Source organism: Apostichopus japonicus, chromosome 21 (assembly GCF_037975245.1).
Source record: "Apostichopus japonicus isolate 1M-3 chromosome 21, ASM3797524v1, whole genome shotgun sequence".
NCBI classification, from domain to species: Eukaryota; Metazoa; Echinodermata; class Holothuroidea; order Aspidochirotida; family Stichopodidae; genus Apostichopus; species Apostichopus japonicus.
The window spans coordinates 8198990-8343168 of record NC_092581.1 but is presented as its reverse complement, the minus strand read 5'-3'; the positions used below and the strand labels follow the sequence as shown (position 1 = coordinate 8343168).

General features: G+C 37.4%; 2 protein-coding genes across 2 annotated transcripts; both read right to left on the bottom strand.

The window, feature by feature from the left end:
* Positions 1–22932: 22932 nt before the first annotated feature.
* On the bottom strand, positions 22933–142979 carry LOC139963157 (uncharacterized). The gene is made up of 13 exons (XM_071963702.1): positions 142690–142979; positions 137370–137512; positions 110244–110431; positions 54470–54630; positions 50975–51064; positions 48583–48703; positions 41344–41417; positions 39268–39479; positions 38105–38211; positions 34423–34564; positions 33889–34001; positions 31681–33545; positions 22933–30599 (listed from the first exon to the last, which is right to left on the bottom strand). The coding sequence occupies exons 2-13, from the start codon at positions 137456–137458 to the stop codon at positions 30495–30497; spliced, it is 3267 nt and encodes a 1088-aa protein (XP_071819803.1). The 5' UTR covers positions 137459–137512; positions 142690–142979; the 3' UTR covers positions 22933–30494.
* On the bottom strand, positions 99421–108039 carry LOC139962896 (uncharacterized). The gene is made up of 2 exons (XM_071963286.1): positions 103872–108039; positions 99421–103776 (listed from the first exon to the last, which is right to left on the bottom strand). The coding sequence occupies exon 2, from the start codon at positions 101224–101226 to the stop codon at positions 100246–100248; it is 981 nt and encodes a 326-aa protein (XP_071819387.1). The 5' UTR covers positions 101227–103776; positions 103872–108039; the 3' UTR covers positions 99421–100245.
* Positions 142980–144179: the final 1200 nt, after the last annotated feature.

Genomic DNA, 144179 nt, shown 5'->3' with positions numbered 1-144179 from the left:
CTGGTTTATTTCTTATCGTCTGATCCTTTTTATATCTTGGTGGAGGAATCGAAGGCAGGTCTTTAAATGCAAACTGTGGTGGAGGAGGTAGATCTGGGGGGTCTGGGGGTCCTATAACGTATGTCCAACCTGTCTTATCAATGGATTTAGTAGGCCTGGTGCCTGGATAATCATCCAATGCATAATGTTCTTCTTCTTCTGTTTTTGCCTTTGAATTCTTCAACTGCAATCGCTCAGTTTGAATAATCTTTTCTAATATCTTCTTTAAATCTTTCCTAAATAACTCCCTGACTTGTTTCGCATGCACTGGAGAAATATAAGTCTGCCTCGAGATAAGAAATAGTATTAGTAACACGCTTAAATTTGCCATCTGAGCAGCTGCTTCAAATTAATTGGCTAAGAAAAGGATATAACCACGAATGTTCTCATTACCGACCGTTAAAACTTCCTTCTGTCTGAAGCGATCGCCATGCAGGACTGAAAATATCTCTTGCATCCATCGACTTTTATAGGTCCATACAACAGACTGAGACAAGTGAAACTTCTTTTTAATATTATCGGTAAAACAACTTACCATAAACAATTTATTGAATTCTGTAGTCATCGTAGAATACGTTTACCATTGATGACGTCATTCTTGACAAATATCATTTGTTTAATTTTGTTTTCTTAAATTGCTTTAGTTGAAGAGAGGGCGACGGTTCACTAAACTTGATGAGTTTTTATGTCAATGATCGGTTATAATGTCACGACCAAAGACAGAGTTCGTGTATAAATATTGCGAAGGACAACTTCTAGACAGGCAATTCGCCGTAGAACGAGAATTTAATTTCTTAATCGCTACTTCTGAGCGCAAACCGCTATAGGGACATGAAGAAGGATGACATTTCAGATTCGATCATGTGGCATTTAATCAAGTTAAAACAAAACGACAGATTGTATACCGGAAGATTATGATAATTAAAGTATGTGGTTATACGATACTCATTAAAGTACACCTAATAGTTACCAGATATCGACTGGACAAAAAATCCATACAAAAGCTGGGTTATATTTGTAATGTTAAGAAGATTGACTGACCGTGGTGTACCAACGACTATTCAGGGTCCTCACTATGGGGGGTGGGAGTGGGCTGTAGGGTGTATCACCCTCCCCCCCCAAGAAAAATATATGTTTCTCTGTCGGGCAAGAGCCACGGTTCACTGAGGTAAATCTGAGGTAAAAAAAAACTCGTAATGTTTAAGCAATGATAATAAGATAACGAAAATAATTACAATTTTATCTTATAAGATCGTTAACTCTTAGACCTGCACATATTATTTCGATTTCAGATCATCGTTTTTGACAGAGTCACTAGTTCTAATTCTTGTCGAACATCCTAATCGTATCTAGACTATATGTTCGAAAGACTATCTGGTTTATTCTGCAGTAGAACTTCCTTTTATTACCCGAACTGGTCGAGGCCATCGATAGTTTGTATGTTAGATATATGCATTCTGAGTCCACCCCCCCCCCCTCCCCGAACCTTAGTGACGTCCCTGCAGGGGGCGTCGCTCCGTTTTCAGGATTAGAGGGGTCAATTTTCCGATACAAGCCCTCCATCATGAATGCTGATGCACACAAATTCTTTTCAAATACCAATTGGAGAATTCGATGTCGAAGTTTTGACTTTCTATATCGAAATTTATATCGAAAAGGCAGTGTTTATCTATATCGAATCTATATCGAAATGGCAGTGTTTATCTATATCGAATCTATATCGAAATGGCAGTGTTTATCTTTATCGAATCTATATCGAAATGGCAGTGTTTATCTATATCGAATCCATATCGAAATGGCAGTGTTTATCTATATCGAATCCATATCGAAATGGCAGTGTTTATCTATATCGAATCTATATCGAAATGGCAGTGTTTATCACATAATTTCGATGATATGTCAAAATTTCGTCTTTTTTTCTTTTAATCTGACTCTGGACTTTTACCAGAAACTTTTTGTTACCGAAATGTCGACTTTGATATCAAAATTTTGGCGTATCATTTTCGAAATTCGAATATTTCATTTCACAACTTCCGCTATCAATCTATGTCTACGACAAAGCGGCATTTTTGTATTGAAAAGTTGACTTATTTCTCGAAATTGTGACGTTTGATGACAAAAACTTCAAATATTAAATCTCACCATTACTTGACATTTAGGATGAAAGTGGTATTTAGTAAGGCGTTGTGGTATTACTAGTTAAGGTATGGGATAGTGAAGGCCAATAAGGGTAACGAACAGTCCACATCTGTCAACTATTTTCATTGTTTACCGCGCAACATTTGGACTTTAGAAGAAAGATAAAAAAGTCGACGGATTATGAGGTTTATGAAATACTCTCGTACTCACTTTGCTAATGCTAAGATCCAAGTGAATGAACAAGCGCCGAAGTGAGTGCATCTCTAGCTACAAATGCCAATATTTCCAATAATTTTATTGAGTGCATAAAAGGAGCGACACAAGTGAGTATAAGTTTTGAACAAGGTGCTCGGAAATTTTGGATTCCAAATAGGTGGTATTAGTATATATTTTAAAAATAATCGCTTGTCAGATAATTTCAAACGGACTATGTAAACTATAAAATTGGCCTAAATTGTGCGAAAAAGGGTGTCGCGAATACCTCCTAAACCCTAAATTCGATCAAGTTCAAATTTGGTGTGTAGGTGCCTGATCATGTAAACTTGTGCATTCGTGATTGATGACGTCATAGGTCTAACGTCAGAGGTCAGTCAACCTAAATATTGGTTTTGGGCCATTTTCTGCTTGTCAACGTATATGCAAAAGTCATTTAACCACAAGATACGCAGAGAATGATGAGACTACTTGGTGTTTAGGGTCGAGGACGAAAGTCAATTGATGTCAAAGGTCAAATTGGTCTAAATTGTGCGGGGAAATGTCTCGCGAACTCCTCCTACAACGTAAGACCGTTCAAGTTCAAACTAACTTTTAGCAAATTAGAATGCCAAGAGTATAAGGTCATGAAGGAGATGAGATCTGCAACTCAATAAATTAATCCCTCTTGTTAATCCTGTGTCTGGTTGCAATAAACATTGTTGATGGTGTGTACCAGCCCGATTATAATATTCTAGGTGGGCAAGGCTAGATAGCATAATGCTATGAATGTGTGGTTGATCAATGAGAAGTACTGATGCTTGTTTGGAAGAGCAACATACTTTTACAATCCTTCAATAAATCTGATAAAAATTGAATAAAAGTAACAAACTAGTGCGGCCTTATAATTTCAAGCGTATACTTTAAGGTGAAGGAATATTAGGCAACCTTTAACTTTGCTATGGTACTGCGTCACGCATCCAGTGCAGACGACCTATACAAGCCTTACAACCGTTTTCGAGCGCCTTGTGCTACGCATGCGTAATGTCTATTCATTTTCACTGCGGTATCATTATACATACACTATTGTTGATCACGTACACAAATTAATTTCTAATAACCAATTATTCTTTCAAGTGGATTGAAGTTTGTCCATTTTCGACGATTATTGTTATTCGGTATTAGATAGTTTAGGTATGGATGGTTATTAGTAAATTGTTTATCAGCCGTTGCTGTAAAAAAGAAGAAAATGAAGGAAAAGGGAAGTTTTTGTTCTTTACTTTGGTTTGCCTGGGGGTAATTTAGAGACCTTGAAGAGGCACGTATTCGTGTTTGATCCATTGATGTGAGTATCTGAAGGTATCCTGTGATCATAATTAGAGTAAAATCATTTATAATATACCTTTATAAACCTAACCAACTATAGAAACTGTAGAGTAAACAACGCAAACAAGTGAGTTTGACGTCAATATTTATGTAAATATGTCTTTGAAATAAAATAGAGAATAATAAAGGGAAAAAATCAAGACGAAATCAGATTTTTTTTTTCATTTCCGTCAAATCAATGTCTGTCGTAACTTGCGACATGAAATTCGTTATTGGACTTTCATGTTTCAAGTGTTATAATACCAACTTATGTGTGTAAAAACTGCAGCGGAAGTAACCAATGATGAGGGCTACGAGTTATGTGACGTATTCGAACCAATGAATGCAAAGAACTGAAAACTATGGAAAGTCTCGGATCAAATATTGAAGAAGCCTTAAATCTGATCCAGCAGATATATATATATATAAATATACATATATATATATATATATATATATATATATATATATATATATATATATATATATATATATATATATATATATATATATATATATATAAATGTATAGTTTTCAGTTACTGTACACGACTGTGGACCGCAAGTTGTTCAGACAGCTACGATACTGATCGACATGGGTATAACATTATAGATGCCCATATTCGAGATGGGTCGGGGAGACGAGTTCTTAAACATGTGCAGTGACAATCGCTCCCCAAACGCCTCGTCCTCTTTCCCGAGTCCAGCGCCCATGTAGATGTCTTGCCAACCGAATAAATAACATACGATACATATCTTATGGCATGTATTGCGCTTTGTAGGCACTGACGACCACTTAATAGAGTATAGTAGTATGCCTACGTGCTTCTTGTAAATTATTCCACAAAAGCGTGGGGGTTATGTGAGTCCCTATATCAACTGATTATGCAAATAGGACGTGAGGTGGGCAGTTACAGAGCTAAACATTTCATTGAGGGGGGCCAGCTGAATGGTTAAAAACAACAGCCTGAAATGTATCAGATGTTAGAAGATTACATTTGCATATGTAGGAGAGCCTACAGAGAGGAAGTTTAGCAAGAATGTAGGCTTAAGTTTAACACGAAAATATAAATTAAATTATTAAATTTTATCGAAGACATTGTTACATATAGGTATGGATAAAAACTAAATTGTTTAAAATAAAGTTGCGTAAAGGTGTATCATTCCAAAATTGAAGGGAACATTTCTGCCGGGTGTCCACCGTCACATTCAAGTTCAGAACAATCTAGATTCATATATGCATATGAAGAACATAGCCATTTTTGGCCATTACATAATGGATCATGTCCCTACCTCAATCACTCGGAGAAAATTTTGAATTTGGCGCCCCTCCATATGACATCCCGCGCCGGACGCCACTGCCCAGCGATCTCACTCCAAATACGCAAAATGTGCATAATAATGTGTCGGTTTGAAGCACAGTCGAACGAACACTGTGTAATTAAGCCTTAATGATTGATGGTTAGTTCTGTAACTATGACATATTATGTCGCCTTTACCCATACATGGTTATCTATGTGATTAAAACTGCAAATGCATATCCTTGGAACCGTATACGTAATTACATTTTGTAACAAATGACGTAGGCCTGTTAGATTTAGTTTCTCAAGACTGACTAATGAACTTAAATGTATATAATGGTTTATATCATCGTGACGAAGGGCTATTGTTTGTGCGTTCACAAAGCTTGAACTTGTCCTTCCTAACTATCCACTATAGGGTGTTGTTCTAGATAGTTTACTGTTATTGTTTTCACGCAACCCATCTCCCAGCCCCGCTCCCCCCTCCCCCCTCCCCCACCCATTGTTTACGTCACGATATCATGTCCTCTGAGGATGACGGTATTCGGAAGCTGATCGACATTAGCTTCATTTTTTCGGTTGTTTTAATTTCAGTTTTAATCATGCAGTACATCAGGGTAATTTTCTGCTTTTCGATAGCCGTAGGATGTCCCATCTTAGGTGTTATGATATAATCTGTCGTTACGTCACCTTTTCTGTATTTCCGCATTTCACAGTTCATTTAGTTCATCATCTCACCTATTCATGCTTCGATAATTTCTTGGCAGTGGCTCCTAACCTTAAGGGAAATTGCTCTTTGATAAATTAAGTTAGGTTAAATGGTTCATTAGAAAATCGTTTTAGTTTGTAATTTTTCCGATAGAAATAATTGCCTGGTTTGACGTTTGAAGATTAGTAACCTTACCAAATTAAATGAATTTATTCCTAAGGGCATAATAAGAGAGTTCTGTTTACTACAGCTCTACGGTTGAACAGTATTCTTATCAACAATAAATTTGAGGGGAAACCCATCCTTGTATTGGTAGTGTATAATACAAGCAAATCAACAACAGAGAACTGATCGTGAAAATTAAATCCTGCATGAGCAATCAAAGGAAATGTTAAATATCGCTATTGGAACAAAGTGACCTTAAGATTATAAGTCATGTACTCTCTCAACTGTGTGGGCGGCCATTACCGCAAAAAAAAAAGATATAAAAATAAACTACACCAAAAATAAATGTTCTCCATCAAAAATAAATTTACTCCATTTAAAATATATTTACTCAATCCAACAAAAAAAAGTCTTCGTCAATTTTTTTTTTAGTTTATCAAAAATAAGTTTTCTCCATCAAAAGTAAATTTCCTCCATCCAAAATAAATTTACTCCATCCAAATTAAATCACATAAAAATTACTTTATTCCATCCAAAATAAATTTTCTTCATCAAAAATAAATAACTAAGTCTACCCCGTCACATAAACTTATCCCACATCCCGTCCTAACAAAAAAAACACCCCCGGAAATAAATCCCGTCCAAAAATGTTCCTCCCGTCAAAAATAAGGCCCGTCCAAAATAAATTCCTCCCGTTCAAAATAAATTCACCACTGAACTCCACTTGAATGACCACAGACTTGGCTATTTACTAGCGATGTCAAGCATGCCATCTGAGGCGATCGGCAGCAACAAGTAATGAATATGTGGGTGTTCGAAAATGGCTGCATCTCGTCTTTCATCTTAAATATATTACCATAGTTATATAAGCAAAACTTTTAACGTATATAAGCGAACGTTTAATGTTTGATCTGCAATAGTTTGAAAACTATCTAACGTACCGTGGATCAGATTTTGTAATAGAACGATACCGTTTACATATTTTATGCCGAGATATTGCTCAGTAAGAATACGAGGCAATACCCCCTGACGGTGTCGTTCAGAGTATGCAATACATTTACATAGTTTATGCCGAGATATTGCTCAGTAAGAATACGGGGCAATACCCCCTGACGGTGTCGTTCAGAGTATGCAATACATTTACATAGTTTATGCCGAGATATTGCTCAGTAAGAATACGAGGCAATACCCCCTGACGATGTCGTTCAGAGTGTACAATATGTCTACACTATACTTTATGCCGAGATATTGCTCAGTAAGAATACGGGGCAATACCCCCTGACGGTGTCGTTCAGAGTATGCAATACATTTACATAGTTTATGCCGAGATATTGCTCAGTAAGAATACGAGGCAATACTCCCTGACGTTCAGAGTATAGTTGAAGCAAATCGTCTATTTTCTATGGGTATTATTAGTGCCAGTGACTGGACAGATTTGAGTAACTCATTCTCATCACCAATCCGTCGGACAGGTTTGCCGGGAAGACCATCTTTCATTATTAAACGTGAACAACTGGAGTTTTTAGGTGTAGGCTGGTGCCTAAAAATATCTTGCTCACCAGTGATGCAAGGTATCACAAACCACACACATTCCCACACTACAAAGATAATGATTATCAGGTGCGTATCCAGGGGGGGGGGGCGTTGGGGGCGCGCGCCCCCCGGGTAAGAAAAAGAGGAGAGAATAAAAAGAGAAGAAAAAAGGAAAAAAGAGGGGGAAAAGAGGAGGAGGAGAGGAAGGAAGGGAAAAGAAAAAGAAGAAAGAGAGAAGAAGGAGAAAATGAGGGAGTAAAAGAAAAACGCGAAGACACCGGGAAGAGAAAGAGGAACAGTGACATCATTACAGCGCTGAAGGGTAGCCAGTGACGGATCAATGATTTCGTAAAAGTGTGCCTCACCCTACCCCTTACACCGAAAACTCCATTTTTTGACGTTTCCATTTTCCTCTCTCACTAATAATCTATATATATACTATACATGGTCTATCATAACGCGTGTGTAGAATTGTGCTATGAAACCAACTGTGGCTGGTCTCGAACTCGACCGTGTCGTCGGGGAACATGACGCATTTTGGGATGGGGGCGACCGCCCCCCCCCCCATTCAGCATTTTTTTAAATGATATCGCTAAGTAATTTCAAAATAGAAAGTGCTTAGATGCAACTTACAAGGCCTGGGAAGTGTCATTTCCAGCGATCTGGGAGACATTTTCGGCCAAAATTTGCTTGTACGCTTCGCGCTAACAAATGGTCCTGGGTAGTGCCATTTCTAGCGATCTGGGAGGCATTTTCGGCCAAAATTTTCTTGTACGCTTCGCGCCAACCTATGGTGGCGCTACGCTTAGATAATTTGCCTACAGGTTTCGCCCCTCCCTTGGCAAATTCCTCGCTACGCGCCTGTTCGAATTTGTAAAGCAAAGAGCAGATATAACATCATATCAGTGAGCATGAAAATGGCGTTCCAGGATGAAAAGCCTCAAAACTGTCCGACTTGCCTGAAAAAATAACCAAAAATTTTCGCGCGCAAAGCGCGCGTTCAACGTGTCAATGTCAATATCATATAAGCAAGCATCGGTTATTACATCGCATGCCATCATGTACCGTACGGTCCGTTCAAATTCCGCAGTATACCGCCAGATGCTAATGTAAACAACGACATGTCTCATGTAGATGTATAAAAAGCATGGAGGTCCAATTATGTCAAAACTCTCTTTTACATTAGTAATGGCGAATTAGGGGCTGCACCCCCGCCGCGCAGTGGCGGAGCGTCCATACGGTCAGGGAGGGCGGATGCCCCCCTGACGGACTCAAATGGACTGCTGGCGCCTTTTCAGCTCTTTACCACTTTTTACTTATTCTAGATTATTGACTTTTTTATTGCGCTCTCATCTACTTATTGACATTTCTCACATTTTGTTGGTGTAATTTGGCGATGACACCCTATTCTTCGTTTATCTGCAAATTAGCCAGGCCCTGAAAGGGTCATTTCCGGCGATCTAGGGATCGTATCTTTACTCAAAAATTTTCTGTGCGCTACGCGCCAACCAGTGGTGGCGCTCCTCTTAGATAGTGTCGAAAGCGCCCCTACAGACCATTCTCGCCCCTCCTGACCAATACCCCTAGCTCCGCCACTGCCGCCGCGCCTCCTACGCCTATGTGTGTAGTGTTCGCTTTCGGAAATATCTGCTATTTTTCCATTTCCTTCAACCAAGTTTTATAATAGCCGTTATAAGAGGTTTAATAGATGAAATTTTGTACAACATTATGGGTATGTTTTCAAGTGAGTTTATTCACGAGAAATGTGAATTTTCAAATTCTGAACAAATTTGGGGCTTAAAACCTTCACAAGTGGGGCTGACGGGTATTGGGGGCCGCGACGTAGAATCACCTACAAAAGCAAAGACCCACAGGACATGCGATCAGGTCGAACATGACGTGTGCCGGGTTGACAATCTTCAAAAAGGTTATGGATGGAAAAAAAATATTAGGAAATACTTGGTTCTCAGGCCTAAAGTGTACATCTGGTTGGTCATTTCAAGCCCGAGAAGTGCCGTTTCCGGTGATCTGGGGGGTATCAGAACCAGAAATTTTCTTGTACGCTGCGCGCAAACCGATGGTGGCGCTCCGCTTAGATAGTAATTCGCGCCCCCCGGGTTAGAAAATCCTGGATACGCGCCTGATTATTCAGTTTCTCATACAGCTCCCCTTCAGAGAATTCAGAACGCTACTGCGCGCCTAGTCTCGCTCACTAAAAAGTTTGATCACGTCACTCCTGTATACTCCGTTCATTGATTAGCTTCCCGTCTCTCAGCGCATCCAGTTTAAGGTCCTATTTTACACATACAAAGCGATCAACGGGAGGCTTGCCCCTCAATATATCACTGACCTTCTTACTCCTTTGCGTCGGTCAACTACAGTTACGCTTCGCTCTTCCTATCATGCGCATTTGCAATTACCTCCTGGTCCACAGACCCGCACTCGTTATGGCGATCGTGCCTTTTCTGTCGCTGCGCCTTCTCTTTGGAACAAACTCCCATTTCACTTTCGTGACTCTCCCTGCCTTTGTATTTTCAAGAGACAACTTAAAACATTTCTGTTGATTCCTAGTTTCTTTTCAGCCTTGGCTTCCTTTGTCTCTTTCCTAATTTGTATAGCGCTTTTGAAACGCTGTATTAAGTGCTATATAAATAATTTATTATTAATATTATTATTATTATTATTATTATTATTATTATTATTATTATTATTATTATTATTATTATTATTCACTGTGCTTTCTGCCATTAAGTAATCAGAAATATATGCTTACGTTGCCTCTGGTAACCACCACAACTCACTTTCCCGAATATATGACCTGTGAAAGTTACAAGTAAAACCCTATTTGATCAATTAATAGAATAAAAGAAATTTTGACCATATGTTGGGTGTGTCATGCAAGAACTCCATGCTTCTATAATGCCTTTATCATATTCCTAGGCTATATAAATACAAATTTGCACAAACAATTAGTCTTAGGTATATATAGGGGACGAATAAAGGACACAAGTAAAGTAAGATCTCCTGAAAAATATTACTATTTTAGACAGTTCCAAAACTATAAAGCATTCAGCTATAGGTGAACAAAGTACAGTAGTGTATAATTGAGTAACATGTGACGTAATAATCTCACAACGAGGAAGCTTAAGTAACTCTGTCGAGAAAGCTAATAAAACAATTTAAGAATTTTAGACTGAAGGTGACCATATTTGAAAATCGGGCAAATTTGGGGCCAATACAGCATAACTTTAAGCTTACTTCAATTTTGGAAATGAAATAAATAATTGTTGGCATATGTCTTAAATGTTGTGATGTGCATGTTTCCTGTCTCTGGCAGCTTAGTGTTGAAGCTTTTTTTAAATTTTATTTTTGTTGTTATTTATTGTTCGTCACTTTTATTATTTGATGTGTCTAGTGATTGGCTTGTTGCCTAACGTTAGGCCAATACAAAGGCCAAGTTTCGTTTAGGAATAGGAAATACTCACTCTTGTTCCTCCGCGCCTAGAGTGCATGGCCCGATGCCGTATCTGATTTGCATATGTCCATGGCTGGTCTTGAAAATTGAGTGGCCGCTGGTTTGAAAATTGATTAGGCCTACCACTGGTACTAGGGCAACCAGGCCCAGTACTAGTACTTGGCATGTCACTGGCTGCCGATGTTTGACCGGCCCTAGGCCTGACGATGAAACTACTGTTTGGCCTATGCGGGGCTACTGGTCGCGTCAAATCCAGGTTGCTGCCAATGGCCCTCTGTACGATGTCAACAGCAGACTGTAAGTGGGACATTGCTCAAGTTGCTGGCAATAATCTTGCACAGTCTGTTGTGAATGTGGTACCCACGCTTGTCGGATGTGTACCGCTCCGAACTGTACATTTCACAGCGCAGTGACAGTTTTTTTTTTCTACTCAGCAAGCTCTGTGGTTAAGCAATCGCCGATACTAACCAACACATTTTATTGGATAGACGTTGGATATGAAAGACGAGATGCTACCATTTTGTATACACCCACAGGTTCATTACCTGTTGCTGCCACTCGCCACAGAAAACGAAAATGGCGTGCTTGACATCGCTGGTAAACAGCCTAGTCTGTGGTCATTCAGTCAAGTGGAGGTCAGTGGTGAATTTATTTTTGAGGGCAGGAATTTATTTTTGAAGGGATTTATTTCCGGGGGTAATTTTTGTTGTTGTTAGGACGGGATGCGGGATTGAATACGTACGGGGTGAACTTAGTTTCAATAGAGTAAATTTATCTTTGATGCTGAAAATTTATTTTTGATGGAGTAAATTAATTTTTGATGTGATTTAGTAAATATATTTTTGATGGAGTAAATTTATTTCGATCGAGAAAATTTATATTTGATGAACTAACATTTTTCTTATGAAGAATCTTTGTTTGAAATTTTTGATGGAGAAAATTAATTTTTGTTGTAATTTCTTTTCATACTTTGTTTTCTTTTTGCGGTAATGGCCGCCCATACAACTGAGCTCTCCAGCCCTTAGTTGGTAACGATTCGAATCGAACAATTTCTTAGGCCACGTCCGGTGGCGGGAGCTGTCAGTCAATAACCACGGTACCCTTCCATTAGCAAGTATTGCACCCCGGTTCAATCTAAACAACTTGAAGGGACGATATATTTTTATTATAGAAAACTTATTTGCATAAATTAACCAACAACAGAGAATTTGAAAGAACATCAGACTTAGCCTATGCCAATGAATTGAATGACTTTTATAACAGGTTTGACCAACAGCATGATTTTAATGTCGAACGCGACAACTTACAACAAATGTTTTCACATGCGGAATGTAATCTGACAGTAACCGAAGCTGAAGTCCGCCAACATTTCGTCCGACTCAACCCATCGAAGTCTGCGGGTCCTGACAAGCTTCCACCTCGTATTCTCAAACTGTGTGCAATTGAATTGGCCAATATTTTTACCGTGATTTTCAACCGATCTTTTGAAACTCGTACTGTTCCTAATTTATGGAAACAATCCGGTATTATCCCCGTTCCGAAAGCATCAACCATATCTTGCCTCAATGACCTCCGCCCCATCGCCCTCACTGCCGTGCCAATGAAAGTCTGCGAACGTATATTTTTGAAACACTTTAAAACATTTGTAGCACCATTTTTAGATCCTTTACAATTTGCATATCAACCGGGTCGTAGCTGCGAGGACGCCATCCTTGTAATCCTTGAACAGTTATACTCCCATCTTGAAAGTTCTTGCCGTGGAAATAATGCTCGTGTAATGTTCTTCGACTTTTCATCCGCCTTTAACACTATTCAACCACATATACTTGCCAATAAGCTCATTGAAATGAAAGTCCCGATCGGCCTTGTTCAATGGATAATGAGCTACCTCACAAACCGTTCGCAATCCGTTAATCTCAGCCCAACCTGCCGCTCCAGGATTACCTCTTCTAATACTGGGGCGCCCCAAGGTACAGTTCTGGCACCGTTTCTATTCACGCTATATACGTATGATGCCAGATCCTCGGAGAAAGGTATTAAATTTGCTGATGACACTGCCTTGGTGGGATTAATCAACGGGTCTGAGGACAGTGCCTACCACAACCAAATACAGTCTTTCGTTCAATACTGCGACTCGAATTTCCTGGAACTGAACCTTACCAAGACGAAAGAAATGGTGATCGACTTCCGGCGGAATGCTAATCCCCCACCACCAGCCATTATTAAAGGAACTCCAGTCAAACGTGGCGAGTCAAATGTATACCTTGGCGTGACTTTGAACAATGATTTATCATGGGGGGAACATATTGATACTCTTGCTAAGAAATTGAATTCCCGACTTTATTGCCTCAGGAAAATGTCAAACTTTAATGTTCGCTCTGAAATTTTGGAAATGTTTTATAATGCTACAATTTGTGGGGTCTGGCGTTATTGTCTTATATGCTGGGGTGGAAATGTAGTTAATTCGGAAAGAGATCGTATCGATGGAATTAGAAAGAAAGCGGAAGAGGTGATCGGTACTTCCCAGCCTACGGTAGACGAAGTTTATCAATGCTTACTCCAGAGTAAACTTGGCACTGTGTGGGGGGACAGTGCCCACCAACTCCATGACCATCTCCATGACAGTTGCATGAGTAGGGGCAGTGGGAGACTGAGACTCCCATGCTTGAAAACCAACAGACACCGCAATTCATTCATCCCATGTGCAATTCAACTTTTCAACAGCAATCTTAAACGTTAATTTCTTACCCCTCTTACCATATTATCTGTACAGTCATATGTTTTTTTCTATCATTTGAGAATTTTTATAGTACGTGCGAGTACACGAATTTCCATATTGGATCAATAAAGTTTTACTTACTTACTTACTTACTTAAAAATGTGGTCAGCCTAATAGTCATTAGGTTACAAAAGACCTTCAGCATTCATTACTGTTACATTTCATGTTAGATGGTAAGTAAAGGGGGTGTGGCAGCATCATTTCTTTATATAGTTAACAATGATAACAATGAACCTTACAAAAAGACAAAATCGAACACAGCTAACACGGATATCTCGCCTCACATTAACAATTGACGCAAAGGAACATGTGCGAGAATTTTCTCGTCTCAGTAACACTGCGCATGCGTTCTGCTGTGAATTCGACTTTGATATTGACTATGATAGTTTGAGTTTACTTCTATATATTATATTATATAATTTGTCCGAAAACAAACTTTAATTTTCGCTAAAACGGAATGGCATAATGTTTGCGGTTAAGTGATCATATTATATACAGTGGCGGAGAAACAGGGGGGGTTGGGGGGGTTTTAACCCCCCCACTTTTTGAAGAGGGGGGGTTGGCCCACACAATCAACCCCCCCTAGTTTTTGCCAGTAATGTTCTGTTATAGCCTATGTAATGTGCTCCAAATGGCATAATAAATCAAATTATTAAATTTGAAATTGTTAAAGTCATTTCAACCTTTTACCTGGTATAGGCTACATCAACAATTAACGACCGAAAACCGAGTTAGAATTGACCGACACATTATTTCTAGCCCCTTTCCCCCACCTTGCGCATTGGAACTTGTAGCTCATAGCGCTAACTTCACCCCACAACAGTTAACGTTTTGTTGCTGTTGAATAGCTTTGGAACTGTATACACTTGCCAACTTCAACGAGGTGAAGGAAGGAAAAGAGAAAGAAGAAAGAGAGAAAAGGACCAAAGCATGGAGTAGAAAATACGGCAAGAAAACGGGAAGAGGAAGAGGAACAGTGACAAAATTATTCGAATTTGTAAAGCAAACAGCAGATATCACATCATATCAGTGAGCATGAAAATGGCGTTCCACGATAAACAGCCTCCAAACCATGGGCGCAGATCCTGGTGAGGACAGCGGGACGCGTCCCCACCAACTTTTTCAGTAGTGGGGACATGATATACCGTGTCCCCACCAATTTGTCTTTGCATTTCAAGTTCCCCTGTATGGAACTTTGCCGCAGTTTGATCCAGCATTGTGCAAATGACATGCAGCAGTTCTCATTTTATTGTATTTTATCCACAGTTGTTAAATATAGGACGGAAATCGCATTTGCGGCAGTCTATAATTGTTTTCTGGGAGAGGACCCCAGACCCATCGTATATACAAAAGTCTACTTGGATTATTTGTCCCCTGATTTTCTTTCTGCAGACGCCCATGTATTTCTCCAAACTAAATTTCTAAGCAATGAGATCTAAAACTTAAGGAGGTTTAGGAGCATCGTTAGGTCTGGGAAGTGTTATTTCCGGCGATCTGGGAGGTATATTTGCCCCAAAAAATCGTACGCTACGCGCGAACCCATGGTCGCGCTCCGCTTAGATAGTGTCATAGAACAGACACGCGTCCCCACCATTATCCAAGACTGATCTGCGCCCATGCTCAAAACTGTCGATGTGTGTAGTGTTCGGTTTCGGAAATATCTGGTATATTTTTATTTCCTTCAACGAAATTTTTTAGTAGCCGTCTGAATTTTCGAAAATTCCCTAACCAACATTCTTCATCATACTTCATCACACTCGTGCAATTTTGACCCGTCTGTTAGGGTTTGAAGGAGGTTTTTCTATATCGGTTGTCCATAGATGATATTTTGTGCAACATTATGGGTATGTTTTGAAGTGAATTTATTCACGAGAATTGTGAATTTTCAAATTCTGAACAGTGGGGCTGACGGATATTGTGGGCCGCGATGAAGAATCACCTACAAAAGCAATGATCCACAGGATATGTGATGAAGTCGAACATGATGTGTGACTGGTGACAATCTTCAAAAAGGTCATAGATGAGAAAAAAAGTATTTGGAAAAAACTTGGTTGTCAGGCAAAAGTGTACATATGGTTGGTCAGTTTCAAGCCATTTCAAGTGCCATTTCCGGTGATCTGGGGGTACCAAAACCAGAAATTTTCTTGTACGCTGCGCGCCAACCAATGGTGGCGCTCCGCTTAGATAGTAATACGCGCCCCCCGGGTTAGAAAATCCTGCATACACCCCTGGTTAAATCCAGCTTTTCAAGGCCTGGGCAGTGCCATTTACTGCAATCTGGGAGGCAATATTTGCCAAAAAATTCTTGTGCACTTCGCGCCAACTTATGGTGGCGCTTCACTTAGACAGTGAGCCAGCAGTTATGACTTTTTATTTCATCAATGGCCTGCAACCCCCCCACTTCTGACAAGAAATCTCCGCCACTGATTATATATCAAGCAATTTATCACGTCTCAGCATATGTTCAGCCTTTAAAACATCCAAATCTAATGACTTTCAATGATACGTTTTTTTTTATTCCAGTGTATTATGATGTCTCATTTCTGGTTTCCCAAAAGGGAAAATTATTGAGTCACTCTTACGGAACCTGCAAAATTTTGAGGGGGCCGACCGCGGATTGAAAAGTCGACAATGATTATATCGCGGATCGCAAAGTCGGTAACTACTATCATGATTCGATTTTTTTTCAAATCGGCAGCACACAGAAATGTTGTACCCAAAGCCGTAGCCAATGTGAACTAGAACAACTGTAGTTTTATACAAACACTTGTCATTGTAGTGCGTGGTGAAGGTCAAACCAGGGAGTTGTTATGGAACAACTCCCTGGTCAAACTTCGTTAGTTGTTCATATTAAATGAAGGGCCTTTGTTACTGCAAGCCTTTTGAAGTTATTTCGGTCACGAAGAAGCAAGTTCGGCGTTTGGTCCTTTAACGTAGACCAAAGCTATGCTATATTGCGTAAAGTACTCTAGCTAGCATGTGTCTGCATATAAACGAAGAAATGATGACTAAAACCATCAGAACTAAGCAGTCAATCTCGAATCACGCCTGTTTCGGACGTGACAGAGAATACACATAGTCCTGTACACTCATTGGTCAAATTGAACAACATGCTAACGTTACTGTATCCTCGCCTATAGTTAGCGAACATACGGAAAATCCGAAGGCCTTATGGACGATTATTCTAACGGATACACGTAGGTCTGTAGTCTATCACTGCAAATGTAACACCCTCTGGTCTATTAAACACTGCTTGGTCGATTTCCTGGCCCTTGTTTATCATCATCCAAAACACGTAATATATGCCACAGTACGCACCTTGCCACCTTGCGCAATACGTGGCGGAGGTTAATCACTGAGCATGTCGGACAGACGAGACTCTACTTACTGTACTACCATGCCACAATAATAACGTCTCAAGTAGTTAGTTATGTTGCAAGAGCTGAAGTAGTACAGAGAACGCCGAGTCTTTGCGGATAAATACGATTAACATTTGTTGCTTGCAGCTTATTTGCAGGATGTTGTTAACTCAAATGCATTCAAATGTTACCTGTCTTGTTCAATTCGAGATTAACGAACCTAAGTAGATAATTTTACGTATTGTTTTGAAGAAGTATGCTATGCAAGGTGATCTATTTTATTTATGTGTGCAGAATTAACTGTAAATAAATCATAGCTTAAACAGGGGAATGTCAATAATTTATTGCATTCGGTTCATTATAGAGCCTACATAATGCAGTGCAGCAATAGTGTTATATAGGCCTATGTTACCCTTGGTATTTTATAGCAGCTGATACATATAACAAGGAACCTATCTTGGTTTCGCTATGCAGATTTGTAACCACAACCCGTTCGTTTAAGCTAACCATAAACCAGAGGCTACGTTTTTGTAGCGAAAATGCGGAGTACCATAAAACCATAAAAAATTATCATTTTCAATATATTCAGCCTGTATGTATATGCGGTTGTATTACATGCTAACCTTGATAAGTAGTCTAGAACATGAGTGCTTCGATACATCACGTTAGATGTCACCTGTCCAATGTTCTATATCTATGGCTGGAACATACAATACATTGCATGGAGAGTTAATGTCAAGACTGATAGTTAACGGATATATCGAAGGCTCAACATTAATATATCGTATACACCCTAAACCAACAACTAGCGGCCCTATTGTACTTCTAACAATTTTTATTTTTTGAGAAATGTACCCGTTAAATCTCAGAGATTCATCAATCGAAGTGGCTGAAGTAATTCTAACGCACATTCCATTTAGGTCAGCGCATCGGAAGCAACACAAAAACATAACAGAATGTTAAGCTGACATCCAGACATTAAGTATTATATATTAAAGCCGGTGAATATTTTGAAACTGTAATAATAACAGAGGCATTACTAGCGCCTTAAAGTTACCTTTCTTGTAGTAATACGATATATTACACTCAACTATTCTTTCGAAATCATAAAGAAACAGGGTGTTTCTTGCGCTGAGCTCTCTGAAGGAAGCGTTATGATTTAAAAGTAAAATTAAATTTGTTATCCTGAATTCTACATACAATGGTATTGGGGACCCTAATTTGAATCTAATTGTTGCATTGTCCTGTCATGGTTATAGTGTTCAGCTACAAACATTTCAAACCTCAAATCTTTCAAATGTGGAAGAGACAGCTAGGAGGAAGTGTTAGTATTTATAAAGAAACAAACTGTTTGCGATTCAAAAGTTTCCAAATAGTAGTATTTGGACCCTCATGCATAATTATGATTGTTATAATGCCCTGTCACTCTCACAGTGCCCAGCTACGAGAGATTCGACCTAATAAAGCCGTTACATTTATCAATGTTGGCTCTTTTGTGAAGTCTGTTTTAATTTCCAAAAGTTGTTAGAAAGTAATCAGCTTTGGAGCGTCCATAATTGCATTTCAATTGGTGTATATGTGAAAACCTATGATGACAAAATATCTTCTCAGACAAAAGAAACCAAAGGCGTATCTTAACAAACACGGCATTGAAAACAAGAAAGGCAGAATAAATTACGTAATAATGTACTCGAAATGTTTCTAAAACATATCTCTCTTTTAACATTTTGGCATATTTAGCAAATTAAACATTCTTTGTAAAAATCGAATTTTCGATAATCTCAAAAAGTCAGTGAAAACCTGGCTCTTCGAATGCACATTGTCGTTCTCGGGATTAATATTCGAAACGTGACTCAATCTATAATATGATTTATTTTCTCCTATGGGTATGTGAGGAATATATTTATCTAACCTCAAGTGTAATGGCCAACAGTTTACTACCTTTTCCTTATGTTAATCTTAATATGCAAATCTGTGCATAAATATACAATACCGTATAGTCTTAATTATCCGAGACTACTGCGTATCCTTGTTGTAGTGTGTCTAACATCAGATCCATACTAATGACGCCTTAAACGGTCATTGAACGCGATAATTGCATGTCAATCTCTTATCAGACCAAGTTTCACGGCCCTAAATAATTAACCCCCTCACCCACTCCCACCCCACCCCCAAAATCGGAGAAGGGAAAAGACTAACGTGCTCTTGACCCATACTTTCGCCAAAAAAACTGGTCAAAATAATATATTGGTATTTAACTTGAACATAACAAGAGTGCCACGTGTTTACTCCATGACTTGAAATGTTATGCTTCCTGTTAGTAAGGAAGATGTCATTATTTCTCAACTACCGTATAGTATGTACAAGACCCACTTAATGCGTAAGTAATACGTTCTCACATCACCCCAAGGGATCGGATCATTTATGAAAAAGATAACATCAGCAAAAGTTGAGCCAATATTGTCACGCGCATCCCATGATCCTGTTGACGTCATTGAGCGCTGCAAATACTCCTTTAGTAAGCAAGTAAGCAATGGGTATGACCACTTACGCATTTTAAATGGTTAGGCGGGGTAAAGAAGGCCGGTAAAATCTTGATTATTTTATCTCAGGAATGGCAAATCATTCTCTAGTATTCAATTTGAAAATAAGGAGGAATTATAGGGAGGGCGTGATTAGGGAAAAGCGTTTCCCGTCCTTGCCCTACATTTTCATACTGTTGTACTGTGCGTGAATACAATTCACATCTAGATTAAAATTCATGATGTCACGTACGTAACAATAGCTGGTGATGAAGAAATTTACAACCTGGTCAAGATCTTTAGGGGAAACAAAAAGGAATTTCATTTGCCATCGACCGTGAAAGTACTACTAAATGTCCGTGTTAAAAGCCCAAACTATTAAACACAACGGCCATTAGGCCAGCTTCTCCCAGGTACAATTACATACCAAATATGCGATCAGTCCAAGCTTCCCTTGCGAAAGTATGTTTAGGAAGGTGCGTTAGTGTAGAGAGACAGGTGAGAGGGAAGTGAAGTAAATGTTTGTTGTTAGGTGTTTGTTGAAAAAAATGACCTTTGACCTCTAACAAAAGCAATTATAGGCTCCATACACATATATACACACACGCATACATACATACGCCATCATGAAGCAAATGTTACGATTATCATCCAACCACCATTCGAGTGCATATCTTGTCAGGTTCTCATGCTGAATTTATGAGATATAGTTTGATTATTGGCTACAAGTTCTGTATAAGCTTGTCTTCATAGGTCTTTTTATTTCAGTAAGGGGACGATAACTGTAAGCCACTATACCAATACTACATAAGTCACATCAGTGTATGGGCACCAGCGATTGAGCTGAGGGTTCGGGGCAGTGGCGTAGGAAGGTACTTTTGAGTGGGGGGCTGAAGACTGATCACCGAACTAGGGGAGGGGTTTAAGGGGGGTGTCCCCCTCCCCTTTGGAACTTTTTGCATTTCCAGGTGGCCTCAGATGCAATTTGGTGCAATATAGCACACTTCAATACCCACTCCATTTTGTAAACTTAATTTTGTATTTTCACCTGGCCTTAGATGCAATTTGGTGCTCCAAATGAGATTTTTTATCTCATTAGGAAATGAAAAAGGGGTTTTCTGACTTGCGAAGCGGGGGGGGGGGGGGGCGGAATGATACTTCCGCCCCTCCACATTTTTCACTGGGGGGCTGGCGCCCCCCGGTTCCTACGCCCTTGGTTCGGGGCATAATACATGCAACCAGTTAGTTATAACCGACACACATTAGTAGGAACTAAAGAATTACTTTAAAAGATAACCAGAAATGCAGTTGGCTTTGTGATTCCTTGCCATACAACTTGCGCAAACTTCTTCATAACCATCTAACTAATGTAGAGCAAGTGAGTTAAATTTGTCCACGAATTCAGTGAAAACCAGAAACGATCATAGATTTTCAACTTTTATTTGTAAAACTCCCTTATGGGCATCAACCATTTAATTCACTGTTAAAGAGCCCATAAATTGGACGTATCTGAGCCCGTTAATGCATTCCCACTTGGCAAGGCCAAATGCTTTACAACATAACAAAATTTGTCACATTCCGTGCTAAATATTACGAGGAAATAAAAATGAAACATTGGCATATATCGGGCGATGATCGTTCGAGAAATTGTATTTTGCAAATATCCCGCTTGATGACGTCAGAGTGGGAACCCATTCGACTTCCTGGTTCTTGTGTGTACACAGTAGTATGCACTACTCGCGTGAAGTTAGTACTGTGAGTAGTACTGTGAGTAAAGATCTATGTATTTCAGGTGTTGTAAAAAGATTTGATCTGGCAAATAGTCAAACTTTAAAAGAATTTTCTACTCCTTTATTCGAACTTGTTTCAATGTTAATAAATTGCTGATGTTGCCAATTATGAAAGAAATTAGGGGCTTCAATTTGGTACAGCATTGTTTTTTTAAAATTTGCCAACTAGGTGAAAAGTTGTACTTTTGTTTGGGTTACCAAAGTGTGTATTTGGTGGGGGGGGGGGTGGTGGTGACAGTGTTAGTACTGTACAGGGTAGAATTTTAGAGGGGGGGGGAATTCCCCACTTATACATTTTTGGAGGGATTTTCATTTTTGTAATGGGGGGGGGGGGGTGGGTTCTGAGAAATGGGTGAGGGAATGTATGTGCCTAATTTTTATTGATAAATATGATATGTGAATATCATGAAATAACACAAATTTATTATAAACTTGTTGCTATTTTCTTCAAGGTTAAATGAAAGAACTAAACTTGCTATAAGACTTGTAGTAGTATTGGATAACTGTCAAGGCTTGTACATCAATGACAAATTTTCTCTGCTACTTTATCGAGGAGAATGCTGGAAATAGTCTTGCCCCTTCACGACGAAGACAATTATGCGGGAGGCTGCAACTAACTAGAGGGAATCCCACAATCGTGTCGTAAACACGAACACTGGGTGGTGGACCGAAGGAATCTGAATCTGAATCAACATGAGTGTGTTTTAATCAAGACTATCAACTCTATGAAGCAGATATCATTTCCTGGATGACTGTATCTTTTGTTATAGTACTATCAAGCCCATTCACAAACTAAACTGAACTTTAGCAAACTATGTTCACCAAATGAAATTCATGGCATTGGATTATTCACAGATTAATTGTAGCTTTACTTTTGGAGTAACCATGTTGAAAGGTTTTCAGACATTGACACCTGTTGACCTCATGTGACCTTTGATCTCTACCAATTTCCATAGGGATCTTGCTCTCTCCAAGCTGGATCTACTAAGTATGAAGTTCAAGAAAGACGTACTTCTTGAGTTTTTGCGTTTATAAGATTTTTAGACTTAAATGTTGTCTGCAAATGACCTTTGACCTCCACCAATTTCAATAAGGTTCTTGAGCTCACCAAGCTGGATCTGCATACCATGTATGGAGTTAAACACAGATGTACTGTTTGAGTTATCGTGTTTACAAAGTTTTCGGCCTTTGACATCTGTTGACCCCAAATGGCCATTGTACTTAATAAGGCAGATCCACATACCAAGTATGAAGTTAATCCACTGACCTTTTTAAGTTACGTTGTTCACAAGCAAGTGTAACATACGCACACATAACGCACACACATCATTGCGTAGATTCCATCTTCGGCACTTAATTTAAGTCCCTTATCAGCTGGGAAAAGGTACTTCATGGACCAACTTATGTGTCTCATGTATAAACTATGCAATGGATGATGGCAGGTTCAGATGTTGCTGTTAACCTAAAACATGCATTTTACATATTTTCAGCTATTATCCTGTTGCATAACCTTGGTCAGCTACAGCTAATATACAAACAGAGAAAACATATAAACAGAGACAGGATTGGAGAAACCATTACTTTAATAAGTGTATAAACTTTTCAGCATCTGTACAAGAGCTTGTAATAATGGTACACAAAAATAAAGAATAGCCAAAAACAAAAACAAAAATAGAGAACATCTGAATTAAGAAATCCAGATCCAGAGTTTTAGGTTACACAGCAACTGTGAGGAAAATAAAGGACATGCATATTAACTGTTACATAAAAAATATAATGTAGGCTAGCATAGCTATCAAATAAAGACTACTAAGTAGTTCTGTTGTCAGGGGAAAACATAATAAAAAAGAAAATTTAACTGAGCACTTAATATGGCAAGTGATTAATTAGGTGTGACTGCTTCTGTAGAGTATTAAAAGAGTGTTAGTATATATTATTGATATTCAACCAACTAGTTTATACTGCATTGCAGTGTACATCTATGTGAGACCATTACCTCCCTCCCCTCCCCCCCTGCCCTCCCTTCCCCTCCTATCCAGTTTTCAATAAAGACAATCACAATTTTTACAGTGCATATCTACTTCATCTACAGGATTATCTCCTTGCTCTTTTGCTTTTGTAAGAGTTTCGATGGAAGAGTTTGGTATTTTTGTTGAAATATAAAGAGCTTTATGCTGTTCTGTAGAGAAACACTTCCTCCCTCTGTTAAAGCCTGTCTCTGTGCCAGGCAGCAAAAAACGATGGCTAGTGGGGACATAATAGCTATATTCATTAGTCTGAAAGGATAGAATGTTTCTGTGACTATGAGTTCCATTCGTAATCACAATAATAACTGAAGAAAATCAGTACTGTTACTGATCAGAACAAACCCCAAAATTCACAACTTTTCTTCCTTTCATATGTTTAATTCCTGATCTAACCTTTAACTGTCTTATGTCTTTGAATTGCAAACCATTGCAGTATCCCTTGTACAGAGTACACATACTAGTCAACTTGTTCATCCACAACTATTAACACTGTTCATATCTGTAATACTTCTCTAATCAATGCTGCCCTCACTAATACCTTTAAATTCTCCATTCGACTACTTCAGTCAATATTGCCCTCAACTTGTCCTGTTTAACCATGGCTATTCCCGAGCATATATGTTGTACCACTCCAGAGCCATATATGTACCACTGCCCTCACTATAACCTGCTTAGCCATGACTTTCGAATCCTACCTATATGAACCATGCATGTGTCCTTCATTTAAACATCAACTGTGTTTAGCACCTTTCACTTCTTGCCCAGGATCCAATCTCTGTTTATGAATTCACTATAAATGTCTACTCTTTTCAACTATGCAAACCAAACTCTGAAAAAGAAGACAGCATTTACACAACCTTTCAAAGCAAACAAAATAAGTCTGCATTCCAAGAATGATTTAAAAACATGTTTAGCACCAAGGATATGACCCCCACACCAAATATATGACTTCAAAATTAGTTTCAACCTTTCCTTCTTAACAAAATACCTTATCAGCCTCCTTGCCATGAGATGTCAAATACATGTCAAACACACCAAGTATATAAAATTCTTGCCAATTTTAATCATACAGAATGGCATTTCACATTACCATGCGTGACTTGAATCATTTAAACAAGCTATTTCCAGACCTACTGAATAACTAAAGCAGTTTTAATGTAACTTGCCTGAAGCATACAGATGTTTTCCTACTTATTACCTAAACAATTCTTTTGATAATTATTTCAGAAAGACTCTTCTTCAAGTTGTTTCTGGTTAGTTTTTGCTGGTTCCGGTAGCAACTAAAATTCTATTATGAGAGCGCAATCAAATAGATTACCGCTGGGCTGTTAAACAAGCGTTCAATCCACACTTCAATGTTTATGGGAGGTCATTAACCATTGGCAGAACTTAAAGCAACCGGTTTCATCTCCTACTTAGATTTCCATAACCATATTCGATCTCTGAATAGATTCTATCGAGAAAATAATGCAATAATCTGTGTACGTGCAATGAAGTATTTAGACTCTCCTGCCTGACAAGGTAAGTTTGCTTGCCAAGCAGCAGACAAACAGCTCCCTCAGTTTATACATGACAACAACCCCTAACCTACATTCTTTAATCTGCAGCAAGGTGTTGGCTGGTCAATCAACTGCACTAAATCTTGATATGTGCTTATGAAATTCTCCAACTAATAAATATTTCTTGTGAAATTTAACTAGAGCACCAATGGTGCAGAAGCTCATACCTTTTCGAGCTTAAAAATGTAGGGCCCACAAAACCAATTTTGGGCCCGTGAGGGATACCCCCCCCCCCCTCCATTAGCAGAATCCTGGCCACACCACTGGCTATAATTCCTATTTTCCCCCTTTAAATCCTATTTTACCCACTCTCTCAAACAATACCACTGACCTACCCTATTAAACTTTCTCCCCTCTACCTTAGCAGACATAACAAGCACTCCCTACAAGGCATAACTTCACAAGCTGCCTACATACCTCAGGCTCAAAGACTTCTAAGAATCGGCAAGTGCTGATTGGCTATAGGGCTCTCATGCTTACAGTTCAACAGTTAATAACAACTCCCAGTCCTGCTTTAATTCCACTAACAACCTCTGCAGAGCTTAACCACAAATGTAAACAAACCCTGCAGACACTGGAAGACAAATTAAAGGAGCTTTGGCAAAAAGTGAAGGCTCAGATTTTTTTAAACAATGGGGATTAATTGTAATTAATTAACTTTTGACCAAAAATTTTTAGGCATCACCTTATTCATACACAATCCAACAATCATCAGTTCAACTTTGAATATGATCCATCAAAATCTTGAGGAGATTGAGATATTTGAAAATATTACAAAGAATGACCCCCGATGACCCCCTAAATGACCTTTGACCTCAATTTTCCGAACACCCCTCGTAACTCTCATCCCGAGGAACATTGTGACCAAGTTTCATTATAATTGGCCATACACTGTACGAACAGGAGCAATTTGAAAATATAGGGCCGCGGCCCGGGCCACAAAAGACCCCTAGTTGATCTTTTATCTCAAATTCATGAACACCCTGAAGGTAAAACTACCATAGTACTATCGTGACAAACCCTCAACATTGTACCATGGAATCTGTAGGAGAAGAAGCATTTTGCGTATTTCCACAAAATGGCCCATTACGGCCCACAGGTGACCTTTGACCCCAAATTTTGGATCATCTCTGATGGACCTATACCTAATGGTCCTTGTGTCCAAGTTTCATGAAATTCCATCAAACACTGTGCGAGTGGGAGCGGTTTTACCAATTGTTGACGGATAGAGTGATAGAGTGATAGACGCCGCACTGTAACAATAGCTCGCACCAGCATGCTGGTATGAGCTAAAAATTAGCAATCCTGTATTGAATTTGTATGGTGAGGTGGTTGTGTTTTAAACAAAGCAGGTTGACTTCAACATGTTTAAAATGAGAAGAACACATCCAGAGCATATTATAGAAGTCCAAGGCTAAAGCAAACCTTTTCACCTTCTACTTTCTTTGGCTTGATACGTACACATGCTAAAGAAGATGTCTGATCCCAGTACAATATTCACAGGTTTATAACCTTTACACATTACATGGTTTGTTGTGTAACAATTCACTCACTGGTAAAGCCTTCATTAATCCTCCCCATGCCCAGCCCAGCCCTCATTCCCTACTTTCAATCCCTTCTGATATCAATATAACAAAACAAAACAAAAGGTTCTGCATCAGCATTTTAATACGTAAAAAATATTTACAGGGCAGAGGGGTGGGAATCAGTTCATCTTAAACATAGTTGTACTCTAAATTCAGTTTGCCAGCAGAAGAAAGGAATCATGAATTTAGAAGATAGAGGAGGGATCACTGACCTGGATAACTAAGGTTTGATCCAATCTCTTATTAATCAAATAGCACCATAATAATACTGATTAGTTTAATATTTCAAGACTCAAAAACTTCATGTTTACCAAATACGACAAAACAAAAAAAGGATGTATTTTCCACCTAGATCTTTGGTGTTAAGCTGAACAAGTCACACCACTGAGGAGGATAGAGGATATAGAATAGATACAACACATCATGTGAAGAGTTTGTTCTCCAATTTTACCTATCCTTCCCAAATTTCAGGTAAGGTGGTTGGTAGGGTGGAGAGGGAGGTGCCTGGTCTTCCCCCTTTTTTTCCATTTATTAAGTATCTTAAAGTTTCCAGGTGAAAGTAAGATATAAAAGTAGCCTTAGATAGTGATAAAGAAGAAGAAGAAGAAGCAATGTGTGTATGATACTCTGTCTGTTATGAATTCAATAATTATATCATTGAGAACACAAAAACTTTAATATAGATGATTGCAACACATCAAGACCTGTACAAGCAAAAAAAACAACATATTATTTTTTCTATTTTAAAAGTTACTACGAAATTCTTTTCTGAGTAACTACGACTATTTGAAGTCACTGAACATTTGAAAGCTGAAAATATTTGTGCCTTCTCGAGCTGAAGAAATTGTCTAGTAATAAATGTTTGCATTCTTAGATAAAGGTTATCTGTGAATAAATCAGTTTGTACACGTATACGACAGTGACTAGCAGTTTTCGACGACAAAAAAAGGAAAAGAAAAAGGTGGTGATATGGATTTAACTTTGGCAGAATTTTGTTTTCATTTTAGGAGCTGTAGCATTCACTGACATGGATACATGTTAGCACACATGCCATCCACATAACTGCTAAATGCATCATTTCTACTTTAGGCACCAGTTTCATATTCATTTCATTTACATGAATAGCTATAGAATAATCAACAAGTTGTGAATTATCTCGGGCACCAACTCACATACACTTAATGTGCTAGGATACCTCAGGTACCATTAAAACAGTTGCAAATGCAAAAAAAGCAGAACTATTCCACTTTAGTCCTATCAAGGTGTTAAAGAATAGACTACTCCATACATCCTGAACAATTCTAAATTCAAACACAACTTGCTCCACCAAACTCTTTGTCATCCATTAGTAGAATAGTAATAACAGGTTAGATGTCAGCTTCACTGCTCACATTCTTAAAATGGTACACCATTTTTGTAGACTTATGCAAAATTTCATATTTTTTCAAAAGATTTTAAGTAAAACCGTGGCAAGCCGAGAATTTTTCTACACAGTAGAATAAAGATGATTAAAATTTCAGATGTAATACTTTGAGAGAGTAAAAAATGGAAAGAGGAAAGAAGAGCAGAGAAAATCAAATGCATGTCTTCAAAGGTGCTATGAATATGCAGTAGTAATTGAATATGCATTACCAATGTTTTGTATTTTTCTTGGTTATATACAGAGCAAAGATTTACAAGTTAAGCCTAATAATTCAGACAAACTATTACAAATTAAAAAATCAAGATATAAACTGAAAATATGGCATCTTACTGCAGAAGACAGACATGTCGTTTTTCTTATTCTTTAAAGGACTTCGAAGACAAGGAAAGAAAAACGTCTGCTCTACAGTTTTGGCCCTACTAACCAAGGTGGGATTGAAATAAAAAATCTGCAGAGAAAAAAACTAATCAATCAAACTTCAATCTGACTTCAAACTCTTCAAAAGGAGAATGAAACCTCGTCAGAATTAACTGAGCATTCTTTGGCAGCAAGAAGCGCAGTCACACCACAAATCCCTCTAAATGTAGAATAAATCTCAGAAATTGGGGTAGAAGTGATTCTATTAATACATGAGCCAGCTCATGGGTCAGATCTCCGTAATGTATTATTACATGGTACCAGATTAGAGGCAAGGTTTGGTGAAAGTACTTTGTCATTAAATCTAGTTTGTTGTTGCAGTAGTAACCTTGATACAGAGTATTTACTGTCAGGCAGTACACACTCTATGCTTGAAGAAGGAGATTTAAGAGCACAAGGTGAGCATATAGCCAAGGAAGACAACAGTATCAATCTTTATGCCAATGAACACTCTGTTGTACATACAAACACCATTGAATACATTCAACAATAATTCATCATGTTAACGAATGGAAGCTATAGCAATAAGTAACAAACTTATCACTTTCTCTGTCTATTTTTTCTTCTCTTTTTTGGTCTGTGGTTGATTGGGAACTTAAAAAGAAAGTTTCTGCATATGCAGTAGATTTTGGTTGTATTCAATGCAATAATTATCCAACTTTAGCAATAATTATGCAACTTTAGCAAGAATGTTAAACCATAGTTTTCCACACAATTTGTAAGTACTGTTCTTAATCTACCTACTTATACGAACAGCCAAATTCCATGATAACAATAACAGTGTTCATGCAGTGTTTTATATGATATGCCAACAAACAGTTATAGTGTCTAGGCTGCCAGGTGATGCTTCTTTGTAAAGGCAAGAGACTTGACTTTGAGGTTTGATATAACAACAGAGTAACAACAAACACTGTGTCTATGTACTTGGTGTAGTGGGTAACGTGAACCAGCTGATCTAACTGAAGGTGTTACTGTACTCATATTAAAAGACTTGAAGAATCCAACATGGTGTTTATATTCCCTTAACAGAGAGATCCTACAGTAAATATGACTCTACAGTAAGGATTTTAGTGTTATATACCTGATAAGACACAAAATACAGTTCAGTCCACCCCTTGCCTCCTCTCATTACAACACCCATTCCCTTACAATCCCTGACACCCAACTATCCACTTCCTGCAACAACACTCTCTTGGGGTGTGGGAAGTGAAAACCTAAGGTACCAGTATCATCCTGTGCAATCACAATGCACCTGTGTAGGCACAAAGAACTCTGCACAAGTTACCCTGTGCTGGTGTTAAAGTGAGGTCCAACCTTGTAGCTGTGTAACATTTCCTTTCAAGTCAATCTCTTTCTTTGATACAACCACTTTCTGAACCCTGATTGACTTGCTGCTCCAGAGTTGCCCAGAGGGTGAGGCCCTTAATGCAACTCTCCAATTTCAATTTGATCCTAAAGTTTAATGGAATTCGTCAAATCTTTCGTCAACATTTTTAAAATGACAAAACGGTAGGAAATTGCTTCCCCTTTTAACTGGAAAATATGAAATCAGTTTTAGAAGACAAATATGCTCAAAATAAGTGAGCTCTGCCAAACTGGTTTTCCTTCAGAAAATAGAGGGCAGTATTCCAGTAAGGCTAGTGTGAAGATACCAAAGTCTCCACACTCTCATTTAGTACGGTAGTTTCGTACTAAGCTTGTACTTGACATAAACAGCGAAATCCTCATCATCAAGCAACTGCACTTCCATGGTTAGATGTCTCACTCTGCCTGCCTTGTTGATAGTTGTCTGGGTAAAGTACTTTCAACTGCAAAACAAAGGCCTAAATTGTGGGCGAGGAAGAATAGGCTATTCAATTCCCGTCTAAACCTTCCTTATGAAATGGTTAAACTTATCTTCACATTTCACCTTGTTTCCATTTGTCATCAGGGCATTAAGGCCCATCTGTGCTGCAGCCAGACACTCTCTGCCACCAATCTGCCACTCAATCTTTGCAGAAAGAATTGATCTAAACTCCCTTTTCATGAAACACATAATATTAGGTGCGCGTCGACTGCAAACTAGAAGGTTTCTTCATCCATTTTATGCGGCAACATATCAAAATCATGTCATGTTCATAATTGTGGTGCAACACTTATCCTCTGAAAGTTTGTGTGATCAACTCCATGATTCATATAAACCTCTGGATGGTTGTCATTCTCCTCCCATGGAATTTGACCCTACGAAGAAAATAAGAGAGATATATTATATGAGTCTCTGGATGCTTCTCAATGCAAACTTCTAACGATTCTATGCTCAAGCCAAACAAAAATCATAAACACAAACAAATAAGGGAGCATTACAACTGATGGTTCTGTGCAGTCTCTATTGCCTTTGACCGATGCAGCCGAAACCTCAAAATTTGTACTAAGAGTTTGCAGTCTACCAGGTTTAGAGTCTTCACAGCTTTTATTATTTGTATTCTGATGTTTGCATTCTTTGTAGTTTTGCATTTACATATTTGCTTTGGCAGTCTCTGTTGCAATGTTGTAGTTTTTGACATGGTGGTTTCGGTGTTTTGTAGTTGTTATATTTTAGCTGATTTGTCTCCTTTCAGTTCTGTCTTGTTCTGCAGCCAGGGTTGCTTGTGTAACTTTTATGTTTTGCATTTGATTAAAGTTGTGTAGTTTTGTATTTTTCATGTTTGCAGTTTCTGGTATTTTGTAGTTTTGCAGTCCTTGTTGTTTTTTAGTTTGTTGTTTGACATGTTGTATTGATTTTGCAGTATGTAGACATCTTGTTTGGTACTGAAGTTAATAATCTTTGTCATTTGTAGTCTTCACTGTTTGTTTTTATGCAGTTCTCATCCTTGTTGCCTTACCATTTGTTTGTGTGTCTAGCATAAGTATTTGCCATGGTGCAGTGTGCATACTTGTTTTGTTTGGTGTTTTGCAGTTTGTTTATGTATTGCAGGGCACTGTGTGTGCTATTTGAGACAACTTAACCACTAAGTTAAAATTGCACTGGAGAAAAAGAATATCAAGGAGAAACCTTGGAGTTGGGAGTAGAGAGTATCATTTCACATTATTCCCGGCCTCATACCCATTGTGGCATACTGGCTTTTGAAACTTTCTCTATTCACATACTTGACTTCTGAACCTTGGAAAATGTCAGCAGTATTTCATTGTTGTGATATTTCATCCAGAAATGTCACATTTCACTCAATCTTTAAATATGTCTTTCATCCTGTTTGCTTTCTATATAAAACTCATCCAAATGACATAATAATGCTTATCAGCAAAAAGAAAAACTATTCTTTACCTGAAAAGTTGGAAACTGATGAGGTTGTAGACCAGTGACACAGTTAGAATATACAGCTTGCTGATAACCGTTTGTGGATTGATACTGCTCTTCAATGCTTGGCAAGATATTAGATCCCATTGGATTGGTAACAGCAGTCTCTTGCAATGAAGAAGAAGTGTACAAGCGCTGCTGCTGCTGGTGGGCTGAAAACATTTGGCTCTGCTCTGCCCTCGGATGTTGGTTCATGCTGACAGCCATCTGTTGCGATCTTTGGAAGTATAGCTGCTCCTGCCTTGGCTGAGAGGCAGGTTGCGAATACTGGGAGAAGTAACCCTGCTGGTTGTGAGTTGTTGTGGTAGATTGGTTTTGGTAGAGCTCATGAATATTCATTTCAGCTGATGTCGGTGGGAGACAGAGCTCATTACCCTGATGGGCGGACGATGATGATGATGGTGTTGTTGCGTGATAGAGGTTGGACATGGACATGGCAGATACAGTTTGGGAGCTGTTCCCATATGATGGTACAGTGTGGCTGTTACTAACACAAGCCTGACTGGGTACTGTTCTCCTTGACGACGACGTATACAGCATTTTGTTCGCTGCTACCTGTCTTTGTGGGAAGCCATTTTGATATCTACCTTGAAGACTATTCTGCATTTCTCCTCCTCCTGTGCTACTTCTCTCTCTCTTTACCTCTCTTTGAATGGCCTCCTTCTGTAAGCACAGACTCTGAATAACTTCACCTTGTTGCATGTACCCATTACTGGACACCAGACTCGGGCTACTCTTTAGACTCAGGTCCGGGGTAGACGTGTCCACCTCTTCGATCATGTTCAGTACATCGTCCAGATCTATTTCGGCGCCATCAAATTCTGTCATGTCTAACCCTGGGATATCCAAGCCACTCTCCACACTATCGGTGGATTCTAGGGGTCCCCTCCTAGATCCCAACTGTGCCTCTAGGTCAATCAGATCGGACTCGATGCTGTGAATGTCACTCTTGGCCTCATCACTATCGACACCACTATCGCTGGGATTACTCAAGAGAGATACCTTCGAATTCATGTAAGATAAGCGGTCATTACCCTGTTCAGTTATCATCATGTCTGAGGCTATCTTGTGATTGTTGTTTTGTGGAAGAATCTGACCTTTCTGTATTTGAGGGAGATGGCGTCTGCGCTCCATAGCACAATCAGGGCTATTGTTGGGTGAATACTTCAAAACTGGTGGTGGTGTTTGGACAGGGGAGTTTCCAGCAACCATTCCGTTAGTCCCAGCAACACGCATTCTTACCTCATAATCCTTGGACCACTCACTGTTAGAAATGTTTTCAAGGGTGTTGTCAAAATGGATATTTTGAAGAGCCTCAGCCAAATCCTTATCCATTAGCTCTTCGGCCATAGCTGGTTCTGGAACTGGCATCTTATGGACAAACTTCTGGCTGCCACTTCCTGTGAGGTTGAAAGATGGCATGAAGAGATTGCCATGACCTCTTACATTTGAGGTGGATGTTGGTGATACCCCTCTCACATTCTCAACCACACCACTGCTGGGCCGTTGTGGGGAAGATTCCACTTTCAGTTGGGGTGAATGTTGTGGTACCATCCCTGGTCCACCAGAGGGAAGGCTGACTGCAGGACCACGTTTTGGTGGTCCACCCATTGGCTGTCCTATGGGTGGTGACCCATTCATGGGTGGTGACCCATTCATGAGATGTACCCCCATTGGGGGTCTACCCATTGGCGGTCCACCCATTGGCAGTCCACTCATTGGCGGTCCGCCCATTGGCGGTCCACCCATTGGCGGTCCACCCATTGGCGGTCCACCGGGAGGGCCTCCTCCAGGGGGTCCTCCTCCACCCATTGCCATGCCTTGCAAGATTTCTGCAAAATAAAAATAAATGCACTCAATTGTACTGTGACATAACAACAAACAGTATTACAACTCCAAAACATGTTTGACTGAACAAGTAACAGAATCAGAAGCACTACAAAATGATAATGGTTACAGAGTATGTATTAGGCACTGTAACTTCTGCTGACTGGCACTGACTAGCTAAGGCATGGCTATGTAGGGATCACCACAAACTAAGGGCTGGATAATTCAGTTGTTAGAGCACCCAGAGGTCACCCATCCATATCCCCATTCTAGCCATACTTTTCTTTGCTCTTTTCCAGCATTTCAAGAACAGCAAAGAAGAAAGGTAGAGATTTATTGTTGACTTACCTTTTGGTATTGGTGGTAAAGGAGGGTTGCAGTTGTAAAGTTCAGCGGGTCCTTCAAATGGGAACTTGAACGGGGCCCCTCTATTGCCAAGGTACTGTTCACCCTCCTCATCACTGGATGGGAAGAGAAAAGTGCAATTCCTAGACCTCAGTATACAGAAATCAATCAAATCAATCAAATCAATAAAATCAGAGGGTTATTATAACAGTAATATAATGTTGTCTTGAACTGGATAAGCTCTTAAATCAATTTCTTGGCAGGGGCTGGAGCCATAGAGAGATAAAGGAACAAGGCAACATAGACCCTGGAAACTCACATTTATATATTTCACTATGTCAATGCTGCATCTCTTTGCATATTCACACACATCTGTATGTATTCACACATTGGTATACTCCCCCTCTCTAACATGAATTGTAAAATGGTGAGGTCAGAGTTCCTCTCTGGCTATGTCATCCATTCAATGGTGGATGAATGCAGGATAATCTCTCTATAAACTTGAAATGTGAGATGGAGAGAAGGTTTTCAACTCACGACATTGGACGATGAGTAGAGACCAGAGCGTCTGGTTTGCCATTCTTGTAGATGACCCGTCCTTTAGCTTGCACCCACAACCACTTGGAACGTTTGGTCATCAGCCTAAAATAGATGAACCTGGTTTCTCCCTTCCTCATCACTGAAAAATAACAAACAGGATTGTGCTTGAAATGATCCCACAACTAACTATTATGCTGACAGTAGATTTAATGTCAAAAAAAAGTAGAAACATCTCATTTACTGCAGCAAATAAGACACAAATAGTACAGGCACTGCCATCTTTGCAATGGACATTCTGTCTTCATAAAATGTAAGGTTCTTAACGCTTCTCTGCACCACTTTTAATCGTTTTTCGATCTCATATTCCTGTATATATCTGTATATGGTGTATGTATTTACTGTTTTTTGTATTTACTGATGAATGTCATTGTATATTTTTGATTGTTTGCAAAGCGCACAGATGCATCGTGCGCAGTGCGCTATATAAGATTTTATTTACATTTACATTTACACTTTTTAAATGAATCGTTGACCTAATCTACGGCAAATTGACTTTAATTCTGGCAGCTATGGATGACTAGAGTTTAAGTCTTCCTAGTTCTTGTCATGGAACCCATTTTGAGAAGTTTCCTTCCTCCAACATTTTAAGAAAGCCACACATTCTAGAAGGTCAAACTTTAAAGTTAAGAGCCACCCAAATAAACCAGAACTTGATTAATCAACAACATTGATTAGAACTGCATTCTTATGATAGGCTTAAATACATTGCCCATTGTTTACTTGACTCTTGTCTTATTTGCAAGAAGTATTTTATGATCATCTACTCTCACTATACTGGTCTCACACTTCATCTAGTCAACATACAGCATCATAGACCAAGAACCCTCACCAAAAGGCACAATACTAACTCACATATGTAGATTTTAAATCAACTGGACACATTTCATTGACACTTTCAGCTTTAAGAAGTCAATATACATAGAGATTTAAATCCAAAAACATTCTTGAACAATCTGGTAGATGCAAAAGTACAGTGCTTATGACATACATGACTTCACACCCATTTGTCCTCTTACATACACTGCACACTTCTAAAGTTGGGGATCATGACACTATATCTTACCCACCTCCATCTCTCTTTAACACAACAAAACAAATATAGGCTGATATACTATTGTCTTTAATACTTAATCATGTCTTTACCCTGGTACAATAGTTGGTATCATCATTATATTATCATGAAATATAATCTGATTAAACATTTGCTTAAACTTGAATATAAATTATGTTGAAATAATGACAGAATACAATCTTCTACAGGCTACACACTAGGTATATATATTTAAGTCTGAGAACCTAAGGTGCTATTATTCCTCATCAACTGAAAATTTAAAGCCTATTCCACGATTGCAAAAATCTTCAAGCTAGACTTATGGTTGACCTGGCTATAATCTGGTGGTTCCACATAAAGTAATTAAATAAAGCAATTTAAAGGAAATATCATGTTCATCGAAACAAAGTCTCTTGCTTCAGTCGCTCAAAATCACAGTGTTGATGAAAAGGTAACACATAACAATTAATTAATGGGACATATAATTTTCCAAATTGATTCTTCAATTTGGGGTATTTCTTGTTCCTTTCAGTAATAGTTTACTACATGTCTCCTTCCAAAGAAACAATGAGAGCTGAAAATATAAAGTGTTTCAAGATGTTGTAAGTTTCTGAAAAAGGCTGTTAATTTTAAAAATGAACATTGACACATGACAAAATGGTAATAAGAAATTCAATGACCTTTTCTACTGAAGGTGCCTGCACTTTTTATTTTGGCAAATAGTCAGCAGGAAGTTAAACTCAAGTAGGAACAGTTTCAGAAAATAATTCCTATTTCAATGACTTTTATCATTTTTACTTTTCCTTTTTCCAGACCTGGAAGTTTTTTTGTTGCAAATTAAGCAACACAAAAACTCAAAACTAGTCTAAACTCAAGCGAATTCAAATTAAAGATTCATATTTTGCAGCAGTTTTAAGGTTAGGTGTTTTGTGTCTACTGTTGTTTTGTGAATACTGTAATACACCTTTCACTTGAGCAGTAACTTGTTTATGCATTGCTATGCTAAAACACATAAATTAGGTACCACCATTGCTGAATGGCTTTGATCAATTTTATTAGCACTCTTAATTTGAAGGGGCAATAAACTGATCTTCTTTAACCTATGGGTTGTATCCAGTTTATGGCAGAGACAGGGATGTAAGTGCAGCCAAAAAAAAAAACCGGAAAACTATTCGGAGACCCCGGGTGAATGCCGTCCTGGGTGAACACATCCTACTCCTAGCTCTGACTACTTACACACTATATATGTTAGGCTAGCTCAGAAGTATTAGCGCTAACACATCTTACCCTTAGTTCTTACTACTTACACACTATCGTTATGTTAGGCTAGCTCAAAGTTACGAATACGTCGCAGCGAACTACGGAATAAAAAACAGTCTCACATTCGAATGCGATCACAAATATCGACTTTCATATGCGTATCCCGTAGATTTCCGCCGCTCACAAATATCACAAGCGTTAATTCCGAAAGTTATGTCGAGCACCAGCAGTTACGAAGATATTAATTAGCAGTCCAATCAACGTGAATTAGGTAAGGTTTTTCAACGACAGAAATTAGCTATGGCGATTTGAAGTTCGCACGTACGCAACGATATTCACATGGCACAATGTTGTACAGTGCAATGCGATGATGCGAAACAGGAATGGTATTTTGATTGATCGATGAGTGAAAGTTGAAGCTAGCTTGCTGCAACGGGCCAGGCATTTTTGCCGCGTTGTGTCTTTGATATTCGAACAATTTTGTGGAACTTTTTTGGAATTAAAAAAAAACGGATTTCCGTAAAAATACGGAAGACTTACATCCCTGAAAAAAAAAACCGGATTTCCGTAAAAATACGGAAGACTTACATCCCTGCAGAGAATGTAAGAAAAAGCCTTTTTCCAAGGTAAGATATATAGAGACAGCATCTCAAACCTGGGTGTCAGATACTTGAGTGAAAACCCAATTAGTGTTTCCTGAAAAGTACCAAGGTTATTTAAAGTTCAGTCATGACACAGATCCACCAGCTTTCCGATACTGTTAATTATTGTGTACTACATATGAGACACTACCAAAAATTGATGAAGAATGCAAAGTGTTTCTCTATAACATTCACATGCACTTGAATCAATGCTCAGGTTAACTATTGAAATCTATATTACATACATTTAGCTGTTGTCTGATATAACAGAACCTGATAAACCCTTTATTCAAATACAGTAAAAATAATCCTACATTTAGTTTTAATTTGAAGCAGTTTGAAATTAATCCATAATTTCATTGCGATATTTTGTTGGACTAGAGTAACTGATTGTTTACTGAACCTCTTGTCAAAAGATTGAATAACAGAAAATACAGCAAAAACATAACATTCCTATGTTACATCACTCATATTTCTAAGTTGAATCCCTCATATACTTAAATGTTAAATTGCCCATCTTTCCCTCTTCAATTGCACATATCTCCATGTAAGATCACCCATATTATCCATGTTAAATGGCCCATACTTCTCTGTTTAACTGCACATATTTCTATGTTAAATCACTAATATTTTATTTCTCCTTTAAATGAGACAGAAGGTGACTCACATTGAGAATGCATCTCAGAGCAGTAAATGATGTCTTCGTAATGCAAGTAGTTATAACCGTTCATCGATGATAATTCACCTTCCGTGAAACCAAGAATGTCCACACCCCTGAAAGAAATAGAGATGGAGAAGTTCTCAGCAGGTGTTAGGGGAAAACTTTCATCTGATTAGCTTTCCAACTCATCATCAGTACTGTTGCTAATAACCTTCATTAACAGCTTTACGCATGGCTGGCCACCACTCTAGACACAGGCCTAAAGGGATTGGCTCTTGCACCACATTACTGTAGACATACAGGCTTCAAAGGATTGGATCTTGCACCACAACACTCTAGACATACATGCTTAAAGGGATTGGCTCTTGCACCACAATACTGTAAACATACAGGCTTGAAGGGATTGGATCTTGCACCACAACATTCTAGACATACAGGCTTAAAGGGATTGGCTCTTGCACCACAATACTGTAGATATACAGGCTGAAAGGGATTGGCTCTTGCACCACAATACTGTAGACATACAGGCCTAAAGGGATTGGCTCTTGCACCACATTACTGTAGACATACAGGCGTAAAGGGATTGGCTCTTGCACCACAATACTGTAGATATACAGGATTGAAGGGATTGGATCTTGCAACCCAACATTATAGATTTACATGTTTAAAGGGATTGGCTCTTGCACCACAATACTGTAGATATACAGGTCTAAATGGATTGGCTCTTGCAACCCAACATTATAGATTTACATGTTTAAAGGGATTGGCTCTTGCACCACAATACTGTAGATATACAGGTCTAAATGGATTGGCTCTTGCAACCCAACATTATAGATTTACATGTTTAAAGGGATTGGCTCTTGCACCACAATACTGTAGGCATACAGGCTTAAAGGGATTGGCTCTTGCACCACAATACTGTAGACATACAGGCTTAAAGGGATTGGCTCTTGCACCACAATACTGTAGACATACAGGCTTAAAGGGATTGGCTCTTGCACCACAACACTCTAGACATACAGGCTTAAAGGGATTGGCTCTTGCACCACAATACTGTAGACATACAGGCTTGAAGGGATTGGCTCTTTCACCAATTACCAGTCTGTATTGCTGTGCTAGTCATGGAAGGAAAAGGATAGGAAAATAGGTTAAGGACATAAAAGACTAACTTTGAATCTAAAGACTGTGGCTTGAAGTCAAGTCTGTGTTTAGTCCTGAAGATCATATTTCTGACGTAGATCTCCATAATGGATGGCTGCTGCATGGGGCACGCTAAGGCAAACAGCCCAAGTTTGGGTGGATCGACGTCTGCTGGGATGCCATCTTCACCTCGATTTCTTTGGCCAAACATGGGGCGTAATTTCCCAGTGAAGTGCAGATTCTAAGGAGAGATCACGAGAGAATCGTATATTAGAATCTACCAAAATGAAGCTCTCTGAAGTGGAAATGGAGAGCATGTATAAAATTTATATAAGGCTTGTTGAAACTGAACCTCCAATCCCAAACTGTTTCCTTCTATAATAGTTGGCTTGAATGCCACACAAAGCTACTTTGTGAATATAATGCCATGGCAAGCCAGCTGTGCCAAAATTGAGAGTTTGACCAGTGCTATGGTCAAGTGGATATAAAGGTGGTAGCATTAGAAACTATGAAACCAAACATCAGGGAGGTTGTGCTTCCACCACTGACCGGCCAAAGTAAGATCCGTTTTTCATCCAGGAGAAATCCAGTTTTTAAACAACTGAAATGGACTTCCAAATTGTACCAAAAATGCCAAAATGAGCTAAAGTATAAATTTAATATCCACCCAGCATGAAGTGTAAAATAATACTAACCATTCCAAGTCTACCACATGCATATATGTGGCAGCTTAGCATAGTAAAACATCTGGTTTTAAGGCCGATGATTATGTTTGCGCTCTTCATCAGCAGTCACTCGAGGCATTACAAATCAATTTGCATTTTTTTTTTGGTACATAGTTTGCAGCAATTCCCCCATATTATGATGGTGTTGATTGGAATGTTTATGACACTCTTACAGCTTTTGTCAACTCAAAGGTAGATACTTGAGGCAATATTCACGATTCCAACCTGACAAATTTGTCAACAAAGATCTGGTTACAAATTAGTGTCAACTTTATGCAAGCCCAAGCAATTACTGATTCAAATGCCAAGAAATTTTTCTGGTTCTTTCAAATAAAATTTGAATAGTTTAAACTGCCGAGTTGACTTGCAAGGAGCGAATGGTGTCTATAATTGAACATAATGAATACAAGATATAGTGACGTCAAACATCACTCTGTATGTGTGTCAAACATCACTCTGCATGTGTGTCAAACATCACTCTATATGTGTGTCAAACATCACTCTATATGTGTGTCAAACATCACTCTGCATGTGTGCCAAACATCACTCTATATGTGTGTCAAACATCACTCTGTATGTGTGTCAAACATCACTCTGTATGTGTGTCAAACATCACTCTGTATGTGTCTCAAACATCACTCTGTATGTGTGTCAAACATCACTCTATATGTGTGTCAAACATCACTCTATATGTGTGTCAAACATCACTCTGTATGTGTGTCAAACATCACTCTGCATGTGTGTCAAACATCACTCTGTATGTGTGTCAAAGACAGCATACACACAGACCTCATAGAGTAATTGAGGACACGGCACATCCACACAGTCCTCAGAGTATATGGAGGACACTGCACAGCTGCACACAAAACTGTGTTCATGTCAGTCAGCCAGTTGCTCTGCATTACACATACCCAGTGGCGTAATGCCAAGGGGGTTCAGAGGGGGGAACATCCTTGGTCCTCTGAGCCTTGGGAGGACTCCCAAGCCTGAAACGGTGCATTCAAAATATTAACTTCAAAAGTGACATTATCATCAAGAAGATGTAAACTGAAACTTATTGCACCAGGGCAGTCTATTGCACCAGGGCAGTCTCCGGCTTTGTTTGCTTTTGGCGCAGCACCCAGGGCAGTCTCTCAATTACTGGCTTGGCTAAGTTGGCTTACTTTAATTGCAACACTAGGGCAGTTTCCCAATTGCTGGCTTGCTGGCAAGTTAAACATTAAGCTGCTGCACATACCACATGGAATAGTGGAAACCATTGTTTGCACAACTACAATTGTGGGGAAGAAAACTGCTTGTCCAACAATTCGTTGGACAACAAAACAAATTATTGTGGTGTTGTACTTGGACTTTCATATGAAAAAGTACAATGACCCTCACCAGAAACCCAGAAGATTCATCCAATAGACATCTGAACCGACAAAAGAAATTCCGCTCCAAGGAAGATTCCACATCTGTAACAAAGGAAAGATGGATCATAATAGTTAACCTGAAAGTGCTGATTCTTTGATGGCTTATGGGGATGTTAAGCAAAATAAACCACGGGTATTCAAGTAGTATGTGCAATTCCTCTATTGAATATAAGAGACTTAGGCAAACAAGCTGTACTACATTGAAGAGAGAGAAATGAATGAAATATTACATATCCAGTGTGCTATCTTGACAGCATTCCTCTTGATATACTGAAATTACACTTTAAAGATATTGACCACTTGCTTACATCAGTTGACCCTTGACCTCCACTACATGGTGACTACAGCATTTCACATCATAGTAGATCAACATACCACCAACAAGCCAACTCTATTCACATTTGGGTTATTAAGATCAAGGTTTTTCTATTAGTTTTCACCTATTACCTCTGTGAACTTTACAGTGACCACTGCCCAGCTCCCTAAACAATTTCTTTGTACACACTGCAGAGAAGCCATTTTATTCTCTATGAGCTTCTCAAAACTATCCTTCAAAAACAAGTCATCTTTGTAAGATTTTGGCCTCTGTTGAGCTCGTTTAATAGTTCTGTGACCTTCACCAAACAAGACTTCTTACACTTTACCAAAGCTAAAATTCAAGATACATAGAAACCCTAAGAATTTGTTATTGAGATTAGCATTTTCACATTTTGGAGTGAGTAGATGAGTTAAATTGTTAAAGGGCCCTGATGTTTGTTTGTCTTCCCCCAACACATATCTATTGTCTTGATCAGCATTATAACAGCTTTGTGCATTCTTTCAAACAAATTTACCAAAGTTACTGATGATTATTACACCGGAAGGAAAGCTATCCACATTGCTATGGGATTTTAGTAGCAAATAGCCTAAAACACAACATAATACAAAGCATTATCAAATCAATGAGTTGAATTAAGTTTAGTTTGCTTCCTCCCCCTCCCCCCCCCCCCCCAATACACAACCTCTGAAGTGTCACTCAAGCATCTATTTGCCGGGCTCACTGATTTGCATCTTCCCACTCACTCGTCCATTGATGATAACCAATCCTTGATCTCTTCCCGTTCACTTGTTTGTCTAACAAATGAGTTTCTATTAAAATGTCAAAATCCTTCTGGATTGGGACAACTGGTCTGCTGATTCTAGTATTGATTATTTATTGTAGGTGGTAGCATAGCTTCAAACCAGACTTACATCTCATCAGTGTCACTCTCCTGCCCCCCCCCCACCCCGGTACTACATTATTCTTGTGAATCTATTTCTTACATGAGTAGATGAAGGGCAATTATATTCAGATTTCTTTGTGACAAAACACCAATTTCTGAATAAAATATCAAGATTTCATTCCTAAATTACTCATTGCACACAACTTTTTAATCTTCAGAGAGTAATAACGCTCTCAAAAGGTAAGACAACTTGCCTTGCCATGTTTCCAACTAGAAGGAGGTACCTGTCTGTATTAGACAGAAGACTCTTTTAAAGGGGTATGTAACCCTTCAATTCACTATAAGGTATATCGGGTGGAGTTTATGATATTTAATATTTTATACAATGCATCAAGTCCCTCCTGATTCAATAAACCTCCGTTTCTTCCTCTCAAACTTTTGTAAGAAGTTGTTTGTCCTTTCCTATTTTAAACCTTTTATTTTGAAGGTTTTATGAATTGTCAAACAAGACCAAAAACAGCAGGATATGCTGCATACAACATTTTACAGTTGTTTTTTATTCAAAATGGTTGGCAGTTTTGTCTTTGGGGTGTCTGACATTTCCTTGCAAGTTTTCAACACCATTGCAACACATGCTTTATCAGCAAAGCGTTATTTTTAACATCTTCTCGAATGCTCTGCAAAGAGAGAATTGGCTTAAAGGCAAGTCCAAATGTTGATACTTTATTACATCAGCAAACTAGAAATGATTTAATTAACATCTTCAGGGCATCTGGATCTTAATATCAACTCTCAAGTCTTTTATGAAAATTTTTCTCTCATATGATAAATGGTTCTATAATTTAATCTCACCTAACCAAAAGAATTTACAGGAAGGTGTCATAACTTACAACTTCCTTTTACCTTGAAAGGTAAATGTTTCTCCTATTCCACATAATCACATCTTCTTTGGTTTTCTTATCACCCATATCTACGCATACACTATACTAGCAGTCCATGCTTGCCTTTGTATGGCAGTGACACTGATTGTCTGTACAGATATTACTTTCACACAATTTATATACCCACATTTCAGCGATGGATGGAAATATGATATCAGCCAACAGGAAAGACCACTTTGATATTTGATATTATAAAGAAGAAGAGAAAATCCATCAAGTTTGTATAACCAACAATTCATTTTATGTCTTCCCCTTAATCATACCAGTACTTTTACACAGAATGTTTAGACGTCACAGTTAACAGAGAAGTTTAGAATGGCATGAATGGGTGGTAGGTACTATAGCATGTGTGGCTTCATAGAATTTGTGTATGAAAATTTTCCATTGACCTGATCTAATGGTATGCTTATCTTGTTTTAACTGCAGAACATAGACAGTAGTTCCTGAGTTCAATCTGAGTTCATGGAATATCAACCTAAGACTTACCAGAAAAGCTAATAACAAACAAATATTGCAGAAGAGTCACTGCAGGCTATGAAGTCACGTCCACCGCCCCCCCCCCCAAAACAAAAGGGGGAACGTTAATATGACTTGGACAACCTTCAGGATCACTTGAACCACTGTTGCCAGACCAACATTTATTTACTTGTATGCAGCTTTAAGCAGCTTGTGTAAGAATGTGGGTCACAAATAATTAATATCCCAAACAACATGACTCATGTGGTATTTAATTCCATAATAAATTGAGTACGGTACTTTAGAAGGTACTGATTCTAGTTGTTGCTTTCAAAACAAGTCAGTTCTGTTACTGGTTTCAGCACAGCATATCATTATACAGATTAATTATGATATTGCTCTTTGGATAATATTTGTGGGACACTTTGTATGGTATACTTATACTGGTCAAAGTGGGTCCAATCAGGTGATAATTAGCCTATATACTTCATGTAACAACTTTCAGAAGTTACCACGAACGCAAATAAGGCATCACCTTTAATTCCATGAGAAAGTAATATAGGTCTAGTTAAGGCACACTGTTGACATTTGATTTCAAAAGTTATTTTCTGGAACATTTTAGTATTTGAACTGTTTATGACAATGTTCCACAAAACATTATTTATCTTTGGTATAGAAAGGCTCTAAGAGAGACAAAGATAGAGAAAGATAAATCTAGTTGGAACTGGATTTGAAAAAGACAAACGTTTACAAGTGCAGTGCTTGTGTGAAGATATGTAAGTCCAGAAGTGACATATGAACAGTACAGTTGTCAACTAATATTGTACTACAAGCATTACTTAATTTAATAAACATCTCCACCAGCAGTAAGAGTAAACCACACCTTTGTTATTAAGTACTTTAATCGACCAGCAATATTTCCATGACAATGGAGATGAATGGTTGATGAAGTCATCCAGTCTATCTGGGTTGACTAATAGAGCAATGCAGACTGCATTAGTCATCTCTGTGGGTTGTCTCATGGATTACATGTAATATATCTTGATCAAAACCTAAAGACTGCTGGAATCTCTCATTAAAATGTGCCAATTACTGTCTGGGTTCATCTTAGAAGTATATTTACGTATGTGAACATTTTATCTTGTTTCTGCTCATCACAACTTGATGAAACCAGACTGGCTGTTTGATCTGTGTAGTTTCATTGAGGAAGACACAGATGTGATGTCTTGATCTGTCATAGACCTACATCTCCATTTAGAGGCTGGTTAAAGCCTTGTTGTGTGATACATTAGCATAGCCAACTTTGTGGTTCTTCTACAGGATTCAAAACTTGCAATTTGTGAGTTTTCATTTATTCAAATCCTGATACTGCCTGGCTGATAGAAAAAGTTGTGACTGTGATCTGTAAATTTGTTCCAGAAGAGTCACATGTTGTGAGGTATGTAAGTTTGTCAGATCAAGCCTGTTTGACTGACTGAATATATATCAGACTACAGTATGTTGCGTGAATAATCTGGTTTGTGTACAGTATGTGTGTGTGTATTTTTTTTTCCTTTTCCTTTTTCTTCTTCATCTTCTTATTTTTCTAGTTTAGCTATTTGATGCAATATGTCAGAAATTAAACATTAAACCTATATTTAAACAATACCTGGACCAACCAATCATCATTTAACAGGGGCTTATTCCAAATAACAGAACTCAAACAGCAAAACAGATGAACCATGAAATGATCTTGTAGTAACCAACTAGATATTATCAATCTTCAGAAATTAAAATAATTTGTTTACTTGGCTTTTTCATTCCTTTTTCCCCCTTTCTTCTTTTATAATAATTTCTTACTAATAATGCTTTCCTCTCCTTGACCTTCTCACAATACTCTTGTATCCAGACTATTCTATATCTAAGCCATTCTAATACATGATATGTTTATTATTATATTTGTAGACACACAACAGAACAGGACCTTCCCTAATTCTTTGCACAGAGCTATTGACAACATACCAGTAAGTCTGTGTACAACACTACTAGATCTACCAGATGTAATGTTCTAGACTAATCTCAACCTTCACCCTACATTTTTATAGCATCATCACAAATTTCACACACAAGAATATGCCAGTTTTTTAACACCTGTAAAAGCAGATATCTAACATGAGCTGATAGGGTTGTCTTCTTTTAAGAACTAAATACCATCTAATCTTCAGCACTTAAGGAGACACTTCTTCATTTAACAAGGTAAGGCTTCAAAATTCCAACAACTCTCACCAGCCACTTGCATCTTGATCAAAAAAGGTAAAGAAACAAAAATCATTTCAAACAACAAGAAAACAGGAAAGGAAGGAAGTAAAAACCTTGAAGGAGAACTGACATACTTCTGGTACTTGAAATGAAATTTCAAGGGATTTTAGTTGATAATTGCCTTTGGTGTGAAGTTTATTTCGGTTGTCTGATAACTTGTTCAATTGCATACCCAGATGCTGAAGGTGAGAGTGTGACATGGTTTCACTGCTCCCTAATGGAACATGACGTTTGAGACTTTCAAAGATTTCACAGAAGCATGTTCCACTAAATTTATCACCAGACTACTGTCATTGAAACTATGTGTCTTATTTACATCAAGAAACATGAATGCATCCTGTCCACAGACATGATACCTAAATCTCTAAGTTTTGTCATGAACCACTTGAAATAAGTAGTCTATATCCTATGGAACAGCTATCTCCCACCCTACAGACATGTCACTACAACCTTTATAGTTTCTAACAGTTGACAAACACTGGGAAATATCATGGGCTTTACCTTTCACTACAACGTTTATAGTTTCTAGCAGTTGACAAACACTGGAAAATATCATGGGCTTTACCTTTTAACTACGTTTATAGTTTTTAACAGTTGACAAACACTGGGAAATATCATGGGCAATACCTTTCACCACAACATTTATAGTTTCTAACAGTTGACAAATACTAGGAAATATCATGGTCTTTACCTTTCACTACAACATTTATAGTTTTCTAACAGTTGACAAACACTGGGAAATATCATGGGCTTTACCTTTATACTACAACGTTTATAGTTTCAAACAGCTTACAAACACTGGGAAATATCATGGGCTTTACCTTTATACTACAACGTTTATAGTTTCTAACAGTTGACAAACACTGGGAAATATCATCGGCTGTACCTTATTGCACCAGCTTATACTGATCATTATTTCACATCAATCGTACACACAACAGGAAACATCAGCTTAGGGTTACAAAGTACAGAATTCTGCTGTGTCACAGCATTCATCAGACTTTACACACTACAGGGATGATAGAGTCAAAATTATCATATTAATTAACATATTCACTATTACAACACTTTTCAGCTGACAGGAGAATGGTTTAAATCCTGTCTCCACTAAAACTGAAATCACATCTACTGGCAGACTTCTTTACAAAATTCTCCATGAAAATGAAAATGAAAATGAAAAAAAGAAAGAAGGAAAGAATAGAATCAAGTTTACAATCTTAATTAAAACCAATCAAGCAAATAATTGTTCATGCCATATTTAACAGAAGTTCGAAATATTTACAATCGGTGCAGGAAAGGTGCATTAACTTTTGATCAACTTAAACTCTAGTAAGGTAACTTCTTAACTCAACCAAATGTGAGATGTTAATAAGAAAGTTAAAGTTTTGGGGGAAATTTCAGATTGCCAAACATCCTTCTGCTCACAGGAACAAGACCAATAATTTGGTAAAAAATGCCGTCTTCATAAACCAGAAGGCCAGTACTGAGTGCTTCCTTGATACTGGGTAAGTAGAGACAAGAACTGCAAGGTCATCAGAGCCGACCATGATTGTTTCGCATCGAAATATTAATATCAATATGTGGCTTGGAAAAGTCTGTATGGAGACCTAAACACGACCGATGTCATTCACACATGCTTTTGATGTAACTCAGTTTCCTAATCTTGACATCATATGATCTTTTACTATCACCAATCATGTCTTTCATACCACATAACTGTTTGAGTTTAATACATTTATTGCATTTTGACACTTTGCCCTTTTTCTCAGCTCAAATAACTGTCATCCTCAAATCTCATCAACAGTAACAACAGCCAAGGGGACAGTTCTGTCACCAAGACCCACTTTTTTAAGTCTTTATTATTCCATATTATGAGACTGAAATATCTGTTATTCTTTATCCAATGTTTTCCCTGGTTCCCCTAACTGGGCTAGCCAAAGGGATGTAGACCCACTTCCCCCCCCCCCCCCATTTTGTATGGCCTGAACCTGCCACCATTAACACATTGCTCTTGATGGTGGGGGTGGGGGAACACAAACATATGATCACTCACTTATTGTGGTTCCAAGGTTTTGTAGATTTTATCTCTACTGATCTCACCTCTCCTCAACCCTTCCCCCATCTACAGAAAAATGCTGTGAAAGTTGTAACATTACTATTCCTGACAACTTAGACCTATGCCAACACAACGATATACAATGATAATAACTATTATGACTGTTAATAAAGGTAAAAACTTGACAATAAACATCTGCCCATCATCATCACATCTATCAGCATGAAAATCATCCTCTCTGAAGTGTAACCTACCAGCAAGCTGGGCTTTTTCAGGGTCTTCAGGTGAAAGTGGCTTCAAAATCAGCTGGTCTTGGAAGTCCACTCGGTCATCTTTGTGAATTAATTCAAAAACGTTCTGGTGCATCACATCAACCTAAAATAAATTTAAAAAATAAATAGGAATTGAACATTCTACTCATTAGTGTAAAACAGAAAGGAATAGAAGAAGAAAGTAGTGAATGTGTTCAATAAGTTCTTAACATACTTCACATGGTATGCTCTGATAGTTTGCTATGAAACTTTCCAGCTACACGGACTATTTAACTATCACTCCTCTCTCACAGACAGAATCTAGTCAAAAGTAAAACACAAGATTTCATTATAAAGTAAAATGGGCAAAATTGAAACAAATTCCAATTTTTTTCCCACCTTATATTGGGAAACATCTTTTGCAAAGTGCTACCTGCAAATATGTGAATGTAAAGTAGCCATTAACTTCTTAGTGTCTGCAAACATCGGAATGTTGTCTAGCTTTATAAGCTGAGATGAACTAAAAACGACTATGTCAGTGTCTTACCACTTTTTTTGTTTTTTGGTTTTTGTCTAACATGCAAAATTTTATTTTTAAATGTAAAGCTGTGTACCAAAATCAATCCCAAAAGCATAAATATTTAATGTTTCACTTTTTGCTTTAAATGTCAAATTTTCTACTTTGCAAAAGAGAATCAATGAAACTTGTTCACTGCGCTTTTGAGAACTCTTTAAAGTAATATATTTTGACACGTGTGTGTTCTCAAACTTCTACGCTCTGTATAATGTTTCAACACAAACACCCTGCACACAATTTTTAATGATCAGTAATTTCAGTATAAAGCATGTATGTAAAAAATAAAAGGGATACAAAATAAAAAAATGTCACCGTCAGCAAATCATCACATGTACTGAACACAATTTGAATATGCTATACAAAATGGTGAAACACTGCATCAACATCGGGTCATTTAGTTTCCAATTCAAACTTTAGACAGACAATTTGTCGACTTTGGCTTGGATATTAACAATTTCGGAGTTCAACATGATTTCTAATGAATTTTCAAAGCCAAATGCACTGTGTTGATAATTCTGCATTGGGCAGGGAAAAACCCTGGTTACTTGTAAATGTTTCAATAGTTAGAGTAACACTGTGAGGAGAACTCAATAAAAAGACAGAGATCAAAATGCTGCAAAAAATTAGTAAAGTTCGATAACCAGAATACTGCGAGTTTGAATCTTCAACCAACACATAATATTGTACATTTACATCCAACCAAGAAACTATGATATGGAGAACTATCTCTAATAATAAGTTGATGATTCTTGCAGATTCAAGGCTACATGACTTTTCCCGTCAGAATCAGTGTTCAGTGACCCGCTCGACTGCATACCCTGCCCTTGAAAACAAAAGTGAAGATCATACATCCCATATTAATAAAGATAATAAACACTACATTTGCAGACTATGACAACAGATACGCTGTACCACAAGATAAGTAGAGTGAAGGCCATTTCCAAGTGCAGTAAGGTCATAATTTTCCAAACCAATGAGCGTGTTTCAATAAAAAAAAATCCGGATTCTAGCTGGCCTGGAGGTTGCTTCATTCAGAATCTATGAATATCACAGGGATTTATGATAATTCATGTGGACATATATACAACAGGAGCATAGTAGAATCGACATTCCCAAACTAATCAACTAGCGGTCGTTGTGATATGAAGTTTTCAACATCCATGCTTCATTTTAATTTTTCAGTTCTAACTTGAAAGATATCAATGTTTCCATACATGTTGGCTGAGCACTTGTAAATACAGCAAACACTGAGTCATGCATACGGTGTGTAATAACAACCATTACTAAAGGCATGCACTTTGCTGTGTCGGTTTGTTGGAATTAGTGTACTTTGAACAGGACGTAGGGTACACGGTCTACTATGAATGTATCATGTAGAATTTACCAGAACATCAAAGTTTATGCACTACAGTTCACTCTTTGTGCTGATAATTGCTTCCTTGGTCCCTCTTTAAGACAAACACTTAGCATTTCCACCGCCGTAGCTTCACTGGTAGAGACACTACTAGATGCCAGACATGTTAATCAAAAAGCCAAGTGGTTTTTCAGTTCCTTCATGTTCTCAAATAACCATTCATCCAAATCAAAATGGTAAAATTTCATGCCCCAATTAGTTCATGTGCTAACGAACAATGAGTTTACAACTTGCATACATCTTTTGATAAAAGCCAACCTGCAGATGCTATCCGATGATATTTGATTATATACTCTGTTGGCATCGGTACCCTGAGTATGGAATTAACGTTAAAGGTCTTTGTTAATATGTTCGTGGGGGAAGAGACAATCCATGATGGGAATGTCTCGTTTGCTTTAACTCACATTCTGGAACCCAAGGAAGTCAGAAATACTCGGTGAGGTGTAGAAGATTTCCCCGTCTGGCTCGACGACGATGATGAAACCGTTCAAAGCCTGAGGAAAGACGAGGGAGGGGAAAACATTGTCTTAATAGATAAATTAGATTGCTTTGACAAATCCAGATTAACTTGTTTAACGAGTACTTGCGTGAGAGAACGTTTGGAAAAGTATATATGCTGACAAGGAATCATAAAATCTGTATCTACCCCGGGAAAGTTTAAGAATGACTTTAATTGTTCAAAGTTTTTACAAGTCTTTTTTCTCGAGGGTTCCAAATAAGAACATTTATTCTCAGAAACTTAGGTTAGAATAAGATATCTGAGAGATGTGACTGTACCTCAGTGTGGACACAGAATTACACTAAGAAGATGTTTAAGGTTCACTGCAGGTTTAATTTCATTTTTGTCTTTCAATTACAATATTTGTTCATAATAATTCTCTGTTATAGAAAGCTACATTTTGTGTTGGGGATATTAACTATTTAACTTCCCAACATGCTTAATACAAGCCATGTTTACACATAACTGGATACATCCAATAAGAGATGTCTTTGATAACAACCATGTTGTGACACTGAATTAGCAAGTCTTTATAAACTATTACATCTGATACAGGAGATGTTGTATCCCACTAATGAATGTAAAGTGAATGTAAAGTGATGTCTTGAACAATGTATCTTTTGTGGTGTGATTTTGGTGACTAAAAGAAACAGATTATCTCTCTCAGCACCTCAAAATCTCTTGTAATGAATAAATGCTTCCACAAACATTGAAAAGGAAAGCGGCATAGATAGTCAGATCCCTTCTACACGGTTGAAAATGTGTTCTACTTTTCAAAAACACTTTGCTTCATTAGTTGCAATGTTTATTCACTTTCATATTACTTTTTCAAGAACACTTTTCTTCATTGATTGCAATGTTAATTCACTTTCATCATACTTTTTCAAAAACACTTTCCTTCGTTGATTGCAATGTTGAGTCACTTTCATAATACAACACAATAACAACTTTTGGATTGTCACAGGAAACTGCAACGGATTGGAATAACCTCCATGGGGATATGAAATGAAGCCAACGTTCCCCCTATGTTTCTCTCTCATTGAGAGAATGGCAATACGGCCAATATCAAAAAGATAAAATTTAAGGCACCATACTGTAGATAAAACTTGCAAGTATTAAAGCTTCACAACTGTTGATTTGGTGTACTGGAGAGATCTAGTTGACACACTGGACCACTTTAAATAAACAATCAAGTGAAATAATATGATATAAACCCAAAGTTAAGATAGGAATGCCTCAGTCTGTGCCCATGTGACATGATATTGCTAACACAAACATACCAAGAAATATGTAGAAGGGGGTATGGGTAGGGAGGGGTAGTTTTAATAGAACTCAAGAAACACTGAAAAAGCAGCTAAATATGTTTGGAAAGAAAGGGCTTGCCATCCAAGTAAATTTAGCAAGGTATCAGAGAGAACTAACTTTTGAACAAACAAATGCAACTGCATTTTACTGAATTGACTTTCATAGCTGATCTAACCATCCCAGCCATATTTAAATAATAATTGGGGTCAAAGTTGATCTTATCATTATCTGTTGAGGTTAATTACCCAAAATTGCACCCCTTTGGACAAACACAAAACTAATAATTAAGTAAATAAAAAACATTTTAATAATCATTGGCTAGTTGAAATAGTTATTTTTTGTTATTATATTGATATGATATCCCAATATATTTAGTAAAAACGAGACCAAAATCAAAGTTCATTTATAATGATGATATTTATCTAGGAAAATGTACATGAATGTGGTAACCTGCAAGAAGCCAGGTATCTGACGCACACCCGAAGGCGATTCACAGCAGAGGTCTAATGACTTTACCAGTTTCCACTGCGGAGCGTAGGCAATCGCTCCAGTCACGCACATGACACTCAATATATATTTTGCCTAGCTTGTAATACACCAATTAGATTAAACAAACGGGAAATTTGAGCAGAGATTACAAAACGGCAGTCAATTGGTATTCTGGAGTATGCATATGCAGAGACGGTGCTGGGTCGTGTGATAATACAAATATATATATATCAGTCATTATATTTAACAGTCCTAGAAGTGTACTTAACAGGTATATATATGATTATCACAGAGCTGCTATCAAAAGATTGAAAACAGGAAGTGTCCTTCAGAAGCCAACCAAGACTGCTAACTGATTATTGCCAAGGTCAAGGTGAGAAAAAAGAGCAGCCTGTGTGATCGGTAATCCAGCTGACATATCACCCCACAGAACCTATAAATAATGCAATGCATGGATGCATCTCACACATGAAAAATGTCACAATAAATCCAGTAACTATCACAAGAGTAACATCCGGATTTTCATTCTCTGATTCCGGATTCTTCCGAGCTAGTTGTAAGGTCTCACAAACGCTGAACCACAACCCTGTCTCATGGATACTAACATTCATCCTTTTCCTGAACGGCCTTTGCAATTTTTTCTGTTTCTTTTTGAGGGGGGAGGAAGTGGTTAAGAAATTGGAAATTAGAAAACCCATTGAGCCTCATCTGCGGCCACAGCCTAATTTAAACATTCCATAAATGAGTGGGTTATTTTGGGCACTCATCATGGTGTCACTTGTCTGCCTGGTATACTGTAAACAAGACGTGTAGACCCAAACCTATGATACTGACACAATAAACTTAGACAAGCATCCTCGTCCGGATATCGCATAAAACAAGTGAGTCAACAACACCAGTGTGCCAATAAGAACACAGTAGACTGAGAGTACATCAGAGTTGTACAAGAAGAACGTGTTCAATTTCAGACGACTTACAATAGGTCTCTTTTCTCTTAATTCCAGCTACTATATATAATGAATCAATAATGCATCCAAATATTATGAATGGAGCACCCATAGCCTGTCACTACAGTTGCAGTGATGTCATGCCCATAGCTTGAAAAAACGATTTCGAACTCAAAGGACCTTGACCTCGAACAAAAACAATATGGTTCTATATAGATACTATCAAAGGTCATACTACAAGGTCCAACCAAGCCATTTTGACTCAAGTGACCTTTGTCCTCCTTGAACTTCATTAAATAACATCCTATTAGCAATACTCAAGGAGTTATTTCTAGTTAATTTCTTTGTCAAATATTTTTCTTTTATGGAACAATCAGAATTCTTCCTCTCCACTTTCCCACATTCCCACTTCCCTTTCACACTCCTCCTCTCCCCTGCAAAATATACCCCTCCAAAAGCCATTTCATATGGGGATTGAAATCTGAGATAAATCTTAAAACTTCACTCCTTTTCTGTCTTTCCACTATGGTGTATACACACTATATAGGTATATTCATCGTGCTGTCGCTCAGAGAATGTCGGCCCAGAGAGACGCTTTCATTTTTATTGCTACTAGGTATTTTCTTGGTTAATAAGTGATTTGAAATTAAATTTTCAACCTGTAGGAGCATTTCTGTTTCCTCATCAAGGTGGATGTTACTTGAGGTGGAGGATGGTGTTTCCGATTCATCTAAGCATTTGACTACAGCAGTCGACTGACTGACTCCTCTGTTCATACAGACAGCATCATTACCGTTGGATTCTGTACTTGTCAAAGCAACTGCAAATTAAGAGAAGAGAAGAGAAGAGTTGAGAGATTACTTTTATCTTTGAATATATATGAATACCAAATAATAAACAAGGGAATCATTTTATCCGGCATCGAATAGCAAGATACTATCCAAACGGACAAACTGCTATAAACAAATGCAGCATTGTATGGCAGCTTGATACACAACAACCGTATATAATTTTATAAGAGACAAAGCACATAACAGAGCCTTCAAAACGTGCTACACAAAGTTTGATCGCTAAATCATTCCCTGAAACCCATGGAGAACGGACAGGTTTGGCAACTTTGTTCTAAAAGCATGGTAATATGAGAGTGTACTGTATCCTATATTGTGGTGGTATCATCGTATATTTGCAGTTAGTTGTACTAATTGACTTATCAGTTATTATATCACCTATCAGGTGTTGTTGAAATATAGAACAAAGACACCATCCCAGATGTCTTCATTAAATGGTAATTAGTGAATCCTTAATGATTTCATATCATCATGAAACACATTCATACTTAGTAAACACATGTAGTGCAAGTTATAAATGAAAAATTTAGGATTTGTTCATTACTATCTTGAATTAAATTTTGGTAGTCAGGTTTATTAGTGAGATTCATTGTTACAGGATTTTGAGGAGGATATACTGTAGCAGATGTATTAAGGTCGCCCATGACAGAGAAAGGTTGTTTTCAAAAATAATTTTTGGAAATGAGCAAAAAATATATAAATATATATATGTAGCTCAAACAAAATTCCAACCAGTGCCATCTGGATGGCATCTAGTGCAGTTGGTAAAATACTAGGTTTATAACCGAGAGATCACTGGTTGGAATCCTGTTCTAAAGGAATATTTCTTTGCTCTCTTCAATGGTTTATAATTTCCCAATCAGTTTTCTTTGTCAAATTTACTTCTTTAATAATAATAATAAAAATAATAATAAATGAGACTTATATAGTGCCAAATCAGTAGACAAAAGTCACTTTAACAAAATAATGCTGTTATAGTACAGAATACACATTTCCACATCACATGGAAAAGAGTGGAAAGGAAAATATTATATGAGACGTAAGTGATGAAGTAGGGCAGTGCATATCGATACCAATAACAATGTTGTAATTATTTATTATCTTAAACAGATATGTGGAAGCAAGCAACTGTTGTTTATGAACACCTTTGTAATAAACAGGGTATAAAAACTATAATGGCTTCAAGGTATAATAATACCTCTGTCCAGTCACTATTGTGTAATACAATACTTTTATTTACTGAAGTTACTTAAAAAAACAACTCTATGTTAACCATATGAAATGCATAATGCTTTGCATGTATGTATGTAAATAGCAAACATTGTATGTAGAACAAGATTATAATTTATATAATAATCTCACATGGAAACAAACATATCCATGAACTTCTGGTACACTTTTTCTCAAATATTTCATCCGAAAAGCAATTTCAATCATGAGAAGTTAGCCCTATCAATAGATACGTCTCATAAAGGATAAGCCATCATGGCTGTTAAGGAGATGAACACATGAAGCACTTCCAGTATACACTTAAAAGAGGCCTCAAGAGTGAAATATAGAACAGGTCTACTTCTATACACCCCCCCCCCCCCTAAGTTCCTGTAGTCTAAGCTCAATTCTACTGCTATAAATATAGTTTGCATGGTTGAGACATAACACCTGATTAACCACATGCCATGTCAATGTACTTTTCTTCCTAATCCAGGGCTATAAAGCTATATAGTTAAATTGCAAGGTCTGCAGCACTACTGCATGCTACTGCAGTAATTCTGCCAGGATTCCTGCATATTCTTTACTTTCCATCCAAGAAGGTTATTGGAATTTATTATGAATGCCAGACTGCTGGCGTAGGATCTCCAAATTTGAGAGTACAGGATAAACATTTATTGTGCATGCGCCCCCCCCCCCACCACCACTTGCAACCATATGTTACACAAGGTTATACTTTTAATTCGGTGTTGCCAGACTTGTGTAATTTATGATAGTGTTATTGCATTTATGATAGTGTTGTTACATTTATGATAGTGTTGTTGCATTAATGATAGTGTTGTTGCATTTATGATAGTGTTGTTGTGTTTATGATAGTGTTGTTGCATTTATGATAGTGTTGTTGTATTTATGATAGTGTTGTTGTATTTATGATAGTGTTGTTGCATTTATGATAGTGTTGTTGCATTAATGATAGTGTTGTTGCATTTATGATAGTGTTGTTGTATTTATGATAGTGTTGTTGCATTTATGATAGTGTTGTTGTATTTATGATAGTGTTGTTGCATTTATGATAGTGTTGTTACATTTATGATAGTGTTGTTGCATTAATGATAGTGTTGTTGCATTTATGATAGTGTTGTTGTATTTATGATAGTGTTGTTGCATTTATGATAGTGTTGTTGCATTTATGATAGTGTTGTTGCATTTATGATAGTGTTGTTGCATTTATGATAGTGTTGTTGCATTTATGATAGTGTTGTTGTATTTATGATAGTGTTGTTACATTTATGATAGTGTTGTTGCATTAATGATAGTGTTGTTGCATTTATGATAGTGTTGTTGTATTTATGATAGTGTTGTTGCATTTATGATATTTTATTCGAAGAGGCTAGACTGTCTTCTGACTACATGTAAGTGTAACACATGAAACTAGCACATGGTTATTGCAAGCCGTACAACATATTAATAATAATCATAATAATCAGCAGTTATTGTTTACGACGCTTAAGCGACCACAAATGTGGGAGAAACCCGCACGGGCTTATGGATTACAACTTACATGTCGGGTGGCTTCCAATCTTTTCAATTTAGAAAGTCATTTCAGATGGGAAAACCGTAGATTGCTCTTGGATGAAAAGCCACCTAACTATGACCCAGCTGGGTATCGAACCCGGAACCTCCTGATGGCTAAGCCTCATTGCTTCAAATGCCACCGCCTTTTATCCACTCGGCCACAGCACCGGTGGCAATATAAAAATAATGCATGCACTTTGCTTTGCAGTTTAACAAGCATTTGATGAGATTGATTGTGCAACTGTATGAACCAACCACAAGTGTATTTACACAAACCTATTTAACATCAACTGAGCATGTCCATCAAATCAGGTAAAGCAAATAACAGAAATACAAAAACTTTTAATATCTCGGTTACCCCCACATTGGCAATGGTTTGAAAACATGCCTATTGCTAAGAAACTACTTCCTACTTTGGCCATTATGAAACATTCACTGTATTTCTTGTTCGGGACCTATGTTCCTTCATCTTCTCTCCATTTTTAAGGTTTTTCTTCTTCTTTAGTACCTACTTTTTTTCTTTTTCATTTTTGTTCAGTTGTTTCTACTGTTTTTATGCTTGATTTTACCTTGATTGAGTTTCTATTTCTGCTCAAGAGTTTTCTTTTGATAATACTGAGCATAAAAACTAAAGTCAGTCTGAATATCACAAAAGCCTAATTTGTTTTAAGTACTAATATCTCTCATAATTTGGAAAAACTCAATCAAACTTTTGTTTAATCCTATGCTTTTGTTTTGTTTTGTTCTGTTTTACTTTAACCTTGTTCTGTTTTCTTTATTTTTTTGTTTCGTTTTGTTCTGCTTTTATTTTATTACTATTATTGCTTTGTTGGACATTTATTTTTGGGGGGGGGAAAAGAACAGGAGCTGTAACCTGTAGAATAGGTCCAGTATTATCATGTAAAGAACTACTTTATCGTTTATCGAACAACCGGTACAAATAAGCCTTCCGTGACAACTTCTGCCAATTTCTACCTAACCTGAATGCAGTGTTTTCCAAATTGTTTGTGTGACTCACGGTATCCTAACAATAGGACAGAAAAGGGGAACACTGACAAACAACAGGTAAATTTAGAGTTTGATTTTTGACTCCACCAGTCTTATTATAGTTTGTAAAAGCCTACAGGGTTTTGCAATATACAGGGTGTCAGGGAACAATAGTGTTACTTCACCGTTCAGTGATCACTGAATTGACGAAAGCCACAATCAGCTGATTTGCGTGCTTCTTTACTGAAATCGGTCGGCAGCTTTTAATCTCCCTCCTATATCAGCTGGGTTTACAGAAACTCATTGTTCAAGACATGATGGTTTCAAAAGCTGGGCAAACAAAGATGTTTTTGCTTTTTATTGTCATATTTCAATCAAAATATATCTACGGGTTGTTTGTTTTTTAATAACAACAAAATTCCCAGGCAAAGGGACTCGGCTCAGGTAAAGCAAAAAAAAAACCTGCAACTGAATCGTTTGAGACAAAAAAAATCGATAAAATCTCATCAGAGAATGAATCCATACAGTTTCTAATATTGATATGTTAATAGAGAAATTGCTTTTGATTAAACAAATAGGAACATAAATATTCATCTTATCAATAAGATAGATTTCTACCTGTCTCTCCCAAACAACTGCACCTAATTCCCATAAACCTAGTTAACCTTCGACCCCAGTTGCTAGCCCGTCAACATACAGTATCATTCCCATTTCTTCTAAATCTTTGCATTCAGATACTCTACAAAGCTGGCAGAGGTTATTTTTGTAAATGTCATCAGTAAATTTGTATTTTATAGGTTTTCTTTGCTCTTTTTGATCTATTAAACACTGCTTTCCGGACGAACACATTCGTTCAACAGTATGATCTTGTTTCCTCTCATGCAACAATATGTCAGATTTGAACAAATGTGAACTAATTTAATGTTTCTCTCTAATAGTTTATTTAAAACACATTTTCCCGACCATTATTCCATTTGCAGAGTGAGGTGCTACTAATGGGCAAGTTCTACAACAACAAAATGGTCGGATGGGTGTCTTGAGGCAAAGCATCACTATTGATACGTGACAAGAAGTCAAATAAAATGTAAAATATTCTGAGTAAAGTTTACGCTTCATTATCTGTTTTTTGACGACAAAACTTTCGTACGTATCGTGGATGAAGTGTCTGACATTACGTTCACGCGGCAGCTTGGTTTAGCTCTAGTAACTTCCGTTAAACTTGCATTTGACAAATTCTACAATAATTGTCGGCTAAGATTTTCTCATTAACAACAAAGCACTATAGAACATACAATTTGAAGCACGAGAAGAAAGCTGAGTTGTTTGACAAAATTGTAAATCCGTGATGTATTTATATCATTTGTGACCACAAAAGTCTTGTTTGGTCCTAATGATTTTTATTTCGGAAGAGATGACTTGAAGCCTCCTTATGCATTTAATCTTGACGGTCTAAACTATCTGTTTTTGGTTGTATCGTGTAAGCAAATAATCGCACACTCATTTTTTTAAATTTCAAAATTTTGTCCCAATTCTCTGCGATTAAACGAATGAAAACATTCAAAGACAAGGGAGTGTCCTGATTATGCCCTACATGGTAGTAACAGAATAGATTGCAGCAGTGTTCATAAGGATTTATAGGTTAGGTCATGTTTATAATACAATGCATTATGAGACTAATTTGAAGAATCTCTATATTAAACCTGTTGTCCAACAGCCAAAACCTGTAGTGTTTCAATAGATAACTAAATAAAAAAAAAACAGAATCTTGCACTGATTTAATGCTCCAGATCCATAATTGTCCATCATAAATCAGAATATTTTATCTGAGGGTCATGTTTTAGCAAAAAAAAATTGAGTAATACCTTTTTTGCTTGAGAATTAGCTTAATTTGCAAGCATGTAGCAGTGTTTATGTGCTATATATACAGTTCCTACATCCAGGTTCTTGGTGGATTGACATAGTTCAAGACACAAGCTAAGCTTTCAAAGCCCATCAAGACTCCAGCCCGATTTGACCATTTGTATGGGACAAAAGAAAGTTGGGGGCCTGTTTGAAGGTATCAGCAATGTGAGATAAACATGTATAATCCTGCCTGTCAGTACATAAGAAGAAGTGTGACCTTTATTGCATAGATGGCCTAGTTTATTATCCATTCAATAATGACCAAGTATTTATGTAGTGCTGAAATAAATGTCATTATTTTTGTTGTTGTGATGATCTTGTTTTGCAAATCTTACACTTCACCAGCATTCCAAGGCTGGTACTGTAGGTCAAATTTGTTTCAACAGAATTGTATGACAGTGCAGCAGGTTATGCACAGTTGGTAGTACCAAGCGTATCAGAAAAGTATGAAATGGGGGAGGTGGGGGGAAGGTGGGGGTGGGAGCAAGGAGGAGATTTAGCAGGTACATAAGAAAGCTGGCAATCCACTTTCTTCAAGTAGGATCGGTTGACGAAGATGGCTGAAGTCCATATATTGATTTGCCAATCTAACTCAACCAAATGCCACAGAAGAAATGCACTACCGAGAAGGATTGCTTCACAATGCAATAAACTCATACTGAGCATCTGGAACTTAGAGAAAGAGAGAGGGGAAGGAGGGAGGGCGGAGGGTAGGGAGAATAGAGGTAGGAAGGAGGCAAACAGCAGAAAAATGAAAAAGAGAAAAGTGTGAGGTACAGGAGAGGGTTAGAAGTCAGCATTTGTCACTCTCACTCTCTGTAATAATTATTCAAACTTTTTCCACTTAAATGTGAGTTTTATACTGTACTGTAGCTACCTGCATTTTAATGCAATCAAGCCATTGCTTAATTACATACGGCTCAGCTATGCTGAATTTAGGTCACTATTAACATCCTAAGAACCGATAAGAAGATTATGATGTTTAACTTCTGAAAGTGAAAGTGTATTTTATAAATATACCCTTTACAATAAGCTATATTTATATATATATATATATATATATATATATATATATATATATATATATGTGCGTGTGCTTATGCGTATGCGTATGCGTATACGTATACATATAGATATATAATTGAAAAAATAATATATATAAATATGTGTGTGTATTTATGCTGTGTATTAACCCTTAAATATCATCCAAATTATCTTTCGTCTAAAATTGACTCATGCATCAAGTTAACAATTCTCACACGCCAATAGGCCTGCGATACTACAATGAATCGTTAACATTACATGTAAATAGTATATTGAGATCTGTAGATCTCAACTAAATAAAAATCCAAAATACTTATTTAAGAAATCAAAAGCAGAGCTAAAAAATATATTTTAGAAGAAAGGGATCATAAAACTAGAGTCATATTTGCAAATTCAGGAGGGCTGATGGAGAAGGGGTAGAATGGGGACTAAAGCCAGGCAAGCAACCATTATTCTGGACTGTTATTAATAACAAAACACTTATGTTTACTTTCTGTGCTTCATATACTGTATGTAAACCATAGCAACACAATATAGTTATTCACAAAACTGATCGTGTGGGTTGAACGGTAAAGTTAATGCCGATAGCAACACATGACAATACTGCATAAAGCAAGACCGTAGAAAACAACGTTCAGCAAAATGTACGAAGAAAATGTTACCATTAAAAGGTCTCTTCCCCTTTCCCCTTTTGCCCTATTTTTCCCAGAAAGTCAGCACTAGTATTGCGCAATTCAGCCTATATTACTATGAAGCAATATTAGACTGATTAATTCAATTTAGCTAGATACATGTTACAGCACCTTGGAGTTCCAAAATATGCTGTAATAGAACTTACAATATTATCATTTTACTTCCAATACATCTTTTCTTCTTCTCAATGACAACAGCTTGGTGACAGTGTGACTGTACTAACTTTCCCACAATAGTTTGGAGATTTCTAAACTTATGAGAATAATATATTGTAGTACTTTTTTTTTAAATTTCATAGCAATTCTGATGAGCTTTCACATTGTTTTGAAACAAATCAAGAACTTTTGTGAAATATCATTTTGTTATAAATAATATTGTTGGTGGGATGAGAGGTAAGAGTGTGAGGTGGGATGTGATGGGAGCCTGGGAGGGAATGTGGTGGGATTGAGCGGGTATCTATTGCCTCGAAAAGCTGGAACTGACACATTGTCAAAGGTAACACCATCTTCATATTGGTACTAAATCCATTATTTTGGTGGAGACAGTTAAAAAGTATCACTTATCATCCTTTATGTATGTACTCAATCCAAACACAACTCTTTTAGTATTGCCATTAAGAACTTTGTGGATGAAGATTTAAAAGAAATGAGCAGAAATATGAAATATTAAGTAACTATATATATCCAACAAGAGTTTTTTCAACTACCTCAGGTACATTCACCAAAAAGGCAAAATCTGCAAACCCTGGATTTTACCGTAGAGAAAATGGAACAGTCATCTAAAATCTTTGACCATGTTCTCTGATAGTCGGTCATATGTAATATGTGTGCCAACTCTAGTCTCACGCATAGTTGAGGAATCAAGTCAGGATTAATTGTGAATGAATGAATACCGAGATAACAGGAAGTTGTAACAAGTACAACATGCTACATTAATGCAACTACCATATCTGTATAATCCATTAGAACTTCTTTAAGAAGAGACAAGGCTGTTAAGACTACCTAAAACTGACAAACTACTGAATCAAAGTGATTCAAACAGGCAATCAGCAGGAGTTGACCTTCTTTCCATTTTTACTCTGCTCCTAGCAAGGATTTATTCAAAACTTTTGTCTAAATCAAATCAGGGCAACCCACATTGCCAAAAAGTGACACATCATAACCTACTTATGTCAAATAAACCCCTGTATTCTTATTTTTCTTTTCTTTTTTTAACATATTGTAGATGTAGCTAGCAACCTGATGTAATCACATGCAGAGATAACAAATAGCCCAATAGAATTAACACATGTTGTCTTTATGCTTGTTGCTTGGGTTTATTGGGTTAGGTGAAAGGTACATTGACTTCAGCCAGCACAGAACTGTATCACAACAAGCTTGCTACAAGTGTTAAACTGATTAGGAAGAAGTCACCCCTAATTCCTCCCTTATATCAGCAGTGCTAAATTGCTTGCTACATGGGTCAGCTTAGGAGAAGTCACCCCCCTGATATCAGCAGTGCCAACATGCTTGCAACAAGGGTCAGCTTAGGAGAAGTCACCCCCCTGATATCAGCAGTGCCAACATGCTTGCAACAAGGGTCAGCTTAGGAGAAGTCACCCCCCTGATATCAGCAGTGCCAACATGCTTGCAACAAGGGTCAGCTTAGGAGAAGTCACCCCCCTGATATCAGCAGTGCCAACATGCTTGCAACAAGGGTCAGCTTAGGAGAAGTCACCCCCCTGATATCAGCAGTGCCAACATGCTTGCAACAAGGGTCAGCTTAGGAGAAGTCACCCCCCTGATATCAGCAGTGCCAACATGCTTGCAACAAGGGTCAGCTTAGGAGAAGTCACCCCCCTGATATCAGCAGTGCCAACTTGCTTGCAACAAGGGTCAGCTTAGGAGAAGTCACCCCCCTGATATCAGCAGTGCCAACATGCTTGCAACAAGGGTCAGCTTAGGAGAAGTCACCCCCCTGATATCAGCAGTGCCAACATGCTTGCAACAAGGGTCAGCTTAGGAGAAGTCACCCCCCTGATATCAGCAGTGCCAACATGCTTGCAACAAGGGTCAGCTTAGGAGAAGTCACCCCCCTGATATCAGCAGTGCCAACATGCTTGCAACAAGGGTCAGCTTAGGAGAAGTCACCCCCCTGATATCAGCAGTGCCAACATGCTTGCAACAAGGGTCAGCTTAGGAGAAGTCACCCCCCTGATATCAGCAGTGCCAACATGCTTGCAACAAGGGTCAGCTTAGGAGAAGTCACCCCCCTGATATCAGCAGTGCCAACATGCTTGCAACAAGGGTCAGCTTAGGAGAAGTCACCCCCCTGATATCAGCAGTGCCAACATGCTTGCAACAAGGGTCAGCTTAGAAGAAAGTCCACCCCCCTTAATATCAGCAGTGCCAACATGCTAGCTACATATGTCAACTTAGGAGAAAGTTCCCCCCCCCCCCTGATATCAGCAGTTCCAAAATGCTTGCTACATAGGTCAGCTTAGGAGAAAGTCCCCCCCCCCCTGATATCAGTTCCAAAATGCTTGCTACATAGGTCAGCTAGGGAGAAATGTCATCTTCCCTGATACTAGCAGTGTCAACAAGCTTGTTACATCCATACACTGAGGGAAGACGTCAACCACCCTGGGTAATTGTGATGCCAAAAAGTTTGTTGTTGCTTGGATCTGCTGAGTGGAGGAGATACATCTTTACATAAAATATTATAAGGAAATTATAACTTTACATCAGCACAACAGCTTTCATGTCATAAGGTATATAATCGAATGGTTTGATGTACAGCTCTCATTTATGAATTCAAGAAAGGTTGGAACCAGTGTTCGCATAAGGATGAGCGATTCCCGCAATTTATCTAGTGGGTCCTGCACAAATATTTTCTCTTGGGGGGAATTTCCCACAACAATTCCTGGTACTTTCCTCAACTTGCACCATTACTGTAGTTACAGAACTTGCCAATAACAAGCTGGATCTTATAAAGTTTTGGTGATTTTTGTCAGGAGTAATGCGATTGGTCAAATCTTTCCCAAAAAACATGGGCTTCGTTAGTGCGGCACTGTATTGGTCGCAATGGTCCACCATGTGTACTGCACTGTATGTACTATATGTGCGATAAATCTCAGTATGGTCATATGTACGTACATCTAAATATCTAACTACTAAAAATCATGAAATCTCCCCCTCTATCCCCCCCCACCCCCATTGCCCCAAAACAATGTCAAAAATGTCTCCCTCCCCCCCCCCAAAAAAAATTAATTGACTGGGGGAATTTTGCTCCTTTTAACATCCTAGCTCTATTACTGGCTGGAATACTGTTTCTTCATGTTCAAGTGAAACTGTTGACCAAGGAATGTGTCAATGGCAATCACATATAATACAAATCTGCATGCCATGGACATTCATAAAAAAAAAAAACTTTGCAATGTACAACTTTCCTAAACCTCTTTTAACTTGTAAACAAATTTGACCTGAATATCATTATTTCAATATTTTATCAATCAGCTCACTTAAAAATATATTGCTGTGATTTTTTTCCAGGCTATGACATAAGTCTTCTTTACACAAGAGTTTAGTTATTTTTTACCAGAAATTTTTTGCATATAGATAAAGATAATGTTGTGCCATTTAGACAAAAAAAATTGAGAACCCAATGGAATTCAGCTCTAGAATTTCACAATTTAGGGCAACTTTTTCCTGATATGCACAACACAGAGTTGCAGACTCATGAGAGCAGACCAGTATAGATTTGCTGGTAATCACAGTAAAACAGGGCTTATGTTAGGTATCAAAGTCATGGGGAATGTTCCACTGATTGTTAATCGGCCTATCATGTATTACGTTCTTAATATCTACTGGTAGAACAATGTAGTGCCTTTTTGGTTTTGATAATAATCGTAACCTACAGTACCTGTATGTAGTAATGCAGGCAAACTTTAAATACTTGTAAGCTTGGACCAATCTCATATTTGGTGAGTAGGTGTACCATCTTGAGTAGAAGAAGCCTATATTTTTAGAGGTCAAAGGTCATTTGAGGTCACTAGGAGTCAAATTGTGAAAACCTTGTAAACTTGATATCTTAAGAAGGCAAGCTTGGACCAATCTCATATTCCGTATGTAGTTGTGACACATTAAGTACAAGAATCCTAATGCTTTTTGTAGAGGTCAAAGGTCATTTGTAGTCACCAGAGGTCAAATTGTGGAAAGTTTGTTTCATTATCTACCGTATCTCCAACTGACCAGCCTATAAGATACCATGTGCGTTATGCCTCATAAGAATAGCAGGTTGTTGGCAATTGGAAATTAGCTTATGGGCATCCATAGATATTATCAGCGAACCAGCAACCAGTACAAGACCCCTATTGGGTTGGTGGCGGTGTGTATTGCCACGTACAGTAGACTAAGCTGTGTTTACCATGCCATAGTGTAATTGTACATCAAAATAGTGGTTCGCGCCATTTACATTGTTACAGCTATTTCTGGTTCATAAGCAGAGCTCGAAACTCAATGTGTTTTGCATTCTGGTATTACTATTGGCAAATGGCGAAATCCAGAGGCTTGGAATCGGTATAAGTACTTGCTCGTATTAACATTCCTTTGATGAAAACATCCACAAGTTGAATCTTAGTATCTACTCCACGCTGGTTTGGTACAATTGGCCACCACGCACAAATGCAGTAGCTTAACAACAAACTACACACTGCATGTGTAAAATGACACAGTGGTCTTTGTGTATTTCAAATTTGTGTTTGTTTTTCTATTCAGATATCAATTGATTGAGTCAAATCCACTGGCAGTGTATCAATATATAATTTCCATTAAGTTAAGTGAGTCACATTGACAAGTTTGTAGGTCCCATAGGTGCCTCTGGGTTATTCTTGGCTCACCATATCCAGCCAAAATCTGCCATGCAGTTCGCGGGTGCATTACTTTATCACTTGCCATGCTTTTTCAGTTTTATTTTCTACCAGTCACATTTTCATTTTTCTTTTTCTTGCAGAAAGACACAATAGTACATACAATGAAGGAGACGTGGGATCAATTTAACTACATATGATAGATAGCAGAATCAACGAAGTAAATATTCTGTATGTCAACCAAAAATATTTTGCACACTAAGTGAAAATTTAATGGGATTTGGAGGATTAGCAAAAAGATATTTGCTTACTTCCCTAATGAAGCAAAACCCCGGATGTGTGACCTGATAAATTTGCACCGTGTAAGATTTGTCACAGGGGTTCTACTTGTAATGCGTAAGCTTGGCATGTAATGTACATGTTTGAGAAGTCGAATGAGAACTTTACTTCTGAATACTGTACGTACAAAATATGTATTAGTTATAGGTCTTCTGCCGTGTAAGCAGATATTTTCGTTATATCGATATATTTCCATTTTTGTTGTTTATTTGATGCCAACTTACGTGGCCCCCTTTCAAATAATGGCACTAACCAGGGCTTCGGGGACCTGGACTATTGTATAGGGGTTAACAATTTCTGTATCAAACAAAACATATTTTAACATTTCAAGACATGTTAACTACATTACATTATCAACATTTACTAATTTAACAGTACCAATATAAATTTTAATGTACCTTTGATAATTTTATTCTACGATTTTAGTAATAGCAGCCTTTCTGAGAAATAACGGTCGTCTGGCCAAACAACAAAGTCTTTGGCTCTGAGCATTTCAGAATGTTGCCTGTCCTGAATCTAACCATAATAGTAATTACGGACTGTAAGATCCCCCTCACAATTTTGCAAGGTCAGTAAAAGGTGACTCCATAGCTTCGCTTTGAACCTTATCGTCAAGAGACAATTCAGTTTCGCTATAAACAAGTTTTAATACTTCGTGTACCTTCCTGAACATTTTCAAAAAGCTAACAGACAGAACTTGAAACTGACACGTAGAAAAAAAACCCACCGGGCATCAAACTGCCGACCTAGAAAATACTCCTTTCGATCTGAAAGTTACAAAAACCTTAAAGGGAAATACTGAGAGTAAATTGAATGAATTGCTACTACCTGTCATATGAAGAGTGGAAATATTTCAAGAACACAGACTAATGTCTAAGTGCAAGTGATGACCAACAACTATGGGTTGTATAGTTAGTTAGTTAACCTTGAAATCCATTTCAGGGCTATTGGTTTGGTATATGAATATTGAGTACTGTATATCAAAACCAATTGCATATTCATTAGCAAACAATCAATAGAAAAAATATATATATGTCTGTTTGACAATAACTGCAGAATGAAATCAAATTCAGACTAACAGCTAATGACTTTAGTGTTCATTCAGTGAACAAAAAAAAAAGAGTGTCTCACTCTGATCAGTTTCTTATATAAACTCAATAATCTGGTTTTGTAAACTTGCAAAAAAGTATATTTTAAATGTATCCACATGGCAGTATTGCTTCTAAAGGAGAATCTTCATGTGAAAGAGCAATAAAATAGAACATCTGCCAAACAGAATAAGATATTACTTCCACTGTTTGAATAAGTTGTTCATTACCGAGTAATTTGTATCAAAAGACCAATCAATGATGATGGTCACAATGGGTGAAAGTAAGTAGCAAGTTAGTTTCAAGTTAGAAAACATTAACTTAACCTTTCTATATAGGTACGTTTAACCTCATACCAGATGTTCATAACATATTTTTTATTCATCCAACACAGCAATTCTCCATGTTCATCAGAAGGAAGTTGATCGATCACTTCCAATTATTTCATGGTTCCGGTAAATGTCTCCAACCAGCACATTTTAGCCAGGTGTATTAATGTAGAATGCTAACAGCTACATGGTGAATGCTATCTCATGTTGGGAGTGTATACTCAGTTGACAGTTCCTTAAACTTACAGAGTATGTTGCTTAGACGGGTAGAGAAGTTTGTAACCACTTATGCTTGGCAACAATACATGAAGGTTGCATTCAAGATTTACATAAGACATTACATATTGAAATATTGAAAAAAAGTAATCATAATGAAATGAAAAATCAACTTTGAATTTTTTCAAATAATCAATGATATACTTTTATTATTTTTGGGTTGAATCAAGACTGAATTGATTTCGATTTTCCTGGGTGTTAGCTGAAGGTACAGTAGACAAAGTCATTACCTTGCAATTGTCAAGAACAGCGGTGGCCTGCTCAAACAGGTGTTTGAGAGAGAACAGCAACACCTACCCAATCTGTAATTACTCTCCAAATGGGGCAACATGAAAAAAGACTAAGGGTGTCAAGAAAAAAACATCACGTTTAATTATTATCAGATTTAGAGAGAGGTTAAAAGTTGTATTAACATGCTGATTCTTCAATTAGATATGAACTGCACTACTTTCATATATGTATTGAGATGATCAATGGTCAAATGTACTGTGTGATGTCCTTGTAATTTGAATGCCCTCTGTCGATCCATCCAGCCAGATTCAGTGTGTGTATACACATATTAAAACCCCAAAAGATGAACAACACAAAATACACACAAGATTTTAATGTAATGCAAGAGCAATTGAAAAATACTATAATTTTTAAGTAAAAGTATTACCAGACTCGTTTCATTTAAAGGCGACTAACCCAGTAAGAGCTGTAAATCAGTCTCTATATTAGCTACCCAAACAGTTTCCTTTTAAAGGATCATTTTTAATTTGAGTATCCCTTTAAATCAAGGCTTAGTTTGCTCTACAGAAGGAGGAAAGTAATCTCCCCCCATCCTCCCTCCCCCCCCTCCCCTCCCTCATCCAAATGCAAGTTTACCAATGTAGACACATCTTAAACCCCTACACCTTAGTGTCTTAATAATTCAAAGGCTGGATTTGGTTAGTTTTCATATATCCATTAATACCATCCAAAAAACACAGAACAATGAATAAATAAATAGCTTGTTTCTATTCTTTTTCACAAATATTGTATTCCCAAATAAGTTTCTTTCAATAGCAGTACTACGCACTAACAAATTTGCCATGCTCATATAGAGTTAACAATTGTTGTGGTTTGACAAACACGACACCTGTGTATTGGCTAATTATATCGAGTCTTTCAATAATTGATTGGTTCTTATCAAAAAATAGTGTTCAACCCACTCCTAACATGCAGCCATGATTTTCTCTGAATGGGATGATGGATTTAATACTTGCGCACAGTTTGAAAAATGTGAAGGTAGTCTATAGGGCTGATCTGCGGCATAAAAACGAGTTAACAGCTATCAAAGATCTTCCTATCAGCTGACTAACTCAAACCCTTAGGCATTGCTACAAGATTTTATTAAATTATCTAGCCATGTTTAGAATATTTTCCTGTTATTTTTCATGTGGGAAAGAATAATCTGCATAAGCGAAGCTCTTCCACTTTATCAAGATTGGAAGGAGGGCGACATAGTTAAGTGGCAGACTATGCTTGGCATTAAAGATGCATAGTGTGTACTGTAGATAATTCAAATAGACTAGCATAACATTTGTACTTTGTATTTGTATTTGGCAGACTATGTTTTAGAGGCTTGGCATTAAAGATGCATAGTGTGTACTATGCAGAATTCAAATAGACTAGCATATTAAACATTTGTATTTCGTATCAGAGTGTGCTTTGTCTTCTTCGATCGAGAGATTGCAAAGAAGCAGCAGGTTAAGGGTCCCAATTTCTATAGACAAAGTAGTTTTTATGCACTAGTGGTGAGATTTAATATAACTATTGCATTTGAAATTTCATTTCTTTGAAGTTATGTTTAGAAATTATAATGAATCAGCAGCCTCATAGAACTTATCAATTTAATATGACTTGTTACATAAATATCAACAACATCTTGCTTAAATGGCTTTACTCTTAAATCGATTTTGACATTAATGTTCCTTCTCATCATCATCATCATGTACAGTACAAATTCTCCTTCTTTCGAAACTGAATGAAACCCTGATTACTGCTTTAAGTTGCCAACTATGCCATTCCATGATTGTTGTTCTACTACAATAATTGGGTTACTTATAAGGTTGGATTACACCAATCAATGCATGGGAATCATATACCACAGATTTACATCATCAATTCGATCACCAAACCTCTGTCTTCCAGCAAACAGTTTCCCGCAGTTATTCCAGCATATTTTGTCTTTTTGTTTCCAGACTATCAGCAAGATTAGAATGTTGGGTGGGGTGAGGGGATTGATACTAGGAAATTTAGCGGTCGGTGGGGGTCTGTGGAGGATGGTGGGGGTCTGTGGGGGTAGAAGGGTTTCTGTGGCACAATTTCATGGCAGCAAAGGTCTACTCTAGCATCTTTATATCACCAGTGCAGTTAATTTGTGATTGTACTTCTAAAGTCCATTATAACTTCCACATACACTGCCTGATCTACAACAATAAAGAAATCATATTATTTGCGATGCGAAGTCATAATACGCCAACCTGACTTTCTGGTAGCAGTAGAGAATAACGTCTCCCATTTATTCTTGCTCCTTTAACAATCTTCCGCTTCGAACTGAAACTTCCTAGTACATCCGTTTATCTTACTGTGACACAATTTGTTTTGTTCTCAAAGTGTGGGAAAATAAGCCTCTGCTCTAATAACATGCTAATTAAGTTATTTGTTATCTAAAAGCATCTTAAAAACTTGATTTATTTTAGGCTTCAAGTTGGTTGGTATAGGGGAAGTACCCCTTACACTGGCTTCCATGTGTTTTAACCATGTTACCTGAGGAAGGAGAACAAATTGGTCACTTCCTTCCATGGAAACGAGGTAATCCTGTTTGCACAGGTAGTGAAAGCCTACTGGCACCGTGTAATGGCAACCTACTGTAGACCAATGTTAGTATTGCACAGGTTCACCACTGATGGTCTGCTTAATAAACCCAACAACAATCCCAGAATGGTACATAACTACAACAATACAAGAAAGGCAACATCCTCCATCAAGGAGGAAGACAACATACCAATTTATGAAACGAAACTAACCACACAGAAAGGCAACATCCTCCATCAAGGAGGAAGACAACATACCAATGTATGAAACCAAACTAACAACACAGAAAGGCAACATCCACCATCAAGGAGAAAGACAACATACCAATGTATGAAACCAAACTAACCACACAGAATGGCAACATCCTCCATCAAGGAGGAAGACAACATACCAATGTATGAAACCAAACTAACAACACAGAAAGGCAACATCCACCATCAAGGAGAAAGACAACATACCAATGTATGAAACCAAACTAACCACACAGAAAGGCAACATCCACCATCAAGGAGAAAGACAACATACCAATGTATGAAACCAAACTAACCACACAGAATGGCAACATCCTCTATCACGGAGGAAGACACCATACCAATGTATGAAACCAAACTAACCACACGGAAAGGCAACATCCTCCATCAAGGAGGAAGACAACATACCAATGTATGAAACCAAACTAACCACACAGAATGGCAACATCCTCCATCAAGGAGGAAGACACCATACCAATGTATGAAACCAAACTAACCACACAGAATGGCAACATCCTCCATCAAGGAGGAAGACATACCAATGTATGAAACCAAACTAACCACACAGAAAGGCAACATCCTCCATCAAGGAGGAAGACAACATACCAATGTATGAAACCAAACTAACCACACAGAATGGCAACATCCTCCATCAAGGAGGAAGACACCATACCAATGTATGAAACCAAACTAACCACACAGAATGGCAACATCCTCCATCAAGGAGGAAGACATACCAATGTATGAAACCAAACTAACCACACAGAAAGGCAACATCCTCCATCAAGGAGGAAGACAACATACCAATGTATGAAACCAAACTAACCACACAGAATGGCAACATCCTCCATCAAGGAGGAAGACACCATACCAATGTATGAAACCAAACTAACCACACAGAATGGCAACATCCTCCATCAAGGAGGAAGACATACCAATGTATGAAACCAAACTAACAACACAGAAAGGCAACATCCACCATCAAGGAGAAAGACAACATACCAATGTATGAAACCACACTAACCACACGGAAAGGCAACATCCTCCATCAAGGAGGAAGACAACATACCAATGTATGAAACCAAACTAACCACACAGAATGGCAACATCCTCCATCAAGGAGGAAGACATACCAATGTATGAAACCAAACTAACCACACAGAAAGGCAACATCCACCATCAAGGAGAAAGACAACATACCAATGTATGAAACCAAACTAACCACACAGATATTCTCCATGTTTTGTTTCTGCATCATAATCTACAGATATTACACAGGTCAAGAATAAACAATGCTACAGGTTTGTTGAAATACGTAGAAATAGATTATGTATTTTCAAATAGTAATTCCTTAATAAGTAACACTCATCATTTTGCAATAAATTCACACCAGCAGAAAGTAAAAGCACCTTAAATATATAAAGCTGTGATTTTTTAAACTATGAGACAAAAAGGCGTCCGTTAAGTTGAAGAAGTAGAGGGCAAAACCAAAGTTGGCGAATCATTTTTTACAGGTGTACATACAGTCATCCTATGCTCTTAAACTTGAAAGGGACATTTCTCTCATAAAATGCTCTATAAAGAAGATGGTTCCGCTTTGTGCCAAGGCTTCAAGGTGCCTCATACCTGGCCTGTCTTGCCCCTCCCCCACCCCCCCCCATAAAGCTGAGATCCTAATGGGAGGTTTTGTCCTTAGACCCCACACAAATATCCTGGCTAGATACACCGTCATAGGTAATAAAGATACTGTTTCAAATATTTAGAATGTATCAATTTTGCAGTCAACAAACCCACAAACACATATAACCTTCTTGTTACGATATTTCCCTCTCTCATTTGAAAATGCCGCCACATAGCACCTATGCTTTCTTGTCGGGTGATCCTTTGCACCTTTCTTGATACACTTGTTGAGTATTCACAAAGAAGAACACAACTCTTTTGCCTTTTAACCTATTGTAGAGGGCCATGCACCCTGCGGCAGTTCCTGACAGGAGGACAAAGGGCGACAGGTAAAGTCCGCACGCAATATGTAGACAAACCCTGGGAGAGCTTAACCAGGTATTCCATTACTTCCCAGACTCTTACTGCAGGAAGCAAAAAATTTCTGATGTTTGTAAGAAAAATACCGGCAAACAAGTGGGGAAAAACAGCTTTGCGAGTTATTTGCGAAACGAGAAAGGCTTTCTTGATATACCAAGTACTATTTATTTACATCTTAATGAAATAAAAATAGCTTTTCTACTTCATTAAAATGGAATATTGGCCTTATATCTCAACACAAACGTGAAGGATTATGAGGACAATGAATATTTCGATTTGCTTATAACATGTGCCTACATACATTACTAACAAAATGTTTCTGGACAAAAACTATTGATGATAGAATGGATACATCAATTACTTGCTGGTAACTAACCTTGAGAAATAGTCAAAATGGGCGCGAAACTTTGATTAATGGTACGATTCTAGAGACAGATCACGTTCAATACTATGTTTCCAGGCGATGCTGAAAAAGGCAGCCACATTCTGTGGGTTTGATATGGTGCTGAGCCACTGCTGAATGTGACACAAGAGGGATGCATCATGTTAATATCCATTTTGATAAATATCGCTAATAAAAACTGTCTGCCGCAATATAAAATACAAATAATAATAAACTGTTAGCAAACTGCTTATCCACTGAAGAGCCTGGACGTTTAAGAGAATATGTAAAAAGTATGTGGGCCTGACGTTTCGATCCTAGCAGGATCTTCTTCAGAGGGTGAATCGTGAAATACAAACAATGATGAGAAAAAAAAAGAGAAAAAAAACAAGCAGTATGACGAATGGAGGACTATTTGATTGATTTCATTCATTTTGTGAACCTGCAAACCTCAACAGCTGTTATGCTTAAAATATTAGAAACTTCAAATTTTAGAGTCAACCATTCTCCTCATCCTCAATATCATTGCTTTCTTTTCAGTATATTTATTAACAAATAATTAATTATTAAATTTGGCTTGTACGAAGATGTGATAATCGCATTTTTTGCCATAGAAACCGAATCAAAACCCTGAATTAAAAAATCATGTTTTGTTTTTTATTAAGTGAGATAAATAGACTGCAAAATGTCCTGCCATTCCTAAATGTTGATAATAGTACGTGTTCTAAGCATCTAAGTGTTGTAAGCATCGGCGCCATTTCCATGTAGCCATAAACATTGACTGTTTATGTAGGAACATACACCTGACCCCTCATGTGGTGCTAATAAGGTCAGTGCTTCAAAACAGACAGATCATCACAGTACAGCAGGGATTCTAATTTCAATTTATTCCTTTCAGTAATTTCATCTCATTCTGTTATCTTCTTTCCTGTCTTACACCTGTTCTTTTCAAATGCAGATAATAAAACATCCAAACGAAACAGTAGCAAGACTGCTCCTTCATTTCGATCTATTTCCCGTTTAAGCCACATGTCAACTTGAACTTGGTCCAGATTCCAGGAGTAGTCATCGAGATAGGCCTACTTGCCAGGAATCGGTGACGAATCAAGAATGGCAAGCATGTTATCAGATAATCTCCAATTTGCTGCATCAACTTTCTGCTTCTTCTTCTCCTCCCGCAGCAGTAGCTCCAGTGACGATGATTGAACAAACTGACAACCAAGGCTGATGTTCATGCAAGAACAACTCCCAGCTCTTTCTATCATCCATCACCCTCTCTGATAATTGTCTCCCTCACTGAAGCAGAAGCTGAACGATCATCATCATCATCAGCGTCTTCATCTTCTAAATTAATGTACTAATAATAACGAAATGTACACCACTCTGCTCAGTAAAAGTACCACGTGGGAATAACTTCCTTCCCGTCCTACCGCTACACATACAACCAGCTCATCGCAGATCCCAGGGAGAAGAGGATGACAAGGACAGGGGAGAGACAAGTACAGAAGATGATGATTCACATCATCATCCTGGTCTCTGATGGGAAACTGGGAGCTCACATCTGCTTAATACAAACCTTGCTTGGATAGGCAATCATACCTTCTGTGGTGTGAGATATCATGTCATCATGGTCAACATGACAAAAACAGGGAAAGAACTTTGTTTTCCCCTTTTCTATCGTAAATGATCTGCTATGGTCTGGTAGCCAACTTTAACAGTCTCATATCTCTGTACATATAAATCATTGATTATATATGCTCAGTTTCAAAAGGTTGTCTATTGGTACAGCTCTGCAAGTGTGAGCTGACCTTGTTTCTTTTTTTTATAGTAGTGTTTTTTAATATTTCAGTACTATGAATAAATTAAACAATCATATCAATATCATTAATTTATAACTAAAATGCTATATTTTGAGTTAGAATATGGCACAATAATAGACCATCCTTGCCAGTTAAAATTGCAAAGTTATAGACCCTAAAACATAATTGCTTCAGTTCACTATAATCACATGTGACTAGTAATTATACCATCTAAGGCAGAAAGTACTTCACAGGGTTGCAAATGCCAAACCATGCTTTCTGTATTGGACTACTAAGCAATAACTTCAATTCAACCAGTTACATTTATTCATCCAAACTGAGTAGATGTACAGTAGTTAGTGTGAGGAGTATCCAAGGTTGTATCACATTAACAATTCCATCCACCATCTTGTGATTTCTCCATTGTACATTCTGATGGGAAGAATGTAATACTTCATCTTATAATGCGAGCGTCCACTACTATACTATTGTATCTGGAACACCTGGAGGGGTGTCTGAGAAGTGATGAAGCTTGATACACCCCAGCTCCGTCTCCTGTCTGTTCTCTTTGCCATCAAATGAGAAAGTTATTCCACATCAGCTGTTTACATTTCACATTTTCCAATTACCTATTTCCTCCCCGATAAATTCCACTGAAGAACTAGTTTACCAGACAAAAGGATACATTTGTTGCGGTCCTTCATCAAACAGTCATGTTACTGATGTACATAACTCCAATCTCTATAGTCATGAATGTTAAATCACCATAGACTACTACAAACAGGTGTTTATTTCAAATGTCATCTAATCAATTTTTGTAAGATGAATGATGAATATAATAAACTTAGAAGGAATCAAAAAGGAGAAAACTGGGTCAACTTTTCTTGGCATTGTTCATGACCAGACACCAAACAGAAAACGAAAATGTTTAGTGGTTCCGATGCCCAAACATGTTTATAGTGTGGTGAGCCATACATGTTATATTCATGTACTTGTACAAACCAAACTGAAGAAGGATTAATCTATTGACTAATGTGGCAACATATATAAGGATAGGTACCAGGAATCAGTTATCATGTTGACAAAGTCTATTTGGTGACATAGTATAAGAAAGATACATGTATGAATATTAATGATGTCAAATTTTATGATCTCATTAGCATACTTATGCTCATTAGCATACTTATATTATATTATCCAAGTACATGTATAAAGCTAATTAGACATACTATGTCAGGGAAATCTGATTACGAATGTTATGTTCACTGGTTAATATTCATGATATGTATACAAAAAACATCACGGTTGATTGTATGAATGTGGTGTGACGAACCTAATATTATAAGGATGAAAACCATTGAACATTTGGTTCTTGTCATGTGTTTAAAAGCCTTTTCTTACTATTTGATGAATATTAATGACATAAAGTTGGAGACTTCATGAAAATGTGCTTACTATGTACCAACATCACCATACCAGTATGAGCCAAATGTTACATGAGTCCCACCCATTTATTAATATTCATTTGGGAGCCAAACACAATCTACTCATCACTGGGCCAAAGTATGACACTGATTCATCTTGTGGTTGTTGTGGTAGTTACATCACCATACCAAATATAAACTAAATAGGACATAGGGTTGAAGATATATTGACATTTTAAGAATTTTAAGTTAAGCCCCACCCACTCATTAATATTCATGAGATGGAACCAAAAACAATAAAGCATATCTTCATATCATGGGGATTCTACCTACAAAGTATGACATTGATTCAACTATGTTTGTTGAGATATTGTGTTTACAAGCTGTTTTTGATGATCTCCCTTTAAGCCTCACCCACTCATGCATATCAAATGAGGAAAAATTTGTTGTTGCAAAAAAACATGTACTTACTATGTAGTTACATCACCATACAATGTTATGAACTAATCAGACATACCGCTGAAGAGATATTGACATTTTGAAAACTTTATGATAGGTCCCGCCCAATCATTATTATTCATGTTTGGGACAAATCATTGGGCAGTGGGCACATCTACACATCGTGGGCATCTACCTACATAGTATTACATTGATTCAACTTGTGGTTGTTGAGCTATCCTGTTACAACCTAGCCATCACATACACACACATGCATACATACACACCAGCATGATAGAAAAGGTTACTTTTACTGACCCTTCGGCATCCAAACCAAATAGCATTCATATTTAGGCTAGTGATATAACTTTCAATTGCCTGTTATGTTGGTGAGATAAACTAAATACATAAAGTTTGAGAGGTCATATGCAAACAGAAATAGCAGTTACAGATATAAAATAGCACACAAGCTGAATGTACTGTAATGAATATACTGTATATTCTAGACGTAGGCTGCTCAAAATGTATCCTTCTTTCTCTTTTTTTGGCATTACTGTCAATGCAAAGGTTAACACTGGTTATTTGACCAACAACCAACAGTAGGTACTTAGACCAGCAAACCACCTATCTATGTGTAACCTAATTTATGGCCAAAAGTTATGAAACTAACAACTAATCCATCCATCTACTTGGAAAAACTTTTCATGTCAACATGTTCAATCTAATACCCACTCACTGCACCATGAACAAATTCAAATAAACTTCACTTCCCCAATCACCGCCACCCTTCACTACACTTCTCCTTCCCTACTGTCTGTGATCATGGTATATTTTCCCACACTTTAATTGGTCAATTTGGTTCCTTTAATTTTACAACAAACACAGATTTTTAATACAGCAGGTCAAGCTTACAAAATACCATATTTACCATATATTCCACATATTCCACATCTATGCAAAATATGTATTATTGCATCACAAAAGATGCTTGAAAGTTTAAACCTCAGCAAACGTTGACAAAACTTTCAAATAACAATCAACACTTACTGCTGGTATCCCAATGAGATTGCAACCAGTTCTGTTCACTGTATCTATGTCTAGCCTGCTTTTGCATATAATTATCAAGGATTGATCAATGATGTTACTATGTTCAACTTGTACAGTTATTTACAAAACTCTAAAATCTTCTAATTGTGACGAGGAAAAAACAAAGTTTGTCCATTTAGTACAAGGTACTGGTTAATCCCTTCAGGGAGTTTTTGTGGAAAGTGAAATATGTCTCTAATTTTAGAAAATGAAACCCCAGCCAGCTGCTTTCGATGTCATTAACAATAAAAATAAAGTTTTGCATGCATGTGACAAACCCCCTAACAACTATGTATTCATTCACACTACAATCCATCTCTCTACCCCAGGATCCAATATGTAATTAAGATACATCTTTCACACCACTGTAGTAAGATTTTCAATCCCACTCACTTCACACTCTAATACACAAAGTAGGACACATCCAATAGTGTGTCGGTGGCGACAGCAGCAACCGCCATTTTTCTTAACAAGCTCTTTTCCAATCGTGACGCAAGCTACCGAACATCATCATCATCATCATCAACATCACAGTAGCTCTTTGTATTATAAAGTTCTTAATTATTTTTTGGGCCAAGGTCATAATTGCTCTCCTCCTTCCAAAAAAAAAAGGCACCGGACTGCTGATTAAACCCCTCGGGGCGAAGCTTTTCAGGCTGGTGTTCTCCTGATAAAACATATTAAGTCTGTGTTTCTGGGAGAATTCCATTCCTTGAAGCTGTTGTGTTTGTGCAAAAACAAGGTGACCCCTAGCTTGCACTTTTAGAGAGTGATATTTGTGGGATAAATCCTCTCTGGTTTACAGGCTAGTAGTAGTTGATGCTGGTTTTATTGCTACCATTTAGCAGAGCTGGGTAAAACTGAGTCATTGTAAACAGTGAATATATATATCAGGGGTGTTTTTTATTCTCATTGGAGCAAACATAAAAATGTAAAGCTCAAATTACATGTGAAACCTCTGAACTGTTTTTTCAAGTATGACTACTGTTTCTCTGTCAGTCTATACAACACAAACCAGCCATACCACAGCTTTATATTTAGGAGTGGCAATTGACTGTATTCCTTAAACTTTCTGATCTCTCCATTAATGGAAAGTTCCCAAACCAGTCATACAACTGGTAAACAGTTAATTCATTAATTATGTCTTGCATGGTTGCAGAGTTTACTTCATAATGTAACAACTTGACACTTAACATACCCATGACAGCATAATGTCCAATACTGCACCCAGCAGAAGCTATGAGAAGGTTATAAACTTTTACTACAAACACTCCATTCATAAAAGTTTATGCTCTTGATCTGAAAGGACATTTCTGATAGCTAGGTAGTTTCCAGAGAACAAAATTTGCACAATTCCTGGCTTTGAAGTTAATAACAGGAAGAGAATGAACTCACACACAGGATAACACAAGTTAATATCCCTGCGTAAGAAGTTAAAGAAAAAATCTGATGAATTTTGGATTTTTCTTCTTTCTTTCTAAAAAGTATCCTATGAACCAATTAGCTTGTCATCTGTCTCTCTCTCTGTTTTTTTTTTGCTATGACAAATCATTCTATAGAACAGTGAAATCCCATGCTCCATTTAGCTCCCAAGTTTGGTGAGATGTGATAATTGCTTTCACAGCTATGCATATCTGATGTGACAGAACACATGGAAATCTTCATGAATTGCAGCAGGAGTATAAACAATCGTCAAACTTCCTCACGATTTCAAAAAGAAAATCATTGCGAACACTTTTGCCGGGATTTTTTACAATGACTTTGCTCTCCCTAACTCTATGCAACAAAATATAACAGGGATGCATACTAAATGAAGATGACCAGGAGAATAAAAGAGTAGTCTGAATCTATGTTATAATACACTGCATAGAAAGGTAACGTGGGGATCAACCATAAGAATCACACCTTACAATTGTTAAAATGATTAAAACTTAAAAACTATCAAAAAGATTGACTCAAGATATTCTTTAAGCAGGAATTTGGTTGACTAAAATTCAGAATCAGACTAACAATTTCATCTTTATGATCAACAGCTGCAGGCTTATTTTTGGTAGTGAATGAATGGTACACACCGACACAGACACATGTAACAGTGTATGCATATGTACAGTATGGTAGTCTAGACTGACAGAGTAGTGATAACACTAATAATAGTAATAGTGGTGGTCAGTTGTAGTTTTGACATTACTTCAATTAAACATAATTTTTCAGTTTACAGTCTGGTTTGAAACTAACACATTTTGAGGATTATTAAATGTTGAAATTTAACTGAGTATACATGTGTAATCTGTTTTTTGTTCAACGTAGTAAGATTATATATAACAATGAATGGCTTGCAATCTGTTGTATGAAAATCTCACAACAAAGAGGTATGCTAAATATCCTATCCAAATTGTGAGGGGTGAAATTATTTGTCAGAACCAAACTAAATTACAATCCAACGAAATATATAGCTTTAAGGTACAGGATTCCTATTGCACAACACAGTAGGGTGTAAAATCAAAACAAAATATGGTGTTGGGTGATCTCCTGAGGGGTAGATTAGGGGAGGAAGCAGAAATGAACTGGCTATGGGTGGGTGGGTGCATGAGGTGGGTGGGTGGTACGTGTCAAACTGAAGAAGATTAACTAATCTAGAAGAACAAATACAATGGTAGAGGAGGGAAAATTGCAGAAGAAGAGTAAATATTGACATAATCCAATTATTTCTGCCTACATAGACAAACTGTAAGCAGCAGTTAACTGACTATCAAAACTGAAAACTGCCAATTTCTACTAGACTCCCTAAAGTTACTGGTATGGGTGGTATATGTATGATTACCTGTCCCTGACCAATATATGCATGTTTTCATCTATTCATCATTCATACTCCACCTACAAAGCAAGGAACTACAGGCTCTGATCAAAATTCAAATCTACCATTTAGAGCAGGGGTTCCCTAACTGGGGTGCATGAACCCCCAGGGGGTGCGTGAGTCCATCCCAGGGGGTTCGTGAGACGTTTCTGAAAGTCCAAAGTAGAGTACTTTTTGTTGAACAAAAATCTGATATATGTAATTTAATAATTTAGTAATGTACAAAAGTCGTCCCTATCGATAAACTCTTTTTAGCGTCCATACTCATATGTTGCCGTAGTAGTAGCGTACCATGCATGTGATACTTGATCTTTTACAAAGCACTGTTATGCGTATTATAGAATAATAATGACTAAATAATGATAAAGTTAGGGAAACCCTGATTTACAGTGTAGGTTACCTACTACCCTCTTTGTTTACTTCATTCAGGTGATGTCTGTCTGTTCCCAGTTGAAAGAATTTGTTTTGGCGGCCGAAAAGTTGATTACTTAGCAATATTGCTAAAAACAAAATTCTGCAGCTTTCAGAAAACTCCTCCTCATAGCAGACTGTATTGTGAAGATATGCTTTTTTTTCAAATTTTTGGCATTTTGTAAATTGCATCTGGCAACAGCAGAATGAATGATGTCATCAGGGCACTTCAGCTGAAAATGTCTTTGTTTTTCAATATAATATTTCAATCATTTTTCCATAGAAAACCGAATATTTATACTAAATGGATGTAGTTTGATGACATATAAATATAGAGAACATTGACAGCAAATCAAACAATTCAAAATGTATCAGTTTTCATGGTAAATCAACAAGAAGATTATAATAGCCTAAGTAAATATTTTAAATATTCTTGACATCATAGGCCACCTACGGTACTGTACTGTACTTTACTGTACTGTACTGTACTGTCATCCAATATCCTGTGGAACGTTTAGCCAATCAAAATAAGTTACATTCAATCAACCTTATCTTGTGTTAGGGAGAAGATATTGAGATTTCAATTGACAGTATGGAATATTTACCTCTTCAAATAAAAGTATTACAATGTTTGAAACCAGAATAAACCTTTAATCTTTGATCAACTTTTCTTCCCCTGAATCACGAGCTGATAAGTATACTTTAACTTTTCCATGATTTTTCATATTTAATTGTTTTCCAAGTTCTTGTTGTTTAGTAAAAGTACCAGTCTGCTATAATAATCAAGAAAACTAGGTTAAAAGTGAAAGCAAAAGCAGAACATTATGTTAAATGGTTAAGATCTTGCTCTCTGCATCCAGAGTGGTATTAGAGTTTAAGCTACATGAACAGTGTAAATCCTGTTGTTAACAACATGTACAACTCTCAGAACATGTAGATTCAGAAGGAAGAGGAAGGAAGAGAAGAACCAGAATAAGGGTTCAAATTGGTGCAAATGCGAAAGGTTAACAAGTCTATCGACTAGAAGCATTGGTAGACAGGAAAGTGCATATGTAGAGACTCTATGGACTAGAAGCATTGGTAGACAGGAAAGTGCATTTGTAGAGACTCTATGGACTAGAAGCATTGGTAGACAGGAAAGTGCATATGTAGAGACTCTATGGACTAGAAGCATTGGTAGACAGGAAAGTGCATATGTAGAGACTCTATGGACTAGAAGTATTGGTAGACAGGAAGGTGCATATGTAGAGACTCTATGGACTAGAAGTATTGGTAGACAGGAAAGTACATATGTAGAGACTCTATGGACTAGAAGTATTGGTAGACAGGAAGGTGCATATGTAGAGACTCTATGGACTAGAAGTATTGGTAGACAGGAAAGTGCATACGTAGAGACTCTATGGACTAGAAGTATTGGTAGACAGGAAAGTGCATACGTAGAGACTCTATGGACTAGAAGTATTGGTAGACAGGAAAGTGCATATGTAGAGACTCTATGGACTAGAAGTATTGGTAGACAGGAAAGTGCATACGTAGAGACTCTATGGACTAGAAGTATTGGTAGACAGGAAAGTACATACGTAGAGACTCTATGGACTAGAAGTATTGGTAGACAGGAAAGTGCATACGTAGAGACTCTATGGACTAGAAGCATTGGTAGACAGGAAAGTGCATATGTAGAGACTCTATGGACTAGAAGTATTGGTAGACAGGAAAGTGCATATGTAGAGACTCTATGGACTAGAAGTATTGGTAGACAGGAAATGACATATGTAGAGACTCTATGGACTAGAAGTATTGGTAGACAGGAAAGTGCATATGTAGAGACTCTATGGACTAGAAGTATTGGTAGACAGGAAAGTGCATATGTAGAGACTCTATGGACTAGAAGTATTGGTAGACAGGAAAGTGCATATGTAGAGACTTTATGGACTAGAAGTATTGGTAGACAGGAAAGTGCATATGTAGAGACTCTATGGACTAGAAGTATTGGTAGACAGGAAAGTGCATATGTAGAGACTATATGGACTAGAAGCATTGGTAGACAGGAAAGTGCATATGTAGAGACTCTATGGACTAGAAGTATTGGTAGACAGGAAAGTGCATATGTAGAGACTTTATGGACTAGAAGTATTGGTAGACAGGAAATGGCATATGTAGAGACTCTATGGACTAGAAGTATTGGTAGACAGGAAAGTGCATATGTAGAGACTCTATGGACTAGAAGTATTGGTAGACAGGAAAGTGCATATGTAGAGACTCTATGGACTAGAAGTATTGGTAGACAGGAAAGTGCATACGTAGAGACTCTATGGACTAGAAGTATTGGTAGACAGGAAAGTGCATATGTAGAGACTCTATGGACTAGAAGCATTGGTAGATAGGAAATGGCATATGTAGAGACTCTATGGACTAGAAGTATTGGTAGACAGGAAAGTGCATATGTAGAGACTCTATGGACTAGAAGTATTGGTAGACAGGAAAGTGCATATGTAGAGACTCTATGGACTAGACGTGGGCATTGACCCTTAAGTAAGTAATTGGGGAGGCAGTGCTAAGATGTATCTAACTTTTGTAGGCGGGGTAGATTTGAGTGCATATGTAGAATGAATATATAGGTAAGAGAGGAATGAAGTAAATTTTATATTTCCATGACAAAGTAAAAATTATTATGAAAAGAATAAGTATTTCACACACTGTTAGCCTAAGACCTCATCTCCAAATATGGTTCCTACCTCGAGATACAGTGAATTGCATGAAAGTCATTCATTTTCTAAGTGAAATAGCGAACTGGCCATGACATATGATAAGCATTTGCACATCATATGTTCTAGTTAACTTGAACTTTCTCTAAACTTGTTGAGTATAGAATATAAGAGACCTAACTCTTTTAACCTCCCCCACCCCTCCCGTCCCCCACTGACTCCAATTATGAAGCAATCATATTCTCTCTTAACTGTGAGAGTTTCTCAATATATTATGCAGTTATTACCTTTTTCTCTTGGGAAGGAAATATGCAAGAATATTTTAAGTTGCACAGTTTCTGTTCCCCTCCTAAAGGGTAGTAACTCGTAAATCTTTGCACACAGTAAAACAAAACAGGTGTTGGTTAAAATAAAACTGAAGGCAGAGGTGGAGGAGATCAAGTCTGAATATTCTTGGAAGTAAAATAGCTTTAAAGAGGTTCTCACATGCATGGTTGCAAACAAATTTGAACGTTTTCTTGTTGACTTTTGAGGCTGAAGGTTGTATTAGGGAAGTAAGTAAGTGCACTAATCCATACTGTATGCTTTCAATGTTACTCTTTACTGCTTCCAGTTCAATATTTGTCCAAAAAATCATGAGGAATACAATTGTCTGTTTAATTGGAAGTAGTTTACAAGAGAGAGACATGAGATATAGGGAACACAGGGATACATGTATTAGTACTTCTTCAGAAAGAATAGGTAGATAGAAGGTAAAGTATAATAGCTGTAGAGGGAAGGCAGGTAAGAGAAGGGAACCATAGCTTGTCAGCTTAATTACTTAATTACATCTTGATTAATCCAAGCAGTCATTACAGTATGTAACCATTGTCAGGTAACACTTCCAAGATGTGCTGTTTTATCAAGTTACTTACTTTTAGAGCATAACAAATGTCACCTGATAGCAGGAACTCAATAGAATCATCTTCCATTTGATAGGGGTACAGTATTATCAGTTGCTTAATCTCTCCACTATAAGTTGCTACTTTGAAAATTCATCCAGGTTTATCTAAGAGATCATCAACATTCCCCATTGATCCCTATCCTCACTGTTTCCTTCCCCCTTCCCTTTGTCAACCCACATCCTTTTCCGTCTTACCTTCCTCCAGGTTCAAGACTTAAAGCATCAACCACTGCAGTCAAAAACGAGAAGTGGAAAGTACTTCTGAAGACTTCTAGCAATGTTTCATATGCTACCATACAGGACTAATACTTATACCTTCAAAGCAGGTATTTGGCATTCACTTTGTTAAATTTACAAGGGTCATATTCGATACTAAAAGCCAATGATAATGGAATTCATTTTCATTACTAGTCCAGTTTTCTATGAAATAATGGAGATAAAGTCAAACTGATTTTCCCAAGTAACTTTTTCCATGTAATTAACAGGAAAGTGTGGGTGGGGGTGATTTGGATAACAAATTTGTTAGCATTGAAACTAACTTCCAAGAACTTACTGGTTTGGGGATATACTTCCCTCCCCTCTTTCATGTCTTCAATCTGCATGCAGTTTCCTATCTATCTAAACTACACGACTGTAAACACTACTAGCAGTGCGCCCCCTATATATCCCACTTCAGGGTCACCGCCCACTTTCTCCTTCTTCTGAATCTACCATTGAAGCTAATCATTGATTAATCACTATTTTATGTTTATTTGATGAAAAATCTCAAGAAATGTCTTCACAAGATCAATTTTAATCTAAATGCGATGCTAAATTTTCTGGGATCTGACACCCCAAGATGCATTTTAGAATGCCCTTAAGCAGTACTGATGGTAAAATCTTTCACGCAGCCTTCTCTAATGCCTACAAACAGTGCTAGAGGACTGATCCGACCTTGAAACTTTCTTCCTAGTGTTTTAATAATCAATTGGCTTTTTACTTGCTTTGGAAATGTAATTGATGCTCTTAGAAATTTGACTACTGAGCAGAATTATTACAAACCTCTTCAGGTGCTCTGTACTATCAATTTTGATTATGGAACAGCTGATTTGTTTGTGGTACAGTAAATTTGACCTTTTAGAATTTGAACTGAATTTCCCAGTTGCTTGTTGGTACTCACTCAGCACACTAATCATAGAAAGGAATGAATCTTCTGGTTGATTTAATTGCTGTTAATTTGCTGAAAATCATATAAAATTAACATTATTGCCTGCAGCTGTTTCAAGAGCGATTTTCTTTTTCTTTTCGTTAAACTCCTCTCATAGAAATTTCGACAAATGACACACAAAAGTTCTCCCAAGTAATCTTGCTCTTTATTTTTACATAGAATCTGTGTATTAAAGTTCTAACATAAGCTTAAGCTTAATAGGCTGATCCTTTTAATGTGACAGAAAGAGATTTAACATGATCCAGTAGAAGTGTCTTCCTAAAGACCAGCTACATGTTGCATACTTACAGTGTGCACACATTGACAACCACTAACTTCAGCTCCACGGGAAGAGACTATGGACTTGACCAGTAGCTTGCATATATATGACCTCTGACCTCATATAACTGGCACTGATTGGATTACACAGTCTCACACCATAGTACTGCTCACTTTCTCCAGTACCTACTACCAAATTGCATTGACTATTTTCTACCACAGTTCAGACTATTTACAGCTATCAGGTACAGACAAGAATTCCAAAGCTAAGGTTTGCCAAAGTATCTAAGCCTTCCCCCAAATCCTGTAGGACATGGTGGGAGGCTTTGGTCTGGATGAATATCTACTGTGCGGGCCGACAGTGATTAACTTAAATATATAGCGCACAGTATCTGACGGTGATCAAACTTGAACTTATGGCAGACAATATCTGCATGATCCTTTGACAGATTTTGTCTGTTTATGGTATAAGAAACTGTTATGGTAAATTCACTGAAAAAAATATCCTGTCTGCATAAATGACACCATCATTACACAAACAGTTCTGGAAGGACCAAAAAAACATTTTTTCCCCAAAAGTAGCATCCAATGACCTTGGAGTAGCATTCTTTTTGACAAATTTTGAATTCTGCTAGATACTAGAATCATTCAAAAATGTAAGTGATAAGTTTCCATTACTTTAAAAAGAGCTATTTCAATTGGTTTATTGATCAATTTTTTGGGTGCCTTTTTCAATCATTTTATCACCACATTATAATTCATTAAAGTGACTAATTGAATCTAAAACAAAAATTCAACGTAGAAAATGTTGAACTTTCCCACTTCTACCGTTCATATTAATTGAAATTTACAGTTAGTTAAGGTGAATATACTGTGCGGGCCAACAGTGATTAACTAGCTGAAAGGTTTACCTGTTCAAACTTGAATATATATGCATACATTTTCAGACAGCCATGAATTTCAAAAATATATAGTATGCTTTAACCACTCTCTTCCATCAACCAGGATGAGAGAAATACCACAATCCCATTAAACATGCTTGGATTTCCTGTTCCACCGCCACAGTGCAAAATACATACATTCACACAATTCATAAACGATTGGTTGAAACAAACCTTATGATTGGTCAAAACCAACTGAATATTCATGACTAAATGGAATCCGTATACACAGTCCATGACTCTCCAAAAAATTGAAATTCATGGCTGTCTGAAAACGTATGCATATATATTCAAGTTTGAACAGGTATAGCTTTCAGCTAGCTATCGTATCATTTATGCAAAGAGCCATTTGGTACAGGTAATAACTGAAAACAACATGTAAGATGTTCTTAACAGAAACCAATGGTTTGAGTCCACGACAGTTACTATTTAATGACAAAAATGGGTTTATCAATACGAGCAGTACAAAAGTTGTTACCTTAAAATACAAAAGTTATTATATAGTTTACAATATATAACCAAATTATCACTAATGGCCAAGTGGGTTAAACAATTATACAAAATTCAATATGGAATCCGTCAACATATTTATAAATATATCTACAAGAAATTTCATAACGAGGAAAATACAATAGCCCACACATCGTTTCCCAATATATATTCCCTAAATAAACCAAACTTTTAAAAGCTTGCCCAGGGGTTGTTTACTTGAACTTCTATTTTCAAATGATGAATTCCTTGTTGTGCATAAATATCCAGTTGTTTGTCTAAAAGAACTCAAAAGCCCCTGGTTTGCCTTTGTTGAGACTTGTTTACAACACAGCTCTACATCAAGAATCTACCAAAGGATTTCAAATGACTGAACACAAATTTAGAACACATCCTGGAAACACCCAGGAAAAACAAGGGGTGTAACCAACTTCATAGCCAACCATATTGTTTATGTGCAGAGGTGGCAAGTAGCTTCTTTTGTTTCCATTTGGAGGAGGTAAAATTAAGCAGGGAAAGTACATCTAGAGGATGAGGAGACATGGGAGATAACAAAGTGGGGTCAAGTAGATGAGTGCAACTGCCATAGGAAACATGCCAACCCAACATTTAATGCTTTTGTTGACTAAATCTTTAGTAGCCTGACCAAAAAGTTGGAAAATAGGTCCAACCCCCCTCCCTGTTCCTTACCCCATCACCATGATTACACCACAGAAAGGCCACAAACAACCAATACAGACAGCTGCTCTCCAATCCCATTGAAATAATGTTGCCAGGTTCTACAGATTACAATACATGGTGTCCCACAAGAGCATTAGACAAAGTTTACATTGATGTAACAATGTTTGCAGTCCCTCAACAGAATCAAATAACACAAATATAAGAAAGCCCTGGATGCGCTCAAATTAAACTTTTAAGTTTCCTTACATGCAGTGGCAATTTTGGGGGGTTTCCAGAAGAACTTGGGTCAAACCTGTTTCATTTTCCCTTTTAATGATAATAACTGATAAATTGCAAACTTCCCAGGCTTGCAGGAAGTAGCAGTTTTTGAAAGTTGACTAATTTTGCTTTTCCTGAAAGTGTTGAGGAAACACAAGTTGCATTTGTATACATGTACTTGTACATGACTATTTGACTGTTTGCAGAGCACTTTGAAACATACTATAAGTAACTTGTCCATTCTCTCTCTGTCCCGACACCTGTGCAGGAGCTGTTTAATACTAGTTTAATACTAACTACCGTTCCTGGTCTAGCAAACACACCTTTAGGATCAGCTTCTTGGAAACATCTTTAAAAGTTACAAGTTTGCTAAAGTGGCTGAACTACCTAGTCTAGCAAATTCACCTTTAGTGTCAATTTCTTGGAAACATCTTTAAGAGCTAGAAGATTATCAATCAAGTGACTGAACTACCCAGTCTAGCAAACACACCTTTAGGGTCAGCTTTTTGGAAACATCTTCAAGGGTTTATCAATCAAAATACTGTAGCTGAACTACCTGTTTCAGCACACAGACCATTACCTCAGAAGCAATACAATAAACATAAGAATTGATATTACTTCCAATAACATGCTTTACAATGCATTAATTACAAGTTTTACACATGCAATGAATAGTGTGCTACTGTGTCTCACCATGGGTGCTGTAGTGTTCATATGGCCAGTTTGGCAAGAACTCTTCTTGGTTGTGATATTCTATATTAACAAACTATAGATAGACAGTGATGTTATATCTGGACTGAGGAGCTGACATCATGACTGATTTCAATTTAAAGCAGTATTCCAGACATTAAACATGCTTATAATGGTGAAAATTTTGGGAAATTGGAAAAGTCCTACAGACACTAGTCTCACTCCAATTTTTATTTTTTGTAAGGCTTTGACAGATACTGTATGAACTTAGATACTGTATTAACTGTACAATTCTGCCTGAGGCCATCCTTCAACATATTAACTGTAACTGAACTGTATTTTACACTACAACTGTAAGGTAAAAAGAACAGCGAGTCATCATTCCCTTTAACTAGAATATCAAACAGCATCTTGAAAAGTTTATTTTAGTATGGGAGGGAAAGCATAACTTTCATACCAGTTGTAACCCCACGCTGACCCTTCAATTGGATCCTGGTGTTGACTGCACTCCAATTACACAAGTCTTAAACCTCTGAGCTCACAGAACAAAACTTCTTTCAACATAGAAACTGCCAGGCAGGTTTATGAAAAAAACTTCAGAATGCTCTCTTTCCCTCCCTCCCAGACTGCCAGTTACTGAGATACAGACCTTACACAGATCCAGGGTACAAACTAGGACAAATACTTTTCCAAGGTGATAAATACCTTTGTTCTTTTTTGTCTGGTATTTCACTCTCCCTGTCTGATGCAGACAACTCCTCCCAAACAAACCTCCCAATGATACTCTCAACAACATTATTTGTCTCATATTTTAAAGCAGCCTTTGACATAAGATCAGAGATGCTACCAAACCCCATTATTCCAAGGAACAAGCTTGGGAGGAGGGAGGAGGGGATGTTCTTTAGACAACCTCTATGAAACTACTGTAAAGTGCAACTGGTTCTCAACATTTTGTCATCCCAGACTCCTTTTAGACATTTGTAATTTTAATGATACCCAAAACCTACCAGGTTTGGATGTTTACAGGTGACGTGCTTACCTGTCTCTTCATAACATCAGCACTCTTGCTCTATTGTGCCGAGAGGGTGAACTGGTAACTTTTTAAAACTGTACGATGCCCTCTATAACTGGGTCTCCTTCAGTCACAATTCATTCTACCACCAAAGATAGTCTAGATACAAATTTCAAAAGCTCTAACAGTTTTGTATGTGAAACGTGAGCCTAAAGCTGACTCAAAATGTAGCCCTGTTATAAAACTAGTATTGCTGTATTTACAAATACATTTCCATCACACACAACATGTGCCACACTTTTACTGTGGTTGAGTGTTTATGAACAACAATACTTGCCTGTTCTCTGCATTAAAAAAATATGGAAAGCATGTATCAAAAAAGGTTCTTGGTGACGAAAAATGCTCACAAGAACACACACATCATATTCAGAATAGCAGATTTTCAAGGAATTCTGGAAAGATGCACAGACGAGGGAAAACCAAGTGCAGTGCTATAGAACAATTAACAACTTTTGTAGGTTCGGTAGATCAGAGTGTATATGTAAGGATGAGACAAGTAATAAAGGAGTGAAGTAAAGAAGGAACAACTTGACTTCGAAATTGCTGAGGATACAAACTGTTTTCAGTAGAACTTAATAATTTCTATAAATAAACTGAAGTAGTCTATGAATAGCCCAAAGACTGTATTCATATCTCTCACTAATATCGAGCAGTATCCAATATTACATCGTATGCTCAGAGTACCTACACAAAACACCGTTTTTAATGGCACCGCAGACTTGGATAAATCTGTGATAGAGATCAAAACATGGAAAAACAATGAACACCACCTTCTAGAGTAATTAAAGCAACCAGAAACCTTGAAGAAGCAATGGTGTTTCCATTAAAGGACAAAAAGAAATCACCTTCTGCTTTCTCATCCATCAAATGTAGTGAAAATAATTAAACAAAGTTTGAAGACATCGTTGTCGGCCATATATATACGGATCATACCTATTAGTTCAGTGTTTCTGATAGAGGACTTAGCTTCTTAAGATTAACCTTGGTTCTGTTTTTTCTTGAAATTGCTAAACCACTCCTATTACTATGAAAACATAGTAATCTTCACATGCACACAAAGTAATTCAGCAGATGAAAGTTAAGGCATGGGTTTCCAAATCAAATAATTAAAACATGGCATCTAAAACATAGATGGTAAAAACTGACAAATCTTTGCCGGTTAAAGAGCACATATACGTGCATGATATTAATAGTAAATACTACTGTAATTTAGTATTAACTGAAGAATACACCGCAAACAAACTAAATAGTAGTTTTGGACAGTTTTGGAATATTTTGTTTGTAATGAAAACTGTATCTACTATCTATTATGAAAAGTCTGGGATTCCTTAGTTTTAATTGTGACATAAAATTCATTAAAAGCATCTTCTGAAATTTGGTCCAATCAAGTAGTGCTTCCATTTATTTCCCTTGATAGAACTTTATGGTACACGGCACAGGGGCTGGATTGATTTCCTGGTTAACTCAAAACTGATATAGATGGACCTTCAGTACTAAGGTTGTCTGCTTCTAAACATTTTCATGAACCGAGATTATGATGCATGTCAAAGGTTAAACAATATTAGGTTCGTTGTTGAACTACTTCAAAACTGAAAGGCACTTGTATAATATCCTTCCGGCAATTTAGCACTGCCTGCTAATGATTTTAGAAGAGAACTCTCTTCCTGTGATATTATCCTCAATATAAGACTGTGTAAATCAGATAAACAGCCTTATAACCCTGATTTAACCCAATTTTACCATCCTGTAAAAACAGTGACAGTTTGAATGACTACAACTTTACCCCAAGCTAGCTTAGTAGAGTTTCCTGTTAACCAAGCTCGAACACAGAGGAGCAAAAAAAGGACACTTCCTGTTCGGGTTCTGGTTCAGTTTCAAAATGCATATATCTGTTTATGTACAGCGTATCTGTGTCGTATATGAGCCCCAACGTTGATTGATGATTTCGGGTTAATGGGTTAGTAAGACGTAGAGGAGTTTATCAAGGCAGTACCTGTGGCTGTATTGCTGGTCATACCAGCAAAGCACATTAAAAGCTATTTCCTTCATATCGGTCGCTCCTCATTTTTATGCTGGAGCGGTGCTATGCATGACTTCATACAAACACATTTTACAACTCTTTTGTGGATCTCTAGACCAGAACACGAAACATTTAGCATATCAATGCCAAAATGTATTCTTAGTATAGTAAGCCATACATGTTAATATACATGAACTTGTGCATAGAGGATTACCTATTGACTTATGCAACAACATATAAAGGCACGTACTAGGAATCAGTTATGATGTTGACAAAGTCTATTCAGTGATATAGTAATAAAAATAAGATACATGAATGAATATTAATGAGGTCACACTTTATGATCTCTCGATAAGCATATACTTAAATTGTTTTATCCAAGTTCATGTATAAAGCTAATTAGACATACTATTTCAGAGATATCTGATTACGAATGTTATATTCACTGATTAGTATTCATGATATGCAACAAAACACAATGTGTTGATTGTATGAATGCGGTGTGACAAACCTAATATGCCAAGGATGAATACCATGGAACATTTGGTTCTTGTCTTATGCTTAAAAGCCATTTCTTGCACTTTGATGAATATTAATGACATAAAGGTTGTGATGTCATGAAAATGTCCTTATTATGTACCAGTATGAACCAAATGTTACGTTAAGCCCCGCCGATCTATTAATACTCATAGCATGAGAACCAGACATAGGCTACTTCACAGTGCATGTACCTACCAATTATGACATTGATTCATCCTGTGGTTGTTGAGATATCGTGTTTACAAGCTGTTTTTGACAATTTTCTTTCAAGCACAACCCACTGTGATTATTAATGAGGCAAACATTGTTGTTGGAAAGAACATGTACAGTACATACTTTGAAGTTACATCATCCTTACAAAGTATAAACTATATGGAACATACTTACATACGGTTACAGAGATATTGAGGCCTAGACATGTACACGCACACACATCAGCAAGATTGCAAAGGTTACTGAGCCTTTGGCATCGAAACTAAATAATTAAATGACTGAAGCATGTTTGGTATGTATATTGATATCTTCATGCCAAGTTTGAAGAAAATCAGTCATGTAGTTGTGGAGATATTGACGTTTCATGAACTGAACAGTAAGCCCTGCCCACTCATTAATATGTATGAAAGTCCCATCACAAACAATAGGGGATCATCTACTGACCAAGGCCAACAAATATCCCAAGTATGACATCAATCACATATTTCCTTCTTGGGATACCGTGTTTACAAGCTAGGACGTCACACACACATACACACACACACATACGCCAATTTGACTGCATAGGTTCTGATAGATCTATGTTAAAGCATCGAAACCATAAAAGGATGCATGTACACAGAAAACTAGGTAACCTTGTCAATGGATTATATTCACAGGTTTCTATATTTGGCGATGCATCAGTCAGGTCATCCATTTGCTATTTCAGTACTTCACTACTATTTCACATGTACCATCAATGAATAGGTCTTCATCATATACAGCTTTCAAATTGCATTTCGCAATCTGCTTAGAGGTGATCGTTAAGATAGATACTGTACCATTCACCTGGAAACATACATATTTCAATTTAATCCATAAATATCACATCAATATTGATGAAATTGGACATGAGCTTTCAAAGCTTAGAAAATTTAAAACAGTTCATTAGTGGCCAGAACACAACTAAATATATAGGCCTAAAGTGTATTAAATGATTCAAGTAATTTGCTAGTTTTAGAAGTAGTGAAATGGTTGGAAAACCTAGGAAAACTGAAAGTGGACGAAATCTGATGGAAAAAATCCGCTCGAAAATAACAATCTAGATGGATGGTAGAATGAGAAGGAAGGGCAGTGACCGGAGGAGCCAGTCGTAGATGGTGCACAGTGTTATAAAGGTTACCAGGACATTCTAGGCACAGTAGAATGAGGGTGCTAAGGTTGTGAGACAGGTAAGCCAGGAACGAAGTAAATTAACTATGTAGACCGGGTAGATATGAAAACAATCGAGAGCAAATGACAGCTTTGAAAAAGAAACCTTAAATACCACAGACATTTTTTTTAATTTCCTTTCTACATGGAAGGCTAAACCCTGAACTTGAAAGCAGTCTGGATGTACAGAAACAACAATAGTGAACTAAGGATTAACTACATCATCTGTGATGCAACAATCTTTCCTCTAAACTTCACTCTACTCCCCTCTCTATACTTCACTCTACTCCCCTCTCTAAACTTCCCTCTACTCCACTCTAAACTTCCCTCTACTCCACTCTAAACTTCCCTCTACTCCACTCTAAACTTCCCTCTACTCCACTCTAAACTTCCCTCTACTCCCCTCTCTATACTTCCCTCTACTCCACTCTAAACTTCCCTCTACTCCACTCTAAACTTCCCTCTACTCCCCTCTAAAATTGGTACACAGACATTGGATCTGACTTTCAAAATAGAATTGCGTGCATCAACTATTGATCTAGAATTTAAGTTCAAAAGAGTAAACTTAACCACTGCTATGTAATATCAAAGGGACTTTTAGATTCTTTTCATCTAACCTGTCCCTGAACACAAAGGAAGCCCATTGTGAAGAAGAAAAGCACTCCACTTTTACATGTACTTTTTACAAACGCTCTCTGTAGAAAATGTGTGTTTTTGTCTGCTGTTGGTAAAGGATTTTCCAGATCACTGAACATGAATTTATGGCCAAAACAGCTGTTTCAAGACATTTGCAGGAGTTGGAAAAAGTAGTTTTTTGGGCTAACTTATTCAGTTGACATACCTGTACGACCTGTACGAAACAGTTACTCAACAACTCATCCATCATGCTTACTATTGTACAGTCTCAAAATAGAACAATCACTTGATTATTAGCCTAATCACTTGATAAAAGTAACCATTTTTAACCCAGAGGTTTCTTAACTTCTGAACTTCATGTCTGATGATTGCAAGCTAAGGCTGCGCTACGGACCAGAATTGCTGTATAATGTACTTGTGAGCTAAACTTTAAAATCAAATGAACATATTATGATGTTAAACATTGGTGGTCGGGTGTGATCCAGTAATGTAAACCTTAGAGCAAATTAGGAAACAATGTTTCAAGGAATTTATTACCCACAGTCCTCATGCTAAACATGGACTCGATCACACCATTGTCGTCAGAACAATCTCCATCAACCAGTGAAATAAAACCTGTCACTTTAACATAGCATGTAACAATATGTAAAGACATGGCCCTCAAGAGGGGTCCCATCAGCACAAGCTCCCAACTTTGGATAGCAGAAATTCCAAGCAAAAAGAAGTCCCAGTTGAAGTCACACCATTACTATTCTGAACTGCTAGCTGGTTTTAATATACTGCCATAATAAACTGGATTAGTTCAAGGTTTTGCAGACTTGCTGCTACTGAAGGTAAAGAAGTGTCTCAAGGCATTGGATTACTGCATTACATGTGTAGGCATAAGCATAGCCAACAGATTCATTCCCTGAGAATAATATTTGAGGAATTGAAGAACTACAGATGAGAAGGTTTACCATTAGTTTGCAATTATTATGTTCAAAATGAAAATCTTGCTTTTACTGCATGATGACTGAAACTACAGTATCCCTCAAAATAGAGGTCGTTTGGTAAACTACATTTATTTTTCCATCAGGAGTTGTTCAGATCAATCTCATAATTTTAAGTAGGTAGCTTCATAGAAGTATGTCACTACTCAAGTACTTTCAGTTTTAAAATCTTACCTACTGTAACTAACTGACAGATTAGAAAACACACGTATACATCCTTTCTATGGTTGGACAAAAACTTGAACAACGACCTCAGGTTTCAATTTTAGTATAAATTATAGTATCTTGTGTTACTTCACTTTATAACAACCTTTAAGAACACAAATACACTGTAAATAATACTGATTATACCATTCCAATTTCATGGAACCATTTAAAATGCATGCTCTGAAGATCCAATAGGTGTTTATTCACACTGTATACTTAGTAGGTCCTTTATTTCTTAATGTATCTAATATTGTTTGGATGTTTTCACTTCAAGCAACTAATACACACACAAATTTAATAATTTGCATTGCTGTTATAGTTGCAACCCAAATACAGGGGTTTTTTTTACAACCTGCAGAAACTTTCACCATTAACAAATTCATTGCAAATAACATTTTTATGGAGAGAATTTGAGATGCATGACTGCTGAGGTTCTAAATAATTCAACTATTGGAGCTAATCTTGCCACAGATAGATATGGCAGCTGAAAAGTGCCATCACGATATGAAAGTGTATTAAATGATGAGATGGAATCACTTATTTGTCAAATTCACCATTGCTTAGAAATGACACAATACCCCACAAATAAATAATTCATAATTTTTATGTTTTTAGACAAGATATATCTTGCTATATGAATGATTTTCTGAAGCATATCAACATATTGGGAGAAAGATATTGTAGTCTTGAAGGCCCTTTTAAGCTGCCTTATGTAGAATGTAATTGACTGTTGGTAATTGATCTTAGTTTTTTCTCATATCAAAATCACATTAAGTATGACACGTGTAGAAAGCATTGTAGTAATTAAAATAATGACAGGAAATCATATCTTGCTAAATTATGGATTTTATAAGGATAAAAGGTATTCTCCTGCTATTGACCTTCACGAAACATTAATGCTGACACCTAAAGATTAAAAATCTGCCATTGACATGAGAAAAAGAACACCTACCTCATTTGCACTTTACCCACACACCTGACATGCTACATCCTTTACATTTGTAGTATGTTTATGTGTATTTTTTTATTACTTAACCTACAACACCTGACATGCAACATCCTTTACATTTGTAGTAAGTAGTATACAGTATATTGTATTACTTAATCCACAAAACCTGACATGCTATATCCTTTATACAGTATGTGTAGTATGTAGTATATATATTTGTATTACTTAATCCACGACACCTGACATGCTATATCCTTTACATATGCAGGACTTATGTAGTATGTATATTTGTATTAGGCCTACTTAATCCACGACACCTGACATGCTATATCCTTTACATATGCAGGACTTATGTAGTATGTATATTTGTATTAGGCCTACTTAATCCACGACACCTGACATGCTATATCCTTTATATTTGTAGTATGTATAGTATTTTTAGTATACATATTTGTAGTATATTTGTATTACTTAACCAACAACACCTGACATGCTACATCCTTTATATTTGTAGTATGTATAGTATTTTTAGTATACATATTTGTAGTATATTTGTATTACTTAACCAACAACACCTGACATGCTACATCCTTTATATTTGTAGTATGTATAGTATTTTTAGTATACATATTTGTAGTATATTTGTAATACTTAACCCACAACACCTGACATGCTACATCCTTTATATTTGTAGTATGTATAGTATTTTTAGTATACATATTTGTAGTATATTTGTATTACTTAACCAACAACACCTGACATGCTACATCCTTTATATTTGTAGTATGTATAGTATTTTTAGTATACATATTTGTAGTATATTTGTATTACTTAACCAACAACACCTGACATGCTACATCCTTTATATTTGTAGTATGTATAGTATTTTTAGTATACATATTTGTAGTATATTTGTATTACTTAACCAACAACACCTGACATGCTACATCCTTTATATACTCCAAAACTTACTGGTTTGGATATTTACGAGTGACGAGCTTACCTGTCTCCCCCCAACCTATGCACCTCATTCTACCGCGCCTAGAATGTCCTGGTAACCTTTTAACACTGTGCACCCTCTGTGACCCGGCTTCACGGGTCACCAACCTTCCTTCTCATGAGACCAAAGCCCCTCCAAAGTGGTCTCTGCCTTGGAGTCGAGTAGTAGTCCTTCCCGACAAATGGGAGGGCTACCCCTCGACTCCTAGCCTAACATCGAATTTCTGACGCTTCCAACGGGAGGGGTAGTACTCCCCTTCCTGTGGGGAGGGGGACTACCCTCTACGACCCCATCCACGCCTGTACCCTTTAGCTCTAAAAAAGGTAGCCGAAGGTACTCTACAAGTTAGGCCCAAGGCCCTGAACACCGGACAAAGGAAAGGAGTATCAACATTATAAAGGAAATATATATATAACGCTTCTCCATATATATATAAAACACTTTAAGACACTCTTCCCTAAGTCACTCATAGTGGCCCTAAGTTACTACGAGATACTACAAGTTACTACCGATTACTACAAGTTACTACCGGTTACTACCGGTCAAGATAAAACTATCTTTGCAACAAACTCGCTGGTAACAATAGATGATGGTACGGGGGCTCGTACGGTAGTGGAACCTCCTTTCCTCAGGTCTCTTGGCCTGTGCTAGAAGGTGTTTTGTTAAGTCAATGCGACCGCTCCTCCGTCCGGCTGTGTTCCACCCCCCTCGGGGGAGGGAGGCGGGAATGGAGACAGGTAAGCTCGTCACTCGTAAATATCCAAACCAGTAAGTTTTGGAGTATTTACTTCGTTCCTCGCTTACCTGTCTCCCCCCAACCTATGCACCGAGTGGCACTGCCCGATGGTGGGAGGCCCGAGGGGTGGGACCTAGTACCCGCCGGATCTCGCATCACCACGCTACAAAATGCCTCCTCAGCCTGTAATGAGTCTGAAAGGTAACAGGCGACGAACGTCGTTGGTGTCCGCCAAGCTGCTGCCTTAAGGATGACCTCTATTGGGACTCCTGCAAAAAGAGCTGTCGAGGCCGCTTTTCCTCTAATGTCATGGGCTCTCGTTAAAGTTGTGCCAACTGCGAAGGGGCGAATAATCTCCATCAGCCACCGAGAGAGGGTGTCCTTAGACACCGTTGAAAAAGGTGCTCTGGGTAGTATGAACAAGGACATGGTTGTTCCTCTCAGGGGTTGAGTCTTGTTTAAGTACCATTTGAGAGCCCTGACTGGGCCCCACAGTTTGTCCTCTGCGACTGAGGAAGGCGTCTTTATTTCAGGGATAAAGATGTCCCCCGGCAGGAAGGAAAGGACCTGGTTCTTGGGTATGAAGGACGGATCGGGGACCATTCTCCCGTGGTTCTCAAACCTAATATGGTTCTGCTTTGTAGGCAGCGCGTGGAGACAGCTCCTTCTTCTTGCTGACGCGAGGGTGATCAGGAAAAGGGTTTTCTTACTAAGGGCTGCCAGCGAGGCTGAAGCCAGTAGTTCGTATGGTGATTTAGTGAGTACCTGCAGTGCTGCTGATGGACTCCACGAGGGGGCGAGCCATCTGGTCCGAGGACGCCTGTTCGCCATCCCCCTGATGGGCTGGGTGATGTCCCCGTTGTTGCCCGGGGTGGACCCATCTGGAAAGCCGCGGTGGATAGCGGTAATTGCCAACCTGTAGTTCTTGATGGTTGACGCTTGCTTTCCCTCCTCGAAGAGGGAGTGAGGAAGTCTACCACTTGTGCCAGAGAGGTCTCGGCTGGCAGTACCTGTCTGTTCTGGCACCATTCCCCGCCTAACAAAATAACCCTGATCAGCGATAACCTGTCAAAACATAGAGACAGATCCCTCCTCATTGCGGTAGCCAAAAAGCCCCCGACTGACAGTTTATCTTACAGGTCCCCCTTTATACACCTGAATGGAAAGACGCAATGGAGATAAAATGCCTTGCCCAAAGACACAACGGGATGATCTGGCCAGGACTCAAAACTGCAAGTCTTAGGTCACCAGTCCACTGCCTTCACCATTTGACCACAGTGTTCTCGAAAGATGGGTACTGAATGGGTAGTTTGCTTCATCAGAATCTTGGTCAATGCTACAACTGTTATACTGTATGTGACTCCTAAAACTATATATGTATTAATGTATACATATGTATTTTAGATCATCCTGCAAGCAGGAACTTGTGAAGAAACCTCATTGACCTATCAAGGCCGCAAGTTGACCCAATTCAGTCTCTTACATTCGTATTTAATGTCCATGATAATGAATTGTCAACAACTCTGTGACTGGACGACATACATTAATCTTGGAGTGACTCCAACTCGGGACCTTATGATTGAAAGGCACCGGCCTTAACCACTGAGCTACAGTAACTGGGCTATAGATCTACTCATCAGAAACAAACTCCCAACAGGGACCGTGAAGTCGGTGAGAGGGTGGGTTTGTAGGAATTCCACCTCATAAATCCCTGGCTGCTTTAACCGAGCCCGGGGAGTTACTCATCGCACACAAACGCGTTATTAAACGCTTCGTCTTTTGTTATGATAACGTTATTTGCGGTGTAAAAAAAATGTCGCCGAAACGTTTTCAGGCTAGTGAATCCACACAAATTTCGTAAGGACATGAATATGACATTAACATAACATTAAAATCTCATAGAACGTTATGTCGACGTTTCAACAACACCACATTTGATGTTATAAAACGTATTAAATGTTATGCTAACGTACCTGTTACTTCTCAAGTCTCTTCATGTCGAGATGAGAATTGTATCACTATCGTAGTACAGTGAAAGTTTCCAACTTCCTATTGAAACCAGCTAGCGCATGGTCACGGCCAGCCTATCAGGTGCTACGAAGTGCAACTCTGCTTAAAGTTTTGGAACATCGAACATTATTCATGGGGCGTATCCCGTATGTTCGGAGCGTGATAGCCCTTGTAGCTTTGATGGGGTTCTATCCTACCCCTTATTCAACTTACTAACGCGTGTGTCTTGGTAATTCACCAGAGAAATTGAGAGGCTTATTCCATAGGATCGCTCACATAGTCGACAGCTCGTTGCAGCAAACGTTGAGCTCACACGTGGCAAGCCAGGTGACTGCCTGGTCCCGCCTCCTCTCTTAACAAATGTACCGCGTTATACACATTGCTGGCAGTTTGCCAAGGCTTGAGATAGTCCTCTTTTTGGCAGTTTGCCAAGATATTAAAGCAGAGAGAGTACGTCACGAGAACCGTTTGAAACCATTCAGTCTTGCGCATTTTAACATATTCGGCTTGCGCATTTTAACATGTTCTGAAAGTGGGTTCCACAAGTGTTTTAGAACACAAGTGAGGTTTTAAACCTAGATAAATGGCGATGAATTATAATTAGAGAGGAGTATAATTAGCGAGGAGGATCTGACCCATGAATGCCCAGGAAAACTATGTCATGTCCTGGTTTCTGCTGATACTGTACTTGTTTAACACATTTGGGATGTGTAGCGATTAAAGGTGTAGCGGTTGCGGTGTTTTTCCGCCATTGATTCGAACCTGTCGTGGCAGCACAAGCTGCTAGTTTCGGGGGGCAACGATCCCCCCGATGTAGAAGGCTTTTCCTCCTCTGTGAAGCGGGAGTAACCGTCCTCTGTAACCCCGAAATCTAGGGGTCGACCTCGTCGTCTAGGCCGGACAGGTTGACCGACGTTCTGCAAACCAGAAGTTCCTCACCGGGGGGACAAATCAGGTTGCATTCTTTGGTCTGGGATTGATCGTGGTGTCGCGGCCGGGTGTTCGGTGCCCGTATTTGTCCTTCCCTCTCTGAGGCTGGGGATAAGTATATCTCCCTTCGCCGTGGCCACTTCGCTCGGGCCGGCTCTCTTTTCGGATTGGGCGCTCTGGGGGCCCAGCAGTTGTTACTCTCGTCGGCCCCCGGCCTCGGGATCGGCCGCGGCTCCAGCTATAGGAGGTCTGCGGACCGGGTTTCTGCCCCTGCTTCCCCGTTCTGGGGGCCCAGCAGTCGTCGATCTCATCGGTTTCCGGCTCCGGGACCGGCTCTGGGTCCGTAGTGGGACTTTGGTTTCGGGCTCCCTATGGAGTCTCGTCGGACCCGGGCCCTCCGAAGCCCATCTCTCGGGACCCAGCAGTCGATGTAGCTCCGGTTCCCGGCTTCGAGGCCGGTCTCGGATCCGGAGTGGAACCTCGGTTCTTCACTCCCTCTGGGGTCTCGCCGGACCCGGGCTCCCGGAGCCCATCTCTGTGCGTACCACGCCGAGTACCACTCTCCTCGACCCGGACATTCTGTCCGTTCCGGTCGGAATTTCTAATGGGCTTTACATTGGCCTTTAGCCTTGCCCTTGCCTTCCCCTTGGTCATACAATCCGGACGTCGCCGGGACCTTGGGTTCCGGTCGGAATTTCTAATGGGCTTTACATTGGCCTAGGCCTTGCCCTTGCCTTCCCCCTTGGTCATACAATCCGGACGTCGCCGGGACCTTGGGGGGCAAAAACTCTTTTTTTTCTCTCTCTCTATCTCTCTCCTCCGGAAGGGGAGTCTCGTACATCAGCTAGTACAGTGCGCCAAGCCATTGGGCCACTCTATGTGTTCTTGGCCACTCCCCATTCTATCTCTTAACAACTCTCTGGCTTCTTCCTCACCTCCAGTCTCTCCTACAATTCCCTCCCCTCTCGGAGAACCGTTGGGGGTGCGGGATGGTGTCCAGTTTGTCCCGGAGCTTCGAACGCTTGCTAGCCAGCCAAGTGTATAATTCTTGCCAAGGAGCTGGCGTAAACAAGATTTAGACCAACAAGGGTCTCTGGGCTACAGGTCCTGCCTCTGGGGCAAGGATCCTGGCCATTCCCCGCCCGATCCGGGCGGAACATCAAAACAATTGGCATAATTCAAGTGGCTCCGAGTACATGATTGAAAAACTCACGTTAGGAAGGCTAGGAAGGTAGTCTATCGTAAGAACGTAAACTAACCAAGGGAGTGGAAGGAGCGGGGGAGTCTAGAATTGCCTTAGCGGCTTTTGATCGCGATATTTTTCGTGGAAAATTCGTTGAAACTTCGTTGAAAACTGTGCCCGCAGTAGTCTAAATTTTGTCAACGAAATTATTCGTTTCTAACCGGTTTTCAACCTATTTTTTTTTTTTTTTTTTTTTGATTTTCAACGTTTGTTATCGATCGTTGATTTTTTTTTTTTTTTTTTTTCAACGGGAGTTAAGCGAAACAGTACTGTACGCTACAAGAGTGGAAACCAACACTTAGAAAAGCGACAAAGTAACGAAGTACATGAAACGAGCAAACATCTTATAAGAAAAATAACAGATAAAAACATGTACTGTAGATAAGAACATGTAAACAAGGCGAGAACCGCCTAATCGCGCTAATGCGAAAAGGGGGCTCGTGGTTACAAGGTACGCTACAAAGGTGAAACCCCAACACTTAAAGCGAACAAGTAACGAAAAGCATGGAAGGCAAAATTTTTCTCTTGGCCGGAGCCTGGCCCTACTCTATCTCTGTCCACACTCTCTTCCTCGGCCCCCTCTCCACCACCTCTCCTTCCTCTTCCTCTCCTATTTGTACTAGGTCTCCCACTACTAGGGAGCCGCTGGGGTTGGGGAGCAAGTCTAGCATGTCCTGTAGCTACATTCTAAGTCCTGCTAGCCAGGTATTGATATTTAGCCAAAGAATGGGGGTGAACTGGGAACACACCAGACACGGAACCCTCCTGGAAAAAGTATGGCACTTGGGACAAGGGCAAGCTCATCCCCGCACTGGCCGGAACAAGGAGCAATCAATGCATTTCAGCTGACCTAGACATGACTGAATGACCCCTAGTTAAGGGAACAACTTCTTAACAATATGATAGGAGAAGCCCCCCTTCTTTGGGGAGGAAAACAGCTAACAAGGAAGAGATAGGTATAATGTAAACATATACAAATAAATGTAATTATAAAATTACCTTAATATGATATACCCATGTAGTATAAAAAAATATACACATGTGGTATAAGGATAATAAAATATACACACATGGTATAGGGGCAATGCGATAATACCTTAACACCGTGCCTCGGCTAGAGGCCCGCGGCTTACAAGGTAACAGAATAGGCATAAGGCCAGCCCACAAAAAGGTGGGGAAAAAACCAGGAACGAGCCTGGGAACAAGGAAGGGACAAGTAAAAAAATATATAACGTATAAAGCAACGAAAATACAAGAGAAGTAGAGTAGTTAACAACTAAACAACGGGTGAGGGAAAGAACTAACGCAGTAGCGTGTGTAGCCAAAAAGGCGGGAACTTGCGTAACTACGGTAAACAATTCGCGGAACTGCTACCAGTACTAGAGTTCTGCACAGAAAAAACGGCGCGAACGCCGCTCCCGAAAAACAGCCCTGAAAACCTCTCTAAAAAAAAAGAAAAGGATACTTATCGGGCTGCAACGACTTCAAATACTTCCAAGAACAGTGGATGGGAAATTATTTCCGATCCTAGGAACCAAAAGTGGACGAAATTCGGTGGAAAAAATCCGCTCGAAAAATTACGAAGTAGACGCTTTGGTTGGTAGAATGAGAAGGAAGGTTGGTGACCCGTGAAGCCGGGTCACAGAGGGTGCACAGTGTTAAAAGGTTACCAGGACATTCTAGGCGCGGTAGAATGAGGTGCATAGGTTGGGGGGAGACAGGTAAGCGAGGAACGAAGTAAATTTGTAGTATGTATAGTATTTTTAGTATACATATTTGTAGTATATTTGTATTACTTAACCAACAACACCTGACATGCTACATCCTTTATATTTGTAGTATGTATAGTATTTTTAGTATACATATTTGTAGTATATTTGTAATACTTAACCCACAACACCTGACATGCTACATCCTTTACATTTGTAGTATGTATAGTATTTTTAGTATACATATTTGTAGTATATTTGTAATACTTAACCCACAACACCTGACATGCTATATCCTTTATATTTGTAGTCTAGGTATATTTGCAGTTTGTATATTAGCAGTATGTAGTATTTGTAGTACATTGTATGTATATGTGTAGTATATTATTAGCACTTAACCCACAACACCTGACACGCTACATCCTTTATATTTGTAGTATGTATAGTATTTTTAGTATACATATTTGTAGTATATTTGTATTACTTAACCAACGACACCTGACATGCCACATCCTTTATATTTGTAGTATGTATAGTATTTTTAGTATACATATTTGTAGTATATTTGTATTACTTAACCCACAACACCTGACATGCCACATCCTTTATATTTGTAGTATGTATAGTATTTTTAGTATACATATTTGTAGTATATTTGTATTACTTAACCCACAACACCTGACATGCTACATCCTTTATATTTGTAGTATGTATAGTATTTTTAGTATACATATTTGTAGTATATTTGTATTACTTAACCCACAACACCTGACATGCTATATCCTTTATATTTGTAGTATGTATGTAGTATGTAGTATGTATGTAGTATGTAGTATATTTGTAGTACATTTGTAGTACTTATACCACTTAGGACACATCAGTTTCAAGTTCATGCATGTATCATATACTGTAGAGTCCCAGCCAATCTCCTTACCTGTCTCCAGTATACTTATGTACTCTCAACCATCTACGTATCCTACTAACTTGGTAATGTTTTAGCACGGTGTCCCTGTATATTTTCCACATCAAGGTTACCTCAATTCTTGTATAACTCAGCATTTCTAACCTTCACATTTTGAATGTTTTTAACTTTTAGTAGCTTGCCATTCAAACAATTATGGAAAGTTTGTAGGCTTTTGCATATTTAGCATATATACACTATAAATATAAATACTGTCCAATTTAGAGTTCCTGCGACAAACCTTTTAGCCCCAGTTTTGACCACCTCAAACTGATGAATTCTTGGCCTGTACCAAAAATAATGAATTTCATAAAATCATGATAGGTACTGCCCCTTATATATTATGAGACTAACAGATGTTGCCTATTTGCAATACCCTTTCATATGAGTTGCACATACAGATAAGACAGAGATAATCATCTATATACGTCTTTGTTTACAACAATGGTTTTCTATCCAGTTCTATCACATACAATTCTGGGAAAGTCCGCTGTATATCGCTTGTGTAATGACAGAGTACAAAATGAAGTTTACTTCATGGCTTCCTTTGTCTCTGATATATAAGACTATAAGGACACTCAAAGGAGAGTGGTATTAAATAGGGTAAGTGTACGTTCTTTGTTGTGTATTCATTACTCAATTTTACAAAGGCTTCTCGTGAAGAATCACAGAGACTTTTGAAATGAAGCTTATCCAAACAGAAGAGAGTACTTAAACTATTTACCACTGATGTCACTGAGATCAGACCCTATCACGTCACAGAGATCAGACCATATATTGTCACAGAGATCAGACCATATCAATGAGAATCTGATCGACTAATCAATCTGAGTATCTCATGGATCAATTAATCAGAGTATCTGATAGATCAATAACTGATAGATCAATCAATCAGAGTATCTGATAGATCAATCAATCAGAGTATCTGATAGATCAATCAATCATAATAACTGATAGATCAATCAATCAGAGTAACTGATAGATCAATCAATCATAATAACTGATAGATCAATCAATCAGAGTATCTGATAGATCAATCAATCAGAGTATCTGATAGATCAATCAATCAGAGTATCTGATAGATCAATCAATCAGAATAACTGATAGATCAATCAATCAGAGTATCTGATAGATCAATCAATCAGAGTATCTGATAGATCAATCAATCAGAATAACTGATAGATCAATCAATCAGAGTATCTGATAGATCAATCAATCAGAGTATCTGATAGATCAATCAATCAGAGTATCTGATAGATCAATCAATCAGAATAACTGATAGATCAATCAATCAGAATAACTGATAGATCAATCAATCAGAATAACTGATAGATCAATCAATCAGAGTATCTGATAGATCAATCAATCAGAGTATCTGATAGGTCAATCAATCAGAGTATCTGATAGATCAATCAGAATAACTGATAGATCAATCAATCAGAGTATCTGATAGATCAATCAATCAGAGTATCCGATAGGTCAATCAATCAGAATAACTGATAGATCAATCAGAATAACTGATAGATCAATCAATCAGAGTATCTGATAGATCAATCAATCAGAGTATCTGCTAGGTCAATCAATCAGAGTATCTGATAGATCAATCAATCAGAATAACTGATAGATCAATCAATCAGAATATCTGATAGATCAGTCAATCAGAATAACTGATAGATCAATCAATCAGAGTATCTGATAGATCAATCAATCAGAATAACTGATAGATCAATCAATCAGAATATCTGATAGATCAGTCAATCAGAATAACTGATAGATCAATCAATCAGAATAACTGATAGCTCAATCAATCAGAGTATCTGATAGATCAATCAATCAGAGTATCTGATAGATCAATCAATCATAATAACTGATAGATCAATCAATCAGAGTAACTGATAGATCAATCAATCATAATAACTGATAGATCAATCAATCAGAGTATCTGATAGATCAATCAATCAGAGTATCTGATAGATCAATCAATCAGAGTATCTGATAGATCAATCAATCATAATAACTGATAGATCAATCAATCAGAGTATCTGATAGATCAATCAATCAGAGTATCTGATAGATCAATCAATCAGAATAACTGATAGATCAATCAATCAGAGTATCTGATAGATCAATCAATCAGAGTATCTGATAGATCAATCAATCAGAGTATCTGATAGATCAATCAATCAGAATAACTGATAGATCAATCAATCAGAATAACTGATAGATCAATCAATCAGAATAACTGATAGATCAATCAATCAGAGTATCTGATAGATCAATCAATCAGAGTATCTGATAGGTCAATCAATCAGAGTATCTGATAGATCAATCAGAATAACTGATAGATCAATCAATCAGAGTATCTGATAGATCAATCAATCAGAGTATCCGATAGGTCAATCAATCAGAATAACTGATAGATCAATCAGAATAACTGATAGATCAATCAATCAGAGTATCTGATAGATCAATCAATCAGAGTATCTGCTAGGTCAATCAATCAGAGTATCTGATAGATCAATCAATCAGAATAACTGATAGATCAATCAATCAGAATATCTGATAGATCAGTCAATCAGAATAACTGATAGATCAATCAATCAGAGTATCTGATAGATCAATCAATCAGAATAACTGATAGATCAATCAATCAGAATATCTGATAGATCAGTCAATCAGAATAACTGATAGATCAATCAATCAGAATAACTGATAGCTCAATCAATCAGAGTATCTGATAGATCAAACATCAGAGTATCTGATAGGTCAATCAATCAGAGTATCTGATAGATCAATCAATCAGAATATCTGATAGATCAATCAATCAGAATAACTGATAGATCAATCAATCAGAGTATCTGATAGATCAATCAATCAGAATAACTGATAGATCAATCAATCAGAATAACTGATAGATCAATCAATCAGAGTATCTGCTAGGTCAATCAATCAGAGTATCTGATAGATCAATCAATCAGAGTATCTGATAGATCAATCAATCAGAATAACTGATAGATCAATCAATCAGAGTAACTGATAGATCAATCAATCAGAATATCTGATAGATCAGTCAATCAGAATAACTGATAGATCAATCAATCAGAGTATCTGATAGATCAAACATCAGAGTATCTGATAGGTCAATCAATTAACGTATCTAATCAAGGAACATCCATTCAATCACTTGACTCACCTTGGAAGAAACTTTTATTCCTAAGGTAACTGACACAGAGTCTAAGGATGGAGAGCTTGTCCAATCGAGATATTGTATCCTCATCAAATGGCAAAAGTTGGGCCAACTTTTCCAGTTCTGCATTCAGTCGTTCCCGATGGCGTTTACTGGGATTTGACTTGGCATTTGCATCTGGTGCCACAGTAGTTCTGCAATGTAATAAATAAGAATTGTAATGTTAACTACTAGTACTGCAAAAAATCATGAGCTTATGAGGTGGAAAATATTTTAAATGATAGTCCAGGTGGCCAATGCATGTTGGTTAAATATTGCATTCAATTCCTCTGTACTATTTTCGAGATAATGTGACATTTGATGTTGACTTGTCGTATACCTAAATTCAACTTGAAGCAAACAAGTTTACTGTTTGAACATTCACATATTGTGAAAATTAGTAATATAATTATGTCGTTAAATATTTTTAAATCGTGCTTATTAAACATTGAGGTGTCATTAACTGTGTTTAAATCAAAATAGTTCACATAAATATCACATAGACACCTACGAATGTTAAGTTCCATTGCAGAAACGTAAACAAAGTCGTAATTCAAAACGTTTCATTCGTACCATATGTTCTGTAAGTGATAACATACACAAAGTTCACATAGAATTTCGCATTATGTATACCAGGGCAGAGGTACGGCTCTGTACAAGGGATCTGTACGTAACATATCCCTAATAATACAATCATAGAACTTAGTGAGAGGCTGGATTAGAAACTTTTCGTCTTGAAAATGATGGTAACTGACTATTCCAACCGAACAGAAGTCTCAGTAATATGATGTCGCTGGGAACTGAAAGAAGTTTGTTTCCAAACAAATCGTCTATCTGAATATTCATGCCGTGTCTATTTTAGGGTAGCTCTGATAGGTTTCAATATTACTACCAGATTGGTAGTAGAAATATATAGGTTTAAGATAAGACATGTGTGACTAATGAGATTGTCTGTCCAGAGTCTGTGAAGTGTATATAAGAAAGGGGAGGAAAATATAACAGCCGTAGTATTTTCCTATTTTGATATAGGGAGAATCATTCACATCCCCTGAGCAGACTCAGCAGAGTCTATCGTGGACTTGGAAGAGCATATGAACAGGGTCATAGGTCCCACAACAGGCTAGGGTTGTTGCAGAGTGTAAGATCTAGGGTTGTGGGATAATGGTTGACTGTTATTGTGTTATGAGATACATGTGTAAGCCGGGCATATACTGTATGGGTAAGAGCAAACAATTGTAAACGTGTGCAAGACATGCAGTCTGAATTTAATTCCCAATTCTAGAGATAGTTATGGTCAAGTGATAAAGGCCGTGGACTTGTGATATAGGGATTGCAGGTTCAAGTCTTGGCCAATCATTGGGTTGTGTCCTTGGGCAAGGCACTTTATTTCCATTGCCTCTCTTCACCCCTGGGTGTATAAATGGGGACCTGTGAGATAAAACTGTCAGCTGGGCGCTGTTTAGCTGCTGCCATGTGGAGGGATTGTCTCTATGTTTGACAGGTTATCGATGACCAGGGTAATATTGTGATGCGCCTTGAGCACCGTTATCGGTGGATATGTCTGCGCTTTATAAATACTCAATATTATTATTATTATTATCATTAGATATGTGGCAGCAAGTTTACCAGACATACCAAGAAGTGACAAGAACTATAATCTAACTAAGACCCACATCCTGGGTTCTCAAGGTACAAAGATGGATAAACTTAAAAATAATATATTTCATTTTAAGTCTGAAACTTCGTCTCTGACACACACTTGTGTTACACACACATCATCATGGGTGTATTAAAAAAATATTGTATTAAAAAAAAAAAAAAAAAACCTTTTTGCTTGATAATTGGAAGTGAAAATTGACAGAGTTTAAGTCATGAACTGTATTGTAATGAGATGATGAAAAAACAATCTTTCAATTTCATATCAAATAATATTTGTAATTATATAAAATCTAACTTTAAAGAGATACTGCTATTCAAAGATGTTTGGTGTAGGGTTCTGATTCTCTAATGTTCAGATAGATGTAACAGTATATAGCACAGGTCTCTAAGTCTGTGAGTACTTCCCCTTTAAACATTTTTTATACCCAACTGCAGACAGGCAGTTGTGTGCCCAGGTTGACCTCTGACCTTGTCAGTCTCCAGCTGCCTCCTGCTCAGATAGCTAGCTATACTACTACTAGTAAACAGCTGAGTTCTACTGTACTTACAGACTAATTTGAATAAACATTGTAAGCATGTCAGTATGTCATGGCTCAAGTAAGATGCTGCCAGCCAAATAGGAGGGCAAGAACACATACTACTGTCTTGTGTGCAGTTGGTCTAAGGTGAGAATCACTTAATCAATTGAATCAAACCTAAAAAGCTATCTTGAGGAAGAACCTTCTTAAAGTACAATACAAACTTGATCCTTTCTCGGTACAAACGTCAGTTCACTTTGGTGAGATTTCTCTCTTACCATATACAGTACACAAGTTACAAAACTTTAAAGAAAGTACAGAGTACAAAAAGTAACATTGCAATAAACCGCTGTTGTTTTTCTTTTTCTTTTCTTTTTTTCATTTTCCTCCTACCTCTGATAAACATGTCCGTTTTGTTTTGACATGAAATAAGGGATTGTTATTTCAATAACCAATGTAGTTGCACTCCTGTTTGAAAACTTTCTAAAAACCAAAAAACCGCTTGATTAATTTCATCTGCATCTAGTCAAAATCAACATGATGTGTCCCCAGAGGATGATGGGAATAACACATCAAGATCCACAGTTATTGAGAAGTCATTCCTTGGTTGCAACAGTACAGTCACCTCGGTAGAAAAGCGTTTGCACTTTTTCTTTTCTTTTTTCTTCTTTTTTTTTCTATTTCCAATAATACCCTTTTTTCCAATAATTTCAGCTCCTGGCTATCTTTGGTGGTTGCATTTCACACCAGAATGATTTAATGGCAATTCTACTACCTCCTACACCTTCCAGCCAAGAAACTAGATGATGGGGGTGAATGAATGGAGGTGTAACAGTGCCTTGTTCTAATGGGTTTGCTGTACTTGCGCTGCACTGACTCAGAATTTTATCAAAATCAATTGCACGGCTCATTCCAAAAGGTCTGTCATACTATAAATAACCACATGTATCTCACAGTATGAGCAAGGATCACACCACCAGCATAATATGTTAGGTTGTACCAGGAAAGGAGATTTGTTTAACAGATCCTGCTACACTCAAGTACTTGAATTAAACAGGCAAGGACTAGCAGTACAACAATATAGGGGTCAACCCACTCTTGAAATATGCACTTTGAATAAGAGAAATATATGTTCATGGTTTCAAAAGTTAGTCAGGGAACAATTTAATGTTTCACGTTTGTATAGCAGTTTTGATGGCTCTGAATTTGGTCCCTTGTAAAATACTATGTTACTGTGTAAAAGACGCTATGCATCTTTGCACTTGTATAGTCAATGTGAACCCATTTGCATGGGATGCTGTGATGGGATATGGGATCAATAAATTCCCTGTAAGTGTAAGTATATATGCTGGATATCCAGTAGAACTGGTATTCATCCAGTAAAGGAGATATAGGTTGGTACAGTATGTGGTTAGTGCATAAACATTCTTTTAAGAAAACAAGGTTATCAACAATTTCTCTGATTTTGCTCTGTGATTTTTATAGTTTAATCTTTCAAACATATATAATTTCATCAATGGCTTGATCAGATTTGGCCACAATCAGACAGACTGACACTTGTAAAGGTCTTTGAGACAAGACACAGAGAAAGATCCCAAATATTGTACATGTATTAAATTTAACTGCATAATTGCGGTGAATGGAACTCTTCATTACTGCATTAGACTTCAATTATGATATGTTGTAGACTGTTAACAAATGATGGCCTATCAATGCAGGTTGCATTTCCTAATACCACTGTTTTTTTCATCTGCTCAGGCTCCTCAATAAGGGTGGCTGGACCAGTCTACTCTAAATATTACAAGGCTTAAAGTGGAACAGGCAGATTTGTCATCCTACTGTGCATATGCCATCACTGTGGTAGAAAAGCAATTGACTGTTTAAAATAAAGGCAAATGCTGATGATGCTGAATTATAACAGCTCCATCTTATATTATCTTTAATTAAAATTAAAATGTCTGTAACAGTTATGTACTTCTCCCATGGAAGGATGAACAGACCTGTGTGTAACCCCAAAAGTACAGTCAAAGTACTTGAGACAGTTGTCTGAAAATGTATTTACTAACACAGTGCCCAGTTTAAAGGAGGCTTGAATTTACTCAATATAAAACATGACAAAAACTGTAGTTATCATTGTAATCTTCACCTAGACATTTAGACACCAAGACCAAACAGTCAATGTCCATAAGTCTGTAAGCAGACCTATGCATTGTAACTAATTCTCAGCCGTATAATGGATTTCTGTCAAGTTCTTCTCGTAAATGGAAGGGATATGGATGGGAGGAAGTGGTCGGAGCGATGCTTTGACTGCTTGACTATCTTAAATTGGTAGCAAATCCTGCAAGGGACTCAGGTAATATTCCACATCAGGAAGAAACAATTATCCATTCTTCTATCGAAAGGTTTTAAAATGCATCCAAAACTCTTCAGTAATTCATAAAGTTGTCTGCATGTCTTCCACATTAAATTGGAAAATTCCTCCGGTCTCCTTCTGCAATAACCTAAAAATAACTCATAAATGGACCCATTAAATTCAGATTACTGAGATATCATCTGTTAGACAGATTACAACTGATTGCAACTGAATAAATAGATACCACACAAACTATGTCTGCTTATCTTTCCTTTCCATAAATTGAGTAGCAAGGCACTGTACAGCAAAATGGAATTGACCTTGGTATAACTTCATCATGTGAAAAATTGTTTAGTGTGTCATGCACATGTGTTGCATGTAGCCTGAACAGAGCAATTAAATAGAGAATCACTTCATGTGATGATTCCTCACAAGTCATATCCCAGCCAAATTTTATTTACCTCTCGGGCTGGAGAGAGGAGGGGATAAGGCTCATTCACATAAAATTTGAAATAGTGATGGAATTTGGATGGTGAATGAGAAAAGATCCAAATAGTGTAAAATTACAGTAGAGTCACTCCATCAACTTCTGATTTTGGAATACAGTTTGATCCTCAAAACCGATCCTAACCGCAAGTAAAGATGATTCTCTCCTCCCTGCCTCCCTCTCCTAAATCAAACCTAACAATCATATCCTGTTATGACATCAACATGTGCTGCAAAGAGAATTCGTAACGCAGAATGTAAGTGAAACGGATTATGAATGCTTGTTCTATACTTTTGTTTTTTCCACCTACAGTAGCCAATGCCCCCATCCTTATCCTGAGCCAGGGACCACAAGATAACAGCAAAGTCATTTGTAGGACTTACCATGGACCACACACCATGAAAGATAACCATTCCAAATTTGTCAGTCTGCAACAGATGTAACCCTATTTGATATGCTGTTGATTCTCAAAACACTGTCCTCTATAGACACCTGTCAACAACTTCCATGTACCTCTCCCTTAGAACATTTTTAAAAAGGATTTAGAGCTGAGTTCTAAAAGAACTGATATGACCCTTAGCCTCATTTCACACTTTCACTTTACTTGTAAGAGGAGTGACCACTTATACATGGCTCAAATGTAACGGTCGTCCGAGACGACCAAAAATCATGTCGGACAACCCTGTTGTCCGACTGACGACTAGCTTATTTGCCGTAAGTGTTCAACAGTTCGCATCAAATTTGGAAAATCACTATTTTTTAAAATAAAAATCCACCCCCAAAAAATCATAGTAGCTTGTAGGTATCGGCCTCCATTCATATCAGAAACAAAGTAAGAAATAATTGAGGGCAAAATCCTACACTTTACTGTGTGTGAATACTGTACATATGAACAGTACCATATATACTACGTACACTACAGAGTACAGACCACTGATCTCAGTGGTACAGACCCTGGTGGCCCCAACCACGCTTGCTTTCTACCTCACCGACGCACGCATGTATGACAAGCTAGCTGGAGTACAGCGTGTATGCAGTACTAAACTGTGCATGTGGGAATACCGCATGCTCATTTATGTTGCTGCAATAACATGCTGTACACCCTGGGCTTACTCTTTGTCTCTGGAAATGATCGGAAACGATTACGGAAATCATTTTTCACTACGAGAGAATTCCTGCTACACAACATGATTAATCATGAACAGTGTCACACACCACACTTAATGTCTATAACCCTACACTACAGTTCTATCCAAGATTTGTCGATTTCCGTCACACTAGTCACTGAGAGTAAGACTTCAGCCTCAGGCCCATAGACTAGGTCTGCATAGCCTAACATTACCATACTCACCCAGAAGGCTAAATCAATACATTTTAGTATTACTATATATTGAAGCCCTAAAGTGAAGATTCAATTGCAAAAATTTCCTTTTTGGCCAATTATGACCATACTTTTTGCCAACCTTCGTCCAAAGTAAACTGAAGCCCTTCGAAAGATTGACTTGAAAAAAAACAATTACATTACAGCCAAATAGACTTTAAATGACCTTTGACCTCTTATCCTCCTCCACTTAGATTGATACCACATTGAACTGATGTTGACAAAAAGAAACATTGTTAACCTAAAACGAATGGTTTGTTAGATGGTTTTCATGCACAATATTAGATGTTTATCAGTTCTTTTACATCATCAGGCTGTTTCCCTTAACAAAAAGTTAAGTCTTATCACGTTCCTGTGAAAGTTTTACACATAGAGAATATGCAATAAACAGGTTGCACTTCCTTGTGCTTGCTGTGTGAATGGATTATCAAGCAATTTAGTCTGGTTTGTGAGAATTTGCAAACAACATGGTAGTTAGTCCTCCAATCAATTTTTCTCTAAACAAACTTAGAAAATTAGTTGAGAACCTCTATAATGCACATGTATAACATGATATCATCAGATTAGGACAAACTGAATATCAAATCCAGAGCTTAAAATAAACTGCAACCTTTAGACTTTTATATAATATAAGTCATGATTTTGAAACATTGTTGCCTTTAGTTAGTCTCAGTCTTTTGCTACTGAATTAACATTCTATCTTATACTTGTGAAAGGGGATGGTGTCAGTAGGGAACAGCTGGAAAAATTCATACAATTATTTGCCTAAATATATGTTTCTTGATAAATCAGCAAATTTTTGAGATAGCTATTTGCAGATAACACATGTTATGAATTATTCATACCTTTAACTGTGTTCAGTTTTAATTGTTATTATCATCATTATTCATATTGACTTTTCAGGTCATGATAGTCAACACTAAACCATCTCGTTACTCAAATATGTCGATTGAAGTACCACTCTTATCCTTACCTTCTCCGGTTTTCTATTTTTTTTTTGGGCTTTGGCTTTGGTTATATATACACCAATTTTCTCTCTCCCCTCTTTCTCTAGTTGAGAGAACCTTATCCAGGGTAATAGAATCAATATTAACACAATATCACTTCAATACACACTGTTTTTTTTTTTCCTCCATCAGTACTAACTACTAGTACTGTGTGCATGTATTGACACAGAAATTGCATACATGTACAAGCCATTTGAGTATTGGAAAAGAACTTTTGACACATAGCACACAATAATGCAGACTTAGTTTGATGTACAAATTGTACAGTCAATTTTATGTTAGGGCACATATTAGGTTAATGCAAGAGAGTGAGTTCACACAACATACATATTGCTACATAACATATTAAGTTGGTTTACTTTTGGAAATGTGCAAGTTTATTTCAAGTTTCCAATATGAAAATTACAATTCTTTTTTCAAAACTGTCAACAGTTGCAGCTGAAACTCCAGAACTGTAGTGTTTTGTATCTTGAAAAACAAGACTGAATTCTCTTCAATGTTACCACAAATTTGTTAAAGCTTAACATTTCCTCAGGGTAATGAACTACATGGGGTGGACTACAGGGAATTTCAGAGACTTTATAAGATTTCCATTAGATTTCCATTAAGACTACAGAAGCAGGTGGTTACATTTCATGTGTATCCTACTGTAGTGTTTCATATGGTATTCCATAACGTCCAAGAATTTCTCTCTCCCCCACCTGGTGTTATTGGTATGCAATGAGCTGGTGAAAACAAACTCCACCATAAATTTCTATCTTACATTACAATTTAAACAACTCATGTTGGATGGCAGTTTAATCACCAGATGTACCTATCTTTCTTTTGTGCTGTCTTCCTATCACTCTGCCTACAGTAAACACATAACTACATAGACTCAAAATGTCCCTTACTGTGCAATAAATTAGACTCACGCTAAAAGGTGTTTGAGCCAAATTTATTCAATAAAAACATTCTCCTTATCTATCATCATCATCCACCAGTGCTCCACAAAGGTCTATCAGAGGATAAAGCCTTCTAGGGTCCAAGGAAGAAGGATGGGGACTCACATCCAGTTAAATTGACCTTTGCTTGACCTTTGATTGTATTCATGACAGTCTTGCTCCAAACGCTGTCAGTGTCCAAGCACTGCTCGTCCTACACCCTGCTGATGGTGATAAACATCCAATTATCACCAGGAATGAGTGGGTTTGTTTTTCAAACCTTCTGGTGAATCCTTTCACAGAAAAACCTGCAGATCAGATAGATCAAACTCTCCCACTAACACTTTCCATGAAGAAAAACAATCCCTGCTTCTCCAATTTCTGAACTTTACAAACTTGATTTCTTTTCAAATGAGTTTACAGTCCAAAGAGTTCAAGTTTTCCAACTTGTTTTTGCAGATGATTAACATTAGTGAAAAAGTGTCTTGGCAACAAAATCTTCAGCATCCAATATGTTACTTAAAGGTCAATATGGTATTTATCTGGAATTTTTAGAATCCATTATCACTTTACATATCAGCAACTTGCAATTGATAAAAGGGAGATTACTGTGATAGAATTTTTACTCAGGGAACCCTAATTAACATGTAATTAACCATTTCATAAAAATTAGAAAATTTTGTTCTGCCAAACAATTACGCATGCAAACCACACCTTTCTCATTCATATTTTAAGCTCAACCAATCGAATCATCTCTATAATGTGACATATTGTACGCCTATATTGCATGCAGTATAGTACAGTAGAATGTATGCTATTAGCGTATTACACCGGTATTAATTACAACGGCATAGATAGTTGGCGTATTTTTCGTCCGTAGTGAATGAAACCAGCAAATCATGGCAAACGCAAGGTGCATACAGTAAATGATAGACTGAACATACACTGTAGTCATAAGGCCCTTGGTATAATCCAAAATTTGGCTAACTAGGTTAAACGACATTAACGTTAACAATGTTCAATTTGACCAATCAGTGTCTAGGACTCTGGGTATTCTCTGTCAGGTCCGAAACAGACGTGATTGACAACATGTGAATGAGCTTTGTTTTCCCGAACACTGTGATGGTTTAAGTCATGATTTCTGTGTTTATTGCAAATTTTGTAAAATTGAGTTTCATTTTCACTTTTAAGGGTTCGATTTTTAATTGGAAAGCCAGTAAGTGTTTCTAAATAAACAGATTTTCAACAAATTATGCAGCTCAATTGTATAACGCTTGTACAGGACTATCAAAGCACTGTACTGTCACTACTGTATACATACAGTACACTTTCCTGTATATTGTATACCTTCGCATACTGGTAAGTATATGGGAGGGTGAGTAATCCAAGAATTTGCTCAGGCGACCCGACGTGACCTCTCTGCATGAGATGCTGTGATAGTAAGAATGTTTATAGGCGTGGCTTATTGTTGGATAATAAGCTATTTTCTGAAGAAATTTTTGCTTCTTTTTGCTAACATTTTGTAAGATTTGCGACGTTTTTCACACAAAATATGTTTGGTACATGTTTTGGTACAATAGTAATAGTAATAGGATCACAGTTAATGGTATGCAGGCATCACTTTGGGATGATATTTCAACACCATATGCCCTTTAATTACCCACATTCACTTGGTAGCAAAATCTATGAGTGTCTTGGTCTGATATGATATTTTGAATTACTGTACACATAAAAAAACCGGGATAATTATTTGGCCCGTGCAAAAGGCTGTTTTAAAGGACTAAGAATACCTCAATTTTGCTTTTATTACAACAGTTTTAGAAGACAACCCAAGTCGTGTGAAGGACAACCTGTAACTGTACTTTATTAATTGTGTAAAGACCAAACATGATCACATCCACAGCAGTGCAAGTTTCACAGATTTGATAATCAGTCATGTGCAGTTCAAAGGGACCAAACCACTGTATGTTTGCAATGTATGTATTGTGTTAAAGCAAGTCAGCAGGACGTTATCTGCACAAGGTTGCAAAACGAGAAACACTTACTGATGACAGAAAAAACATTAATGTTCTACAAGATATACAATATTTTAGATCACCACTGTTAGTCTTATTTTCAGGGATTGTAAGGAAAATGGCATTATCTAATATTATCAACTTTAGAAATTCTACCATAACCTTTCATAATCATCACTATGACAGTGTTTGTCTATTATATTCCCAGACTTGCTATTTTAGATGTTTGTCTGTCTTCACTAAATTGTTCTAATCTGAATCTTGAATCCTACCTACATTCTACCCCCCCCCCCCCCACACCCCTGTGCATGACCTACCATCCTTACAAATTATACTTTGTGTAATATCAGAATTTATCATGTACTTGGAGTCCAGGTTTTCTTATTCTTCACCTTACTGGAGACTTAAGGTTTAACATCATAAATAATATATATGCCATTGCATATGCAATATGCAGCATTGGTCATGATGTCTCTGTTATATATACAGTAAGTGGTGCAAACAGCAAGAAAGATATCACCATTCACACAATGACACACAGTATTCCAGCTATCTGACATTCATCATCTTTTGTCCTCCCTGCTGTGTTCTACACTGTTCAACATTCCCTATGTCTACATAGGCATGTACAGGTAAGTATTACTATAGATTTATACAATGATATCCAACCCTTTCTGGATGGACATTTACAAACTTGAAGGAACCCCTGGTAAGAAGCAAAGGTCATGAACATGTCCACATCCATGTGGAGAGAAACATGTATGTAAAATATGAACCCCTATAGCAAGCAACAAGGGGCATGTACACAAACCAACATATTGTAGTAGCTCTGTAAGTATAAAAAGATTTGTGACTTTGTCACCAGTTTTCACCTACCTTTTCTAGACACTTGTGTGTAGTACTGTAGAATGAAAAGGTTTACGACAGACAACCTGATGTTGCCAGCAGCCAAGTAAACACAGTGCTAAAGAGGTTAGCTAATCACACTATGACAGAACACTGGGGTGAAAGTACAATAGTCGTGTGGAGATAGGTAATTGAGGAACAAGCAAACATCAAATTTGATTATCTTAACTCTAAAGAGTCTGTTTTATTCTTGTTTATGATATTGAGCTGCAGTATCCATGATTTCTTGTTGTCCAGTTTGGTGCAATATAATAATATCAGGGAATAATTTAATGTTCAAATTTGTGCATCAGTTTTGAAATTCCTGCAGTTTGTCTCGGATTATAACGTACTGGAGTTCCTTTGTACAAAACTGCTAGATACATGCATCTTTGCACTTGTATAGTAATTTCACTATTTTTTTGCAATAGGATAATGATTACATTATTCACTGAATAAGTCAATAGTTACTGAGTTTAAATGCCTTGATTTGAATAGCCCAACCTACAGTAGTAACACAATCAATAATCACAGTCACTGGTTTCCAAATGTTAGACCAGTGTCTCAGCTCAATGGCTTCCTGCATACAGTATGCCCAATTTTACATAGCTCTAAAGCATGTGGCTGGGCTGTTGAATGTTCGTTTTGCTTACAAGTACCAAATGATCTTGCATCAAATTTCTGAAGAAACAGTAAAACCAGGAAAGCAAATGAGTTGTGGTAGACTCTTATGTAGACTTCACTGTGCCAAAAGAAAATAGAGCACTACTGAGCACACATTTCCCAAAACTAGGTCAAGTTTTACTTTTTTCTCCACAAAATGAAAGAGATCGACCAATAGACCACAGTCAGACTGTAGTCTATTGGTGGATCTTGAGCACATCCAGCTAAATCTTACTTCTTGCCTAATGTCAACTTGCAAAAACATATGTTTTTTGTTAAAGTATCCTGAATTGAATTATCACAACCACTGTATGCCTTGAGTCTGGTGGAAATGTATTTGCTTGCTCATTTCCTTATTTGCACTTGCAAAAGTTAATATTTTAGTGCATTCACCCTACTTCTGTAATAAACCAACCCTGTTTCTGTTTACACAGAAGCTAAGATACTTCAAGCTATTCCATACCTACAGTAATTTGCTTTCTTTCTGTTGATTTAAGCAGATTCTTAGAGAGTAGCGACCTAAAGGACAGATTCTCAATCATAAGCTAGAATGATCTTCCGTTCCCTGACTGTGGTTCTGGTACTATAGGGTTTGCTGTACTTTGCTCTGTTGTGGTTTTAAAGCAGTGCAGGAACATTTGAGGTTTAATATCCCAGCTCTGTCTTGACTGAGACGTTTCACCTAACATAACAAAACATGTTGTAGTTTATTGCTTCCAAGCTTTCCAAAGCAATCTTGTTTGCTAACAGAAACAGAAAGTGAACTCCTGTAGATAAAATAGCAAATGAACATAATGTACAAGTCTATGGTTTGTGAACTTACCATGTATACTTACAGTATAACAATGGAAAGATTGTACTGAGATGGGGAACCAAATCGCCTCATAACTTCCCATTTGGCATGATAAACTAGAATATATGCAGTTACTGTGTAAAGTGTACAGTAGTTTATTATCAAGAGTACACATAAAGTGGGGTACATGGTTAAATTGAGATGTCATATAAATACAAAGCCACTAAATTTGCATCAAATTGATTCTAATTTCATTGCAAAGTACTAAGCATGCTCTTTTATTTAACCATGCAACTACCGTTCCCATGAACTGTCCAAGTTTAGCCAATGAGTGCTATCAATATAATAAGACTGACCATTCACATTACCTATGGCCCAGCTGACAGGCATAGCCAATCTTAAGATGACCATGACAAAATGGGAAGGCACTTAAAAGTATGAAATGTAATGATATTCAGACTTCAATGTACGTATCCTATCTATTGTTGAAACAAGTAGGTAGGAAATACTGTTGGAAAGAGTATTTTATTGAGTGGAGATGGTCAAGTAAGGAGTAATTCAAAAACTTACTTTGGGTGGTAGAATGAGAAGGAAGGGTATTGACCAGAGGGGTCCGGTCATAGAGGGCGCACAGTGTTACAAGGTTACCAATTCATTCTAGACAGGGTAGAACGAGAGTGCTAAGGTTGTGGGGAGACAGGTAAGCGAGGAATAAGCAAATAGTAATTACTAATGAAAACAACTTCTACTGGTAGTGTGTATGCAACTGTAAAAGTAAATTAACACTGCTTGGGATTCAGATATGCCTCAGTTTCCTTTAACCCATCTTTGCTGTAAGTTTGATTAAGACTTGTTTGGACATTTGCAATCAAAGTTTGGCAATTCGAATACATTTCAGTTCTAAGGATAAAATGTGCACACAGCCTGGCCATTCCCTCACGAGTGCACCAACGGCCAAACATTTCACTGTTCACTTCCTACGCTCCATTAAAATCTGCATCTTTGGCACAAGGACTACTGAAAACATGTATGAGAGAGTTGGAAGAGCAATGTTCAGAAGGAATGTGCTGCTTGATACTGCCCGTAAGGTGCCCAGTGTGAATACAAAATGTGTCACATATCATCACAGATTTCTAAGAGACCGTCAACAACATACTTGGCCTTAGTCCAACTTTCTGTTGTATCCACCCAAGAATGTCAAAGGTCACATATGGTGTCTACAAACCAAGCAAGCATGCCAGATGATTAGGGGATCAACAGCACAATGCCACCATAAAACAGGAGAAAGGCAACTTGAAAGAGGCTTGGTAACGTCAAAAGGCATACAATATCTTGAGCATTATATATATACTTACAATATTTATTTTAGTATTTTGTACCAGACATCGGTATTGACTGTTGTGTACAGGTGCCAAAAATTGAAATGAGTTGAATTGAAACAAACACTCATATTTCCTCTTCTTCACAGCTGAACCACCCAACTAAACTTAACTATGTAAGCTTCTTTTACTGACAGTTCAGACTCCAAACAACAGAAAGTGACTTATAATCAAAAATATGAGTGATGACTTGAACTTGATGTTTGTCACTGGCACAGATTATAACTACAGAAGGGATATTTCTGAAGCCAAAGTTTTTGCAAATTTTTGGTATCAATAGGTGAAAATGACTGTATATCCCACTTACTTGGCACTATATTGCCACTGGCTTAATGATTTATGCTATGGTCTCTGTTGACCTCAAATGACCTTTGATCTCTATAAAAGGTTTTGTTTTGAAGTTAATCTTACCATCAATTCACTCTTTGACCTCTGGTGACCTCAAATGCCCTTTTACCTTTGAAAACCAATAGGGTTCTGTTACTCACTACTTTGGTGGATCCACATGCCAAGTATAATATTTATCCAGTATTTTAATCATTCATATCTCAACATGATTTGCTAAATTACTATATTTCACCAATCAAAAGTGGGTTAGCACTGAAACATTACTAGTATTTGTAAGCTATGTAGATTGGAATGCATCTATATATTGTGGAGAGACAGGTAACTAAAGAGAAAAGTAAGTAATGTTCATCTACATATTGGTTTTTATCCAACATACCATTATATGCACCCAATACTGTCCATGGTTTGATAAGTAATATTGGAGAAATATTGCAGCCTTCAAGAAACCAGTTTCAAACAGATCTGTACGCATAGATATTGCAGACAGATTTGGCTGGTGCCATATATACTGTAGCTATTCTCACAGAATGGACATAAATCATATGAACATAATGGTGTTGCCATCACAACAAGGGCTCAAATACTGATATTTATAGTTATTTTAAAGTTTGATCTGAAACAATGATCAAATGTGGCTATCCAGACTACAGGTTATATAGTCATTATGTATAGTGTTCCACCGATGATCTGTTAGATAATCGGCATCGGGCCGATTACCAGACGATCGGTAAATAATCGGCATTGGTAAAATCCATTGCGCTACCGATTATTTGGAACCGATTATTACGTTCTACATCAAGGATTATATTTTTCCATGCTTTTGATACACCACAACGGGAAAAGAATGTAAATCATTCGATTCAACGCTATTCAAAGCAAGGGAAGGTGTGCTAATCTAGCGTGTAACGGTATCGCAAGTCCCTCAGGCGAGACTGTACTAATGCTGTTCGATACAGTATACCCGCGATAAGCTTCGGGGGACGACGTAATTTTTTTTTTTCACTTCGCTTCTTGCATAGATCTAACAAAACCTCCTGTTATCCATTTTTAACGATTGATAAGAAAGATTTATTGTCTTGACTAAATATAAAACCAAAACAATATACTTTTTAACCACTTTGGCCGTTCACCGTACATGGAAAATGGAAAGTAAAAACGATAACGTTAGGCTTTGCTCATTGTGAGTTCTACGTACATTAGGCTAGTCTGGCTAGAGAACGGTTGAGCCTCATAACGGTTCAGATTGCATATGCGCCCAACTTTTTACAAATGCGATAAAATGATGAAATCAAGGTACCAAATACTCCTAAAAATTCCTTAAAATGTTTGGTATGAATTACAATGTTCTTTATTTACTTTAGTGTGAAATGTTAAGTCGTTCATTTATATCTTTCATTGTATCGGCCTAGAAGTTGGTAGTCATGCATAACACATACAGTGTAAATAATTGGTAATTGGCATCGGCCCGATTGTCACATGAACTAATCGGTAATCGGTTATTACCGATTATCATATAATCAGTCGAAACTATTAAATTATGCATGATCATGTAATTTTTCATATACCCATTCTCAGTTCCAGAGAAGATCACTGAAATAAAAACCTTTGTTTATCATCCATTGAAGGTTCCCCTTAGATTTGTATGATGTACAGTATCTTATTATAAATTTACCAGAATCTTTACTGTCATAAAGTTCTCTATTTTCATGAAGTTCCACTATACATTCATTAAGTGTTCCCAAACAAACTGATGTGGCTATCAATATGATAATGTATATGAAAACCAGGAAATGATTCCCTAACAGCTGACTGTACAGGTGACCTAGTATGCTGTTTCAAGATGACAAACTAAACAAACTCCACACTAAAACCACAGTAACACTGTACTAATGCTTCTGTTCTACTGGACACTTGGATCTAGTCTAACAAGAGACTATTAGTTTGATATCTGTGATCAGCCACCTACAATGACTACACCCAATTCCAAACTTCAGGCACTCTAACCTTTGTTTATTTTAGTATGCAGGCTTTTTGCAGTCACTAAGCAGTTTGTTATATTTATAGTTTTTTTCCTCCCTTCCTCTTTGAAAAATTTTAGTTGCAAGGATTTGATGAGTGTGTCTTTTCTTTGCCTACTCCTATAGATCATTAAATTGCTATATGTACAGTATATACCTGTTCCTATAATGGGCAGTTAATTTATCCTAAAAACTCTGGATGTACATGTATGTATATTTTCAGTTCCTCAATAAAGCTGGCAAGGTTAGCACTGACATTGTGAACCGTAACGTAATGTACAAGATTTATCTCTGTTTACCTGTCTATACACAAATATGAAATTACATAACAATTTTGATACTTTTAAAATGACACAAAGTTATATGTACATCATCGCACCATCACAAAATTCACATGAAACTATATACAACTAGGGTCCACTTTTCTTGCAAACTTGGCAAAATTTGCTAAAATTTGCAATGCCTCAGGCACTCTGCACATTAATTGATGATTTTAGGAAATCCTGTATTTAGTGCTAAGCTTCCTTGTTTCACCTTGTTAAGCAATGCCATCGTAACACAAGCATGCCTTCCAAGTGTACATGGTTTTATATTTCAAGAGAGGGTTAATGTACCTCAAGAACATACATGACAGAGTCACTGATGTGGCTTGCTAACGAAACAAAGCATTATCTGCGATCTGAAACTTTTTGGAAATGATAAAGGACTTCATAGTAATAATCTGTTTGTAATTTTATGTTTGACTATTTTGGCACTTTTATAAATGGAAGTCCGATGGTTACCAACAGCTTTGTAGAAGGATACTGTATGTGAACATCTAAAAGTTTAAAACCAACATATTCCAATGGATTAGCCTTGATTGTATTGTAAGCCCTGAGAATGGGAGATTTGGAACGGGTAGTTGTGGGCGGTGACCCTAATGTAGGTCAGTGGGCCCTAGTGCAAAACTGTTCCCAACTTGTTTAGGTTACACTGGATTGAGAGCATGCCATATACAAGATCTTTAGACCACATAACTATGCACTTTGGGAGATAGATTCTGAAAGTAGGTTGATCAGAGGTGACCTTCCACCTTAGAAGGTCGGTGTCAAATGGTAACCAGGTCACTCTAGACTTGGTAGGGAAAGTGCATTTGTAGTGAGGGGAAGTGAGGATGAGGAAGTGGGTTCAATTATAAACTATGTCAATGGGAGCATTTACTCACAGATGGAATCTGTAGCTGCAACTACTATGTAATACTCGGTTGCAAGTACACGAATGCGACTCTTAGCACAAAAATGAGTATTATCATCATACTATGTAAATTATGTATAGTGTAGGCAACTGGACTGCAATCTGAGTGATAAAGTCAATTACCATTCCTACAGTAAGTGATCTATGGTCAAAGTTGACTGGGAGTCTGGGACACTTTACATATACTCTTCTTTTAATTTCACTTTATTACACTATTTAAAGACACGGAGGAAACTGTTATCATTACAAGTGAAACTATATGCAGAACTGGAGAAGTAACTAGAGCATGTAACATAACAACCGATACTGATACCATCTCTTTTGGATTCACAACAAAGGATTGTACTTTCATTCTTTCTTCTTTCTCCTATCATAATTGAAGCATTAATATGATTGTTAAAATAGGACAATAATAACACACACAAAAAACGTCCAATTTTTACACAGAATGTCGTTTACATTTTACTAAACCACATAATTTTAAAGTTTTCAAATAGAACACACAGGGAAGATATCATTTTAAAGGGGAATAAAAAAAACATTGATTTTTCGTATCCAAACTTGATAAGAATTTAGGGATTTGCAAACACTGCAACGACCTTGAACAACACTCAGATCCGTGAATGAGATCACTGTGATCATCTTCAGAATGTAGTGCACTGTGCAGTACGGAGCTGTACTTGATTTTCATATCCGCATAACTGTTATCTTAGTTTAATTGAGGATGCAAAGTTCATGACCTAATTAGATAATTAATGTCATTGTGTTTCTTAAAAATTTTACCATTTAAGTAGAAGTTGTATGGTATTTTGCCACTATTCTCCACCACAAAGTTCTTGTATTACGTTCACCCAGCAAACTAGCAAGCAAAATCCTACAGGTATACGTCATGATAAAAGTTGCTTCTAAAACTGTAATGATAATAAACTGATCCTTTCATGTTCGCTATTGATATGGGCAATGAAGGCTAAATTTTCTGTTGAATGTTTCCCAATATCGGAATAACTGTTTTGCAAACAATTTTGCTACAAATTGACAAGTTTAGGGCGTTTTTTTTTTCAGCATTTCCCGACATGGGTTGACTTTATTTTTCAGATATGTATGTGACAAGGATACCCCTTAGAACACATTAATACTGTATCAATAAATCTGTATATTTTCTTCAATAATAGAATGTCATTATTGCTCTAGATACTTTAAAATTGCACATTGGTTCATAGAAATTACTGTTTACGAGTGTGTCAGGTTTCGTTCCTGGGTTTGTAATCTCAAGTACTTTGCTTCTCTCATTTGTTTGGACTATTGTTGGTAATGATTTGACCCACCATTACATCAGCCACATGGCACACACAACACATTATGAGTTTGTTGCAATGTACAGTAATTTTACTATATTTACAATAACGAATGTGAGATAAAACAAAATTTTTGGCACTAATTAGTGTGGTAAAGGTTGCACTTATCAGTGTACATGGCACATCTTTAACTAACAATTATACAAACATGGAGAACATTAAGGATCAGGAATGTAAACAGGTCTAACAACTGAAAGTAGGCCTCGTTAGACACACAACCCAACAGAAACAAAGGCTTAACAAATCATTGGGGAGGAAATGTTGAGAACCAAAAGCAATTTGTGCAACTGGTACCTATATAAAAGCATTGGCAAAGTCAACAGGAAAACTGAGGGAAAATTACCCAGCCAAAAAATGCCCCAAAAAAGAAAGTGATACTTATCAGGAGGCTCAGGAGAGGTTCTCCACTGGGACTTCTGAAGCCATATTTAGTAAAATACAGAATGCTGGTTATCAATTGCCAAGATACACACGATCTTAATAGCTCTTTAGAGACTTACACAACTAGACACTCTGGGTGGTGGAATGAGGAAGTTCGCTCTTTAGAGGCTAACACAACTAGACACTCTGGGGGGGGAGGGGGGTGGAATGAGGAGGTCGGTTGACTGCAGGTCAGTGTCAAAGGTTACCAGGTCAATCTAGACACAGTAGAGCTAGTTTGCAATTGTTGTGAGGAGACAGGTAAGTGAGGAGTGATGTAAATCTGAGGTGTCTTACAGAGATACATATTTGCAAGGTTTCTCTCCAGAGAATATGTTCATTTCTTGTGTTGAATGAAACATTTATCCGTAAAATACTTCTAGAGTATGCAATGACTAATGCAGCAAATTTACTTTCCATCATGAAATACTTCTCAGAACCCACTTTCCTGAATTCTGTCGCAGCAGGTTTTCAACTACCAGTGCTACAACACCACTGCTACACCACTGGTATACTACTTAATCTAGGTCAACGAGTAAGCGAGGTCAATACAGATAATGGACATGTGTTTCAGTGTGTATACTGAAGTAGAAGTGTATGGTAGATCTGTTAGTCCACGTCAAAGTCAGGAATAATTTATTCGGTATCGCATCTCAAAATGCTATCAAAGTTGTTAAACTGCTGGTCAAGTCAAAAGATGTATCTATAGCAGTTTTCTGCATGTGTAGGAACAATATAACTTAATTTGGGAAAATTTGACAGACTTGAATGCAGGTTCAGTATATATGACATGGCGATGTAACATGAAATGAATCACTCCTCAAATACATACATACATACATACTTAATACATTTCTTAACCACTGATGTGCGTAGTTACGTCACAGAAAATACTTGGTTCAACTGTGTAACATACAAAGCTCCCCATTGACTAACAGTACTGCTGAACAGTAAAGTTGCATACATACTGGAGATTGTGTACCCTATGTAAAGTACAGTATGCAATGAAGCATATTTAGTGTGTGCATGTCTTCCACAATGAAAACTTCAAATTTTGATTGCAACCTTACAAGTTACTGTTCATTAGAAGCTTTGCTATCCAATGGCACAGTATCGGGTTTGATTTATGGCAACATCATCAAGAGGCCAGTAGAGAATATATCCATAAAAACACTACTATTTCACTACTATACTGCTCTGACCATGCTGAACTATGTACTTGCTAATAGGTGACCAGCTTATGTACAACATAATATGATGGCAGCAGTGTACTTACCACAGGCAACTACATTTATTATTGCATTTTACAAAGAGTTCTAACAACCACCAAATTATCAATTGTGGGTTGTATGCTCCCATTCCACAATCATATACAGTAGTGCTACCAATGTATCCTTTATTAAGTTGGAACTTTCATTTTTGCTTTTTCCAAGTAAAGATCATGCAGGGTGAGTCATTTCCTTCTACAAAGTATATATGACTGCTGTGTCTTAATGTCAGCTCTCCCACGGTTCCACTTAACCAAGACAACGACTATTTTCGTTTCATATGTTCTGTCTGGGAGCAAGAATCAGTATAATTACAGCCAAACTGACTTAACTCTTACCCAGACTAACTGGTTAACTGTTTTTACTCTTGATAGATTGCTAATGAGAATGTTGCTGACATTTTTTGTGCACGGTTACAGTATCAGCCAAATTCAATACATCCACATTGGCTTCTATGACTTTGAGGTCCCTCTTAGTGTTGCCCAATAGTCTACAAACAATTCCACAAACTTTGAGAGAATAGTTTTCCTTTCTATACTAGTGTAGAGACAATGTAAACAATTTTTGAAGAAATTAAAGAAACATATAAATTTCTATTTATTGTCTGTCCACAGTTATTTGAATTTTTTTTTTTTTTTTTTTTTTTTTTTTTTTTCCTTTGAGAAAATATCCAGTTCACCATCTTGTGCTTTTTACTCAAAGTGGCTGGAATAACTAGTTTAGCTGCATTTGGTTAGCTTCTCAGCTCCTTTCTTTTTAACACACAACCGACTAGCATTGTGCAATGTGTAAATACTACCGGGAGTGGGAAAACAACCGGTTATTACATTCATTTCGGTATCATTCCAGGGAATCCCAGACATATATAATAAAAATAAACTACGTGTTGCTATTTGAAATAAAGAGAGAAAAAAACATTTTGTTGGTGTCTGTGTTCTTATTTTGAATTATATATATACTTATCAATTTATGTTCTGGCCTAGACCTATACTTAATCAAATCAACTTTTCACGTAGTAATTTGGACCTAGGCTACACCAAATATCTAAAGTTACTTGGGCTTAGCATGTTGTGGGACCTCAAAGTTATTCTGAAATTGTTGTTATTTGTTCTTCCTTCAAATGATGATTGTGAAGGATCCCCATGTATAAAATGTTACATGTATTTCACCTCATTTTGATATAATAACATTGAATAAATTTTGAGCCAAAATCGCAAGGGGTATATCCAGCTTAAATCCATCTTCACCCAGGACTATATTATAGCCTAGGGTATGGTACTGTGCAGTATGGTACTTGAGATTTGATGCTGTAATGGAATAGATTTTATTTATTATTGCCTAGGGTTCCACGATGTCTTTTTTAGTTATCTTTGGCTACTTGTTTAATATTTAGGAACTTTTATACAAAAGATAGATATTGAACTTATTGAATTTTCTGGAGAAACTAATAGCTGATTAACGATGTTACATTCTTCTTGTCTGAAGTGTGAACTTGTGAACTTGAAAGGTTGCCCGATTCCAATTTCATGGAATAGTGGGGAATCCCCAATTTCTGTTTGTGTATGGATGACAGGTTTTATCCATGTGCGAGCATGTTAATGTTATAATTTAACGTTGAGTATGAATGGAAGATGGTGTGGGTGCTTCTTTGCAATGAATGAATGACATTGAGTCTCATAATTAAGTGCTTGAACCATAGGTGAAATGTTGAGGACAATCCCAGTAGTAGTTACAATACCCGGGATTCATGTTGCAACACTACGGTTGTGTGAAATTTGCACTACAGCACAAGGCTACAACAGACTGTACACAGGGAAAGATCAGTATTGTTACGAACGCAGGATTCTGCGTCCCGGACGCAATGTTTTGGCCAGGGATGCAAAACTCTTCAAATTGCTTGCGTCCGTCCGGAGGACGCAAACTTTTTTTTTGAGAAACAGACCTCAAGTATACACACTCACAACTAGGTCAATAGAAACATAACAAAACACATTTTTGTTGCATTATTTCTTTTAAAAAAACCACAACTTCTTCTTACAAGAACCAAAAGTTCTCCTGCTCCTACAAATCATTGAATTTGTTTGAAAATAAATATATCATTAATGATCAACCGCAAGGTACAGGGTTAACAACACCCCATTACGGAGATTTTCATGCTAAAAATAGACAATGATGCTTTTCCAAATTTCCTGTGATTTGATTGGTTAATAGTCCCCATCCATTGTCTGTGAAAATTCTTGAATCTGTAGTGCTCAATGAACAGAGAGTATGTTGTTTAACAACAATTACTTGCAAAGTCACTTTCCCTTGTGTAGAGATGCAGTATATATAGGCTATCATGTGTGTGCACTCCAATATCATAACGTTAGGCCTTGTCACATACAGTACGTAATATACCTTTTGACAACGAAGAGGCACTTGCATTGTTTCTGAGACTATCACGTTATATTTGAATCATTGTTTTGATCAGAAAATGTTAATGAGTGGAGTAAATCTAAGAATTTTGTGGGAAGCTAACATCTCTGATCCTGAACAGGATATTTCAGCTCACAGTATGTTTCTTTAATAGTTGCTAATGTAAAATGTGCATTCTTACCATCAGTAGTCTCTGTTGCAAAAAACTTTTCGCGGTCCAATTAACCACATGCCTCAGTAAATGTTATTTTGGCGCAACGTTCGTGTGTAAACTACTGTACTTTAGAACATTGAACAGATTTTATTTTAAATCTACATTGCGTAAAAAGCTATTGACATAGACCTAATGTAATTTTCGCATAGATGATTGCTTGCAAAGAGCCCAGGATAAATGTTGGATCAGATTTTAAGGATTGCGCATGTGCAGTTGAAAATGAAGCTCGAACAGGTATACATGCAGTAGTAACAGTGAACGGTGTGGAATTTAGAGAGAGATATGCACACTGTAGGTACTGGGATTTTTGAAGAGTTGGTTGTTGGAATCGCTGCAAGGTCAAAGCACGGAGCTACTACAGAGTTGGCGAGTAGGAAAGTAGAAGGGCGGATAAAGGAGGGGGACTGGGGGTAAAAATTGGTTGAAACGGTAGGGTGGGCAAAAGGAGGGGCGGGCCGGGCCGCCCCTGAAAAACAGCGAAGCTAAGGCACTGAGCATTTATGCCCTATATATTGTGTATAACATTCACAAAGTAGAGGCAGTGATACTATATACACTAGTAATAGTAACAGTAGGGCATACGATAAACGTAATTGGTTTTCGATCGGGACCCAAGATTTTTTTACGGGACGCAAACTTTTTCAGGGGCTTGCGTCCGTTTTTCACTAATAACATTACTGAAAGATGTCAAATTTCTTCCTTGGGTGCTAACTTGGTTTATGAAAAGTTACATGATCATTTTCTGTCAAATTTATCATAATTTATAACATAATGGTTGTATAATATTAAAAGTTTAAAAGTTTAAAGTTCTCAGATAATAAGCTACAAGCAAATTTATCTATCAAGGTCACACATAAAACACAGTGTGGTGTATAATTCCACCTAAATCGGAAGAGTCTAGCCCTCACTTTTAACACACAAAGCTTACTCAGGTATGAATAATAACACTTGATTTAACTTTACTGGCGGAATATTCCACACATACAGAGCAGATAAGAATTCACCTGGTAAAACTCGGACAAAATGCTGGTATCTTGCTTTCCTGACTGTAGAACCAGAAGTTCAGAACAAGTAGGCAAAAAGATCACACGGTACAAATTTGTTACAGATCAACGCTGTATTCATAGGGTATATCAAATGGCTGTGGTTAGTTGGTTTCTGAGAAAAATGTGTACAATTGATAGAAAATCATAGTGAAAGGTTTTTATGGGAACCAACACTTGACATATCAGGATGTGGTACAGTATGTGACAGTACACACAGGTAATGTACAACAAATATACAATCATGGAAGCTTGTTATCATGCTACAAATCAGTCTCAAACATACTGTACTTGGTTTAAATATTTACAAGTCAAATATTATACAGACCTCACCTGTACTAATATATTTATTATATTGACATGCACCATATTTTGACACACTATACAAACCTTCACATGACCAAAACCAACTTCTTACTCTACAGCATACTGTATTGGCATAGTATTGCAAGACTGTACAGTACTGTTCCCTCTTCAATGATCCACTATTTTGTCAAGCATTGATATTTTTCTATCAAGTATATTCATGGTTCTCTCCTTAGTTGGTCTCTTCACTTACAGATTTGATCTGAAGTATTACTGGTTTAAGAACCTTCAAGTCCATATAAATGAATACAACAATGGAAGTGAATACACGTAACAAACAGAAGAGTCGAGTCTAATAGCTGACAGATTACAGTACAGTGGCGACTGATTCATCACTGAAAGTTTTGCGCCACAATAATCAAGATTTGGGAAGCACATTCTAATTCTTCATTTCACATGATACAATAAACAATGCAGTTCATTATAGTGTATGTAAACCAAAGTGTACAAAGTCAATTCAAAATGCTATTTGACTTAAAAGAGCTGCCAACATTTCTAAACATTTTAATAGAAGTGTTTGAAGGCTGATAAGAAGGTAAACAATAATCACCACCTTCATTGCTCTTGGAATACATCTTACTTCAGTCTACAGTGGCTTTAGTCTACTCGAACAAGCATCAGACTTTGCAAAACTTTAGAAGTTCTATCACCAGAAAGCAACCTTATAATACTAAATGCATATCCTATATTGGGAAGCAGCTAGGGTTCCATGACATGTACATATTCATACAGAAATTTGTTTATTAGAAGTCATCTTTCTAGTACGAACTACATGAGATGAAATGTAACCCTACTAGACTTCTTGTGTGTACACTCAATACAGTGTATTACACTGACCAGAACAACATATATATGCTTTATTTATGATGAATGAACTGATGATATCAATTTACTGGCCAATCAGCACTCCTTACTTAACCTTATAATACAAGGAAGACTACATGCATTGCAGCATCTGCATCAAGTTTATCTCGGACTCCTATCAATGCTAAAATCTCATAACAATGCAGTTCATTAGCTTCACTAATTAACTTCTATTTCATATGATGATGATTGTGAAACTGGCTCAAATTTGGAAACTTTCCTATAATTGCTCTTTGTATGTGATTATATCCACACATATCTGGGGGGGGGGGGGGGGGGAGGGTATAGGACTCTAGGTGATGATTTTTTTTTACTTTTAATTACAATGAAATAATTTTTAATTGGGGAAAAACCTCTAGAAGGATGTCTTAGTTTGATTAAGTAGAATCAACACCCATTAGGATCTGTAAAAGTTAGAATCAATGCAAAAGGTGCCTTAATATTGCTAAGCAGAACGTACCACACTTCCCATCTGACCTCAATATAAACCTCTGTGTTTACCAGCAACAGAACTAAAAATATTCAACCAGGTCTCTCAATTCTGTATGGACTTACATGGATGCAAAAAATCAAATAGTTCTAGTTTTATTTCATGGTAGATTCAGGAGAAAGGGAAGAGTAGGTGGTGACTTTCAAAAGTTCAAAAAGGTGCTGTTGTCTATAAAGTATAAAGGAGAGTGCATGCTGAGTGAGAGGCTGAGAGTAAAGCAGATAATACCTGCTTGCTTACAGCTAGCTAGCACTTATCAATTTAATGATCAAATTTAATCTGAGCAAGTCATATATGACTGACCAACCCCAGTGATCAAACCAGATCAACCAGACCTTTTCAGGCTCCTACTGTAATTTAAACTCCCGGTGAATGGACAGATCTAGGCACAGAGGGCTTAAAGTCAATGTGACTGTATAATGTTTTAGACTTTTGAATCAATTGCAACATTTCATCTTATCTTCTTGTTTTTCATATGGAGTATATATCCAAAGAGCAATTGCAAATAATGACAGGTCATTAATGTAGATGGTACATGGAATACACAAATTTGCTTTCTGAAAAGGATGATACAATTTAACCATCTTTTCCAATTTTTTCAACAGAGACTCAACACTAGACTGTTCATTATGCTTTTCTATAGGTCAGTGGTTCATTGCATTGCACTATATAGAAGGATCAGTCAACATACTGAAGCACACGAAGATATCTCTAGTTTTACCTATCAAGAGATGAAATGTTACACTAACAACGTTTTCATAACCGTACAGCATTGGTGATCAAGGGTGTTTGCCTATTTTGCATTTTAGTCACCGGATTTTATTCACCGGAACCATTTAGTCACCGGAACCATGGAACAGAGCTGGCTGCATCAATGCTTCATTCTTTGTTAGGGCTAAAGAAGGCACCAAAGTTACTACCATGACATGGACAGCTCCAACCTGACATTCAGACTCTCAGATATAATCCTATTAATTCACAAAATTGTCAGCTCACCTTTTTGCTGGTCGTCTTCTCTTCTTGCCTGCATAACATGTGTCCAGAGAATTCCTACTGTTACGAAAAACATCCATTTCTGACAGCATGTCCTTACAAGTTGGACTTAAATGCAGTCTACTTCTATGCCACTGTCTTCACATCTACAAAGGAAAAGGGATTTTAACAAAATACATTCATGTAAAGTCAACTGAAAAGTCTCAAAAGAGATACCATCTCATTATGGATATAGGAAGCAATTCAGTATTACATCTTTCATATATAAATCACTAAATCATTACATCTTTCATACATAGGACTAGAATACTGTATTATTCCCATTATTATAGAGTATAGGTCATATAGTCAATAAGTATAGTAGACATCATGTTACATTTGACTATTCAACAAGTCGACTTTCTCTGTTATACTATACACTGCACAAGTATCCTAATTATCTACCTGTATGTACATACTGTAGTCAACGAGTCAATCTTCTGTCAAACTACAGTATGTACTGCACATAATCAATAAGTATCAGGAATATCTGCTTAAATATATATACAAAGTCAATGAGCTGACCTTCTCTCTGTTATACTAGTATGTACTGCATATCATCAATAAGTATCCTAAATATCTGCTTTTAGAAGTCAATGAGTTGACCTCTCTGTTATACGTACTGTATGTGGTACTGCACATAATCAATAAGTATCCATAATATCTACCGATATTTAGAGGTGATTACTATACATTGAATGCCTCAATAGCTACAAAAACATTACTTGAGTCAACTTCTTCTTTTGCTTGGACTACAGCAAGACTAATCAAGAGTAAAATTATGTCTAAAAGTCATCCTTTAATAAACTTGCCTTTGTGTTAACACTGTTTTTCCAATTTGAAACAGGCTACAGAGGAAGTGGTTCTAAGGTTAATGTTATACCTTAGTCCACACAACTGTGGGATTGGTTTCTTATGTAACTATAAACACTAAAGCAGATGTTAAGAAATGTTATAATGCAATGATACTACATCATGGATTAAATAACGATAGAAAAAAGTGCCAGCTTTCTTTTTCCTGTTTTGCATAGAGTACACTGTAGTTATCATACCAGGTTGTGTAGATAATCTGTCACATTATGGTAATTTTGTAATCTGACTGTCACTCACTCACTTACTAGCTGCACGATTGGTTTCAAGATATGTCAATGATTCTGTCAAGGTAAAGGCTCAAGATCCAAGTCTGATTGCAGCAGTTACATGGTTAGATTGAGCATTGAAGGTGTAAGTTTTAGTGTTCATAATAAATCAAAGTTTGCATAAATGAATACATATGATTCAGGGGACTAGAAAACATCACTGAAACTCCAGTCTTTTCAAAACCTTTGTGTAAGGATGGTGACTTCAGATTCTACACAAAATTATACCAAGCGACAAGCGCCTGTCCTACAAAATGATTGACTTTTATATGTCTGTTTCATGGAATGCTAATTCAACTGTTCTAGAGAAACATGACACATTTAGTATAAATTAGTGTTTACACGGGTCCAAAAATCGGGAACCGGGTACCCGAGAGCCGTTACCCGTCGGGTACCCGGGTACCCGGGGAAAAATTGTTTACCCTCGTGTATCACGATTTTCAAGAAATTACATATTAGATGCTATAATAAATGATTAATTTTCTCTACTGACAATGTTTTCATGTTCAAAAACGTATGTGTAAGGTAAGGTATAAAACCTTCCTCAATAATTTCTATTTGCTCTTTTTCTGTCATAAACTTGTTAATTTCTTAATATAATTAACATTACTACTAATTTGTAGTTATGTTGTTAACATCGCACTGCCGCCGCTGCTGATGCTAGCTCTCCACGTCTATTGGATCATACCATAAAATATCCCTTTACTTTAGCTCAGTTGTTACTACTACTATCTGTTATGCAAGCCCAGGGTTCGCATTAGCCGCGAGATTACGCGATTCGCGCAATTTGATCGCATTTGGAATACATGCACGATTAGTAAAAAGCCACTTGCTATTATTATTTTTTAGTTATCCCGTTTATAATCCATAAACATGTCGTCAAATTCCTTGTCAGCCTTTCCTTTTATGAAATAAACGAATGAATAAATAATAATTTCTTCCACATGATAGCCTAACACCACACCAAGTCAATGCATGAGAAATCTAGCAAAGCCTAACCATCTGTCTATTCGCTGAAATTGTGACGCAGTTATAAGATAGCCATGCATGGAACACATTCATTATTGCTGTTACGTTCGACCACATGGTTGCCTAACACCACAATAAGTCAATGGGGTAATCTAGCATAGCCATTTGTTTATTAGCTGAAATTGTGACGCAGTTATAAGATATCCATGGAATACTTTCGTTATTGCTGTTATCTTCAACCACATGGTAGCCTAACACCACACTAAGTCAATGGGAAATCTGCCTAACCGTAGATTTCCAATTTTTTTTTAAATCACACTTTGCGTAGGATTCGGGTAATAAATTAGGAACCGGGTAGAATCGCGTCGGGCGGGTACCTTCGTTATTGCTGTTATCTTCGACCACATATTTTAGCCTAACACCACACTAAGTCAATGGGAAATCTGCCTAACCGTAGATTTGCAAAAAAAAAAAAAATTTAAATCACACTTTTCGTAGGATTCGGGTAATAAATTAGGAACCGGGTAGTATTGCGTCGGGCGGGTACCCGGGTACCCGGATAACCCGTGCAAACACTAGTATAAATCTATGGATACTGTTAGTACACACAATGTACAGTAATGCTGAATGAATTGATTTAATTAAATACTAAGAAAATGTAACTTCTGGGGTTGTCATGTAACTTTAACTTACCCCCAATTCAAAAGTACAGATTAATAGCCAACCTATCTTAACAAATATTGATATTATTATTTCTATGAGACAGTGATTGCTATGAGGGATCACCAATCAATGTTATCTATCTTTAGTTTTAAGTGCACAGTGACCCTCCAAAAACCTGATTCACTGGTAAAACTTATGTATGCTTCCATTGACATTCTGTTTTATATGTAATGCCACATTTACTGTACATACCAGACAATAATTACTTTGAATTGCAAGTTGACACTATACTGTATATACTAGTGTCTACACTGGTCCATAAATCGGGAACCGGGTACCCGAGAGCTGTAACCCATCGGGTATCCGGGTACCCGAAAAAAATTGTTTACCCTCGTGTATCGCGATTTTCAAGAAATTACATATTGGATGCTATACTAAATGAATTATATATTGTCCACTGACAATGTTTTCAAGTTCAAATAGGTCTAAGAAAAGGTATAAACCTTCCTCAATAATTTCTATTTGCTTTTGTTTCTCTCATTAACTAATAACTTCATATAATTAACAGTACTACAAGTATCGCACTGCCGCCGCTGCTTATGCTTGCTCTCCACCTCTATTGGATCAGACCATATAAATATCCAATTTAGCTCTTAAAAATGAATTATATATTGTCCACTGACAATGTTTTCAAGTTCAAATAGGTCTAAGAAAAGGTATAAACCTTCCTCAATAATTTCTATTTGCTTTTGTTTCTCTCATTAACTAATAACTTCATATAATTAACAGTACTACAAGTATCGCACTGCCGCCGCTGCTTATGCTTGCTCTCCACCTCTATTGGATCAGACCATATAAATATCCAATTTAGCTCTTAAACAGTTTTTACTCCTATAATATCTATTATGCAGGACCAGGGTTTGATTAAATTTTGTTGTCAGTCTTTCCTTCTATGAAATGAACGAATCAAAAATAATAATTGTGAAAATTCTTTCAAAAATCTAGCCTACCATCTGTTTATTCGCTGAGATTGTGATGCAGTTATGAGATATCCATGGAATACTTTCATTATTGCTGCTATCTTTGACCACATGGTAGCCTAACACCACACTAAGGCAATGCAGAAATCTAGCCTAATCATCTGTTTATTCGCTGAAATTGTGACGCAGTTATAAGATATCCATGGAACACTTTCATTAAGCTGATATCTTCGACCACATGGTAGCCTAAAATCGTCGCTTTGCAAAAAAAAAAAATCACACTTTGCGTAGGATTCGGGTAATAAATTAGGAACCGGGTAGTATCGCGTCAGGTGGGTACCCATGACTGGGATACCCCGTGCAAACACTACTATATACCAAAAATTGTTGTAGTGTTTCATATTGCGACAAATCCCAAATCTGAAGTAGAAAAGTGGATGCAACATTTTTGAAGAAAAAACAAGACAACAGATTTGTCAATGCACACTGGGAGTTCGCTAATGAATTCCCATCATACCCGAAACCCCAAACCATCAATATTTTTATTGATAGCTTCAGTTTTCAACAGAATAAAGATCCCAAATGATATGTTTAGCAAGATATTTTATTGTCTTCTGAGGTAAGGGAAAGCATAATATGTCAGTGTAGTTTGATGAATTCCCAAATTTCATCTTACAGCATCATTGCAACAACAAGTGAAACATGCATTTCAGGTAACTAAAGAAATGTCATTAAGTTAGTGCCAACACATATTGAGCAATATTTATTTCTTATTACTATTTCTTTTTGTCCTTCAAAAAACCATCACCCTCATGTCCATTGGCTTAGTGAAAAAGTAGCCTAAGACTCTCTACTCCCATCCTATTAGTATTACTCTATGCTACACCAGGAAATTACTTATTCGGTTAAACGTTGTAAAATGCTATGCAAAATGGGCAAATTGCTCTACAAGTGCAAACATGTAGGGCTTTTTGTACACAGGAACCCAGGGAATATTTTATGTGGCATTGCATAGAAAATTGCTAAGTACAAGGGACATATTACTGTAGAACTACAAGTGTAAAGATACATTGCATATATATGGAAACCATAGAATTTTCAAGTGCTCCACAAAATCTGAACGATGAAATATTCCCTGTGAACCATAGTATTTTGTAAGAGAGGAAATTTATCAGAAATTTAGAGCCTTCAGAATTGCTACATAAAATATACCTAAGTTACTTAACTTACTTAGTAAGGTCTGTCATTAGGCCTACTGTAAAAATATTCTGGTACTGGCTGTAGGCTATCCTACCGACCGTCAGGTCTGGGTGCACTTTGTGCATGACACCCTATGGGATTAAAGCAAAATGTTTTAGTTTCAACAGAACTAAGCTTTACAATAACACTGGCATCGCTAAAGTCTCGACCTGGCCTTGTTAAGTTACTATATTACTAGTAATACTAAGTTAGGCCTAGGCTGTATATTGGCTAGTAGCACTACTAGCCTAGTAATATACTGCCATAACATTAGTTGTATTAATGGTTGTATACCTGTCTGAAACTTGTAACGTTGAACTTGAAGTTGACAAATAGGTAAAGGTATCGCATCAATCCATTAAAGTTTGACAGTGCAGCGTAATACGTTGTAAAAAGGTTAACCTGGTCCACAAATGATGCTACCAATATAGACAAACAAATGTTTGAACAAGTTTAACTAATATAACTCCGCAAACAAGATAGAGTCTAACATAGGCTAGTGACAAGGGCCACCTAATCCATAAAGCGTTAACCTACATACAACCACAGATATGGTATGTAATAACATGATATATTCCAGTAAATACGTCAAGGCTTCGTGTAACGGGTAAAGGGTACCTAGAAAATGGGTAACAACTGACTAGAACAGTATGGACATTAAATGCTAGATACAATCGGCTCTTTCATTAAAGGGGTAGTCCGATGGCAAAGACGGTAATAATAAAATCGACCTTGAGATACCTAGTTGAAAACCCAAATTTTCGAACTTAACGTAACAAGGTGCTAAAATAAGTTCTGTGGAACATTGTTGATAAGTTATTTCTTTCAGAGAAAGTCATTGGAAATGGACCACAATGATCTAATCTGAGAAGTCATCATGGTTTCTATAAGAACCTTTCCTGTCTGTCTATCTGTCTATCTGTATATCTGTCTATCTGTCTATCTGTCTATATGTCTATCTGTCTATCCGTCTATCCGCCTATCTGTCTATCTGTCTGCATGTCTATCAGTCAGTCTGTCTGTATGTCTATCAGTCAGTCAGTCTGTCTGTCTGTATGTATGTGTGTGTCTGTCTGTCTAATTTATTTATCTGTCTGTCTGTCTTATCTATCTATCTGTCTATCTATCTGTCTATCTGTCTGTCAGTCTATCGATCTATATGTCTGTCTGTACGTCTATCTATCTATCGATATGTTTGTCTATCTATCTCTCTGTCTGTCTGTCTGTATATCTGTCTGTCTATCTATCTGTCTTTCTGTCTGCCTGTCTGTCTATCTATCTATCTATCTTTCTGTATGTGTGTATGTGTGTGTGTGTGTATGTATGTATGTATGTATGTGTGTATGTATGTATGTATGTATGTATGTATGTATGTATGTATGTATGTATGTATGTATGTGTGTATGTATGTATGTATGTATGTATGTATGCGTGTATGTATGTATGTATGTATGTATGTATGGGTGTATGTATGTATGTATGTACGTATGTCTGTCTATCTATCTATCTACCTGTTTGTATGTCTGTCTGTCTGTCTATCTATATATCTATCTATCTGTATGTCTGTGTGTCTGTCTATCTATCTATCTATCTGTCTGTTTGTATCTATCTATCTATATATCTGTCTGTATATCTATCTGTGTGTGTGTATGTCTGTCTATCTATATGTCTATCTATCTGTTTGTATGTGTGTCTGTCTGTCTATCTGTATGATTGTCCCTATCTATCTATCTATCTGTCTGTCTGTCTGTATGTATGTATGTATGTATGTATGTCTGTTTGTC

Bases quoted from the DNA above. Each gene is read 5' to 3' on its own strand.
- LOC139962896 (XM_071963286.1), bottom strand. From the start codon at position 101,226: ATGGTGCCAGAACAGACAGGTACTGCCAGCCGAGACCTCTCTGGCACA.
- LOC139963157 (XM_071963702.1), bottom strand. From the start codon at position 137,458: ATGCTGTCAGAAATGGATGTTTTTCGTAACAGTAGGAATTCTCTGGAC. The intron at 51,065-54,469 runs GTTGAAAATTTA...GTCTTTCCTCAG, and splicing joins AAACAGAAATGCTCCTACAG to GCTTTGAACGGTTTCATCAT. The intron at 33,546-33,888 runs GTAAGTCAACAA...TTTATTTTGCAG, and splicing joins TTTACCACCAATACCAAAAG to AAATCTTGCAAGGCATGGCA.